Source organism: Prosopis cineraria, unplaced genomic scaffold (genome assembly GCF_029017545.1).
Source record: "Prosopis cineraria cultivar Desert tree isolate PC_DT_omini unplaced genomic scaffold, ASM2901754v1 PC10, whole genome shotgun sequence".
Classification (NCBI taxonomy): domain Eukaryota; kingdom Viridiplantae; phylum Streptophyta; class Magnoliopsida; order Fabales; family Fabaceae; genus Prosopis; species Prosopis cineraria.
The window spans coordinates 467-121005 of record NW_026555341.1 but is presented as its reverse complement, the minus strand read 5'-3'; the positions used below and the strand labels follow the sequence as shown (position 1 = coordinate 121005).

The window sequence follows — 120539 nt, the reverse complement described above, 5'->3', positions numbered from 1 at the left end:
ATTTAGAACGAGGGAAAGACAAGAGAGAGCTATAGAGTTGAATTCGATTAATTGGACTGTTCCACGACCACGAATTGAAACCCGCGACCCTTCACCAGATTCAGCCTCTTCTAAATATGTGAACTAATTAAATTGCTTCGAACAAAGTGTATCGCGCATCAAGAAGTTGTCGAAAATTTTAGGCAAATGATACGTGGATTTTGTGCTTGTTTAGGCATAATAGGAAAGAGCCGATCGTGCAGTATTTTGTTGTTTCCACTTTAATAAAACCAAAAAGGGACCGGAGTTAGCGGACCCCTTGTGGGTAGAAAAACGCAGTTTTCGCGGGACGAGTGAGCGATCATTTATGTAGGCCTGACCACTTTGGTTTGAACGTACCGAATATGTCTTGTTAGATAAGCTTGTGAAGAAGCTAGTTCATGCAGCTGCGGGTCAAAATAGAGCTCACCCAGAAACAGGTGGCAATAAATAATATGCACAGTTGGCAATTCCCTTGGAAATCAAAATATAGGAGCAAAGCCAATGTTGTTGGGGAGCTTGCATTTAATTACTCCCTCCGCCCGTCCTGTATTTTTTAAAACCTTACTGTATTTTGTTACCAAATACTCCACCTGTATTTATATATAAAATATTTTTAATCAAATCATATAAATTAATAAAAATTAGTTATCTAATTAAAACTATAGTAATATTTTAATTTTTATCCCTAATTATTATAATAAATAAAAAATAAATTTTTTTAAAAGTAAATTGATGAAAATATTTATTTTTTTTTCTTTTCAATTTAATAAGAGTATAATAGTTTATTCATTAAAAAAAATACTAACAAGCTCTTCTATTTATGAACAAAAAAAAAGTTTTAAAAGATCTTTTATATATAAAGATGAAGAGAGTATAAGAGATATCATAATATTTTTAAATAATTAAATAATTTTATTTTTGTCATAAAGAAAAGAATATGTTGATTAGTGTAATTTATCTATTACTATTATGATATTAATTATAATGTTGTTAGAGGTAAGATTGAAAAATTATTATAATTTTATAATATTTCAATCAAATAATAAATTTTTATTAATATATGATATTTACTTGAAAATATTTTATATATGGAGATGGAAGGAACGGTTGGCCGTCGTTTACTCATTGAAGATGCATACTTAATTACGCGGTTGTAGTAACTGCCAATGGTTATTAACGGATAGGTTCTGAGCTACAACTACCATCATTCCTGTTCCTGAAACAACTCATCATCTTCCATTGGACCTGAACCAAAGGATTCAGGAAGTAGTCAAACCATTAAGGGCGATCAGTAATGGCGTTGGTGGGTATGTGCTAATAAATAATGGAAAAAAATAGACTTCAATTTCACAAAAAATTCTTGTAAACAATATAAATGTAAGCCCTGTTTAGTATAAAGGAATAGAAAAATAGGATTATCCACTTAATTGATTATTCCCTTGCTTTGATTTATAAGACGTTTTATTAAGTATTTTTATGTTTTAAGATATAAAATTCTTTGGAAAAAACAATGATTTATTAATTAATGACAAAAATACCATTGGACAATTAAGTGTGAAATAAATAGGGTTAGTTTAAAAAGAAGAAGAATGAATTCAAACAGTAGCAAATCCAAATGCTAGCTCATGGGAGGCCAAGACTAACGAATTCATGGAAGTGAGGGGCTAAAATAGAGTGCAATTTTTATAAACTTGTTTTATCCCTTGGTGTAAGGATGTCACGATAATTTTAAATAATTAAATTATTTTGCCTTTATTATCTTAAAAATTGAAAGATTATTAATTGTATGCTTTACTTATAACTATAATATTGATTGTGACATTATTGGGGTAAAATTAGAAAATTACTGTGGTTTATATACATTCAATGAAATTAATTTTTATTGATATATAATGAGATTTGATTAAAAATATTTTATATATAAGAATGAAGGGAGTATATAAAGAAAGTACTAGTCCTCTAATTCTATTTATAAGGTAGAAAGATATGTATTTTAGTCATATTTATAGAACATCTTAACAATTATTGTGTATATTTTTATTCATTGTTTTTATTAAATGTTAGGAAGATTATTAAATACTAGATTATTTCATTTTTAAGTTATGTATATTTAGTAGGGATAAAATTAAAAACTTATTGAATTTTACTCAAAAGTAATGAAATTTAACATTTTCCTAAGTTTCAATAAAAACATTAAAAGTAACCTATAAATAAGATTAGAATGAATATTATGTAATATGGAGCAAACAATTTCTTTTTATTGGATCCTTCCTTGAATTGGAGGTTGATATTAAATGGAGGACATTTTTTATTAAAATAGCAAGCTACTCCTTCCATTTTCATATATAAAGTGTTTTAAATCCATTTTCACATACTAATAAATATTTTTTATTCAGTTCAAATCACATAAAATTATATTATAATGAGTTTTCAATTTTTCCTCTAATAATATCACAATTAATATTATAATAGTGATGAATAAACTTTAAAATTAATATCTTTTTCATTTTTAAAGACAGGGATACAATTATTTAATTATTTAAAATTTAGAAATATTATAACACTTTTTATATTTAAAAATAATTTTTTTAAAAAAATATTTTTATATACAGAAAGTTAATCCAAACAAAATTATCCCATAACTCTCAAGTTTGATTGAACGAATTGATGGAGTGTTGGTTATCAAATTGCTTTCAGAGATAACCATGCATTTAATGTGGGGGCGAGCACATAGCCTCGAGCTTCACAAGGAGATGGTACAAAATAAGTTAAGGAAGAATTTCATGCGAGGATCACGAATGTAATATAATTTCAAATTAGACCTAAAATGTTTTAAATTTCATTATAGAATGTTGAGTCTGAATTAAAATAAAATTAGAAAATAAAATGATCAAAATATCCTTCATTAATATCTTAAAGCATAATAAGTAGTGCAAGAGAATTCACAAATAAAGGAAAAATTATATGTAGGTTTTGTAAAGTAGATTTATTCACAAATAAGTTCATTAAAATTTAGAAATCATAGCTAGATCCTTGAAACTTAAATGTAATTTAAAATAAAGTTGCAAAAATAATAACACCCCTATAATTAATTTTTAACTACTTCATTAGCAATTTACAAATATGATTTTAGCTTCTAACAACTATAACTTTACATATCCAATAATAAAATAATTATGTATTACAAATAAAGTTTGACATTAATTGTTTACAACTAATTTATCAATAATTTACAACTATAGTTTTAATTTTTTATAATTATAACTTCACATATTCAATAGTTAAACTAATCAATTTAATTATTATATATATGAAATTGTAATTGTAAAAACTTAAAATTATAATTATAAAATGTTGATATGTAGTTATAAATTATTTGACTGGTGTAATATTTATATATTTAATATGGGCATTATTATATTTTTACTCTAATTTTAAATATCACTCAAATTTTAAAGGATTTAATTATAATTTTTGAATTTCGTAAGATTTATGTATAAATAACTCAATTCTAAGGAACCTATATGTAATTTTTTTATAAATTAAAACATTTAATAAGTAATGCAGTTGATTAATAAGAGAAGTCTATGTGATAGTTTTAATATATAACTTATTAAATCATTATCATGACTCGTAAAATCAACACATTAATTGTTAAAACTTTATTTTATTTTTTAATTCTCTTATATTACTTGTTATGTTTAATATGTTACAACTAGCATAATTACTACTTCTTAAAAAGTCTTGTTAATTCCTTACCTTTATCTATTCAGTTTCATACATTATTTGCTAATTTTATAACTTTACATGTGAAGTCCATGTAAATAGTTAAATCTATTTCTTGTTAAGTTGTTAATATAACTCATAAAGTTCATTACATTACTTATTAAAGGCTTTAATAAGTAACATAACTTATAACTTTTCTTGTTAAGTAGTTAAATCTTTTACTTGTTAATTCCACTATGTTACTTATTTTGTTGCAACGCATTAGAATATGGATATTTTGGTTATTTTGTTTGACAATTTTATTGCAATCCAAGCCCAACATTTTGTAGTAAAATTTCATAATGTTTTGGGCCTGATTTAAAAATATATCACATCTGTAGTTCTGAAATGAAATTCTCCCATAAATTAAATACGTTGTCCACTTTTCAATTTCGACTAGGTATATAGATACAGAAACAATGCACCAAGCCACCACGGGACTCCAAGTGCTTGAATAAAAACCTTGCGCGCGAGTCATGTGCTTCATTCTTTATGAGTGAAAAGGCCTTTTTCTTTTTTTTCTTTTTTTCTTTTTTTTTTTTTAGCAAAAGAGTGAAAAGGCATGTAGTCCCAGGTCAAATAGCCAAATCATCGTCCATGTCGTTGGTAGCCCGTACTATATGCAATATGTAGTATATGCTACTTGGAGCTTGGAAGCCATACATTGGTGCTATTCCTTATTTTAAATGGGAAGTGTGGTTGGTGTGTAACTCTGGAAAATGTCAATTTGAGAAGATGAGACTAGTTTTGCTCCCTATTATTGCAGTTTTTTCTTTGGTTAATGCTCCCCTTTTTTGTCATAAATAATGCGATTATTTATGTTCTTTTATGTATATAGATATAATATGAAAGTTTCTCAAAATTATAAAAGAATATATAATTATTGGTCCCTTTAATTTTATCAGATTTTGCTTTTAATCCTTATAACCATGTGCTTTCAATCTCCATAGTTTCATTTGAATTAATTGACATTTGTTTTTCAAGTCCCTAACAATGTTGAATTGTAGGAACTATAAGGACTAGAAACATTGAAAATAAATTATAATGACTAAAAGCAAAACTCAATAAAACTTTAGAAACTAATGATTATGTTTTCCCAAATTATAATAATTGACAAAATTAAATTACATACTAAAAATGCATAAACTAATCAAATGGGTCATATATTTTAGGATTGAAGGGAAAAAATGAGCCAAAACATTTTCGTGAAAGGTGCCTAACATTTGAAACTTTTTTGTTTTAGCAACATTGCCCCAAAACTTTTAAAAAGAATGCAATTTTTTCCCACCATTAACTAAACTAATGCTTCATCATTAACTTTGACTAGAATTTTTTTAATTGTTCACTAGAAATTTTACACCTCTCCCTCTCTCAAGTGTTTTTCTTCCTCTTTTGAAAAGTTGGAAATAGGTGCAAGCTGAGCTTGATTATTGAGCTCACCATGTTTGTCTCGTTCCATATGCATAAGCAAATCTCACTCCTTTCTTTTCAATATTTTTAGGTCCAAACAAAGAATCCAGTGGTAAACGAGAAAAGGAATAAAGCTAGGGGTTATTTGTGGATTGTATAGAACTGCAACCTCTTTCTTTTGAATAAATCTATTATAATATATTTAGAATTAGGGTGCTAGTAAGATGTGAGTATATATTTGTGTGTGAATATGTGTAGATTGTATGACTTTGTATGAATTTTTGTTTGCTTGTAGACTTATGACTAGAAAATTTAGTTATGGTGTGTGATTTTGATAGATTTATTTGGTAAATTAAGTTTTCACTACAAGCAAATATTTGTTTTGGTATATGTGTGATTATACAAGCAAATACTAAATGGTTGTATTGCGAATGGTGTTCCATGAGTAAACATACACCTTAGATAAAGAGAGTAGGTAAGTAGGCCCCATGGGGATCTCTGAGCCAAGTGAAAATGTTTAGCATGTGTATTCATATGTGTATATGGTATTTAAAATGATTTTTAACGACTCTTGTGTGATTTGTAAATTTTGGGGACTTATGGTTCATTTTGGAAAATGGTACCTAGGTGGTTAAATTTTGATATAAGGAATTTTTCATCATTTAAATATTTTATCAAGTACTCCTAGTCCTATTTGACATGTCCAAAGTGTTTCTACAGGTTTGTGACTATTAGGATGAGATTTGGACAATTTGGAAAATGATTTTTACCAAAAAGCTACACTTTTGCATTCGGGTGTCTAAATTTCAATTCGACTGTTAGATTTTCTTGAAATTTGTATCACAAGTAAAACATTTTATATTATTCATGTGGGCTTTAGAATCACCTCAATCAAACATCATACAGAAAAATGGTATGCTCTGGAAATTAGTCCGGAGGTGCTATCATGACAGTAAAGTTGTTGAATTTGTAACATACACGAATTTCAATCCATCCATTGGATCTTTTTAAAATTTGGTATGCTAATAGTAATATTTAAAAGTGACATGTGGGCTCTAGAATTGTTTTGATCAGAGGTTAGATGATAACATTGTGCGCTCTAAAAATTGTTCAGAAGTACTATCATGACAGCAAGTTTGTCCAATCTTGTAGAGTGTCCAAATTCTAATCTAACCATTAGATCTTTTTAAAATTCGGTACACTACTAGTAATCATTAAAAATGATGTTTCAAATTTAAAATCACTTCGATCGGAAGTCAAATGGCAGAACGGTGCCTCCCAAAAGTTGGCCCGGGAGGGCTGTTATGGCAGCAATTTAATGCTGTCATGATAGCATCTTTTTATCTCACTTTCATCTATCTTGCTTCCATGCACTATAAGTAAAACTTATAATTTTTTTAAAGGTTTTAAATATTTATTTTGCAATGGTGTATTTGTTTAGTGATTTAAATGGTTTATTTCCTAAGTTGGTTTTAGATCAACTCCTTAACCACACTTAATTTATTTAAATTGTGTGATTTTTAGATAACACTCGAGGTAAGTGTTACAACTTTACTCTAATATGATCCAAAATGTGGCAAGTAGAGGGTGGAGCCACTCTCATTAGAACCATCCCTTTAGTCTAATATGATCCAAAATGTGGCAAGCAGAGGGTGAGCCACTCTCATTAGAACCATCCCTTTAGTCTAATATGATCTAAAATGTGGCAAGTAGAGGGTGGAGCCACTCTCATTAGAACCATCCCTACAACATTACTAGCAACTTTAAAAGTTCTTTCTACAAAAGAAGGAAAAGGAAAAATGTGAAAGTTATTAAGAACTTCTAGGGAAAAAAAAGATCAAAGTAAACCAAAGCCAGCTATTACCATACACAAAATCAATACACAAGACAAGATTATTAATAAGATATTCCAAAATACAAAAAAAAGACACCTAAAACCAAATAGGGGTAAACAGGACACTAATGTCATTGCCAAGAAAACCCCTGTTCATGATAACACTAAGGAAACAACCTCATGGTTCTTGGGTTTGTGTGGCTAGAGAGTAGCCACCAAAAAATAAAAGGAAAAAAAAAGCCAACATTACGATTTTAATCACCTTTAAGGAATCCAACAAAGTAGTTTTAATACTATCTACATCTTAAAACCTAGCACATTGCCTAACTTTTTTAGTGATATGAGCCTTTCAATTAAGGCAAAGCTTGAATTTTTAACTAAGGGTGGTCAAGTTTATAAACCATGCACGGTAATGGAAGGAAAGTTACACATATGCACAAAACAATTAACATAACATAAATATTTTAACATATTAATGTTCAAGTTTATAAATATATATAACTAACATAAATAAGCATCTTTATTTTTAAAGTTTTGCTCATCTATTTTTTATCGCAAAAAAAATCATCAATAAATAACAATTAGATTTTTCGACCTCTACAAAAATTTGATATAGTTCACCTATAGTAGTCAAGTTCTGAAAATTATGATCTTTGAGCACATCAAGTTGATAATGCTATAATTCACTTGAATAATTTAAATCCATTCTTAGAATTTAAAGTTGTGCTTACTTTAAAAGTTTTGTTGCTTGCTTACTGAATTGACCATTTAATTCATTCAATTGATATGACAATAATAAATATATCAACACTATAATGATGATCGATTGTCACATAAAGTTGATCTTATGTTTAGTATCTACTCTCTTATGAAAAAAATTATTCTCTTTTTAAATGTCATTGTATGTTTATTAATTAGGTAAAGTTAAATTTTGTTACTATCAAATATAGATAAATATATTTTAAAGGCAAGAAATATATAATTCCTTCATTTTACAAAGAAAAAAGGGTTAAATAGTAATATAAGCATTAAACTATAGGCTTAAGGGTGATTTGAATCCTGAACTAGTATTTGATATATTTTGAGTCCTTAACAATTATACTTGAGGCAATTTGGCCCCTACCATTACTCTTAAACAAACTTCTATTGAACCTTGAATTCTCTTCTTCTCCCTCTCTGCCCTTTCCTCCCTCTCTCTTCTTTTCCATCTCCTACTTGCTTTGCCCCTTCGCTTGCAATAGGAATAACAACCATAAGACATTGAGTTTGGATTAGAAAATTAAGTATATGTTCAAGGAGTCTAAGAGGATCTTCATATTTTCAAGCAAACTTTCACTAGTAAAATTTAGGGAGTGACATCCTTCTTAGTTCTTCCTTTGGTAGATTCCCATCCTTCCTTTATAACATCCTAAATATTTAATCTAGAATTTATAAAATTAATTGAGGTTAATTAAGTAAATTGGTGAGTTAATTAAGTTTAATTATGTTTTCAAATTATTGATGGACTTATTGGGTTGGAGAGCCATAAAATTGAGATAGGATGGGTATTGGGTTAGTCAAGCTTAAGATTAGGACCCAAGTTATAGAAGTAGATTTTGTGCTATCTAAGATGTGGAGGCCTTAAAAGGCCTTATGTGTCATGATGGATAGGGAAATTCTAGACTTAAAGAATCGTAAGCTAAGACAAAAAATAGAAGAAGGAAAAGAGGAGAACAAAGAGTAGTATCTTGGCTTTGCTAGGGTTCATGATTTTTGACCTCTTAAGGTGCTTTTAAGCTAGATACAAGATAGGTAAGCTTCCAATCTCATCTTCTTTCCCTCTTATGCGAATTTTCTAAAGTTTAAGGGGTTAAAGATTGATTCTTTCATCTCTTAAAGGGTTTAAGCTGAACCCATTGGGTTTATTTAAGTCTATGGTAGTTAATTTAGGTTTTTATACTTATAGTTAGTGATTTTATGATGTTTTAAAGCTGGGTAGCCTGAAATTTGATGATTGAGAGTAATGTATACTATAAAGTAGTCTTGTTTAACATTATGGCAGCTAAATAGAACTAATGAAAGGTTTTTAGGGCTTTGGTTATGCCAAAGGTGAAATTTATAGGTTATGGGTAGCTAATTATAGTTAAAAAGTGTGTATGTCAAAATTAAAATTAATGATTGGTGTTTAATTATGCAGATTATTATTGCTTAAATACCCTTTAAGAAAATGAAAGTTAGAGGAGTATGTAAATTCTATTGGTGACCTTTTTAGTAATAAAAGAGTTGAGAAAACTAGATAATTTTATTCTTTTTAGATTGTTTGTAAGTTTTTGTAGAAATAGAATATTATTTTGGTATATATATCTACATGTATATTAAAGCAAGATCTTTGTGTTAGAAAGCTATATGAAGTGGGAATAGTTTTAAAATGATTTATGTATATTATCTTCATTTCAAATAAATTGTTATTATATGTTGGTCAATAAATTGTAAGTTGTATGGAAAGCCTTGTGATGAATTGAAAAGAAATTATGAATATGCAAAAGGAATTGTATTATACTGTTTGGCATGATGATATTGTGAGAGGATGAGAGTTTATCATAAAGGGTTAGTTTAAATCCATATGGTAATCATTGATACCACGGGAGGCTTCGGTGATCAATTTATATTATATCTGTTTGGAAGTCCTATTCTTACTCATATACTAGTAAGTAGGCATATGACATTCTAAGTATTCAAAACAGGAGAATCTATGGTTTAAAAGTAGGTGCAAATGCCTTTAGTCAAGTTACTTCCACAATTGGTGAACTTGAGCCAGTCTAGTCATATAAACTTGGTCCTATTGTATTATTAGCCTATGGATTTAGTCAGAGGTGCTCTGGAAGGTATAAGGATGGTGTGTGATAATCATGTATGGTTAACTATGATTAAGCATGTCTATATGATTGCAAAGATTATGTGATTTTCTATCTCACTTTGCATGCTCATTATTTTTTGGCTTGTTTGTAGATAGATTATATTATTTGTTTACTGAGATATTGTTCTTACCCTTGTGGTTACAATAAGGATGATATATGATGATCATGCATGGTTAATTGTGATTAAGCATATTTGTATGATTATGAACAATTGTGTCATTTTCTATCCCACTTTACGTGCTCATTAACTGTATGGCTTGCTTTTAGATAGATTAGACTATTTGATCATTGAGACATTATTATCACTCTTGTGGTTACAATTTTATAGGTGAAGACTCCTCTAAAGGCAAAGGAGAAGGTAGATTAAGCAATGAGTAGTTGAGCTACTACCTTTGTAAAGCCTTTTATTTTGTTAATGTGTAATCTTGAACACACACACACACACACACATGCTATCATTACGAACACAAGACAACTATTATTTTGGTTGCATTTACATGAATATGGTTATGATATTTTGTTACATTTTGGCCTAGCATGATGTATGTGTGGAAAGAATTTTGTAAGAGATTGAAATACTAGTACAAGTGCATGATAAATATTATTTAGCATATTTGAGATGCAAAATGGCTAATGGGATAATGTATGATGAATTATTGTTGTCATTCCCCTTATATTGAAATTGAGGGGTTTTGTATGGCCAAAATGTATTTGCCATGTATGAGTGGTTGTGTGATTGTTTTATTAACTATATGTTAGTCCCTATAATGTGGTTCAAGCTTTAAGTGAGCTAATGGAATTTGGTTTATGTTTGGGAGACCTTGGGAAGTGATTTTGTTTGAAAAAGAGGTAGTTTTATATATAGGTGCCCAACTTTTAAATGTGATATTGTTTTGATGTGACAGATGCCATTAATTAGGTAGCTCAATTACTTATGTGTGATTTGAATCACTCTGATCGAACGTCAAATGACAATACGATGCAAGCCTAAAAGTTCATTCCTGGGTGGTATCTTAATACCATAAATTAGTTGTCATGGTAATGGTTGTGTGCCGTGACATAGGGTACATAATTGAGTTGGCTGTGATGTATATAGGTTGGCCATAAAAAATTGTTCTGAATGTGGCAAAATGGCTATTTTCCCCCTGGTTCAACATTTTATCCTTTTATATTCAATTGCCATGCTTCCGTAGTTTTATACTCCATTTTTTTACATGTTTGAGCTCAAATGATTTTAAAAGGGTGTCTTAGAATCCTAAAATTTATATATGTTTTAAAATATAATTATAGCTCAATCCTTTTCTATCATGGTGATTTAAAAAGGAGATTAGTCAAATCTTAATTAACATGACACTACTACAAAATATAAAATTTAAGGGGTACTTTCTACATCGGTTGGAAGGCAAATGGTGTAGAAAGTTAAGGCGGTGGTATTTTGTAATAATGGTAATGCGTATTATAATTTTTACACCGGGTGAAAAGGGAACCATTGTAAAAAAGGCTTTCTATAGCGGGTGACTAAGCACCCGCTATAGAAAACACTTTCTACAACATGTAATGTACACTCGCTGTAGAAAGTAATTTAAATTTTTCCCCCACTTCGTGCCTCCTTCTTCATTTTCTCTTCTTTGTGCTTTCAGAACTCTCCTTCTTCCTCAATCTCGCTTGACTGATACCCCCCACTCCATGCCTCCTCCTTTATTTTCTCTTCCCGATATAGTTACCTTCCCTGGCCTCCGCAGAAACCACCCCCACCCCTCATCCCTCTTCCCCTTTCGAGCCCCTCCCCCTTTACCCCACCCCTGCCCTCGCGCCCATCCGCCTCCCCCTGTCCCGCCTCCTCCCCCTTCCCTTCCCCGCACTTCCTCCCTGATCCCCTCCACCCCCCGTGGCTCCACCCTCCCCCTTTTATTGCCATTTCCTTCGCATTCCCCTCCCCCTACCTCTACTGCCTCTTCCTCCTCCTCCTACAGCTTGCTCCTCCTCTTGTTGCTGTCGCCACTCTTAATTAATTAGGTATGGCTCTTAATTTTTGTAAAGATAATTTTTTATTTGATTGTATTTTTTGTTAATTTTTTTAATTTATTAGGCTGATATGTGTATATATATATATATATATATGATGATAATGATATTGATTATTATTAGGAGTACTGTTAGTGGCTTCATAAAGCCTTAAGTTGTTGTATGTGATCATTAATTTGGTTTAAAATTATCAATTTTCTCTATTAAAATTTTTTAAAAGTCTTGGGAGGTCTAATTTTTAGGGAAGATTCTGCCAAAATTTTTTAAAATTTATTCTTTCCCCTAAATTGTTTAAATTTAATTGCTTATGATATTAATTGTTGTTGAAAGTGCTGTTATTGACTTCATAAAGCCTTAAGTTGTTGCATGTGATGATTAATTTGGTTTAAAATTATCAATTTTCTCTATTAAAATCTTCTAAAAGTCTTGGGAGGTCCAATTTTTAGGGGAGACTCTGTCGAAATTTTTTAAAATTCATTCTTTACCTTTGAATTGCTTAAATTTAGTTTTTAAGAAAGCCTCATCAGGTTGTTTGCATGTGGTCATTTATTTAGGAATTTAGATTTTTAAAATAGTTTGAAGGTAACATTAGCTATATTCTTTAGGAATTGACATATGGATCGTAGTTGGATGAATGCTAGATGAACAAGTGATGAGTATAATAATGGGGTGAAGGAATTTTTAGAATTTGTTAAGAAAAATGCTATTGATAATAGTGCAAGGTTCTATTGTCCTTGTGTTAATTGCTTGAATGAGAGGAGATTAGGTGCTACCGAAATAAGAGACACTTGATTTATGATGGGATTTGCAAGAATTATACGGTATGGATTTGGCATGGTGAACAATTGAAAAATTATAGTAACATATCTTAACATATGGAAATTCATAATCTAGATGATGAAATAGATATGAATGAATATCGGTTAGAAGGCATGATTTATAAGATTGGGGAAGAAGCTTTTGAACAAGCACATGTGTATGATAACTTGTGCACTGATGCGGAGAAGCCTTTATACCTGGGGTGCATTGATTTTAATTTGTTATCTGGGGTGTTAAAACTAGTTACCTTAAAGGCAAGAGTTGGGTGGAGTGACTAAAGTTTTATTTGGTTGCTAGAGTTACTTCAAATAATGTTGCCGAAAGGCAATGTATTACTAAATCATTATTATGATGCCAAGAAGATCTTATGTCTAATGAATATGAAGTATAAAAAAATACATACATGCCCTAATGATTGTGTGTTGTATAGAAAAGAGCTTAAAGGTGAGGGGAAGTGTCCAAAATGTGAGGCACCACGGTACAAAGAGAAAGGGGCTCCTGCAAAGGTCTTATAGAATCTTCCAATTATGTTAAGGTTCAAGCGCTTGTTTTCAAATACTAATGATGCGAAGAACTTGATATGGTATGCAAATGAGAGGATATTTGATGGAAAACTTTGACATCCAGTCGATTCTCCTTAATGGAAGAAAATTGATCAATTGTTTCCTGAATTTGGTAATGAGCCAAGAAACTTGAGGCTTGGACTTTCTACTAATAGAATGAATCCTTATGGTAGTCTTAGTAGTATATTAGTTCATGGCCTATTCTTTTGGTGATTTACAACCTATCACCTTAGCTGTGCATGAAATGGAAGAATATAATGCTATCCATGTTGATTTCAGGACCAAAACAACTTGAAAATGATATTGATATTTACCTAAGATCTCTAATTAAAGATTTGAAAATGTTGTGGGAGGTAGGTATGGAAGTGTTTGATGCAAATCGGAAGGAAAATTTTAAGTTACATGTTATGATCTTTTGTACTATAAATGATTTTCTTGCATATGGAAATTTGTTTGGCTATAGTGTGAAAGGTCATAAAGCTTGTCTAATTTGTGAAGAAAGCACAAACTATCATCAACTTCAACATAGAAGGAAGACAGTCTACCTTGGCCATCGGAGGTTTCTTAGATGAGATCACCCTTATCATAAATTGAAAAAAGCTTTTCATAGTCACCAAGAGCACAATCATGCTCCGGATACTTTGATTGGGGATCAAGTGTTTGAACGGGTGAAAGACATCAATATTGTCTTTGGTAAGACTAAAAAGAATATTGGTGCAAAAAACATATGAAAAAAAAGATATATTTTTTTTTACCTTTCATATTGGCACAATCTTGAAGTGAGGCACTGTATTGATATTATGCATATGGAGAAAAATGTGTGTGATAGTATTATTGAAATGCTTCTGAACATACCAAATAAGACAAAGGACGGTGTGAACATAAGATTGGATTTGAAAGAAATGGGAATACGAGAGGATTTACACCCGAGACCAGAAGGTAAGCAAACTTATTGTCCCCCAGCCTCTCATACATTATGCAAGTATGAGAAAATAAATTTTTGTGAGTATTTATGTGGAATTAAAGTTCCTTTAGGGTATTCTTCAAATATTGGGAAGCTTGTGTCTGTGAAAGAGTTGAAACTGGTAAGCTTAAAGTCTTATGATTGTCATGTCTTGATGCAACAACTATTACCTTTAGCTATTTAAGGTATATTAAAAGAAGATTTAAGACTTACAATAACTAGACTCTGTTTCTTTTTCAATACTTTATGCAGTAAAGTTATTGATCCCTGCAAACTAGAAGAGTTAGAACAAGAAGCTTGTATGATTTTGTGCCAACTTGAGATGCACTTTCTTCCTACATTTTTTGACATTATGGTTCACCTAATAGTGTATCTAGTAAGGGAGGTAAAATTGTGTGGCCCTATTTATTTATGATGGATGTACCCAGTTAAGAGATACATAAAAATACTAAAAGAGTATGTCAAGAATCCATATCGACTCGAAATATCGATAGTTGAAACATATGTTGCTGAAGAAGCCATGAAATTTTGTTCTAATTACTTGTCAAGTACAGAATCAATTGGACTTCCTAAATCGCGTCGTGAGAAGAGGCAATTAGGTCAAGGCACATTTGGAGTATTAGTAAAGAGCATAAGTCATGATGAATTACAAGAAGTACATTTATATATTTTGAACAATATTCATGAAGTTAAAGATTACATTTCTTCTCACGAATAACTTCTAAAGGCAGAAAATTATCGAATAAGAATGAGTGAACAAAGGTTGTTGAAAGAGCATAATAAGACTTTTATAGATTAGTTCAAATAGAAAGTTTTGAATGAAAGTAACATTTTTGATATAGTTAAATGGTTGGCAGGAGGTCCTAACTTTGATGTTATATGTTGGAGTGCGTATGATGTTAATGGGTATTCTTTCTACATAAAGTCTTTAGATGAAAAAAGTAGAGTGCAAAATAGTGGGGTGATGATAGTGGCTGAAGCCGTTTATTTCTCTAGCTCAAAAGATGAGAAATCTAAACTAGTAGCAAGGACTTATTTTGGGGTTATTGAAGAGATTTGGGAGGTTAATTATACAAAATTTAGAGTTCTTGTTTTCAAATGTAAATGGGTTGACATCAATAGTGTTTATGATGATAAGTTAAGATTTATAATAGCTGATCTTAAAAAACTAACTTACGGGGATGAGCCATTTATCATGGCAGACCAAGCTAAACAAGTTTTTTATGTGACAGATCCAGAAAATAAAAATTAGTTAATAGTACTGAAAGGAAAAATGGTGAGTGATGGTGATGATAATCAAGAATCAATCTTTAATATTTCTAAAACCCCTACTTTCTCATTAGGGCTACCAATTTTGAATGTAATAGATGAAATAGATGATAAACATGCCACAAGAAGTGATCATCATGAAGGGATATGGAAGAATATCCCTATATGAACTTAGTTTTTAAATTAAAGTATGTTTTTTAAGTTCAATTAAATTTATATAATGTTTTCTAACTATCTTATATATGTTTATTTTTCTAATTAATTTAATTTATATGAATTAATAGGAATATGGAGTATCAGAGTGAACATGGTGATGACACTCAGAGCTAGCCCACTATTGGCTAGCCACTAGGTGATGACTCGAGTCAGGGCACTCTTAGCGACAGCCAGTTTGTGAGGAGAGGTAGACGTGGCACACGATTGAGAGATTTGACATTAAGTAGGAGTGTTGGGCACAGGTTACCAATCTAATTTGATCAGAGATGGAATCCGATAGGGGAATATAAGGCCAAGTTTATTAGTTTTCTTGGCCTCCTATCTCGTACCAAACCTCCTATTGTATTTGAGGACTGGTCTAACATGCTAGAACGTGTGAAGGATCAGATATGGGAAAGTATTCAGGTACATAATTAATTTATGCATGTAGTTATATATCATTATTAAATTATTGATTATTAACTTGTGTTTTAATTACAACTCACGTACGATGTTGCTTCTAATCAAGATTGCCGACACAGGTTGATTTTTTACTGTGGAATGCGCTAGAGAAATTTTAAGACTGATTTTACTAGGAGATATATCCATATTGAGGTGCCAGAGGGTCAGGCTCATTCTAATCCTCTCGACACATAGCAATTTCTTAATGAAGATACTTGATAAGAATTTGTCAGGATTCAAACTTCTGAAAAAGCTTTGGTCTATTAATTTCTAATTGATTTAAGTCTTGTTTAGTTTTACTTCAACTATAAAATTTAAAATTCATTTTTTAATAAGAAAAATGAGCTAAAGGGTAAGAAATTGCTCGACAGAATCAATGCCCCGATACGCAGTCTCGTGGGGGTTATACTAGGGCTGATAATATATTGATGGTAGAGAAATAGAAGAAGAGAGAAGAAAAAGCTAAGTTTGATCCTTCCATACTCCTTTCCCCACTATCCCCTGTCTCTTGAGAGGAGAAATGGAGATATGGACACCAATACAAAAAAGGAGGCAAAAAAGGCTATACAAGTGAGACGGCGTACGAGATTGCTGAGAGAATTGTGAGTGATATTATTATTTCTTATCCCTTTAAATTTCTATAGAATTATATATAATATTAATTAAGATTGTTATTTTTATATTATAGGATGCTCTTAAGGAGCAACAAGCCCAAGGAAGTTTCATTCCAGAGGGCAGAAATGATATCTTGATGGTTGCAACAAAAAAACCAGAGCATCCGATTTGTGTGAAGGGCATTGGACATGGTGTGGGCATAAGAGACTACGTTGGAGCACCTTTACGCCCTAACTCAAGAGGTATAGTGACTAGAGAAGAACTTGAAATAGTGATATCCATTATGAGACAATAAACTAAAGAAGAGTTTAAAGCTTCATTCGAGGCCCGACTTTTACAAATGAAGGAGGAGATGATGAGAATGATGAGTTCATGACAGGAGATGCCTACTAAACCAGTTTATACATCTCCTGAATTTCACAGCACAAAAGGGAGTAATGTTCTTGAACGTGTGTCAGAGGGTCCTTCTGGTGACAATATTAGTGAACTATGTGAGATGTTTCTAGAAGATCTTGATAGATGCTTGGTTTCTCTTGGTAGCGTTTACAACTTGGGGTCAACCATCCACCATAAGCAAATTCAAGATTATCAAATAAGATTGGTGGTTGAAGATCCAAAAGAGCTAAACTTGTTGGTTCTATTCCCTATTGATGAGGTGAAGACTATAGCAGAAGTTGTTGGCAATTTTATCCTGTGGCTTAAGAGACTTGTGAATATGGTTCAACCTATGGTATGCAATTTTGTTATGTTGCAGCTTTCCTAAAATATTTTCTTACTAACTATTTCTTTCTTTTTTATTATGTATAATAGCTTTTCTTATCGAATCTCTCGAAACTTCCAGAACCCTCATTAACTTCACACCAACGAATGATTTTAATGGCATATGATCCATCATTCAAATTCAAAGATTTAGAAATGGATTTGAAGGTTGTGGGTAAGAAAGACATGATAGTGATAATTAAACGGGAAGATTTGCTTGGACTTTTGTCAAATAGTCAGCTTACCATACCACACATTAGACTATTTATGATGTAAGTTTGTGTTTCTTTAACGAAATTAACTTAATTATCAAGTCTAGTGATCTAATACAATTGTATTGCTATAAATACCTTCATCATTTGTGCATCACATCGAACAAAGGTGATAAGTTTGGATTCCTTTGCCCACATCACATGATAGAGAAAGGAAATACTCTGGAGCTAGGGCCTAATATCTCTAGTAAAGAATATGTGAAGTCAAGAAATATGTTTTTATGGCTCTATATGTGAACTCATAAAAATCAATTTGTAATTAATAGTTTTTTTGATGTAGATTTACTTTAACTAATCATATTTTGCAGGGACCATTGGCAGTTGTTTGTTTTTTCAATGAAAAGCAATATTATTATCTTCTTATGTTCCTTCCATTATAAACTTGGGAAGGAAATGAAGAAGACGATAGACTCATAAGCATATTTGTGCAAAAATATTTAATATAATTTACACTAAATATTTTAATTACTAACTTGGTGATCTTGAACATAGAGTAGTGAAAACATATCAAAATGTGGTCTTGTAAAAGCACGGATATGAGCCCAAGGATCCTACATGGATCGAGCCAAAGGTAATACTATACTTTATGAATATGTTCAATTACTAAAATTTTTTATTGATTTCTTATGATTTATTCTTATACAGAGCCGTAGACATCCAGTGAAGACAAATTTGCGTGGCCTATATGTGATGAAACATATGCTCAACATTATCATATTGGGCATGACTGAATTTACAAAAGAGGTATATATATTTTTAAGAGTTTTATTTTATTATGTTATTTAAGAGTACATAATAAATCTCTTTTACAAATTATATTTTAGATATTTGACAATTTGGATCCATTCCTCAAAGCTAAAATTGAAGATATTCGTATACATTAGGTAACTTATTTTAGGGAGAATTTGTGAGTTTTGTAGAAAGTTTCATACAATTTAAGAAGTTTGTTAGTTGTAAACAACTTTTGAAAACATTTGTTGACACAATGTTTTGGATAGCTCAATATATAATTTTTAGATAATTTATAGATAATTTTGAGTTTTGGATAGTTGTTAATTTAATTTTATATTGAAAATTGTAAATAAATTTTGCCATCTGAATTGGCTGTGGTAATTTTTTTGTACAGAGTAAGGTAAATTTAAAATTATAGACATTTATTTTAAAAATAAAATATATTTTTTACAGCAGTTATTACTATAACCGGTGTAGAAATTAATATTCTACATCAGTTAATGTAAAAATTGGTATAAAATAGCAAACTTTCTACACCGGTTGGACTATCAACCGGTGTAAAAAGTATATTTCTACACCCGTTGACAGTCCAACCGGTGTAGAAAGTACTCCAGTTTTTAATTTTTTAATCACTGATCCATTTTCTACATTGGTTATGGTTAGCTGATGTAGAATATATATTTTTTACAGCAGTCCTATAATCGATCCCCTGTAACAACATCGCCTATTTAACTGCTGTAAAAAGTCATTTTTGTAGTAGTGTGATAAAGTGTTTATTTGTGGTTTGTTCTAGTAATGTCAAGGAAAAAATTACATCCCTTCTCTCTCATTGCCACATGTAATTTGATCCTCTTGCATCCATTTGTGATTGACCAAAATTATACAATCACTGTGTTTTTGAGAATGCTGAAGAATAGGAGGCATCATGGATTTAGAGAAGATTTTCTCACATAAAAGAAGTGAGTTTTTGCATGGGACATCCCCTGAAAGTTTAGGTAAAATTCTAAATTTGATTTCGCTTAGATCCGAGTCTATATGAAACAAGGAATCCATAATGGAGGAGTATGATTTTGAAAGTGTGGTTGGAATTACAAACAAGCTATTGGCCTTTGCGAGAAATATCATGATGCATCTTGAGGTGTGCTTAGATTACCATATTGACGAAGAAGATGATATAGATGGTAAGTGGGATTTGCTATTACTCATCTTTTAATTTATTCAATTTCCTTTTGATGCATATTCTTTATGTCTTTGAGTTGTACACAAGTCATAGACTAAGGAGATTGTGTTGTTTATCAAATTATTGAGTTGACCGGCATATTATGCCCTTATTAGCATTAAGTGTAATATCTTAAAATTTAATCTAAAGGTTAAATTAATAGATGGAGAATTTTAATTATTTAATTAAGATAATTAAAGGTTAATTAGAATAATTGGATGGATATTTGGGTCAATTGGGACCTATATGGGATTTAGAATAAGGTTTAGGAGCTATTGGGTTGTCTTAAGCCTAAATTATTAGGCTTAAGTGAGGCTGCCTGGGCCATTTGCAGTAGTAATAAGATTTTAAATCCTGAATATATAGTTCAAAAATGCAAAAAAGAGAGAGAATTGAGAGTATGGACAAAAGAAGCGAAATTATTGGGCAAGCCTTCTCGACTCTTATCCTACCCCATTTGTGTGTTTTTCTGTAAGTTTATATATTGGGGAGTGAAGGTCCTAATCTGGGAACAAGTTACAGCCACTCTAATGACTTTAATGAAGTCTAATAAGAGTTATTCAAGTTTCTTATCACTAGTTTTGATAGTTGGCAACTTTTAATGCCATTAATGAGGGGTTTAAAATTAATCATAGTGCTAAGTAATTAAGTTTATGCTAATGAAGTTAGCTAACAATATTTATTAAGATTAATGAAAGTGAGTTTTAAGGTTTGTTTTACTTAATCACACTTAATAAGGGATTAAAGCCTAAAATGTGATTAATAATGATTAGTCATTAATACTGATTATTGGTTATTGATTTTATAGTGATTTTTTTTAAGCTTACATTAGTGGGAAGTTCCCTTGAAAATCTAAATTAGGTAGCCAAAGAGTGGGGTAATTGGAAATTTAATTTTCATATATAATTATGTTCGCAAATTGCAATGTTACTTGTATGTTTTAAGGACATGATATATGTGATAAAAGCATGAGTATGAATAATTGCCTTAAAGGATTGATATCTTAAGTTGTGAGACTTTTCCTTATGATGTTGAAGTTGTTATTGGTAGGAGTATGTGTCTTATGATTATATGAGCATGAATAAAGTATGATTTGAATATATATGATGATTAATGTATGCAAGTTCATGATTTATTGAATTAATTAGATATGCATGTGAGTACATTTATGCATATGTACATTGAACTTACATAATCATGGATAGGTGGGAGTTAACCGGAGATATCATAAGAGGGAGGGTATTATTGAAAATCCACCTAGTATAGTTTTCATTGAGTTTGCACACTTTGGTTGGCATAATTATTAAATACTTATGCTTATACTTGTCATTATCTTATGAGTATAGTATGGGTCAAGCATGATGCTTAGTATCGCTAGTTCCTATGACAAACGGTGTAGATCAAGCAATTATGATACCCCATAATTCAACAAGGGTGAAGCCATAGTCTAAAAGTAAGTGTGAAAACCTCTAACTGAATAACCATCCACAATTGGAGAATGGGGCTAGCCCAGTTGCATGGGTTAGAATTATATGATTTAGCGATTCACGGATTCAGTTAGAAGACATAAGGAGAAAAATAATGTGATTGCATTTGATCATGTGAATTACTTCGTAATGACACATTATTGCCAGCATGTGAATTATGCTTTACTTGATGTGAGTGCCATACTTTGATATGTTTAAATTAAATTGCTTGATTACTGAAATTGTATAATCTTACTCTCGTTTGTTAATGTTTTTCTAGCAAATGCTTAGGATAAGGGCAAGGGTGATGTCTTGACTGCTAAAGATGCTTAGTTTTCCAGTAGTGTCTCTAATTTGTTTGTGTGTAATGAATATTATAGTTTTCTAACATTAAGAGTTGTGTGTGTTAAATTATACTTTATTTGAATATGCTTAGAGTTGACTTGGGCAAATTTTGACATTGGCCTTTATGTAATTTCTATAGATGGGGCCTAGCATGCAAATGTATGAGATTAATGATTAATTGTAATAGCATGACTTGTAGTAGTGCATGTTTATGCATGAATGTGGAGTTTGGTTATGGTATGAGAATGTTAATGGCTAATTAGGGGAGATACTTGGTTGATAAAGTTGTAAGTGTGTTAATTTTTAATCTAGCCCCAAGTGTCCAATATCCTTGTTTGGTACCGGATTGAGATGAACTACATGTATGTGAATGCTTGGTTCACTTTAATCAGGGATTTGAGTTCAAAATTAAGTGTTATAGAAGTTAGATTTTTTATGTGTTGTTATTCTATTCTAATATAACTTTTTGGCTGTGGTGAAAGTGCTCATTAGTTGTGGCAAATGACATAGTAAAGGGTTAGTCATGATGGATGAGAGGTGTGGTCATGATGAAAAGGCCTCTCTATATAGTTGGCCATGGTGAACAGAGTCCTTGGCCACAATAAGGGACTTTTGTGCCACAAGCCAAAGCGGATTGCATGTTTAGCGGTGGCGCATTACTCTGTTAAAGTGAAATGACTCTCTTACGCTATGTTTAACTTATTTTCAATGCTCACGTTATTTTCTAAATTTTTGCACTCTTCCTCACTCTAATTTAGATTTTTTTCATGGTTTGCAATTATAGTTTTCAAACTTGTAATTTATTATAGCATACGGTTTACTCTAAAGAACTTTATAAAAGTGTTAATGGCCAAGGTTGATCTTACTTTCCTTTTCTTATCTCTCTCTCTCTCTGTTTTTTTAACTAATTGGCCTTATTAGTTAAGTTTAAGTATGGATAATGATGGAGGTCATTACAATGAGCTTGACCTCCCTTTTTATTTGATTTTTGTGGTCTTTGTTATGTGCTCCAATTCTTCTAGTGATGAATTTCACTATTTTCCCATAATTGATTCTGCATATTTACTTACTCATAGATTTTGACATGTTCGATGCTCAACAAGAGCATGTTATGGCTATTGAAAGACTTGCTCCTACATTACTTGTGATCTGGATTGAGTTGTGTTCTTGCCATATGAAAGTAGGCTTATTAAGGTCGTAAACCCAAGGTTCTAAAGGAGAATATCGATTGTTCGTCAGGACGAAGGAGTAGAGTGAAAGGAGAGAGAAATGAAGAAAGAAGGCAGTGAGAGAATTCATGAGTTGACGAATGTTTGTTTAAAATTAACAATAGGATTAAATTGTCCTAGGTTTACTTGTTCAAAATTCAAAAATATACTATATATGAGTTTGGGGTTTAAATCATTCTTATGCCAATAGTTTAGGGTTCATAATACTATTTAACCTAAGAAAAAAAAATTAAAAAGTTAAGGGGGATGGCTTCCCCTGATCCTCCTTGTCTTTGCCATTACTTCCAACAATTAAAGGAGAAAATAGCTGAGATTTTCTAAATGCCCCAGCAACTTTGACCTTATTTTTTTTGCCATAATCAGCAACCTACAACATAGTAATCCACCTTAGGCAAGCTTATTTGATCTTTTCTAGTCTCAAATTGGTGCTCAAAGCTTAATTCCCATCATACCCTGTAAACGCGGTTCCAAGCAACCAAAGGACCTTCATCTTTATTGGAACAAAATTAATTTGCATACCTTTATACTAGAGTTTATAAATATAAATTTTGGTATAAGAGTTTGTCATCTACTCTCTTTAGTCCTATTTATAAGTTACTTTTATTATTTTTATTGGAACTAAGAAAAACTTTAAACTTCATTAATTGTGTTTAAGAACTCAACAAGTTTCCAACTTTTACCTTATTAAATACACATACTTTAAAAATAAAATACTCTAATGCTATATTTGAATACATATGGATTTAGATTTGAGTCAAATTCATTGTTTGAATAATTAAAAATGTATTAAATCCAATTTTTACCTCAATCTCTTTGTAATTTGAAATCTTTTTTAAACCCCTATTATTTTAAATTCTAACCCAATTTTTAATGTAATTTGATCCAAATCCATGAAGGCTTGATTGGTCTGCTAATGATAATTAGATCGGATTGCCAAAGCTGATAAAACCAAGCTATCATTGTTGATTGCGACCGGATTATTGTTGTCAAATAGGATTACACTGTTGGTGCCAATCGGGACCACATGGCTAACTTTTGTGGGGACAAGAGTGCATGAGGCAATCCAAACCAGACCGTCGATTTCCACTAAGACTAAATAGCTGGCACTGAGCAAACTAGATGGCCAATTTTCACTGGGACTAAATCAACATCGACAACCAAGACTAGACAGTTGACTTCTATCAGTATTAGACTGACGGCAACGGTAGGGATCAAAGGATTAGCTTCCTTAGAGATTGGAGCGATGGTGATGATTTGACTAGATGAATGACTTCCACTAAGACTAGATCAATAGTGACGATTAGTATTGGATGAACAAATTCTACTGAGATTGGACTGAAGGTGATGATTAGGATAGGACGACTAACTTTCATGGGGATTGGACCAACTACAACAATTAAAACTTGATGGTCGTCTTCCATCGAGACTAAATAGCCTATGCTAAATAGGATCAAATGACCTCTTATGACTGGGATTAGATAGCCAATGTGATCGTGACTGGCTCGTTAGTGGTTTGATCTTGGTCAAAGTAGCTAGCCTCATCTCAATCAAATTCATCGACCTAGTTAGGGTGGGAGCCAGTTATTTGATCTTAGTAGCCTTTCGATTGAAGTCAATCGTTTGCTCCTAGTCGTCGCCATTAGTTTGATCTTAATCACCTCTCAATTAAAGTCAACATCGGTGTGGTCTTGGTTCAATCCTTTTGGAGGTCGGTTGTCCTATCTAGTTCGTTGCCATAGGTTTGGTCTAAGTGAAGGTCATCGTCCCATCTCGATCGTCACCATCGCTTCATTCTTGGTGGAAGTCGATCGTCTGGTCTTAATCATTATTTGTGCTACTATTTAAATCAGTGTTGACAATTTGGTCTCGATGGAAGTTGGCCATTAAGACCGTTAACTTTGACTAGGAATGGAATGCAGCCCCTATGACTTTGGCCCCGATGGTGCTGGCCTTAATGGCTTCGACCCCAATGACTTCAACCCTTATGGCTCTAGCCTTTTTGGTGTTGGCCCTAATGGCTTCAACCTTGATAGTGCTAGCCCCAATGACTTTGGCCCTTGTGGCTTCGGCCCCTCTGGTGTGGCCCTAATGGCTTCAGCCCTGATGGTGCTGGCTTTGATGACTTTGACCCTTCTAGTGTTGGCCCCAGTGGTTTCGGCCCTAATGGTGCTAGCCCTGATGACTTCAACACTTGTGGCTCCTGCTCCTCTAGTGCTGGCCTTAATGACTTCGGCCCCAATAGTCCTGGCTCTAATGACTTCAGCCCTTGTGGCTCCGGCCTCGATGGTGCTGGCCCCAATGGCTTCGGCCTCAATGATGCTGGCCCCAATAACTTTAGCCCTTGTGCCTTCGGCCCCTATGGTGCTGGCCCTGATGACTTCGACCCTTGTGGCTCTTGCTCCTCTGGTGCTAGCTCCAATGGCTTTGACCCTAATGATCCTGGCCCCAATGATTTCGGCTCTTGTAGCTCCGGCCCTTCTGCTAGTTGGCAATATCATACATATTATACACATAATATTCAAAATAAAGATGAGGCCTACAAATAGGATAAGTATCCTATACCTCGGACTATTTCCCTTGTTTTTGACCAAATGAGCTAGCTCCTGTAATATTGAAGAGAGAAGCATGAGTACAACTACTCATGACTAAGGTATATCTAACTTTACTAATGCATGTCAATTAATTTAGATGTAAGTAGTAATCCATTATCATACTCATGACAATTTAGCATGTTCAAGACATACATTTGCATTTTACATCATTAATAGCATGGATTCATGAAATGATAACACGATAGCTCATTTTTACATTGATATAAAGCTAACCACATGATTTCATCACTAAGGTCACAATACAAACAATCATATACTCTTTTATCACAATATGCATGATCATACCTCTTTTATATCCTCTTTATACCTCTAACACAAAATCATAAGCTATTTCATAACGGGTTCATTCATATGATGAGACTACCCTAGCCATTTATGCATGAAAAGCTACCCAACTAAGGTTACTTAACTTACTTGTGAATGAGATATGTGTGTTATATTGTGATTATTGTGTTTTGTATAGGTAGTCCTAGGTTCATTAAGTACAGTCTAGGTATTGGTTGTAGTTTTTGGCACGTGTTGGGTTTTGGACACCTTTGTTATGGAAAAGTATGAAATAGATGTGAAAATATGTTCGGGTGTCCAACTCTTTTGTGTGAAATTATTTGGGAGTAAAACTTATGCCATTAGCTAGTTTATGTAAAGAGCTTTTTGTGGACAATTATATCACCTCGATCGGATGCTGGGAGAAAAAATAGGACATATTAGAAGTTTACCCCTATGCTGTCAAAATGACAACACAGTACTATCAAACCTATGCAACGTGCCACATCGTAAAACACAAAGAAGAACAAGTCGCGATGAATCCTCTACTTTTGTTCTTTTGGGTTTTCTTAAATAAATTTCAAAGTTTTCAAAATGTAAGGTATCACATGCTTTCATAATTATTCCAAACTCTAATTTAAACTTATTAAAGTCATATTTGGATTATTATAAAAGGTTTAAACCTGTGATCCCAAATCTTGAAAGTAAATACAACTTGAATTTGAAATATTTTGAAATGGTTAACCATGGTGTAGTAATCTATTAGGCTAATCATGTGATCACCTCAGAGTTTATGGTTAAGGGTCAAATTAGTAAGGACAACATTACATGAATAACTTAAAAGGATCACTCCCTTATTGTGCCATATGTATCGATATAGAGACTATGTATTATGGCTCATTATGCTGTCATGACAGCTCACCAAAATCAACTTCCAGAGTATGTCATTTCTTTGTCCAATATCCAATTAGAGCGATTCTAGTGCCCACATAAAGCTTATTCAGTAATCTAGCCAATGCACTAGTTTCATCTTAAAATGATAACCCATTTAAAAGTTGACTACCTAACTACAAAATGGTCACTTTTTCCAAAATTTACAAGTATCTAAGTGCCTTAAAGAAAATGGGAGCTTTGAATTGCCAAGTGTTCACAAGTGCCTCTTTTGATTAACTTAAGGGGTGGAGGTAACCGTGAACCTAAATTTCCTTATTTGCTTGTTTAAGTGTTTTTAGCATTAATGAGACTATGAAATTATATATTCATGTATGAAAATGCTATTTGTTGTTTTAGAAAATGTGTAAAATGGGTATGAGTATGATTTGAGAATGAGAATCGAGTTTGAGAGACATGTATGTGTTTGTGAAACTAAGTATGAAGATTAGAAAGTATGCTATATTGGCATAAGGAAGTACATTATCATGCATGATTGTACTTGTGAACATTATGGCATGATTATAAAATGGAATATGTAGAAGTTCACCCCATATGGGAGTTAGTTAAAAAAAAAGACCTTATGGCATTGTCAACATTAGGTAGCTTTAAGTGTTACTTAGCCATGTTTATCTTCCTTGTTGAGAGTTTGGTGTCGTTCCAGCTTAGCTATGTTTACTTGTTTTAGGAATAGGTATAGTTCCAGCAATATATGACATCTTACTAGAATTTGATTTTCAGGGAAGTCCATTGTCCAAGTTGGGGAGAGGTGACTATTCACTTTCAAGCATTACCGCAAGCATACGGGTTCCCAAGTTATCTTTCCCACAAGGATTTAGGAAAAAGAGAGTTAAAAATTCACTATCAGGCTTTGGATTAGGTTAAGCAAAATCAAGTATAGTGTTTTGTGAAAAGATGAAGATTGAATTAAAAAGGTATTTTAGAACAAATTTAGTTGATACTATGAATTCAAGAGACTAGAACCTAAGATTATCTCTCCCCTTTGTATTTCATAAGGCTTTAATTATTTCCTCTCAAAATGATTTGTAATAAAAATAAGTGTTAGTCTAAGATTCTAATATATTTGAAAAAGCTTTCTCAAGTCAAAATCAAATATATTTGTCAACATTAAAATTTTGCAATCTCTTGAAAATAATTAGTGAAAACAAGTTTCATGCACTAACCTTAATGTAACTATGAAAGGTTTACAAAATATCTCTATTTTATTAACTTCAAGTCTAACACTATTTTATCCAATGTCTATATCCAATTTAGCTTTCTCAAGCACAACTTACATAAACAAAACAATCTAAATGGTGACCAAGCACTTAGAAGCATAAAGCACGGGATAAAATAAATACATATATATCATTAACTATCAAAAGAGAGGAATATCCAAGTCTTAATTCATATAAAGATTTAAAATAATCCTAGAACAAGAAAATTAGCTATTCATGTTCAGAAAAGAGCAATAAATAATGACTTGTTTGATACCCATATTAGAAACACAAAAACAAAGGGGAAGGGAAGTAAAAAAAACTAAAGGAATTCCACGTGAATCTCTTCAAATCTTCAATCCTTGATCAAATCTCCCTTAAGAACCCTAAACCCTAGCAGAGCAAGCTTTAAAGAAGCTTTAAAATTTGTGTGTATCTATTTGGAGGTGTGGAGATGGGTTTATATAACCCTAATTTACATTATGCAGCTTAAAACATATAGCAATATTTAAGCCATATGCCACAGAGTGCTATCATTGTGTCGCAGTGCATGTGCAAATTGTGAAAGTACGTCGTAGCATAGTGTCCATAAGCTGCAATGCTTGTGCAAGTTCTGGAAGCCCTTATCTATGTCACATATCATTGTGCATTATGCATGCACTGCAACACATGGCATAAAGCCCTCAATCTTCATTTTTGGTTTAATTTTTATTATCTTTATGTTTCCAAATGCATCTTCAAGCATTATCTAACTCTTTATCATTACAATTATCTATTAGAAGTCACTTGAAATAATAGATATAACTATAAGATCTTTTAAAGTTTAAATCAAGGCAAGATTCTTTACAAAAATTTCAAACAAATTATATCATCAAGGTTAACTTCAACTGAAGCCCATTTTCCTATATTTAACCCAAAATATTTACAATTGAACCAATTAGCCAATGAAAGTATAGGGTTATGCGTTGAATTGACATCAATATCATTAGGTTAACTGTGACCTTTAGTCATGTCACTCCTCTAATATTAGAAAGCTTGGGCCAATCAGTCATACCGGTTAGTCCTGTTATGAATTGTAGTTCATGGACTTAGTTAGAAGGAATAAAGAGATAAGGGAGTCATAATGGTCATGCATGACAATTTATGTGATTATATGAACTATAATTGTATTTATCCGCTTTACATGCCTTTAAATGCTTATACTTGCATATGTTAAAAGTTAAGATTCCCTTGTTATTGAGATATTTAATTATCTTGCCCCATGATTGACATCTTACAAGTGATGCTTTAGTTAATGGTAAGGGAAACGAACTGAAGGCTAACAACTAGTCTCTTATAGTTTATAATGCCTTTTGTTTACTTTATGTTCAAGGGATTTAGATTATATTTATATATTGTCAATTAGGGATAACATTTATGCATTGTAATTGTAATTGAATTTGAGGATTGATGAGTTTGTATAACTAGCCCTTTTTTGGTTGGATTAAGCTCATGTGGGCTTATGGTGGGATAAAGGATATATTTTAAGTGTTTGATGAATGTAATTTGGTGGATTTTATGCATGTCTTTTTGGTTTTGTTGAACCAAGCCCATGAGGTTTGTGTTTTGGGCTAGAGATTTTGACATGGATTTGTTCATGATAGATTTATACATGTGAATTGGGATATTGATGCCCAACGATGGTTTATGGAATGTAACATTATGTTAACTCTTAAGGTGGGTATGTTTGATTAGTTAAATTAAGGGGGGTCAAATTATTATTGTTATGCTTAAGTCGTGGAGAATGACAATTTTGTCCCAATAATGTTGTAACCCTATTTTTGGATTATCTCGTTCTTCCATTTGTTTGATTACTCTCATTTGGTGTGCTTGAGATCAAATGGTCTTGGAAATAGATATTAATTAAGATCTCATTTTCAAAAAGTTTTTATTTAACTCGTGCTTGTGCCTTTATAATCATGGTTAAGTATTTCCTGTTAGGATATTGGTTAAGTTGGAACATTAACCCTGATTATTATAGTAGTGTGTGATTTAATTAATAGATTGATTTTGTGGCTATTAAATGTGAACTATGGTAAAAAAAAAAACACTTTGGCGGCACTAGTTCACTTGTCTTTTGATTTTATATTCAAGTGACTTTTTTTTTTTGGAATGGCTTCCTTTGTAGCATCACATCTTATTTTTTAGATTGATGTTGCCTTGTTTCCCTTTATTTACCAAGATTTGCATCTCATTATATGAGATCATGAAAAATTTGAGCAAAGAGACAAAAATTAAGTCATGTCTAAAATTATAAGATTTTCTATAATTAGGTGGTGGATAGTCAAAAAGCCTAGTATCAAAACTATCTTGGAATGTTTGATGGCAAATAAATAAACACATCTATTTGTTTATCTAAAAATAGAATCAAAGGTGATCATTCAATTAGTAAGATTTTTGATTTTCTTGATAGTTTTTTAAAATGGGTGTCTTTTATAGTAATTATACTCGATTAGTGATAAAGCTTTATGAAATCAGAGTAAAATTTTATTTTGGAGAACTTAATATTTTAACAAAGATTAAAACTTTTCAAAATTTTATGTAAAAATATCATTTGGATAACTTATAAATTTTTCTATTTTAAGTACAAATTATGTAAATTATATGAAATAAATAGACATTTAATTGTTAATAAATGAATTTCAAATGTTTCTTATAGATGTTTATTGTGAATTTTTTAAAGGAACACTTTCATCTTTTTAAAAAAATAAATTATTAGCGATATCTTTGAACCTGCATGATTATTTCAGATTTAGCTTTCAGATGCAAATTTGACAATTTGTTGATGATTATGGGCTTCGGTGCAATTGTCCCAAAAGAACCTGAGCAAAATTGTGTAGCACGTGTAGCTATGCAATGATTACCGTATCCCAGGTTGTAGCCTGTAGAGGACCATATTTCCCTGTTTCCCTTTGGCGTTGAAACGCTAGGGTTCCGACTTCCGACAGCTACAGCAACTCCAAACCGAACAAAGCACAAGTCTCTGTTCTAAATATACACAGTTACACAAACTTGTTTGGAGTACCGCTAGTATATAATTCAGGGAAACGTATTCTGTACGACCTTAAAGTTTAGATTTATAATTCCAGAAATCACGGGACATGCCCTAAATTACAGAAAACAAGGGGATTGTTCTATGAATGCGTCCGCTTCAAATTCAGGCACTTCTTGTACAATGTCTTCGTCTACAATGATCATTTCTGCTGATACAGCAGAGCCTTCTCCGCTTGATTCAGTTCCCACCTCGGCCGTCAATGGTTCTGCTACCTCTCCTTTGAACAGTGACCAAAACCCACCTCACTCATCCGCATCTTTGTCCCCGCCTCCAGAACTCGAACTACCTGTATCGTGGCCCCAGGATGGAAAGCTTAGTCTCGATTGGATCTATAATCTTATGGCTTGCTTCGACTGGTCTTCCAAGAACCTCTCCCCTTCTGAATTTCCTTGTGTTTTCCCGGTCCATGTCTTCGACTCTCTCATCCTTGTGGCTTCCAAAATGCTTCACAAAGAACCTAACTGTGTATCTGTAGACCCCTTTCAACCCAATTCTGACTCCCGGGACCGAGCTGCTTCCGCAGTTGTCGTTGTGGGGGACGTTCACGGCCAATTGCATGATCTATTGTTCCTCCTTAGGGATGCTGGTTATCCTTCTCAAAATCGCATATTCGTCTTCAATGGGGATTATGTTGATAGAGGAGCTTGGGGTCTGGAAACTTTCTTACTCTTGTTAGCGTGGAAGGTAAATGTCGGACTTTCCTATTCAAAATTTCTCCTTTTATATTTTGCGATTCTATTGCATTTTTTCTTTTTGAACAATTCTCACTTGATCCGTTGCTGGGGCAGTGGTCGGTGGTCCTAATTTCTTTGCTAGGTGCTTATTCTTCTTTGTTACACAAGAAAGCTAGCGCGCGCGCGCGCACACACACACACACATTTTGTATGCGATGTAGCGTAAGTTCCTTATTGTTCATGAAATTTGATTTTTTGCCGATGCCAATCTTACGTTATACTCTGTCCTACGCGGTTACAGTACATATTCGATGCTATAGTTTAGTTATCGTCGCTAATATGTGAATGTCTAAACTAGTAATAATAAGCTAGTATTTGCTTTATTATCACCAACCAAGCTCTAATTACTGAAAATGGGTATAATCTTCTTGTCATTGTGGTATAAAGTCTTTTAGTTTATGTTAATGCCACTCCATTTTATTTTGCTCAGGTGTTTATGCCGCATAATGTGTATTTACTGCGTGGGAATCACGAATCAAAATACTGTACATCTGTTTATGGCTTTGAGAAGGAAGTTATGGCAAAGTACAGTGATAAAGGTAAGCATGTATATCGGAAATGTTTGGGATGCTTTGAAGGTCTTCCTTTGGCATCTATTATAGCTGGACGTGTATACACAGCTCATGGAGGACTTTTCCGCAGTGTATCTGTGACTCCATCGAAGAGATTAAAAGGAAAGAGGAACCGTAAGAATTATTCCATCCCTGATAATAAAACCTTGTCTCTTGGTTCGTTGGAAGAATTATCTAAAGCTCGGCGATCAGTTCTTGATCCTCCTTGGGAAGGTTCAAACCTGATTCCTGGCGATGTTTTGTGGTCTGATCCTTCGCAAACTCCTGGCCTTTCTCCGAACAAAGAAAGAGGCATTGGCTTATTGTGGGGTCCTGATTGTACTGAGGAATTCTTGAAGAAGTATCAACTAAAGGTACTAATCTGGTTGCCATTGTTCTTGGGATGTTTTTGTTTGTGGTGATTTTCATGACATATTTATAACCAAAAGAATAACGTTTTCATATATTGATAACTATGGGAGTGTATATTATCCTATATCGGTTATTTGCACAAGATTTCTGGTCCTCAACGGACAAATTGTTTCTAAGTTTTGACTTTTTTCCTCTTGTGAGCTTCAGAATCCTTGCTCGCTTAGTTGCACTTCTCCAAGTGAAGCTATTAAGACCATGTAATGATAACTGATGCATATATTTTTAGCATGATATTTCCCTATGTCAAAAGGAAAAGCTTATTTTAAGGGGGTAAAATCAAATACGTACCTTATGAAACTGGACTTTGCTGTGAATTTTTGAAGTACAACAACAACAACAACAAGCCTTACCCCACTAGATGGAGTCGGCCACATGGATTATATGACGTCATTGTACTCTATCATTTATTAAATTTTTAGAAATATTGTTAATTAAAAGTTCTTGCTTAACAACCTCTAAAAGTGTTCTTTTCGGTCTTCCTCTATCCTTCTTGACAAGGTTCAAAGTCATTTATTTCACTTTCCTCACAAGTGCCTCCCGTGGTTTTCTTTGTACATGTCCGAATCACTATAAACAATTTTTTACCATTTTTCGTTCAATAGATACCACGCTCACTTTTTCCTGTATTCGCTCATTTCAAATTTTGTCTTTATGTGTATATTCACACATCTATCTCAACATTTTCATCTCTGCTATTCTAACTTTATACTCTAGGTGTTTCGTCAAAGCCTAACTTATAGCAGTTCAATACAACTTTCCTTTAAACTTATCAGGTACTTTACGCTTGCAGATAACTTCTTTAGCTTTTCTCTAATTAAACCACCCTGCTTGTATTTTATGTACAATATCTCTATCAATTTTCCCATTTTATTGAATAATTGCTCCCAGATATCTAAACTTTTCCATTTGAGGTATGGTCTGATCACCCAATTTCACTTCCAAGTTACTGCTCATTGATCCTATCAAAATTGCAATGTAAATATTCTGTTTTACTCCTACTTAGGCGGAAACTTTTTGACTTCAATATCTTCTTCCATAACTTAAGTTTACAATTTATCTCTTTTCTTGCCTTTGCAATAAGAACTATATCTTTTGCAAGGAGCATGTGTTTAAGAATTTTCTCTTGAATATGTTCAGTTAAAACATCTAAGGCTAGATCAAACAAATGAAGACTTAAAGATGATCCTTGATACAGTCCAATTTTTATAGAAAAATCTTTTATTTTACTACCAAGCATTCTTATACTAGTTGTTGCCCTTTCATATATGGTTTGTATGGCTCGAATATAGACAACCCGAATACTTTTCTTTTCCAATGCCTTACAAAGTACTTTTCTCGATATACGATAATAAGCTTTTTCTAAATCAATGAAAACCATATGTAAATCTTTTCCTTTACAATGATACTTTTTCATTAATCCCCTTAGTAAATAAATCGCTTCTGTAGTTGCTCTCCCTGATATGAAGCTGAATTGATTCTTAGAAATACTAGTTTTCAATCTCAACCTATGCCCAATCACTATTTCCCCATAATATGACTCATAAGTTTATTTCATCTATAGTTGACACAATTCTGAATATCTCCTTTATCTTTATAAACAGGAATTAAGATGCTTTTCCTCCAATCGTTTGGCATTCTCTTGGATTGTAATATCTCATTAAATAACTTAGTTAACCACTGCACTCCTTCTTCACCCAAACATTTTCATATTTCAATAGAGATACAATCAGGTTCATTGGCTCTGTCATTTGCCATTTTCTTAAGAGCTTCTCTCATTTCCCAAGCTCAGATTCTTCAATAAAATGACAAATTTTATTCTCTTTTAGGAGTTATTAAATCTTTCAAGTTAATTGACGAATTCCCATCATCATTGAAAAGTTTAGAAAAGTATGTCTTTCATCTGCTTTTAATATCATTATTTGTGACCAAAACAATTCCCTCTTCATCCTTTATACACCTCACTTGTTTTAAATCTCTTGATTTTCTTTCCTTACTCTTAGCAATCTTATAAATTTTTTGTTCTTCATCATTTGTCTTAAGACCATTATAAAACTCTTCAAATGCTTTAGAATGAGCTTCACTCACGGCCTTCTTAGTTTCTCTTTTAGCCATATGATACTTTTTTCAATTTTCATTATCATTGCACAAATGGATGGTTTTGAAACACTCCTTTTTATACTTGATTTTTTCCTATATGCTATCATTCCATCACTAAGACTCCTTATCTCTCAGACCAAAACCTCTTGATTCTCCCAAAACTTTTTTTACAATCTTCCTTATCTTCACAGCCAAGTGTTCCCACAAGGTATTAGCACTTCCTCGAGCCTCCCAAATTCCTTCAGCCAAGAGATTTCTCTTGAAAATTTCTCTCTTCACCTTTTAATTGCCACCATTTAATCCTTGAAGTTATTACTTGTCGATGCTTTTTGCTTTTACTCATAATACACATATCAAGGACAAGGATCTTGTGTTGTGTCATAACAGCATTCTCAGAAATCACCTTACAATTTTTACAAAGTCTTCTATCCACGTTCCTTACCAAAAAGAAATCAATTTGTGACCTTAAAGCTTCGCTTTTATAAGTGATGAGATGCTCATCCTTCTTCTTGAAATAGATATTGGCAATCTTGAAGTCATATGCCAAAGAGAAATCAATGATATGTTGTCCTTCATTATTTAGTTCCCCAAAACCCAAGCCACCATGCACCCTTGTATAATGACCTGCCTCCCTCTTGACATGTTCATTAAAATCTCCTTCAATAAAGATCTTTTCATTATGTGGTATGCTTTCGATCAACCCCTCCAAGTTTCCTCAAAATAATTCTTTAAGATTGGCTTCTGTCCTAACTTGAGTTGCATAAGCGTTGGAAATATTGATAATCTCCCATCCGATGATCATTTTTAAGGAAATCATTCTGTCTCCAATTTTGTTAACTTCTATCACGTTTTTCTTCCACTCCTTATCGACAATTCGACAATGATACCCACCCTATTGTGTGTGTTTACTTTCCTAGTAAACCAGAGTTTGAAACCTTGGACATCCTTAGCTTGTCCACTAGCACATTTAGTCTCCTGCAGGCACAAGATGTTAATTTTTCTCTTAATCATAACTTCTACCACCTCTATAGATTTACCAGTCAAGGCCCTAACATTCCAAGTACCAAGTCTGATCTTGCTCACATGCACTAACTTCTTTAGCTGTGCTTGTTCAAAATAATGCAGTAGCTCTTGCTTATTTAACACTACATTCGAGCGTCGATGCAGCAGTCCTAACTCAGTTATTACTGTACTCGAGCCATGCAGCGCATTACTTACAGGCAACGACCTAGCATTAGTGTAAAAATGTCTATTGTCTATATCCATGTGAGATTCAACAAAGTTTTACATTGGCTGTTAAGGGCTTAACACAACCCTCCTCTTTTGTTTGGGCTTGGGACTTGCTATAAAACATAGGCGAAGTTGAATTTTTGAAGTGCAATGTGAGAAAATTATTTGATAGCTAGAGTTCTTGGGTGGATTATTGGCTTGTATCCTTGTTGGCTTGTATCCTTGTTCATTTCTGATTGGAACTGGGTTCTTGCATGGGTCATTTCTTTGTACACGAGTTATCCAAATGGACAAGCAGTTGAGTGATTGTCTGTGCTCAGTACATGAAGCACTGACGCTAGTAAAAAATGTGTCCAATTTTATCACGTACTGGCACTTATACTCTAAACATGCTCAAACATAAGTCAAATATATCTGATTGAGATTTTCATGCATTTGTTGGTAATTTCTTACCTATGTGGCCCAGTACTTCCACAGCATATAAATTTTGCTATCTATTCTCAATGTGTGTAATATTCCTATGCCCTTCGTGTATGCGTCATGGTTGTTGAGCTGTATAACTGATTATAACAATTTATTTGAGCATGTGGATATGCATGGAAGGCTGGCAACCTTAATAATTAATCAACTACAAAATGATCAAATAACTTTAGTGCTTCATCATGCATCTACCTCATTTGTCCATGAAGCAGAGCGACGAGACATGTATTTGCCCACTATTTTTATCATAGCTTCATGTAATTCCATTCTATTTTTCCTTTACTCCCTACTTTGTGGATGTGATATTTTCTAATTTATCCTGTTTATGAAATCAAAATGTAGCCTTTTGCTTAAGAATATTACTGATGCATGTCTTATCACATTTGTTCGGCCAGTTTATCATCAGGTCACATGAAGGTCCTGATGCGAGAGAAAAGAGGGATGGTTTTGATGGAATGGATGAAGGTTACACTATCGATCATATTGTGGACTCTGGAAAGATGATCACCCTTTTCAGTGCTCCAGATTACCCACAGTTTCAGGTTTTTTTCACTCCTCTTGGCTTCGTTTGACTTGTTCTATCTGCCTGGTCCTTCTCTGTTGAGGTCTGACTCTTATGTGTCAGGGCCTAACACTTAGTTTGATTTATACTATTCACTCATGCTAACTTTTCTCTTCAATGCGAAATAATTAACATGCTGAGTTTCTCATTTAAATGAGAACTTTATTGCCATTATACTGTGCAGCTAGAATGCTTAGGATAAATTTCGGTCAAAAAAAAAAAAAAGATGCTTAGGATAAATAGCTTCAGTGAGACTCGATGAAAGGAATTCTGTATGATACAACCAAACTACATCTATGAAACTCTGTCTTTAGTGATGTTTCAAAGAAGAAAGAATTGCTGAATAGCTACTCGCCTGCTCCTTGCAATGGCTTGCCGTGTTGGATGCAAAAAAGCTTCCAAAGGGATATAACATAGTAATGATATGCAAATACTTCTTTGGCTCCGTTTGGTACAAAGTAAGAAATGGGAATCGGCCTTTTCAAGAAATGGAATTTTCTAACATCAATGCATGTTTGGCATGGATGAAAAGTTATTGGAGACCATATAAAAGCAAGACTAAAATGGAATGAGCTGTTAACTGACACAAATTCCTTTCCTAGAAACCTGTTGTCCGTTCTCTGTCAAAGAAGTGCGGAGCAATTCCTCTGCTTGAAAGATCAAGTGACAATTGGGTAAGCAAATTTCATAAATTTCATAGAGATCCATAGAAGGAAAATTGCACAACTCTTCATATCTTCTGGTGACGGTTACATGCCAGCAGCTGGTCTTAAGTGACGGCAATGACTGCAAATACAATGGTTTGAGACGATCATGAGGAAGCTAACGGCAAAACCAAAAAGTGGCACCAGGGGAAGATCTGTAGCATGATGACTGGCTATCATAGCAGTGAATGACTGTCATGGGTTGGGAGCTTGTGTGCAGCTCTCTGGTGACAGCATCAACAACTTTCATGTGGGGAATATTTTGTGGCAAAAGTCCTCTGCTTTCAAGTGGCTAGTTAATTAGGCTAGGAGGGGCAAATTTGTCAAGAAAGATGATTCCCAGGAACCAGTACATTTCCTCTCATAAATTAGAGATGTCCTCTCCCGCAAATGAGGGAATTGATGATTTCTGAGGATAGCAGTCTGGCTTGTACCAAACATCAGGAAAGCTCTTTTCCCCCACCCATTCCCTTTCCCTATCTCTCTCTCTCCTATATCTAACAGGACATAAATGCATTGTTAATCTTTTATTTTTGAGAAGAACCAAAAGCTCGAAGGTATTTAGAATTTTTGAATTGTCTGATAGAAAAAATAGTCGATAATCTTCTCTGAAACAGCTCTTTTATTAGCTGGTTACTATTCATTTCAAGAGTAGGAATTGTGTGAACCAGTCATGACATGTGGCCTTGCACTATGTCAATTAAAGCAATATTATTAATTGTGATGTGAACAAACAGTGCAAATTGAGTCAAGCCATTGTTCTTTGACTTCTGTACTTCTGGTCCCTCCTTATTGTGGTTATAGTGTAGTTGAAGCAGGGAAAGATCATGTCTTATGCTTGGTGCACATTACTCAAGCACATGTATGAGGAAGTAATGGAAACTTTAAATGCATTCTGTGTAGTATTCCATATCAAATATTCATATATTCATGATGTCTTCCTTATCTAGGCCGGAGGTTGAATTCTTTATATTCTTTTATTTCTTGTAGTCTTGCCTGCAATTGTAATTTGATGCAAGATGGTTGTTTGCTTTGTTATGCTTCTATCCTGTTACAAATTAGATTTGTTTGCTGCAGAGATTTGATCTCGCTTAAATTTCCTGTTTGTGTGCTTTATGTCAAAAAATAGTTGCCAATTTCCTTTTTGTCTTGCTAAAATGAATGTGAATTTCCTGTTTGTGTATTTTATGTAAAAAATGCTTATTTGTGAATTTCCTGTTTGTGTATTTTATGTAAAAAATGCTTATTAGTTGAACCGCCCAATGTGATTCATCACTCAATCTTTTGGGTTAATGAGCATTTTAGATCCTAACTTATTGGGCGAATAGTAAGAATCTTGAACTTCTGAAATATGTTAAAACTCCTCTCAACTTCTAAATTATGAGAGTCTGAAATCTCACTATTAAGTTGGAGAAAACAATTGTTACTTTTATAGTGGTGAGGCCTAGTCATATGTTGATGTGGCACTAATCTTGACCCTTACAAATAATGGTTGTTTTTTCTAACTTAACTGCGGGGTTTCAGGTGCTTGGAATTTAGAAGTTGAGAGAAGTTTTTTGCGCATTTTAAAAGTTTAGGATTTAAGATGCTATTCTTGCAATAGTTTAAGGTTTAAGATGATCATTAACTCTTCTTTCTTTCTTTTTTTTTTTGGATAAAGGTGCAAAGTTAGTCACGAATTATTTTCTGACGAATACTGGATAGCCTATGTTATTAAGTGATGCAAAATAAATTGTCAACTAAAGAAAATAGAGCATCTAGCTCCAACCGTTAGGTTTGAGCAAATGACGTTAATTTCTCCCTCTCTCTCCAAATCTTCTCTCTCTAACCCTCTCATCGATCTCTTCCTCTTTGCACCTGCATCCACAGCTTCCATCACCAAGTTCCATCCATACTGTGTCATAAATGCTCCCACTACTCTGCGTCCAAGAATTAGCCCAGTTTCTCAAAATCAGTCCTTCTCTTTCGTTGTGTTTTCGAATCCTCTTGGGAACCATGCTTTGTTTTTTGTGTCATCATCTTACTTGATCTTATTTATAGCCCAGATAAATTCCAACCCTGATGCCTCCAAACCCAAAGCTGTCTTCTTTAATAGCTCGTTAGTGAACGTTGTGGTGCTTCCAAAGCATACGTAAATCACTGAGTTTGGTTCCTTGTGGTCCAGCCACTTCAGGCATTCATGGTTTATGTTTGAGGCTAAAGCTTGATTTCGCCTGTTTGCTTTTACTTCTGTGTCGTTAGTTCAGAGCGAGGCTGGGCCTATGTTCCAAGGATTTCTTCCAAGAACGTTCCTGTAGAAATCTGAATAAGCTGGCTCAAGCTTGTAAAAGCTGTTCACCATGACCCTATAGCATTTGGAGTCTGAATCTGCGGAAGTCCTGAACACTTTGGACACCTCTGTTTCATCATCTTCGAGCTTTCTAGAATCTGCAACAATGGGAATCTGTGGGAGTGAGGGCTAGAGAGAAAAGATCTAGAGAGAGAGGGAGAAATTATGTTTGACTCAAAATGAACGGTAGATGCTAGATGCTCTGTTTTTAATTAGTTGATAATCTATTTTGCATCACTTGATAGTATAAGCTATTTGGTATTCTTTAAAAAATAGTTCATAATTAAATTTGTACTTTTAACCCCTTTTTTCCCCATAAAATTCGTTTCTGGGTTAAACTGTTTTGGAGTTCCTTCAATCTAGGCACTGTTTTTCCTGCAGGCAACAGATGACAGGTATAATAACAAAGGCGCTTATGTTGTCCTTGAACCCCCGCATTTTGACAATCCAGTATTTCATTGCTTTGAAGCAGTTATACCAAGGCCCAAGGTAAAAAAAAATAATTGCCCATAAACCGATGAATAGAAGCCTGTTTGGTTTGTGTTAAAAAAAAAAATTTGGATAAATATTTTGGATTTAATTGTTTTCATATTTTTTCTCATTTCTTGTTTTTAAAAACAAAAGAATGGAAACATCTTAAATTTATTTTCATTTTATTTCTTATTTTCAAAACACATTACATTTGATTATTTAAAAATATAGTCTGCTTGATTAATTTTTATCTGCAACCATTAATCATCTGCAACCACATTATCAGCCTATTTTTTAATTTCAAAACTGTTTTTAAGTTAACGTAATTAAACAGATTTTTATTTTGTTTTGCTTTAAAAAGTAATTTTGAGAACTGTATTGCAAAACAGTTTTTATAAACAAAAAATGAGAATATAAACCAAACAAAGTTCAAATTATCCTAAGATCCTAATAAGCTTTAGTGTAATCGTTATTGTGAGGACCTTGAATTGGTTGTAAATGCGGTTTTGATTTGTGTTGTAGCTTTTGTGGGTGAAGTTGTGTTGATTTTTTGTTTGTAATTCCGTATTCTGTGATGCAGGTGAATGCTTATTATGATTATGAAGAGGTGATAAACTCGGATGAAGAATTGGACTTGGCATCCATGGTGACTGCCTGAGAAGTGAGGAGGGATTTATGTTGTGAGGAATATTTTTGAAATACATTTCATGTAAAATGAGTATTATTTTATTTAAAATATTGTTGATATCTTTTTTGTGCACAAAAATTATCACATCCTTCATTGTTTATACGCGGAATGCGTTCTGGGGAAAAAATCTATTTATTATATCCGTGTATTGTGTGGACGAAATATGTTAAAAGAAACACAAGGGTTCGCTATCTGCGGTGTGCTTCAAACTCTTCAGTTTTGATACGAATTTATCAAGACAAGACCGGGGCGCCCTTTTCTGTGTTTTTTGGAAAATTATTGCCTTCGTGTATAATAGTATAGAATCGTGCACGTGTGAAGGAATTATGCTTGTTTACTAGATGCTTTTGCAATTGGAGAAATTCGTATACTTAATTTTGTATACTTAACATAGAATCTTTTATAAATTATTTATTTATATTAAATTTTTATTAATTTTATTAACTTATTAAGTTTCATTTTGCATGATTTGATAGGACACAGGTATATTGAGTACAACTTACCTTTAGCGATTTTGCTTAAAAATCAACTTTTTTAAAAAAAACTGAAAATCAACCTTTAATGGCCAGCCTTTAGATTTTTTCCGTATTTAGGTTTGAATTATGAATTGTCAACAATTACTATTTAAAGGAACTCGCTCCAAAAAAAAAAACAAAAGAAAAATAGTTGTTTTGATAAGAAAAAAAATTAAGGGTAGTTATATTCAATTGATCTAAATCTCGAAGCATGTCACTGGTTCTCATCTTGCCTTCACATGGGCGAGTGATAAAAATAATTTAAAAAAAATGATAAAATGGCCCACTGGTTAAAAAAAAAATCTCCAAAAAATATGGATTAAATTTTTAAAAATTTAAAAGTATAGCCAATTTACATTAATATGCAAAAAGTTAATCATTGATATACAATGATTTATCATTAAAAATTTAAAATTTATAAAAAGTTTATCATTGATATATAATTGTAACAATATAATAGATCAGTCATAATACAAAATATAATAAATATTCGGCTATTTGTTTGGTTTGATGCAAAAATCTTAAAAAAAAAAAACGCCCTTGTGCAATGAATGATTGTTTTAAGGATTTTTTGTTTTTTATGGGATTGTTTTAAGGATGAATGAAGTCCTTATTGTAGAATAAAATTTAAAGCAACTAAATTTTATGTAAAACATATAAATGTTTTTCAATTTTCATTATTTTTTTACGTATCAATTTTTAAGAGAAAATACATTCCTTTACCCATCTTTCAAATGAACAAAAGATATTTTCCTAGCGTTAATAGGATTAATTCCCTCGGGAGAAGACCAATATCAACAAAACTACGCTTGCAGAAAACTCAGAACCCATATTCCAGTTGCGTTGCGTAAATCTATGATCCATGTTAAAAAAACTGAACAATTCAGATTTAAAAAAACATTTCCTTTACCCATCTTCCAAATGAACACGATATTTTCGTGACATTAATATCACTAATTACCTAATAAGCAGGCCACTACCAATAATTAGGAAGAATGTAGGTTAGCTCCCAAAAGGATTAAATTAATGATCATTAAATCTCCATCAAATTTGTTGAAAAGATTGTAAAATTAATTCAGTTAAAACATAAATTTCCATTACAAGAGATACTAAAAAATTTATTTATAATTAAGATTTAAATTTGTAATCATCAGAATCAATATTTTTATATTATTTAAAAAAAATTATCAAAAATTTAACTATCATTAATTCAATGCATTGGACCTAACTGTCTTTCTCCCATGAAAGTATGCTCATGGAAAACGCAGAACCCCTAGTCCAGTTATTATGCAACGTATATACATGATCCAGGTCATCCTGCAACCTCCAACAAAATAACTTGCGAGAGAAGTAATTTTCAGTTTCATAAATGTTTTGGGAGGTATATTATAGATTGATCAAGAAATGGGAAAAAAAAAAAATAGACGACAACTACCAGAACCAAAAAAGAAAAAAAATCAACAGCTAGCTACATAATATTTGAGATATACTACAGTAAAATCCTAACTATAAAATATTTGAGACAGGATCACAATGCAATTCTTGAGAAAACATATACTAAAATATTAAACATTAATTAACATAGAATATACACTCCACTGAGCTCGAAAAGTTGTCTACTAAAAGGCGGGATCCATTTCTCTAAATGGGATCAAGTTGAACAAATCACGTATGCAACAGCAACCACTACTCTGATTGTTCAAATGGGACACGAACAAACAGCTGTCCGTGCAATGTAACCACAGCCGATGTCTGATGAGGATCAATCCTTGAAGGCAAGCTTACAACCTACATTAATCAAGTACTTACACACATGAGTAGCATGCACACTTATACGAAACATAAATGTGGGAGGAACAAGACGGGGACATTTTTCATTTCGGTATGACAATCAAGGATATCCTCGAGGTGTCAGACATGAGATGAGTCCTTTCCCTGTTACTTGGCATACTCTCCCACGTCAATTTGGAGCATTTAGAATTACTCCTGAAGTACTAACAACATAAATTAAATCCAGGTCCGCAAGGCAAGATGGTATTTCTCTTTTGGATAAATATAGGCAACTTAAACAGTACACACTTTCAGCACATACTATCTCCGTCTCTGTATATAAAATATTTTTAATCGAATCACACAAACCAATAAAAGTTAGTTATCTAATTAAAAATATAACATTCCAACTTTGCCCCTAATTATTGTAAATAAAAAATGAATCTTTTTCCAAAATAAATTAATGATAGTACTTATCTTTTTTTCTTTTCAATTTAATAAGGGTATAATGGTCCATTCATTAAAAAATGCTAACAACCCCTTATAGTAAGGGACAAAAAAAGATTTTAAAAAACTTCTTATAGATAGGGACGGAGGGAGTATGTCATGAAATGTCAGTTGACTTCTAATGCATGAATTGCTCACAAAAGGGTATCGCAGAAAAGTGGTAGGTTCAGTGAAATCACAGATATTTTGATTCAAAATGCCAAAAAATGATTGATTGTTTCACTTGAAATTCAGCAGTGCTACTGTGAATATTCTAATTTTGGGGTGGGGCTGCCTGGGCGTTGCAACGTATAATCAAAACTTGTGATGCTATCAAGTTAAAAAGGTCGCAGCATGAGCTGTTGTAGGAAAATGAGAGATGACCAGATACGTCTTTTTTCCTTGCAGATGAAATAGAAGACTACCTTTTTGAAAGGTGTCACCCCCCAAGGATTATCAGGATGCTCAGGTTCACCACTAATGACCAAGCGTCCTGCTGGATCTGACTGAACACGGACCTGGTTTTAAAAAGCACATATAATGAAAACCAATGACAAATTCTATGTTTAAGCTCTAAACAATAGAAGTATTCTCAAATCAGTTTCAGTATTGTAAACTTTTTACTTTATTTTTATTTACTTTTTATTTTTTTGGGGACTTGTTGCTTCTTGTGTCCGCAAGATTGAGTTAAAAATATTTGTAATTCTATCAAACATTCAAATACATGTAAAACCCAACAAGCCTAGATGAAGGAAAATTTCAAAAATTAGATCTTACATGACTGGGTTACTGAAAGAGACGTTTTGATTAACAATATATATATAAAGATTTGGTTGTTGATTACTTAAAGTGTTGTACAATCCATATAGCCAACCTCACAAACACCAATACTAGAAGTCCATTATGTATTCCTTTTCTTCTTTTTATTTTCTATACAATGTCTGTTATGCCTGTATAATGATTACTTAAAGTCAACAGTTAATCATTTTTATCTCTCTTACTTTTGTGAAGAACAGAAAGCCATGTTTTATCATCAAAGATTGCTTTAATTCAATTTTCCATTTCATTCTTTTTCAGAGTGTGCCAGACAAGTCAGAGAAAAGGAAACATATGAAGTACAGATAACAGAAACGAGAATATATCCCGGTTACCTCTTCTCGTAGAAGGCCAGGAACTAATGCGTAGACCTCAAAACAATCTTTCTGTACACAAAAAACATTTTGCTGAGTTAATTACATACACAGATTATCTCCAATTTCAACACAAGACAAATTAACTTACAGTTTTTTGGACATTTATCTTTACCCAATCAGCAGGAGGTCCCACATCAACAACTGCTGTGTCCAATCTAAAATAGCCACAGACATCAACGCAGAAGACAAGTTAGTAAAAGAACCATAATGCCAATTGCCTTAGTATAACATCCAATAGGGACGTGTCACATTTCATGAACGATTAACTAAACAAATAATCCAATAAATGAGAAAGCAAGCACAGCAAACAAAAGAAAAGAGAAACAGAAAATGTCATCTTAACTGTGGCTTTGATGGTTTACTGCGTGCTGCTTTGACTGCATTATCCATGTAAGATGGTTTCTTGCGTTTTAATAAGTCTGACCCAATCAGAGGAAGTGATCCAATAGTTAGAACCATTTAGCACAAATAACACTGTCAAAAACAACAATTAGGATGAAAGGGTCATACTGATGCTTTTAAGCTGCTTTTCACGCTTCTGCATGGGCATGGATGTCCTATCCTAAAGAAAACAAATGCATTATATGGTTACATTGCCATGAAAAATCCAGTAAACAAAATATCTAGGAGAACTTGTATCAGAATCTCAAATATAAACCAGACCTTAATAATTGGGTCACTAACTTCACCATTGCCAAGAAGGCGTTGTGAGTGCCAACCTTGCATGGCCCGTGCTGCAGCATCTCTCCGTGCCCTACCTGATGCTGAAGCCTAATTACACGCAGTCATCAGGCAAAAAGGATTGTAAGATGCAAATGTGGACAGTGACGCTGTTCAATTTTCAATCTTAATGCAACTAAATGAGGGACTTTAGGGAATTGTATGATGGCATAAACAATCTAATCATTTTCAATTAACATTGTGAACTTCTAGCGCTTTTTACACAATAAATGACTTCAAGTCAATGACATCAGATCTACTTTAAACTCACGCCTAAGCCTTGTAAAGATAAAGCATATCTGAACTCTGAAGTGATTCAAACTGATAGTTAAAACAGTAAATTGTATATCTCTCAAAAAAACAAAAGAAAAAGAAAATCATTTACTAACTCCACAGTTACAGCCTGTAGCATGCTAAATAATATAACTTGTGGGATGCCAAGTGACTTTATAACTATTCCCATTTTATTTCTGATACTTTGATAGAATGGAATGCCCAAAAGTTTAATGTGTTCGTTTTAAGATGCAAATGGACTTTCAGCAAAAGTATAAATTTTGTGTCTCAAAAAGGTAGTTTTGAAATCCATGCTTTGCTCAAAAAAAGAAAAAGAGAAAAGAAAAGAAAAGAAATCCATGCAAACGTAAAAAGCTGCACAGAAAAGCTGTATCCAACCATGCTCTTCAAGTCAATGAAGAGGAAAAAATTCACCCACAATTTGGCCCTCATAACATTAATCATGCTAAGAGATCAGACAGTAGTTCACATAATACCTGATTTTCAATATTTATAGGCTCTGAATGAGAAGCAATAGGAACAGTAAGCTCACCACCTTTTGTTTTATGCCTTTCATAATCAAGAAGAGCCTGGGGTAACATATTATAAGCAGCACAAATAAGGCTACAGGTGAATATTAAAAAAATCTAAAGGATATGAGCCTACACCAGACGGTGCAATTCCAAAGGGAAAACAACTGATGCACTCATCAGATATTTTGAAAATGAGTAAACTGTTAGCCGACTAAGTCTATAAGCTTTATTGAACTCCATCCATGTCAAACATGGGCAAATAAATATTTGAAGCCAGCTTAACAGAAGTAATAAATGAGAGAAAGCTAATTACAGTTCATTAATCTAAAATTACCTTTTCATAAAATCCTCGAAATGTCCATGATACAGTTGTACATGTCCTACAAAAGTTGGAGAAAACATAAACATATCACCAGACCATGAAATAACAAAACTTTCAATTTAAATGACTCAAAGTGTCCTCTCCCCCAACATCCAATAAAATGAAAGCAAATAAAAGTGGAAGCCAAGAAACAAGTACTTGGGTGGGGGAAGGAAGGAACCATTATACCAGTTTCGAAACTGATCTAGCTAGGATAATTCAATAGATTCATCAATCATAATTAATTTAGTATTGTTACGAATAATTCACAATTCCTCACTACCAATGGGTAAATAACTAGGGAGGGTATATCAGTCGTGTTGGAGAAAATGGTTAGAGTGGCCTATAAATAGTCCTCTAGGTACACTTGCAAATGCTATTGATGAATAAACTCTTCATTACTTACTTCCCAAAATCAATATTATGTCAGAGCCACTTTGGCTCAATGGCACCATAGATGCAATCACCGGAGAGATTTGGAGATCAAGTATCAACTGGAGCTTCAAGCTACAATAGCTGAGAACAATCAAACTTAACTGGAACAGAATACTCACAATCTTGGAGATTTGCAGTAATTTGCAGCTCAAATTGAAGCATTTATAGTTGATATGGTTGAGAAGATGACAATGCTACCTATGAACAACCATGGAGGTGAAATCAACTAAAAAGTCAAGCTCTAGCGGACCAGTGACAATGCCTCAATTCAGATTGTATGTGGCTCAACTAACAAACCAGACACACTACAATGCTCCAGTTAGTGTATAGGTGTTAACAGTTCTTTGAGGTGGATGAGATGGTGGTGGTGCATGACATTAAGCTCCAATATCCATGTAGAGAAATGGATATCAAGGCAGCACCCAAATTTTATGATGAAAAGTAGAAAGGTCACTAGTGAGAGTAGTACAAGGAGATTGAGGCAAAGGTCATTGATGTGTGACGTGTGAATCCAATTATGGTGATCAAGAACTTGAGACAGAAGGTTTTGGTTATGTTGAAAAGTATGAAGAGCAATTCGAGGAATTAAAGACGAAGGTTGACGTACATAATGAGGTTATGATAAGTTGATACATTGGAGGCTCAAGACATTCAAATGCAATGAGTGTTTCTAAGCTTTCAATACTAGTTATGAAACAACAAGCCTTATCCCAATAGGTTCTCCAATTTAGGTTGTGCATGAGCATACTCTTTCAAACTCAAAGAGCTGCACCTTGTTTATTGAGTGGTAGTGGAAGTGTAGTAAGTGCAGGAGTCAGCAGAGTCTCAAGTTTGATAGGGGCTCTTTCAAAACTGCAAGTTGCAAGGAAAAAGAGTCAGATGGTTTCTAGCTCAATTGACAGCTCTGGCAATAGCTCCAAGCTAGCTAGACATCTTAAAAGGAAATGGAAGAGAGAAGTAACAAAGGGCTTTGTTTCTAGAGCTCTACAAAATTTTCACCTGGTGATAAGTGCAAGGAATCACAACTTTTCTCTTTGTCAGTGCAAGATGATGGAGTTGATGGATGCCATAGAGGGAGAAGAGCAAGAGAAATCGATAGGAATTGTGAATACCATTGAAGGAAAGTATATTGCTTCAACTATGAAGATTAAGAAGCAATAAGTTTTTGTTTTGATAAACATAAGTAACGCACACAGTGCTATTGATGCTAACCCAGCAAAAAGCTGGGGACTTGCAACACAAGAAATCAAGGATGTGAAGGAGACAGTGTGAGATGCATGTGGGCTACAAAGAAATGCAAGGGCTTATAGCATGTCATGTAGAACTTTAGTTTCAAGGCTAGGTTGGGAGAATTACCTTTGGATATAGGCCATAAAGTGATGGCATTTCATTCGAATAGGAATTCTTGTCATTAGAGGTGTGGGTTGTATAGGCGGATTACCCAAGGAGGAAGTGTTGGTTCCTTGAATTCTTCATGCTGCTGAGTAAGGGTTACTCATCCACATGGAAAACCAACAAAAAGTGGGCTTGTCAAATGGCACTCCATTATTGAAGGAACAACAACAATTGGCTTACGTTTTGGAGTCTTACTATGATGTTTGTTAAGACAACTCCACTTCCACCTTCCACAAGATTTGATCACTAAATACATCATATGTAGTCTTGATGCAGAAAAAGGATAGGTCTTGGCACTTTTGCGTGCATTATAGGAGAATCAATGATGCCACTATTTAAGTATAAATTTTCCTTTTCCTTGAACTTGACAAAATCCTTGGCCAGAATATTGTAAAGTTTGACAATTTGCCTATTACTCAAGTTCTAGTTCGTTGGAAGCACTCCAATGTTGAAGATTCTACTTGGGAGGATTTGATTGCTATTTACCAACAATTTCCTACTTTTTCAACTATTGTTGTTGCTTCTAATACCATCCTTTCGGACAAGGACGCTTTCGTCTTTTCCTTCCCCCCAACCCTTTCTATTGGAGGTACATATTGTTATGAATTAATGGCAATTCCTAACCAAAAATCAGTAAGGTTGGAGGAAAGGGGTACAGTTACAATTGTAAAAGCTATTGATAATAAACTCTTCGTTTATAATTCCTTCTGACAGATATTGACACTTCAATTGCTCCCAACGACCTTTCCATGAAGACTGTCATTGCATAATGACATAACAAGCAACATATTCACAACACACATTGCAAACATGACATCCGACAGCATTCAAGAGATGTAAGACACTAGGCATCCAATTTGTCTGCCTAAAACCATTCAGTTCCAATTCCATGCTTCCAAAAATGATACCCCTCAATGTTTAGGCAATTTTAAAAGGTGAAAATGCGGCATTAGTTCAAAGGCCACAAATCTTCATGGTAACCAAAGTTCAATTAAACAGGTTCATGATGAGAAAGTATGTGCTGTCCCTTACTTTGGAGGCTTGAATGATTCTCCAACTTGCCGCCATAACTTACATGAGGTTACCTATCAATAAACACAAGTCAGTCAGACATATGCCTTGGCAACAATGAAAACAACCATTTAAACAAATTTCCAGCAGTGTCCAATTAGCATCCCCTTTTTAAGAAACAAGCCATTTATCCTATGGTAAAAATCACACCAAATGCATTAGAGTTAGAACAATTTCTACAATGCAGATGCAATGATGAAAGCAAAGGAGCTTCCTAAGTTATCAACTAATTGATTCATCAAAACTTGTAACCAAACAAAGCAATATTTCAACATCGATTAAGAGGCATTTGGTATGCTAGTCATAGTTTATCAAATCACAGCACAGATCACAAATTTAGATAGCTTATTTTCAAATTGTGAATAATCAATAATAAATAATATGCAATCAAAGAATTAGTGGAGAATAGATACTTAAAAGACATAAAGAATGATAAAGATGTCTATATTTATAAATCAAACAAAATACCTAAGTAAATTCCATTCAACTAAATCCAACCCATATAAAATTTAAGATGCATTGATGATATTAGATATAATATCTTTGATATTCAGACATCATCATTTGACTGATAATTAAATGTTCTTTTTCACTCTAAGTATTAGATTAAAATTCATTATGTTGATTTTATTTTAAAAATGATTTATCATCCCTAAACTTATGTTACCAAAACTATTCCAAGTTACAAACTTATATATACTAAGAATATAAAAGGAAGATAATCAAACGGGAATTTCTAACATATTATTTAAAAATATAAAACTGATTCCATCATATACTATATACTAATTATAAAAATTTTCAAGTAACTATCATTCAAAAGCAATTTATTATGCAATCTATATGTGTTTGTATCTAGTCAAGAAACAAACATTGTTAGTTTACAACCTAGCTTATAGGCACCGTCTAAGGAACCTCCCCTTTGAGATTAACAGTGACAAACATGCGGCACACATCAACAACACTGACAGAGATGCAAAGTTTTCATCATGAGTCAAAACTCTGTCTTATCATGTACTCCCTCCACTCCATTTTATCAAACATTTTTGGAGGTGATTTGGTGTTCCAAAATATATGATGTTTTGAAGAAAAATGAGGCTTCATTAATGCTGGTTATCTCAATATTACCCCTCATTATTTCACTCTTTCAATATATTTCTTTATCTCTTTCCCTTATTAAATGAAGGGTATTTTTTTGGAAATTTATAGAAAAATTAAGATTAAGATTTCAAATTATATTTATTTGACTTGTAATTTTACCAAAAAAATGTCTTATAAAATGGGATGGAGGGAATTAATATATATCTGCTTGCATCTAGTTAAGAAATCATACATTCCATCGATTTGCAACCTAGCTTGCAGACTGTGTATAAGGGACCACTAATTTGAGATTGGCAGAGAGATGCATACATAGCCACAAGACTAACACAAAAATGTCAGCTTTTTGTTGTGCGAGTCAAAACTCAGTTTTATTTTTCTCATTCCATCATATACCCCTAAATGTTCTTATTTGAAGTTTTGGACAGATGAAAAGATTTAGACTTTTTCAGTAGCCTGTAATGGACCCAATTGTTCAAGCTGAAACATTTTCAAGTTTCCTATATTTCTTTGAACTGCATAACCATGCAACTCATCCTTACAAGGTCAGCATCATTAAATCATATGATTTGCAAAAATATAGACCCCAGTTTATGCATATCGTAGGAAGAATTGGAAATCTCATAGACCATTGGCCAAATTGGAAGAATCTGTGCAATTTGACCCTATATGGATGAATGCTACAATTCTCCTGTGATTCAAAGAATGGTAGGAAAAAAAAATCAAATTTTTGCTGGGTCATGCAAATAGGTCCCACTAGTTAGCAACAAAAACCTCTTTGCTTACTTCATTCTTTTTTTTTTTTAATTGCTCACAAGTATTCTCCTATTGGAAGTAATCTTGTTCGAGGCACAATCGAATACTAAATGTGAACACCTCTCCCAGTGAAGGTTCAAACCTTAATTTGCCACGTCTTCCAACAACTTCATCACCTACTTTGATTTCACGTTTCTGTGAAATAAATATACAAATTGTTTCTGGATTATAACAAGAACCTCCTTTTTTATGAATCCATCTCACATCAATAACCCAACCCCTACCACCTACAGGTATTTTCAACAAGTTTAGTTTGGGTTGATACTTGAATGCCAAGTATAGCTCATAATAATCTATCTTACAAGGCATACAAGGATTCTTTTGCCATTTCCACTGGACCTAACCCCCCCCCAGCTGCTTTCTTCATTCTCTTCAAATGGAAACATTAAAAGCATATGATAGATTTGAGTCTTTTAAGTCTCCCTCTACCAAACACAAACTAAAGGTTCTTTAGATCGAGTTAGTATCAAAGACACTACATACTCACACATAAAAAAAGCAATATTACACAACATGAATGTATATAAAGTTGGATGAACTTCAATCAATTAACTAATTTTAGTGCAATACACCCAAAGGTTTAGTTGTTGATAGAGCATAATGATATCGCGCAATTCATATAGTTGACCCTAGTTGACCCTACTTACCAGAGTCCCTCACTTAAAAATTAGAATGCAAGATTCAGGGATAAGGTGACTCCATAACACATGCACACGCATACAAACATACAAACGTACATACAGATATTCATGCGATTTCCAATTTGTCATGATAGAATTCAACTGGTTAACACCACCGAAAAATATTAAACTACGGGCATCAAATATCTCTACCCAGGTTGAGAAAAAAGCTACATAAAATAATAAGAGTGCATCAATGGAAAAGGAGGAAAAAAACAAAATTTGAACACAGGCACGCAAGTGTACCTTGTCATAGCCACCCAATCTGGTCACCGCTCTCCACAACCTTATTTTCCACCAATTAAGCATTCAGGTGAATTAGATAAAAATTCAGAATTTATATTATTTATGCCATAGTAAAACTAAATTTCAATGAACAGGAAAAACTCACTTTAGACAATTAAGCCCCTCTCCATAGAACTTAGGAGGTTTAAATTCCATGCTCCTCTCCCTAAAGAAATTTTCAAGCTCCTTCATAAAAGCAGACTGCTCTGCTTCGGTACCTGACTCATTCCCATCATAGTCAACATCTAAAAAAGAGTGCTTTGTGTTTGAATTCCCTTTATCTACAAGTGTTGCAGCATGCTCTTCATGGACCTTACTCTCAACTTTTATGCCATTCTCAATCCCAGCTTTTGTATCAACGGGAACAGATTGCAGCGTTGCAAGTTCGTTATGACCCGAGGGTGAGGAATCACCATTGTTGCAAGTTTTACTGGCAGTGACTTCACAAGCTTCAGGCTTGACATCCTTAACTGTTTCAGCAGTATCCGCATTTTTCTCACCAACAGCAGCGTCACGCTCTATGCCCGTATGTGCCTGTGATAATTCTTTGACCTCATTCTTCACATCTGATACGTGTTCTGACTCGGTTTTAACCAAAATATGACCATTGGATTCAACTGGGACGGGGTGAAGAATATTTTGAGCTTCTTGTTGTTGAGTACCCTCCGACATAATCCCTGGTTCCAGATTTTTATCACCAGGAGGTGCCTCTACCTTCACATTTTCAACAAGATTCGTAGCTATTTCTTCTGGAAAAGAAGTAGAAGCAGCATCGAGTTGAACCTGTGCATCAATCAATTGCTTGCTTTGGTCCCCACCCTCTGGCACTTTCTGGCCAGATTCCTCGCTTTCGTTGGCATTACTCATCTCCAATTTTAACCGCGCATGAGAAAGCACAAACCCCTAAACCTGCGTATACGGAAACATGAGAAAAAGAAAAATGCCTTCGATGCCCCTCCACCCAAAACAAGAAAAAGAAAACTAGTTGGAACTAAACCCTAGTATTTTTAGCCAAAACTGCGTGCAGCTCGGAGGTCTTCTTTTTCACATTTCAAATTGTAATTAAAAAGAGAAATAAATAAATGCAAAATTACCTGCAACAAATTCAAGGCTACAGGAACAACCAAACCCTAAATAGCAAAAACAGTAAGTTGAATATGCTAAGCCCTAACTTATCCAGCCTTCGTTCCTTTATGCTACCCCCCTCGTACGTTCAGCAATCTTTACAATTCCAAATGTTCCGGCTGAAACGGCAGCCTTTATGGGATGCACTGTATACTCACGTCACGCTGGCAGACGACTGACGAGAGACGAGGTACTTTGATTTACGAAGGCGATACGACGCCGTAAAGACCTTTTTTTTCGGGTCAGTATGTTTTTCAATGACAGAAAAAAAAAAATTTGGTCAATGTCATTTTATTTTTAAAGACATGAGCTTTTATAGTTCCAATTAAAGGAGGTAATCTAGGTGACTGGGACTCAATTTAAATTAAATTTATTTGGATCAAATTTAAAATATATAAATAAGTAAAAAAATTTATATAGTTAAACTTGATTGTAACACTTCTTTTATAGTTTCAGTTAAACGAGGTATGTAAGAAGTACAGATTATACCACTTTCCAACTTCTCTTTAATAAAGTGTCGATCAATTTCAACATGATTGGTCCTATCATGTTGTACAGGATTATAAGCAATGTTGATAGTGGACTTATTGTGACAATAAAGTCTCATTGGACCATCCCATTTGATTCTCAAATTTGATAAAATTATCTTCATCCACAACAATTCACAAATTCCAAGTGCCATAGCTCTAAACTCAGCTTCAGCACAAGATCTAGATACTGCATCCTACTTCTTGCTCCTCTAAGTAATGAGATTTGAGCCAAGAAACATACAATATCCTAATGTAGACTTTCTAGAATCCACATCACTCCATAATCTACATTCATGTATGCTTCAAGAGTCAATTTTTTTCCTCTCTTAAACATAATACCTTTTCCCAGAATGCCCTTTAAATACTCAAGTATGTGATAAACTACTTGTAGATGAGGTTCTTTAGGATCATGCATAAATTGACTTACCACGCTCACGGTGTAAGCAATGTCTACCTTAGTGTAAGCTAGATAAATCAATTTCCCAACAAGTCTTTGAGAGAATTCATTATTGACAAAAGGCTCTCTAAGAGAGGAGGTTTGTTGGGCTTATGACTTTTCTTCGATTTGTCAAGATGTTTTCCTTCCTCACAAAGTCTGATTATATTCAATTGGAGTGTCTATAGGTTTACACCCTAATTTTCTTGTTTCAGTGAGAAGGTCGAGAATATATTTATGTTATAATATGAAGATGCCATGCTTAGAATGCGCCACTTCAATGCCCAAGAAATATCTGAACCTCCCTAAATCTTTCATTTGAAATTCTTTCATCAGTTAACTTCGTAGAGACTGAATCCTTTCCAAATCACTCGCTGTTACTATGATATCATCAACAGAAACAAGTAAAATTGTTACTCCCCCTAAAGAAGAATGTTTGATGAACAAAGTGTAATCTCCTTAACTCTGTGTTAAACCCCATGCCAACTATGGCCTTTGAAAACTTGCCACACCATGCCCTGAGTGATTGTTTCAAGTTGTACAAAGCCTTTTTTAGCTTGCAAACAATACCAGGAAGAAGATGAGAACCAAACCTAGAAGGAATCTCCACATAAATCTTTTCCTTTAAGTCACCATGTAAAAATGCATTTTTCACATGAAACTGCAATAATTCCCAATCATAGAGAGCTACTAAAGATAATAAAATATGTAAAGTATTCATTTTTTGCAACAGGAGCAAAAGATTCTTCATAGTCAACCCCATATGTTTGAGTATATCCTTTGGCAATGAGCAGAGTCTTGTATTTGTCTAAAGCACCATCAAAATTGTCTTTAAGAATGAAGACCCACTTACACCCAACAAGCTTCTTTCCCTCTATTAATAGAATAAGATCCCATGTATTATTGTTCTCAAGTACATCCATCTCAACCTTCATCACCTTAATTCAATTCTCATCTGCTAATGCCTCAAAGACTATGGTATTGGGTGGGATGAAGATTAGTAAGGAAAGCTTTGTGACTACAAGATAATTTCTTATAAAGAAACGAAAATATTGGGTATAAGGATTTTTTGGTGCAATTGTGGGTCCCCTTTCTCAGAGCAATAGGTAGATCTGAATCAAGCTATTTTGAATTATTTTTAGATACATCTTATCTATTAGAAACATCATGAGAACTTGAAGGAAGTTTAGTGTTTTCTAAGTAGATCTGAATCAAGCTATTTTGAATTATTTTCAGATAAATCCTATTTATTAGAAACATCATGAGAACTTGAAGGAATTTTAGTGTTTTTAGGAAAATCAAGAGTTACCTTACAATTTTCATGTACGGGTTCAAAAGTTCGAGCAAGAGCCATTTCAAATGATTGGACTTGTGTAAGTTGAGATGTTCTCTTTTTCTTTTAAGTGAAAACCTGTAGTGGATAAGTAGATTTAGGAGTTGATGGTGCTTCTAAGGTCTCACTATGTAAGGAACTAAAAAGTTCATTAACAAGAGGATTATGACCTTGGTCCTCACTAAGAGGACTCCCTCTTTCAAAAGGGGTATTGAAATAAGAATTAGATTCAAAAAAAGTGACATCAGGCACAAAAAACTTCCTAGAAGGAGGATGATAACACTTATACCCTTTTTGAGTAGAGGAATACACAACAAACACACGTTTAAGAGCTCTAGGGTCAAGTTTAGTCCTTTGCTGAGAATGCACATGAACAAAGGCCATACATCTAAATATTCTAGATATAAGATCACTTGATGCATTACAATTAAGGGAAAATTGAGTAAGAACATCAATAGGACTTTTTGAACTAAGGACTGAGATTGGAAGTCTATTAATCATGCGTGTAACATTTAAAATAGCTTCTCCCTAATATTGTTTAGGCACATTAGTTTGAAACAATAATACTCTAGTAACATTAAGAAGATGATTATTTTTCCTCTTAACCACCCCATTTTGTTAGGGAGTATTAACACATGATGATTCATGTAGAATTCCATACGTATCAAAAAATATGGACAATGATTGATGAAAAAAAAATCTTTTGCATTGTCAAACCTAAACATTTAGATCCCAACTCCAAATTGAGTTTTAACCATGTTATAAAAAGTGAGAAAAATAGTACTAACATCAGATTTCTGTTTTAGTAAATAAATTCATGTTACACGGGTGCAATCATCAATAAAGGACACAAACCATCAAGACCCGGTAACATTAGGGACAATAGAGGGACCCCAAATATCACTATAAATTAGGCTAAAAGGAATAGAAGTTCTTTTATTACTCATAGGATATGAAGATCGTTTATGTTTTGCAAACTCACAAACATCACAAAGAAAGGACTCAACAGGTACATCTTTAAACCAAGAAGGAAACATAGTTTTTAAAATATTAAATGAAGGGTGACTTAAATGACTATAACAAAGCTAAATCTGATCTTTTCTAAACTCAACTCTTTTTGACTGAGAAGAAGAAGAAGCCATCAAGCTTTGAATCCTACTACATTTACTAAGCTCATCAAAAAAATAAAGTCCATCTCTTTCTTCAATAAGTCCAATCATCTGATTCGTCTCTTGCTCTTAAAAAAGAAAAGAGAGAGAAGAGAATAGGATATAACAATCAGAATTAGTAGCAAGTTTTTTCATAGAGATAAAGTTTGTGCATAGTTTAAGAACATGCAAGACATTTTTTAGGAGAAGACCATTACTCAATTTGAAATTTCCTTAACCAGCCACAGTAGCTATAAACCCATCACCCCACATGATTTTCCTACTACTAGGACATGGACTATAAGATACGAAATTCTTGGAGGAATTTGTCAAATGGTTTGAGGCTCTAAAATCCACAATCCAAGAGTAAAGACAATCTTGTTTTGAGGTAATAAATGCAGATGACAATAAGACAAATGAAGGCTGGAAGAAGATACCTAAGAACCCCAAAGAACATATACTTATACCAGAACTAGAAGTAGTCGCCTCATCAAGTGACTATAGCATAAATTTTAGTTTCTCAATCTCCCCTTTAAGGTCAGTCTAACTAGAATTCTCCCTAGTAGAATCAGTGGCCATATGAGCTTGCCCTTTTTTCATATTTGGAGGCTTACCATGCAACTTCCAATACTTCTCCTTAGTATGCCATAGCTTCTTGCAATAAAAGCATCGAATAGGTTCTTTCTTGGAAGAGTCCCCTTGTTTCTCATTTTCCACAGAATAAGAAGCAACATTCCTTAAAACCAGGGTAGAGCTTTCCACAAATGGAATTTCCATCATCACTCCTCGACAGCCTTCTTCTACTAATATAATGGCAATGATCTCATTGAGAGAGGGAACATCTTCTCAACCAAGAATTTAAACTCTTATAAGATCAAATTCTAAATTAAGCCTAGTATGGTACTAAAAAATTCTTTGCTTCTCAATGAAGCGTTTAAAGGTAGTTGCATCATCAAGATCTTTTAAAGTAATACATTGATAGTGGTTTAATTCTTGCCACAAACTCTTTATAAGGGTAGAGTATTCCGTAACAGATTTACTACTTTATTTGGTGTTGGAAATTTTAGTCCGTATCTCATAAATTTGGGCAGCATCCTTCACCTTCAAGTAAGTCTGGTGCACCATATCCCAAATCTCTTTACCTAAGGATAGAAACAAACACATGTAACTAACTTCAAGGGCCATAGATTGCCACAACCAGGACATTACCAATAAATCAGCTTCATCCTAAGCATCAAACTTAGATTCTTTTGGCTTAAGACCAGGTCCCAAGTAAATGACTAAGCTTTCCTCAACCCTTTAAAAAGGTATGAACATACTGAGACCAAGCTAGGAAGTTGACTCCAGTCAATTGATAAGCAATCAGAACACTTGGCAACTCCCTATAAATCCCAAACAAGGAAGACCCAATATTATCAGATGTGTTTTTTTTGTCAGACATGATTGAAACAAAGAGAGAAGCAAAATGGAGATGACCAAAGGCCAAATAGAGCCTAGACGTGCTCTCACTTATCGAAAATGTAACACTGGGCAGATTTAGTCGGGCAGCGCATGTGACGGTGGACGACGGTTGGACTTTTGGGTTTGGCTAGTCGGCGGCAGGTGGAGGTGATAGTCCGATGCGTGTAGGCTAAATAGTCACCGACAACAGTAGGCTTGACTGTTCAAAACCCTAACGCATAGAGACAGCTGAAAACTTAATGCAAAAAATAACCCAATCTTAAAAGAACTATAAGCCTCAAATAGGTTATGATACTATGACAAATTTGGTAAAAAACTATTCTTTATTATTTCATTACTACCATTTACAGAAGCTAGCATTACTATTTATAAAAGTACATCAACATAAAATAATAAATACTATCTTAACCTCTAACCACCAACTAATCTATCTATTAAAGAAATAAAATATATTTACACTATTTAACTATACATTTTAACATATGTGACAATTTTTTATAGATTTTATATTTACATATTAATATCATTCAATTCTTTATTGATTCTTGTTGAATTGGTTGAAGTTTTTCATTAGAGTTTGTTTTTAATTAGAGTTTGAAGTCTGCAATTTTTTTTAGTACATAAGAGGGTAGGCCAAGAAATTTAAAGTAAAAATACATAGAAGGGTATTGAAATCCCAGGATGTCAAAAGTAACCAAGCTCACCAAAAAATCATAAGCAACCTCAAATAAAGAATACTAAATTCCTTCCTTCACCAATTGCCAACTAACATGCCACTTAGTTCTGCTCTCTATTCTTTTCTCTTCTCTCTTTCTTTTTCGGCACAAAGTTCTCCCTCTTCAGCTTCACATGCTGAAGTCTAGTTTCATGATTTTAGTTTCCAATAATACAAGACTGGACGAGCCGTCGTTACTGCTTCCCCTATTAATATGTTCTATCAAATTTAAACTATCAGATTCTAATACAATATTTTTTAGGCTAAACACTTCTAATGTACCTTTTTCTAATGCCTATTAATCCTGTATTTTTTTTTACCATTTTTTAAAAAATAAAAAGGTGTAATTATAATATTTTTCTTTAAAAAAATCATAGGAAAATATATAAAACTCAATGGCTCTGAGACTTCAATATGTCAAAGTTTCTTATTTTATATAAAAGCTAATAATTTAAAAAAAAAAAACAAAGCTAGGAAGTCAAAACATTACAAAGGATATTAAACAAAAACACATTAGAGACTCCTAACTCTGAAACCAAAGTCTGAGAGACCAAAGTCTGAGAGAAGACCGTTCAGCACACCCCACTCTTTATGAGTAAAATTGTTACAATGACTATATCCTCTTGCGTTCATCTGGGCATAATTGCATCGGCTAAGAACTAATGGAAGATCAAGATATAAACCATCCCCATTAAATATTGGCCTTTGCATTATGCTGACAAACCGATAAAGAAGATCAAGACATAAATCAACCCCATTCAAACTACTAGTATCATTTCGTCATCCAACAAGGGGGGTTGATCGTTGTAGCCATACCAGGGTTTTATTACACTTTTTTCCCCCTTAACCTAGTAAATGATACATGCAGTTCCCCAATAAGAGAAGAAAATAAATATACACCAATAAAAATATGGGACCGGGTAACTTTTATGGCATCAAACGATTCTTAACTCAAGGTTCGGATATCCAGCCCGAGCTTTGTGTCTTTCAAAGAGTTCTTGAAGTGCTTCAACAAACTGATCATGTACTTTAGCAACCTAAAATCAGAAATAATATGAAAAAATAATTCATTAAGTATAGCTTATTTATATGTACCACTGGCTTGAGAAGCACATCAAGATACAGATTCCATAATTTCTTATCATCAATCTAAAGAACATCTCCACATTTTGGTGTATAATGATCTTAACTAGAAAATATTAATCCACGCATGTCAAACCTCTGCTAGAAATAACTCAAGGAGTAATGCTACTGAAAAAATTTCCAGTGAATTGCGACCATTTGAGAAATAATTCCGTGCAAGTTTAGTAGAGTTACTGTAAGACTGGATAACTTCCAAACCTGATAAAAGATTCTCGTGTAACAGCTTCAGAAACTATACCTCCTCTTTTCATTAAAAAAGGAAAAAAAAAAAAAAAACACCTATACCTCCTCCACTGTTGGTTCTGGATTTCTGTCAATCTCAATTGGTCTACCCACCACTACATGCATTGGATGTCTGTATGGTAAAGGAGATCTGAAAGGTAGAGGTGGTTATCAATGTGTGAAAAGAATAAGCAAATACCAAGAGAACAGCAATTCACTTCCATGCTTGCTAGATTAAAACCTTATGCTATAACAAATGGCTACTCCCTTCACATCAAAATTTCAATCCTGTACGAATATCCTCCAATTTCAAAGAAAGCTCGCAGGGAAAAAAAGAATAAGGACATCATCTTGCACAGCTAAATTACTTCTTCCACCCTTATTTCCCAAAACATTTTCGAGTAACCCAAATAAATTCTGAACTGTTAATTTCTTATCCCGTCACAGTATAACACTGCAGTTTCTTCTGTTCTCATACCGTAAGAATTACTGTAAAAATAACGCACAAGTTTTAGCCCGACTATGAGGATGAATTAACATTGGATGGAGGGTGGCTTCTCTCGAGCCAAAAACAATTTTAAAAGCTTATATAAAATATTCCTATTACGTGTGTTCACTAAATGCGGCATTTTACCTCTGGAAATCATGGTTTCACATCAATATATATATATATATATATATAACACATAAAAGATATCACACTGTTCGCAGAGCCATAAAAAATGCAGCTTGCTTCCTCAGATTTCATGCAAGACGTAGGCTCAAGGTCTAGTTTTAGAAAAGGCATATTCCACTGTTCTATCCTTTTAGCTATAACTTCAATCATATAAATATGAAATAGTGTAACTCCTCTCCAAAGTTCAGGCAACGTTTTTTTTTTTTTTTTTGGTGGAATAAAAATCCCTTCAAAATACCCATGGACCGTGGGTAATTAAATTCAAAGTAAGAAAGAGCAGAAAACAAAAAGCTCTTATCAAAACTATTTAACATTGACAGAAACACGCACCCGAAAATTCCCCAAAAATATATTGGGGTGAATTTGATAGCCCTAGCAAATTTCAGAATCAACTTCCCAGTTGGTTTCCACCACTTATAGACATCTGACTATAAAAAGTGCAAACCAAAAGCCAGAGACAGTTAACTTGAATGAGTAAGAAAAATTAAACACATTAATCAGAAAGATTAATCAATAAGCCATGAGATACACTAAGGTATTTTAGAAGGTAAGAGATTTGTCAAGCTAAAATGTAGAGTTAAGTTGTAAAATGTTTAGACATTATTAAAAGAGAAATCAACAGAAAGTAAATACCTGCCCAAAGCAGAAAACTGGAACCAAGGGTTGGCCCATCTCCACTGCTATGCGAACGAATCCTCTTCTAGCCTTAAGGAAGGCAATCTAAAAAGCAAATAGTTCTCATTACACTTCGCTGATGCATACTGAACTTAACAAGCAAAGTTCCTTTCTAAAGACTCATTTTATGGAGAACATCCTTTAAAAGCAAAGCAGTTGGAACATATTCAACTCAATCAGTCAACTTTATTTTCTTAGGTCAAGAAAGTCTTGAACTTCCTTTGTCAAGATTATAGGTCCTGATCGAACTAAAGAACAATAATCAGTCCATTAAGCCCTTCTCCATTCTATACCATGGGAGAAAACTTTACCTTCCTTCAGTCTTTCCCACTCTCAGACGTTTAAAAGCCCAACTAGGGATAACATAGTGCTGCTTATCTAGTGTACCTTAAATCTAAGTGGGGGGGGGGGAGCTACAAGGATCAATCTGGCATTCATGAAGCCATAGTGAGAATGATGCATTGGCTAGTGCCTTGTGTCGGCAAAGGGCAGGTGCATGAAAAAGAATGAAAAGGACACTTTGTGTTGGAGTTGGCTTTCTTGAAGAGCTTTTTTATCTCCTTTTTTCTATCAGGGAAAGCTGCTTTTCTCACTAAATCTTATTTTAAACAAATAAGAATATAAATAATGGCACTAAGAATATTTGGCTTGTTCAAGAGTTATTGCTACAATTGCAGCCAAATTCTTTGTTGCAGCTGCTCCCTCTTGATTTTGTCAAAGGAAAATTTGTCTAAATTCTTGAAGTAGGCCATTTTAAACATATAACTTTATGGCGTCTCTAATGCATGGTGATCCTTTACTTTTCCCACAGAAATCCTAGACTACTGCACATATTTTAAGTTTTAGAACATCTATAGACTTCTAAAATTGATTGTTGCTGAGGTCCTAGAATTTATTTGCCACAATCCAATTTACCTACTTGGATTTCCGAGATCCCACAATTCCACAAACACATAATCATCTACAAATTTTCTCTAATTCGTATCAAACCACACAGTTAATGGTGGTAGCCATAGAACAATGCTCTGCACCAATTTTCCACTGCATCAATATGAAATATGAATGGAGAGCAAAGCCTAATAGATCTTTGAGACATATGCTTGTGCTTGCAAATCAAGGTATAATTTGTAGAGACGTAAAAGGGAGTGTCTTGTTATAATTTTCTCCTCAAACATCATATAACAGAAAATGAAAATCAGTATACCTCAGAGCCATGCTCCATGAGAAACGTTTCTTGTACTCCACCAGGTATTAAAATACAACTATAACCAGCTGCCAACAGGGAAGTAAAATTTTTCTTTGTTGCTGGTGTAAGACCCAACCATGTCCATATGTGTCTCAAAAACGGTGTGTAGAACACCTATTCATCAGATTGAAGAGATGAGTTTGAAAATATAAGTGTCCATAAGCTTCATTACAGACTATCAAGTAGAAGTCTTACAACGCTGCTGGCAAGAACTCTTATTTTTGGAAGAGGCATGAAACCGGTGTGGTGAGCTAGCACAGAAACACCAATTGGCAAAACTGAATGTGGTTCGTAGCCAAAAACTGCATGAAACGGTAGCTGTTACTATCAAGGAGATACTAACAGCAAGTAGCAAATAAAATAGTTGGCAAACAATACCGTTTTAGAGCCAAAGTCAGTCATCTGAAGAGTGGGAAAACAAAATATTCAATTGAAGACTTTGCTAAGGAAAATAAGCAATTTTACTGCTCGTGACTGGGGAGGATGTAAGTAAAAAGTTAATCTTTATACAAAAAATGAAGAAATAGTTGTGTAATCAGCACTCTGCTTCAATCTTATTCAATAAACATTAGAGAATACATATAGTCAAGGGCTAGGGTTACAACCAATCAGATCAAATCAGATTCTAATCCGATTTTATTCCTTAAAATTCTCTAATAATAATAACAACAGAAAAGCAAATAAAATAATTTAAAACCCTAACGGACATTAGGTTAGACCCATAATAGCAATAGGCCCAAGCCCAATATAGATGTCTTCCAAAACCCCCCCTTAAGCTGGCAAATGGATGTCAATCATTCACAGCTTGCCTGTTAAGTTTTCGAACCTAGGCTCAGCTATAGATTTCATGAGTATATCTGCAATCTGCAACCTCATTGGTGCATAATTTATTAGCTTGCTGTCAAGTTTCTCCTTGACGAAATGCCTATCTATGTCAACATGCTTTGTTCTATCATGGCACATAGGATTTTTGACAATTCCTATAATGGCCAAGCTTTTACACAAGAACTTCATGGAACCCTCATAAGTCATATTTAGTTCCTTAAACATCCTTTCAAGCCACAAACCTTCACATACACCATGTACAAGTGCTCGTAGTTCAGCTTTCTGCACTACTTCTTGAAACCACCGTGTGCTTTTCACTTCTCCATGTTACTAAGCTGCCCCACAAGAAAGAACAATAGCCAGAAGTGCATATTCTATCAGTCACAAACCCAGCCTAATCCGCATCTAAGTATACCTCAACGCCTCTAAGTTCTTTTCTTGAAAAATAGGCCCTTTCCAGGTGAGGATTTTAGGTATCTTACAATTCTCAAGGCTGCATTCATATGATCTTGATTAGGTTGGCTTGAAAATTGGCATACCATACTGAGAGGGTAAGCTATGTCTGGTCTAATATGAGATAGGTAGATTAGTTTCCCTACTAGATGTTGATATTGTTCCTTGTAAACTGGGGGACAATCTTCCCGACATCCCAATTTGAGAGGGTTCCATAGGAGCAGCTGCTGGCTTACAACCTAGCATACCTGTTTGTTGCAGAAGATTGATGGAAACCAGCTGATTTAATGAGCTATATGCAGGAATAATAAGACAGCAGAGGCAAAATATAGGGAGATCCTTAGGTTTTGCTATTAATGAGATGAAATACTGAATCAGCATTACAAGGGACCTCACTGATTCAATACCAAACCCTATTCCCCTATCACAAAATAAAATCACAAGAACAAAGAGAAATCACAGCCATATTCAAACACAAGAACACTCTCTACCTTTTGAGAGGCTAGTCTCTCAACACATTCAAAATACAAGAGACATCTTACCCTTCTCTCTAGGAAAAAGGAAAGATTTAAAGACCCAAAAAGTTACAAAAGGATTAACATACTCCTAGCTGCACGCCTGCACCTAATCCCTATTCATACACCACTTTTTCCCCCTATGGTCAGGAACCTTTGGGTGAAGATAATTTTTTAGTCTCTTTTCTACACCATCTCCCTTCCCATAAATTATTCTACAGGCCCTAGGAAATGATATATAAACCTTTTCTAATTCTTCAGCTCTATCAAAGATCAAGTATATATTTTCTTCGCGATATTGAGATGCCATTTTTTGTGTGTGCTACCTCCATACCAAGAAAATACTGAGGTCATTTACCTCAAATTTTGATGCACAAAAGGAATTTTAACTTTTCAATCTCATTAAGATTATCCCCTGTAATGATAATGTCATTGACATAAAATATCAGAATAGTTTCCTTCCCTTCACTGTGTTTGATGAATAGAGTATGCTCAGATTGACACTGAAATTAACCATACTTTTGTACAAACTTTGTGAAGTGTTCAAACCACACTCTTAGAGATTGCTTTCGGCCATATAATAATTTCTAAAGTTTGCAAACCTTGTTCTTATTCATTTCATTTTGAAAGCCAGGGGGAATTGCCATATAAACCTCTTCTTCTAAGGCACCATGTAGGAAGGCAATCTTCACATTCATCTGGTATGAGGGCCAATCAAGGTTAACAAAAGTAACATCTTTATGGTGTTAAACTTTGCCACTGGCGTGAATGTGTCAAGGTAATAAACTCCTTAGGTTTGTGTGAACCCTTTAACTACCAATTGAGCTTCGTACTTGTTCATACTCCCATCCGGGCTGTATTTCTTAGCGAAGATCTACTTACACCCCACAATAGACTTCTCTTTTAGAAAACTTTTTACCAAGTGCCATTTTTTTAGAGCTTTCATTTCCTCTTTTGTAGCCGACTTCCACACTAGGATCCTCATAGCTTCATATGCATTCTTAAGAACGTTTCCTTCTGCAATACTTGCAGTAAATTACATAACACAGGATAATTTCTCATATCAAACAAAATTGCCAATAGGATGCTTAGTAGTGCATGATCTTACCCCTTTCCTTCATGCTATTGGCCATTGAAAGTCATTTGGAGGAGGATTTGAGGCCGAGGTGGTTGATTGACGTAATGTGCCATTTCCAGCTGCATTTAGATCCTCAGTGTGGATTGTTTCCTCATGAGATTCAGCCTGGTCAGGCCTGATCTGCTCCTCTACATGTTCCATTCCACTTGCTGAAGAAAGTTGGGTGTTATTTGGATTAGGTTCAGATGGCTCAGAGAGTGTTTGCGACTCACTCAAGGGTTAAAAGTAGGAAAGTTGAATAATGATGGGCTGTTCTGGTTAATTTGGATAAAATCACCATTCATTCGCAATATTGTCCCTCTCCCCCTGAATGGGTATTTTAGGATAACAAGGAGTCTGTACACGAAAGGAAACATCATTAGAAAAATAGTATTTATGAGTAGGTAGGTGATAGCACTTATAACCTTTTTGAAGTGGGAGCAACCTACAAATACATTTGAGGGCTCAAGCATCAAGTTTAGTGGAGTGAGGATGATGGACATAGGCAAGACAACCAAAGACCTTTAAAGGAAGCAAGTGTAACAGAAGAGAGGAAGGACAGTATTCAAGCAAAATCTAATGCAAAGTGTGATATTTGAGGACTTTGGAGGGAGAGAGCAACTAATGAGGAAGACTGAGACAAGAACAACATCACCTCATAGGTGTTTTGGTGCATTAGTGCCTATTAACAAGGCACGGGTGACATCAGGAATATGTCGATTCTTCCTTCTAGGGACACCATTTTGTTGGGGTGTCAAGCACTTTGGTGGTGGATGCCCTGTGAAGTAAGATAGGAAGAAAAAGAGTAGCTAAAATATTCCTTAGCGTTATCAACACGCAGGGTTTGAATTGTAGTTTGAAATTGTGTCTTAGCCAGAGCATGAAATTCTTGGAAAACAATGAAAACTTCAGATCTTTTGCATAAAAGATACACCCCAGCCAAACGAGAGTGATCATCAATAAATGTGACAAAGTCGCATTCCTTAGTGGTATTGGTAACCCGAGAAGGACCCCATACATCACTACGAATCAAATTGAAAGGGTGAAAAGTAGTACAAGAGCAAGAAGGATAAGACTTACAAGTATGTTTAGCCAAAGAACAAATTTAACAAGTAAAAGAAGACAAATCTTTATTCAAAAATTGTGGATATAAGCATTGGAAATAGTCCATACTAGGATGATCAACATGATTGTGCAACAAAGTTATTTCATCTATAATGGATTCAAAAATAAAGGAGGAAGAAACACAAGGTAAAGATGAGGCAAATAGAGATCTCCTCACTATCAAAGGCCTACTTGGAATGTAGTAGAGAATACCAACTTGTTCACACCAACCAATCCTCCTCCCCAATCTCATATCCCGAAAGGCACAACCATGGAATAGAAAGTTAGCATTAATGGAACAGGCAAAGGTTAAGTTCACCCACTGATAGCAAATTACAAGTAAGCTTCGGCACATAAAGCACATTTGTGAGCACAATATCATCAAAAATAATAATAGTGCCCAGACTAACAACATCCACACAAGAATCATCAGTGATTTTTACAACCCACTTCTCGTGACACGGGTAAAGATCTTTGAAAAGAGTATTGTCACTAGTCATATAATCAGTAGCCCCCAAGTCCACAATCCACTTACTAGAAGTTTTTGTAACATAAGGACAAGCAACAGAGATGTAATATTATCGGGTTCACGGTCTTCAAAAGGGGAAACGACTTCATCTCCTTCCTCTGTGATTTCCATGAGAGAGCGACCCCTGACAGCAGTGCCTAGGCTTAAACACGTCTCCACAGCCAAAACACAGCCCCTTATCTCTCCGTCTCTGCTGTTCGACATCCAGGGCTGAATTTCTGGTTGACGCCGAACTCGCTAGTATGCTTCCCATCGGCATTGAGATAAGCGATTTTTGCGAAGATGACGAGAATGAGAGATCCAAAGTTCTCTAATCACGTGCACTAGGTGCAGTAGGGAACCAGGTTTGGGTCTGGGTCTAGGTCAGGTTGGCTTTGGTTTTGCCGAGACCCACTTTATATTCGATTTCCAATACTAGACTCACCGCTCGGTAGACTGATCTTGGCTTATGGATGCGTACATCCGATCTCAACTCCTCCTTCAATCCGTTCATGAAGACGCTGAGCAAGCAATGCTCCTACCAATTCTTCACTTGCGCTGATCGCTTTGCAAACTCTGTGCGGTAATCCTGTACTGACCCTTCTTGCTTAATGCTACAGAGAAACTTGTAGGGATTTTTTTTCTGAAATTCTCCTGAAACACTGCCATGAGTTCATCCCAGTAATGGATTGTTTTTTCATGGCTGATCCAAGCAAAAAGATCCAACGCATCACCCTCTAATGATAACGATGGCACGTCCACCTTCTCTTCCTCATGTGTGTTATAGTATTTAAAATACTTTTCAGCCTTTAAAATCCAGCCTTGTGGGTCACCTCTATTAAATTTTGGAAATTCAATTTTGGTGCAATGAAATTTGGTGTGTCTGTGATTTTCTTGCTCGTCTTCGCTCTCTTCATCTTCATAAGAGTGTCTGCGGTGTGAATCTCTCAGTTTTTTGATTGCTGAGGTTTCAAGAGCTACCTTTTCTTTTAATAAATCAAGAGTTTTGAGTTTTCGAGCAATTGTAGCTAATTGGTCTGACATGAGTGAATTTGAATTTTCTGAGTCGTTGTTGGACAAGTTGTCAGACGGATTGGTTTCTTGACCGCTACGTGTGGTAACCATGGCTCTGATGCCAAATTGTTAGGTGCTCACGATAGTAAAATGAAATAAGAGAAATAAATCTATTAAGATGGTATAGAACAAGAATCTCGTTCTAAACTTCTCTCAATAGCCACGCTCAAGAGAATCTCCAAAAGGTTTAAAAGACTGTTTTATTGATAATGATATCCTAGCTTCAAGGTCGCTAGTCATATTTATAATGCTAAATACACTCTAAAATATAATCTAGATAACTATCTAAGATAATGAATAAAATCTAGATAACTAGATAACTAAATAAAATCTTCTAAAATCTAAAACATTGAATAATAGATAAAATACTGAATCTCAATAAAACCTAAAGAATTAAATACAATATAAAGAAATAAAGTAAAATAATAAATCAAATGAAATTAATCCTAATTTATCTTTTGCCGCTTCCTTCTTGAATAAGTCTGAATTTTATCTAGAATCTTATCAAGGCAACAACTAACATAAGAACGCCTGCTGGTGAAACAAAAGATTTTCCTATAAAGATTGGATTGCATCAAGTATCATCTTTAAGTCCTTATTTGTTTAATCTAGTATTATATGTTTTGACTAAGCATATTCAAAAGGAAATTCCTAAATGCATGCTTTTTAAGGATGATATGGTTCTTATTGCAGAGATAAGAGAAGAGAAAAATTGTAAACTTGAGTTATGAAAGAAGACATTGAAGTCAAAAAGGTTTCCGTCTGAATAAAAGTAAAACAAAATATTTACATTGTAATTTTGATAAGGGCTCAGTGAGTAGTAACTTGGAAATGAAATTGAGTAATCAGACCATACCTCAAGTGAAAAAATTTAGATATTCGAGATCGATTATTCAACAAAATGGGAACATTCATGGAAATATTACACATAAGATACAAGCGGGGTGATTTAATTGAAGAAAGGCTAAAGGAATTATTTGCGATTGTAAAGTATCTAATAAGTTTAAAAGAAAGTTTTATCAAATTCTTATAAAACTAGCAATTTTATATGGTGGTAAATGTTGGGCTTTGACAAGACAGAAAGAGAATAAAATTGGAGTAGTAGAAATGAGAATGTTGAGATGGATGTGTGAATATACACATAAAAACAAAATTCGAAATGAGCAAATACAGAAAAAAGTAGGTGTGGCACTTATTGAAGAAAAAGTGGTAGAAAATCATTTGAGATGATTTGAACACGTACAAAAAAAAAAAAACCAAGGAAGCACCTGTAAGGAAAGTAGAACAGATGACTTTGAACCTCATCAACAAAAGTAGAGGAAGACCAAAGAGAATACTTTTGGAGGTTGTTAAGCGAGACCTTTTAATTAACAATATTCCTAAAAGTTTAATAAATGATAAAGCATAATGGTATCATATAATCTATGTAGCCGACCTTGCATAGTGGGATAAAGCTTGTTGTTGTTGTTTGCAAAATACCCAGTCCTTGTAAGACCTCTTGACTTAAAACTATACAGCCCTTTTAGAAGCATGAAAACCCAAAACATATTACCCCAACAAAAATCAATATTCAAGATTGTTCTATGCATCATACACCTTGTTGATCCACAAGATGCTTTGCACAACAGCAGGCGAAAAAGATAGAGTGATCCATAAGAGAACCACGGCACTGCACTTTGCCAAGCCAAATATTATAGATCTCAACAATCTAGAATGAGAGTGCTTCTGATGAAAGAATCAAATTTATTTTTGGATAATTTGATGATCTTCACGTGACAAGCCCAAGGATGATAATTTGGACTAAGAGATGGAGAAAATATAGCTAGAACAAAATTCTTGTTCAGGTGAAGATGATATCAATTTGATGTATCTTATGGCAGCTCTTTAGGCTGAGATGTCTCATTAGTACAGTTTTCCCATGAAGGAGCCATTAAAGAGTTGAAAAACTATGGGACTATGGAGGAGAAAGTAGAAAGCAAAGCAAAGAACAAATGCTCAGATACCATATTACAAGAGCTGTAATTTTGTAAATGAGAGACTTGATTTCGTAGATCAGAAACTAAGTTACATATATACAAGAGGAAATGGTCAAAGCTTAAGTTCACTTGCAATAACTAACTCTAATTTAATATATAACAGAAAAACAATGAGAAAAATTCTAACCATTTTCTCTAAAGAATCTAATGTTAGTATCTCCGAGGAATAAAAAGTGGGCCTCAATTGAATAGAGCATACAAGCCGATCTCTCTCTCTCTCTCTCTCTCTCTCTCTCTCTCTCTCACACACACACACACAAACTTAGAGGTAGGGGATCGAATCACATATGTATCTATCATCGCTTTCAAATTTAGTAAACGCTTGCTTTTTTCCTGTTAATGGTATTATGACTTCTGGGAAGAGGATTGCTATCCCTAATCACACATATGAAGTGGGAACTCTCTCCCGACCTATTAAAGAAAACCTCATCCATTTCTTGAAAACACCTGAACAAGGACTTATTTATTCTCCCACTTTTCCAATGACAATTTCTTTTTTTTAACTAAAGCAAACCAACTATAAACAATTTTCCTTGTCAATATGGAGAGATTGTCCGCGGCATGGCAAAAAAGTATAATTCTTTTTGAACAAAATATACACGTGGAAAAGAATTTTCAATTGAATTGAGCAAACAAACCATAAGCACGATCAGGATCGAAGGCATTAATATCCTCTACATGAAGTGTGACCGGAAAATAACTGGCAGCATGCTTGCATATGTACCTGAAATATAGACAGGACAAAAACGAAGTAACCTTAACACGGATCAGAAGAGGAAGTGTATCATAATTGTAATTTTTTTCCTTGACAGAAAAATAAAAAAGGTACCTAGACAACTTTTGGCCAAAGTTGCTTTTCTCATCCAAGGGAAGAACCATAAATATGAAGAGCAAACAAAAAACCCTGAGATGCGAAGAAAGAAATCAACAAATCAAGTGAAAGAAAAAGGCAAAAACAGAAAGGAGCAAGAGAGTTAAACGAACAAGAGTGCTTTGGAGAGAGGCAAGAATAAGAGCGCGAAGAGGACCAACGCAGCGTCGAAATGAATAGCTCCCAACCAAATTGCCAAGGCTACAATCTGCTTAAAAGTGTTGGATGATTTACCGAATTCCTCTCTTCCACTGAAAAGTTTCTCTTCTCCTCCACCGCCATCCAAGTGCCGCCGTTGTTTCTCAAGCCCCGCCACCATGTTTGTCACCTTCTGTTAACTCCCAATCCCAGCTGAGAGACGAGGATTGGTTAATATATGAATGGCAGATGCAGACGCGTGGACGATGTAAATTGGTGTGGTGAAAATTTTATATATTAATAAACATTATTAAATATATTTAATAATATTTTTTATAATAAAAATATAAATTTTTAAAATTATCAATCATTTAATATAATAAAAAAATAAAAATTAATTATAAAAAAATAATATTAAAATTATTGCATTGAATAAAACATTAAACTAGTCAAAGTTTTTATATTTAAAAAAAATTCTTTTAAAAGTATCTTATAATTTAATAACATTTAAATTGTATTAAATATAAATTAATTTTAATATTAATAATTGTAAAGAAAAAATGCAAGAAAATAATTTTTTATTCTATTATAAGAATAAATCAATTAAAAAATATCATATAAGATTTTATTTATATTACTTAGAGCATCTTAATTGGATAAATTAAAAATGACATAGTGTACCTAATTTATTTAAATATTTCTTCCACTCAAAGGATTAAAAAACACTGGATTTCGACTTAATTCAAAGTCTAGTTTCTTTTATAAAAAAAATTGAGTTATGCAATTTGTAGTTCAGTCTTATTTAATGATAATTTGAAAATTAATAGAACTAAACTTGGTTTATAAGATTGTTAGATTGGTCTTATTAATCTATTACTCACTTAACCTTTTTTTTACTTTTTCCTTTATGAGAAGAAATAATCCATTTCAACCTAATAAACTTAATTAAAATAATAAAAATACTTATAATCATAATAAATTCATAATAATTTAGAACAACAAGAAAAATATTTAAGTTATAATTCAAATAATTTAAATTTATAATTTTAATGAAAACAACATTTAACAATACTATATTACAGCAACAATTTAGAAAAAAATTTAATAAATTTTTATACAATTATCTCTTTAACATCAATTATATTTGAAACATTTGTCAAAAATAAATTAATTATAATTATATTAAATAAATTAATAGGACTGAATTGGATCAAGTGATTCAAATGCCCAATCTCTTATTTAGTCCAACTTGAAGAACGGACTAAGTAAAATAGGACTCCCAGGTCAAATTGAGTATTGAATAAAAAAACTTTTACACAATTCTAATTGAGTATGTGATTTAATTACAATTCTAAACGCAACAGTCACTATGAAACGAATAAAACTGTTAAACTAATAGAAAGTTTTATTTGTGACTGGTATAACTGCATTCTCACGTCGGTTTAATGATGGTTAGCACGTTGCCCACACAACATTTGGGGTGGGGCACAAATGTGGATCCTGAGCGTGGCTTCTTTCCGTGTGTCCAGGTGTACAGAAATCAAAGACTTGTCATCTTGCCACGTGCTGCAGAATTCAAAGTCTCATCTCTTCGCTAGAAAAAGTGCTGCAACCAAAAAATAAAATGCTACCGAATTGAAAGAGGAAGTATTGAGAATTTATAAAAGGTTAAAACATAACTAATTTTAAATCTCTAAAAGTGAATCAGATACTTGATAATAATAAAGAAATATTGAGAAATCATGTCATTATGAAAAATGATAATATTAAAAAGAATTAAGTTTTTGACAACATTTTCAATGAATATGAAACATTACAATCAAATGAAAACCTTGATAGAATGTGAATAAAAAGCTTGTTATGTTGAAAAAAAAAAGACGCAATACAAGTAAAGTTATATCACTTGTTCATAATATGAAAGTTGTGAATTATTGTTCAAGCATATGAAGTGTGATATTATACATGAGTATTTATGAGACAAAGAAATATTAAATGTTACATGGAAAATTTGACTTTCAATATAAGAATTTATTATAAAAATTTAAAATATACATTAATATATTATCTTGTGGTGGATAAAATGATTTTTTGACACGTTATTAGTCTAGTAATATAAAAATCTGGTGCACCTCTAATAAATGCTAACTCATTTATATGGCTTCTTGTACATTGGTATTTACTTGAAAACTCCAAGAGAATTTAAGATGAGAGCAACTTATAAAGATTCCCAAAAAATTTTATTTGTCATTATATTTATTCACATGATTATATACACATTGATTTGAATCAAAAGTTGATTGATTTAGCACTATTGAATATTCTAAGGAGTATACATAAGAACTTAATTATTAAAGAAAGATGTTAAAATATTGTGTGATTAGATGTGAATTGAGATCATTTTTCTTTGAAAGGTGGTCATGAAGCACCATATATGAATGCTTTCATTTCACAATTTATGATATTACATTGATTTTCAATGAAATTATGTATTTGATATAATCTGTTTAAGAAATAATAATAGTTGGTTTATTAAACTTATTTAGGAACAAAATTAATTAATTATACATATGTGTTATACACATGTAGTTTGAACCACAAGTTGATTTTTAAGAGATTATTTATTTATGAGCATGCATGTATGTCAAATTGTTTTGTTACTCCCATGAAATATACGATAAGTGGAAAATGTGTTATATTTAGAAGATATGTAAAGAGATGTTTCAAAATATTATATGAAAGCAATGATTTATACATTAGTCTAGTAGTAAGAGAATATCATCTCACAAAAGCAAAGGCATAGACAACAATATTCAAGAATTAATACACAAGTTTATGACACAATGACTCAAGAACAGTTGGTAATATCATCATCAGAGAAAGAGTAAAAGTTATGCTATATTTTTTCCTTAACTAAAAAATGTTGTTGTACTAGATTTTTTTGATAAAATTTTTAATGAGGCAACTTTTATAAATATGAAGATATTGTATACTCTTTTTCGTTTACTAAATTTGTGTCCTAGTGAGTTTTTTTAGCAAGGTTTTAATTAGGCATAATATTTGGACATCCAAAGGGAGAGTGTTATGTATATTAGGATATTATGTAAATACTCCCTCTGTTCAAAAGTGTAAAAAAATTTTAACTAAATCTCACTCTTTAATAAAGTAGTTATTTATTTTTAAATTAACCTTATCTTGTCATATTCACTCCTATTAAACACCTTACAATAAATATAAAAACATTATTGACAGTGGCGCTTTTGAAAAAAAAAAGCAATGATTACACCTTAAAATGTTAAAAATATTTTATATTTTTTAATATCTAACTCCTCAAAAAATGTTTTACCTTTTTTAATAGAAGGAGTATCTATTATCTTATCATGTCTTTTAAATTATCCAATATCTTTCAGTGGCTATAATATCTTTTATTTATTATTATTTTATATATTTTATTTAATTTAATTCATATATTTGTACTTATAAATAAAAGACGCCTTAATTGTACTTGTCACCTTAAAATGAAAAGCTCTCAATTTTTTTATTCTATCATTATAATAGTTTTTTCTTCCTTTTTTTTTTCTCCTTTCAATTTCTCTCATCTCATCACGCTCAAATGAGCGAAAGGATGTCATAAACACGCAAGATAAATGATGCATTCCCATGTTTTTATCAGAAAGTGTACAAGTGACATGATACAACATGAAAATTTCTCGTTTTATTTCTATTCCTATTAATAAAAACATTTCCATTATTGAACCAAATTACCAAATACATATGGATTTCATATCCTCTGATAGCATCTGATGGCCCCCTTTTTTTTTTTTTAAAAAAAAGAAACCTTAGCCACCCCAATCCTTACCAAACCAACTCACCTTTTTTGTGCATGTTTGATCTACCATTTGCTGGCCTAAAACCTAAGTTATGGCTTCAAAAAGCTAGTTGAGTGTACATGTCCACCTTGCCCTCTATCGTATCAGATAGCTTGACGACAGCAGGCGTATGGTATGGACAAAGACTCACATGACTTGCGTTTTTTGATTTCTAACGAAAATATAGTAAGACTCAACTTCACATTATTGATTCTTTAAAAGCCTCTTTGAGATATTATTATTGAACGTACAGCAAAGAACCCTAATGAATTTCCTTATATTATACCCCGTGATATAGATGCAGCTAAGCTTACCAAGATAAATAGCGGGAGAATCGGGAGTTGCAGAATGCATAATATAGACAGAACATGTACAATTTTTTTTTTAAAGTTCCCTGACTTAAATGCGTTATGAGCCAAAAATGAACTTTCTAAGTTATTTTGAACAATGAGATTTCAGAAAAATAATATTATTTAATCCATCTGATTATGCGCCATGCATAAAGGCCCCTACCTGATGGCACATGATTTACAGATTTAGGAACCAAGTTGGGGCTCTCTGTTCAGTTTTCAACAGTGCTCCATCTTAGGGGTTTCTCTGGCAAATAATTGAAGGCAAATAACGTTGACAAATTAACTCGCTAACCACTTAAGAGAAATTAAAACCAGCTTCATGTATTAAAAAAACAAAAAAGGCCAGCTTCAGATATAACTACATCTACAACCTAAGGATACTTTTTCTGAAAATCCTTAATCTTTCCACGGATGTTCGGATTTGCTCAGAAATTGTAGTGTATAGACATCTCTGTGCTGCTTCATCCAAACCATCAGGAGAAGTGCAAGGCCATCCATTGAGATGAAATGGCTCCTTTCGAGTCTGAGAAATAGCCATCTGCTTCATTTTTGGAAGGTCAAATTCAATTGGCTCACCAATAATTATGTCAATTCTCTTATTACATAATGGTAAAGGAGGCCGTCTACTAAACATATATTTCTCTGGCATTACCTAAGAATATAGATAGCATCACCCGTGAATAACCAAAATAAAAATACAGTATATAGTAATCAACTCAGATTAATTTCATTATAAATACGCTACGGCTATAAAGATATGAGCAATCATATTCATAGCAGTTATTCAATTATCATAAAAAACTAACCAAGAGTTGGTAAAGAAATTACTGAACACCACAACATAAATTGTGGACAACATCAGGGTTGTACACCTGTGATGACAGCAGAGGCGGATCTAGAGATTGAAGAGTGGGGGGGCTAAAAGCTTACATTACCATTTTTTACAAAGAAAACCATCCATATTTATGGAGAAGAGTGAAAATCGTGGGGGACAAGTACCCCGCTTGGATCCACCGGTGGATGACAAAAAGCCAATCTCTTGACAGTGAATATTATAACACAAAGATCCTTTGGGTTCACTATTTTCTCAGGCTTCTGGTGTTTATGGAGGGAATCAAATGAGAGAGTTTCCAACCAGAGATTTCTTTCTTTGTCTCTTCACTGGGATAGTGAAGTTTTCTTGGCCTCTCTTCAAGTTTTCACACGATGGCTCTCTAGCAGGGTTTTACTCTAATAGACTTATACACTATTTTCTCAGGCTTCTGGTGTTTATGGGGGGAATCAAATGAGAGAGTTTCCAACCAAAGATTTCTTTCTTTGTCTCTTCACTGGGATAGTGAAGTTTTCTTGGCCTCTCTTCAAGTTTTCACACGATGGCTCTCTAGCAGGGTTTTACTCTAATAGACTTATAGAGGGAGTAGAGAGTTCTAATGAGCCAATATTTTTCCTTCTGATTCAATACTATTTTTCCTAGAAGAGCACACAAAATTAATATATAGTATATTGTTTGTTCACGGGACAAGCCTATCACAAGGGGATAAAAATGGTGAGTTACCTTTTGAAAACCATGATGAACAATTGGCAATACAATTGGAGATAAAGATGCACGGACAATTAGACTAGCCGTTCCCCATTTCAATCGTCTTATAGGAGCATCATCTTGAACCACTTTTCCTTCTGGGAACGTATGCAGCTATCAATGCATTCCGAAATCAGGCATCAGAATTAGTAAGATTGACTTATTACATATTAAAGAGGGAAGGGATGGGGGGGGGGGGGAAGAAAAATGCAATAACTCAGTTCTTAATATTATTCAATGGCAAGGGTCATACAAATGAAGAATTTTAGGGCATATTTATGAAACCCTAGCACTAACCCTACTTAATAAAAGATAATCTAAACAAATATCAATTTAAATACAAGACTATATTTATTCTAACGAAATCCTAAATTAAAATAGGAAATAAAATCAAAATAACAAAATAAGAAATAGGATCAATTATTCTTCTTTCTCTTTCTAGCAAAAGCCTTTATCACCCCATCAGTTGTCTTTTACGTGATTCTTTCAGGCACACCATATATCTAATGAGATTAAATCATGAATTATTTTTTGGCATCATACGTCATCATCAAAGAGAAGCAAATGAAATTGACTCATCAATTATTCAAATTACAACAACAATCCATCATGCAACTGAATAATGCACAGGAAGACATGACTCAGAAATTCTTCTATTCATAATAATAAATAGTAAAAGGAGAAAGCACCAAAAAGATTATCATGAAAGGATTAGGCTCATAAAAAGTGTGTGTGTGTAGAGATGGATGGATGGATATACATGGTATTAAATAAATACCCAATCTCCATGATTCAGCCGCTCAAGAGCCTCATTCATGTGTTCCTGATAAATTCCACCACCCCTTGTAATAGGTATACACTTCCCTGTATAGTCAATTCCACCAACTCTTGTCGGAAACAATACTTTATCCATACACTACCAAAATATAGAAAAACTTTTCAGAAAAAACTTGGTTTGCACGGATTGATAAGCTTTCACCTAAAACCTCAAAATAGAAGGGATAAAATGTTAACATTCTAACATCCCACTTATTTCAAACTTTGAGCCTTCATGAAATAAAGTGGAATTTCAAACACATTCCTTCTGTTTTTAACAACAACAACAACAAGTCCTATCCCTCTGTTTTTAAATATAAGTAAATTTTAATCAACTCATACAGTTCAAAAAACTTGGTTAATACTGAAAATCATGCCTGAAATTACTTCCTGAATTTTGTAGGTTTGCTTATTAAAAAAAATGAAGCATATGACAGTTTCTCCAATAATAAAAACACAGAGGAAGTAGATCATAGACAAGATAATGAAGATTTCATCGGAATCACCACACCATCAAGGGATTATCGTGACTCTCTTCTGCCAAATACTTTCACCAAAAGAATGTTGGCACCATATATACAATCACCTTCAGCCAATGATATTTCCCCCAACTTTGATTCTTTTGATGGATCCAAAATCAAGTTAACTCCATTAGCCTAATTGGTTCACTGAATTGTTTGGGATATAATGGAATGTAATGGTTGAGAATGGAATGTGAAGTAATGAAGATTACATGAATTTGTTTGATATGATATTTAATGATATGTGAAACAAATTTAATATTAATCTTTTATTAAATTATCATAAAAATAAAAGGACACGAATACCCTCCCCACAAAATTCCTTCCCACTTCTCCAGTCCTTACCACCAGCTTCTTCCATCGTTCTAAAAGATTAATCACTTTGCAAGATTCCTTGCCCCTTCTCCAGTCGTTACTATGACTTCTTCCTTTGAGCACACTGAAACCAATTCCTAGACCCAATTTCACTCTCGCACTCACAGCCACCCACCCTTCTTTCCTTCACATCTCTGCCGCCCGTCATCTGAAGGCAGGTAAATGGCACAACAAAAGGAGGGTGGCAATGGAGATGGCAAAGGCATCAATCGTCTGATTTTTTTAAGGGCAATATTGTCTTTTCCTCATCCTACAATCCCCATTCATGTTGTCCAGCTGTGTAATTGGGAAGCTCTATTTTAAGGAAATTAAGATTGCATGGTATATTCCCCTTTACATTACCAAGTCCAGCCAAACATTAGGAATAACCCAAGTGCATGTGTTAAGGTTGAACAGTAAAAATCTAACATCACTGGTCAGAAAACTCATGCGGAATGACTCTAAATGTAAATTCCATACCTCACTCCTTTATCCCATGATGCAACTTAGCTGGAGAATTTGGCATCCCATATATGGATCCTAGTCCTTTACAAATTTAGGAGTTAAGAGACCACCTAATCCAACGATCTCAAACAACTATTACTATTTTTTAGGCGATATACACGGACGCTTGAGTTTCAAACATACCCATGGAGCATATCACTACATATTCAGCTTAGAAACATAATATCTACTCCCAGCTCATCTCAAGATGAATCGCCCTTCGATCACTCATCTCATTTGTTCAACCTAAAAGTTCTGATAAATTCTAAACATAAAGGTTTGATTTATCAGAGGTAGAAGAATTCCACCTTAGTTGAACTTACCGAGCCTGCAAATGTAAGAATAAAACGCATTCCTAAAACAAATATCTTCGGCAGCCAATACCCATCGACCGAGATTAGCATCAAAGGTTGGAAACCCTTTGAATCCCCACATAAGCGGATCATCCAACCTGTATAAGTAGCAAAACAGTAAGAGAAATTAATTAATTAAATGAAAGAATGGCCTCTGCAAACTCAATAAAACATCAGAGATCACGACTAACGTAGACATGTGATTGCTGACAGTGATAAGGGGCACGCCGGGAGGTCTTGATCGGACAAGACGAATGAGGGTGTCAGCATTGTGAACGCAGGAGGAGTTGAATAGAGAAGCCACCAACTTGGCGAAGGTCCCCACCGCAGTGAACACCATTCTTCTAGGGAACCCTCCCAAGTGCTCCGCACTCGCCGCCCACTCCATTGTCCGTCCCATTTCACCTCTACAAACGAAACGGTGCCAGCGGCGCCGCCAGTATTTTATTCAAACGACCCAACAAATCAATTCCAACCCGGGTTGTCCGATGTGGAAGCAGTGAACTTATCGCGTAGATTCGAAGTTAGTTAATTTATTGGTCTGTCCGATCCCAACTTTGCTTATATGTAGCCTCGAGAATAGCAGTGAACTTTTCGCGTAGATCGAACCGGACCGGACCAGAACCGGAACCGAAATGCGATAAATACTTATCGTGTGTTTGAATTAAAAAATTAGTTCACAAGTTAAAATGTAACTGAGATTAATAAATAAAAATTTAAAAAAAATATGTAAATGAAATATGATTTATATTTAAATATTTTTTAAAATAGTTGGATGGATAAATTAAAATTTATTTAAATAATCTAATTCAAAAATTAGTAAAAATATATAATGATAAAAAAGATATGAACTTTGTTGTATATATTTATGTGACTAATTTAATATTTTTAAACAAAAATTATTAAACTTTAAATTTTATTTTTTTTAAAAAAAGGTAGAATAAAAAATCTAAAGTAAATTGGCAAGTAAAAAAATCTTAAATTAAAAAAAAACAAATGAAGAATCATGCATTCACAAGTGAAGAAACAAAATAAAGTAAAAAAACAAGAGAGATTAAATAAAAAGAAAGAAAGAAAGATAATATGAAGAGTGGTAGGGCACGAAATATAAATTGCCTCCCCTTCCTATTATTCTTCTCAATAATATCACGCCATCATTTCCCCTATTAAATCAGCTCCTCACGCCAACATCTTTTAATGTTTGTTGAGAAGTTTAAAAGATCAGTTTAAGTTAAAACGAACTTTTATCCAAAAAAATACATTTCAATAATTTTAAATTCAGACAAGAATTTTGACTTTACAATAGACTTTTAATATCTCAATTAAGATTTGGGACATTCAAACCTTAATATGTTATGTTATTTATAAAATATTGTATGATATTTTTTTAATTGTTTTTACTTTTATAACAGAATGTAAATTTAATTTTTTTCCATTTCCCACCCTATTATCATTAATATCAAAATTAATTTATATTTAACTCAATTTAAATGTTAAATTTTTATTAGACGAACCAAAAATAATGTGGTGCACTTTGTCTATCTAAATATTTCTCCTAAAATATGTGAACTAAATTAGGATTCCATCGGTCGGTCGATTAATAGACTTTGATTTGGTTCCATAAACATTGTGCATCTATTCTTCTATTTATTTTTTTTAACAAATAAATCTATTTAAAATGAGAAAATGATAATTTGATCTCGTGAAATGTGATAATACCTTCTAAGTTTTAAGGGATCTAAATGTCATTATAATTTTTGATAAAAATGACAAAAATACCTCTTCATTCAAAAAAAGTAAAAAAATGTTGATAAAAAGTTGTGAATTCCTAAATCACTTTAGTTAATTGTTAAACTAGACTTGTAAATTTCAGAACCAAAATTGTGAGAAAAAAATTTGTTGCACTTTGCTGATTGAATGAAAATTACAAATGCCTAAACCACTTTAATCATTTATTAAATTGGAGTTGTAAATTGTAATGACTTTTGTCATTAACCAACTCTAAACTCAACTAAAATGATTAATACAAATATGGATCAACCTTGGCTATAATTCTAAGCCCTTGAAAGCATTTAAAAATAATAGGATCCCAAATCATTTTTAAAAAATAGATTATGAGACAATAACACTTAAAATCACTTAAAATTAGAGTAAAGAAGAATGGAAAACATAGAAATTGTTTGAACATTTAAAGCTAGTTCAAACAGGAGTAAAATAGGTAAATACAACAAAATATGCATGTTTGTCATTACTGAACAACATTTCATTACAACATGTGACACAAAGGCCACTCATTGCAACCAACAACTCCATCCTCCATAGTGTACCACAATTAACAAATCCTCAATAGCTAAGTGTTCATCCATTTCAGTAGGTGGTATGGAGATTACTTCACCATAGCTAATGGCCACATCTATCGTGGCGCATACCCTTAATTAGAACAAATCGGGTGGTAGAAAATTTAAGTTTCTAACTGCTCAGACTTTCAATTAAGAAGATCAAAGCATCCACATGCAAATAATTTATTAAACTATCTAATGGCCTTGATTTCATCTCACTCCGGTAACAAATGAAGATCTTGGAACACTAGATGCCAGACAAACTTTCATACTTCAAGCATCATAACAAGTGCCTCTCTTCTAAGCCCTCATCCACATCTCATCCAAACTAGGAATCCAAACACATACAAACATAGTATAGCATTGCATATACATAACTAAAAGTAAAGTCATTCATCATCAACACATTTACACAATGGACCTTCTCTCAAAAACATAGAGGCCCCACACAAAAATGCGCAAGTCAAGAAATAGGACTAGCAATCTAGCATGCAAATGATACATAATCCTTTTAACACATGCAACCTAAAGTTGGCAAATTACATAAATTCAAAATAATTAAACTAATCAACCTTGGTCAAGGTTATTTTAACTATTACCTTTGAAAGTATTAAGAACAATGGGATCTCAAAAATTATTTGGAAATAAGCAATAAAATATACACACTTGAAAATGCCTAAAATCAACGTAGAAAGATTGTGGAAAAATGGGATAAGTGTGGAGCATTTTAAAACAAGTCAAACAAAAATAAAACAAGCATTTTCAAGTATTTTGAGTGCATTTGTCACAACCAAATGCACATCTATCATAGCTTACGGCATAGAGGCCACTTGTTATGGCTAACAACTAATTTTGCCATGACCAACTCATATAAAGCAATCTGCCATGGCCAACAAGATGCTCTGCCATGGCATACACTCGTAAAAACCACAAATAAGATAACACATGATTTTAAAACTTATAATGAAATGTTCACCTTGACACTATCAAAACAAACCACACAACTGCTATTAAGGTAATTAGGGTTAAATAAGTCCTTATATTAGATTACCATAATGTCAAGGGTTTAGAAATCAAGTTTAAAAATTTGAAATCCTAAGAAACCCTTTTCAAAAAGATGTTTAAGTTTAAATGATAGTTTAAAATACTTATAAAGAAGTAACGAAAATATAAAAGTAGAAATCAACGCATAAAAATTCCAAAAACAGGCAAATTGGACATAGTTCAAAAAGCTTCATCCTCCATAATTCATGTGTCATCTTCTGCAACGGATGGCACAGAGGAGGATACTTCCTTGTTATACAATGCACCATGGCGAGCACGCTTTGTGCTGAGCTGCATTACTGCTGCCATGACAGCACTTTTAGATTAATTTTTAGAGTACGTCATTTCACTATTTGATGTTCGAATCAAGCGATTCAAAAGTCCACACGTAATTTTTTGAACCATCTAGATATTGGCACTAATTTCATAACAAAATTCTTTACCATTTAAAAGTTAGACATTCAAATACAAAAATACCATTTTTCCTTTCAAAACTTGACCAGGGGAATCCAAACTCTCAAACTAAATGTTAATAGACTTGAGACCACTTGAACAAACTTAAATAAACCACGATACACCTAATAAAACTATCATATATCAACATGTACATCACAATATAATTTTGACCAACAAAACCCAAATTCCACAAGAATCAAAGGCTTAGGCATAAGTCAACCCAAACATACCATAGCCATCCACATACATTTAATAACCACATTAACAGCACTTGCATCAACATTTCAACTTGTAATAACACTTTCATTACAACTATAATATCCTAGGCCAAAATACTCTCAAATAACATATTATCATGCAAGTGACTTGAAACAATGCATTGTCTTAAGTTGGCATGATTTATAGCTAATTTTTTCCTTCTCTTTGCCTTTATCAAAACCATTACCTGTAAAATATAACCATGGGACGAGACAATGTTTCGGTAATTAAATAATCTAATCTATTCACAAGTTACTTAAAAAGCATATGAGTGAGTAAAGTGGTAGTATAAAAACCATTTAATAGATATATAACACACATGACTATCAAATCTCATTCCTATAATGCATGATCAATACTCATTGCCTTATATCCTCCTTATTTTCATCGATTGAATTTATAGGCTATCAACATAATAGGACCAAGTCAATGTAACTGGACTAACTCAAACTCACCAATCATAAGAATCAGCCTTAGCCAAGGATGCTTTCGCCCATTTTGGACCACAAATTCTCCCTTTCTTAATACATACAGGATGTCTTATGCCCAATTGATCACTAAGATAGTACTAAGACTTTCAAACAAAAGAAAAATGAGCATAAGGGCTTTCATGATGTCAGTGTACCATATGGATTTCACACAATATATCCCTATTACACTAGGGCGAACTCTTATCGACTCATAAAAATCATGTTCATCTAATATCAGTCATACTTATTGAACTCATTAGGGATAAATATACCACAATCTCTAACATTTCAATCGTGTATCCGATTTATATTTATCAACCAACAAGTATAAATAGGTTTTAACTATAGTTTAATATCACTTCACAAATTTTCAAAACATCAAACATTAATACTAGTTTTCATAATAAATTATAAATATATATATATACACACACTTTCATAAAACCCATAACCATTTAAATACATAAGTAAAAGGACTAGATTATTTGGTTACTATAATGTTTGCTTTGATATTACCAGAACAAGGTACACAACATTGTTATAACAATCAGAATTAAGATAATTTCATATATTAGGTTATCATAAGATAAAAGTTTAAGAAAAGTAAATTTAAAAGTTGAGATCGCAAAAAACCCTTTTTTAAAATGATGTTTGAGCTCAAGCTAGTTTAAAATAAGCTTAAGGAAGTAACGGAACCATTGGAACATAAATTAATCCATATAATGATCAAAAGAGGATAATTTGTACAGATCCCAAATTGTACCATCCGCCGAGTCGGATGGCATAGAGAGGGAAGCCTTCTCGTTGTGCATTGCTCTGCAGCGCATTATTGTTGTCATGATGTGACAGCACCTTCGACCAACTTTTGGAGTAAGGGTGTTATAAAATACACTTGATGTAGCTTCCATTGAAATTTGTGCATGGTAGTTGGTATACTTGATTATAGTGTATTTATGTCTATTGCCCCTCACGGATGGCAAATGTAAGCATATCGCCTAGGATTATTGGTTTTGTATCGGGATGGTGTGGGTTGAGCAATTATAACACTTTAAGTGGTTTGTGTGCTTTAGCTTCGAGTTATCAAATTAATAGCTCCATCAAGGTCCACGAAGATTTGAACTTTCCTTAAGCCACACTCCCAACATAGATTAATTTCTTGAAAATAGCAAGAATTTTCACTATATCCAGGGGAACAACAACAGATTATCACTCTAGATAACACCACTACACTTAAAATTACCTTTGGTATTAACAAACCTTTCAACCTTTAGTTTGACATGCCACTCATTCATAGAAAATTTCTCTCGACTAACGTTTCTTTCATATGCTAGCAAGGAAGCTTTTTTAACCAAATCAGAATCACTACAAGCACGAAGAAGCTACACAACATGCTAGGCTTCCCCTCTTTAGCATTAATATAAAAATCCTATCTACATTTAGAGACCTAGATATCCCAATTTATGTACCCAAATAAAATAGCCTAGGCTATTTTCCTTTGCGTAGTTTTTATCTATTTTATTTGTGAAATTCCATTTCACCCACCCAGCATTATGGAGACTTGTAAAGGTGTACCATTGTTCCTTATTGACTATTGTTTTCCAACAATCAAGGGCACTTTGGCAATCTCTAATTAGATGCGTGGGGTCTTCGATCGTCTTATAGCCATATGGGCAAGTATGGTTCACTACAAATCCTGTACGTTGTGAACGCTCTTTCATGTGTGAATAGTCATATAAATTATTTGATTTCCTCCGTAATTGGCCACTGCCACAAAATCTTCCAAATGCTATCCACCGCTCGTCGAGGGCCTGCAAGTGAAAAATTATAAGCAGAGAGGTGGTGGGAAAAAAGACATAATTTTAGGAAATCACTCGTCTGGAGACTATTTTCCGACTTTGATGTCCAAAGTCTTATCGTCGACGGATGTTGATTGATCATAAAAACCAACAGGAAAGTCTTATGATGATCCCTTGCTCTTGGTTACCCCAGAAGCAAACCAAAGGAGCGTAGTACCGGAGACCCCTCCAAGTAACAAGATAAGTTGACTTCCTGTTGTCGGCAAGGATAAAACCCATACAGGACGGGTGCAACCTCGTCGTAGATTTTAACAATAAATAAACCGAAAATTCTAGTTTCTTTTTTGATGCCTAAATTAAAATTTACACTTACAAGTTGATTCATCCTCAATTGTGCATCTGAACATGTCCTTCCCCCAATCTCCCTCTTTCCGTGGGTGGGGTGGTCGTGGTGGCAAATTTCACTTGTTTGCCGCCGCCGCCGCCGCCGGTGTCAAAGTTAATTGAGTACTGATATACATATACATACATACTCATCCTTTAGACGTTTACCGAATTTTGACTTTCTCTGGCTCAGGCAACGGACTCCACCGTAAGTCGGTAACCCCCGCCCCAGCGGAAGCGGGTGGCTTTGGCTAGAGGGCAAGGAACATGACCTACACTTCCATGCCCCTGGCCCTTTCCCCGCGCTTCTCTTCTCTCTATTTCACCAATGCTCGTTCTTCTCCATGGCGTCTGTTTCAGCTTCATCAGCAGGCATCGCCACTGACCCTCGCCAATGTTCAAGCCCTCCTGTCCAAAAAGATTGATACTCCTCTTAAAACTTTTCCATTGCATCCTTTTCGCTTTCTCTCACTCTCTCTCTTGTTAGACAGTGGCGGCAGTGACGACGGCGGTGGCGGCAATAACAATGATCACAATAATGGCGGTGAATGGGGTTATCCTTTTGACCCTGAAGATTCATCTTCAGGGCCTTTTTATGCCCTTTTCTTTTCTTTACTCTTATGCTCGACTTGCCGTTGCTTCTGCCAATTCCTGTTTGCGAAATTCGCAATGGCCAAAACTAAAGTGGCGTCTTCCACAAGAACAGACTCTGAGAACGAAGCTCGGCCCGGTTCCGTCTGGGAAGTGAAGGGAGGCAAGAGGACTAGGCTTATCCCGAATCATATCAATGACGCTTTTGTTTTGGCACAACCAAGCTTGTTAATGGAGTTATCATCACTGGAAACTTTAAAAATTCCAAATTTTTTGTTATTTCAGTTCAGAGACCTCTTCAAGCGTTTGATGCTCCCCGAAGGCTTTCCAAACAGCGTCACAAGTGATTACTTGGAGTACTCCTTATGGAGGGGAGTTCAAGGAGTTGCTAGCCAAATCAGTGGAGTTCTGGCAACGCAATCGTTGCTCTATGCTGTTGGATTAGGAAAAGGAGCAATTCCAACTGCAGCTGCCATTAACTGGGTTTTAAAGGATGGAATTGGGTACCTCAGCAAAATCATGTTGTCGAATTTCGGTCGCCATTTCGACGTCAACCCAAAAGGGTGGAGATTGTTTTCTGATGTTCTTGAAAATGCTGCCTTTGGTTTGGAGATGTTGACTCCTGCATTTCCTCATCTTTTTGTACCAATTGGTGCTGTAGCTGGTGCATCGCGTTCTGCAGCGGCGCTAATCCAGGCGAGTGCTGCATCTAATATGACTATCTTGTGAAGCAAACTCAACTCTTGAATTTATTATTGGCAAAGGAAAAAAAGGGGGGAAAACTATGCTCTTGAATTTTATTGCCAATTTTCTGATTTTTTTAATCTGTTTCCGAATAATAAAAAAAACCACTTCATTTCATGTGCATCTATCTTTGTCTTTAATATATTTCAGACCGTAAAAAATGATGCTTCTAAGTTTTATTAGTTTGGTCTGTATGGACGTTTATGCCGTATATTTGTTCGAAAATCGGGTTAGAAGTGACGTTGAACCCATAATTTGAAGTTTCCTCTTTATTAGTATTATTAATTGACTCCTACTAATAGTGTGTCAAGATAAATTGACAAGATGGTTAGTTTACTCTACAGGCCTTCATCTTTGATTAAGTTGAGCAGTGAATACATGTATGAGAATAGTATGTTTGGCATCACCAGATGAATTTTTTATTTACGTTTCACTTATTTGTCTTGAAACTTCAGAATATGAGCAATTTAAGCAAAGCATGCCAACTGAATTTTCAAAATGATTTTATCTTTGTAGGCTTCTACGAGGAGCTGTTTCTATGCTGGCTTTGCTGCTCAAAGGAACTTTGCAGAGGTGAATAAAGTTCCCATACACTTTTAACATTTTAAGGAGTATGTGATTGATTTCAGTATTCACTCCATTAGTAACTCCGATTTTTTCCCCAATAGAATATTTCTTTCTAGTATTTAGAACTTAAAGTAGTTTGGCTTGTCTGAGAATTTGCAAGACTTGGTATTGCTTATATATTTCCCTCATGAATATATTTAATACTGTAGGTAATTGCGAAAGGTGAAGTCCAAGGAATGGTTAGCAAGTTTTTTGGTATCATGCTGGGTATAATATTGGGTAACTGCATAGGCTCCTCCACACCTCTAGTTCTTGCTTCTTTTAGTGTGGTGACTTGGGTTCACATGTACTGCAATTTGAAGTCATATCAATCCATTCAATTAAGGACCCTAAATCCTTATCGTGCAAGTAACTCTCTCTCTCTCTCTCTCTCTGAACTGTTGAAGTAGTAATAGATGTCATATAATGTTGTTTACTCTCTAAAGTAGGTTTAACTTCATTTTAGAATATGAACTTCTTTCAAGTTTCAATCATGCAGCGCTTAGTCATGTTTTAAACTAACTTTAGGAGGCAGAATGCGGAAAATGTGACGCTAGTTATTTTTTTACAAGAAGTTTAATAGTACAGTGGAGTACGTGATATGGGTAGTAATTAATAATTTAATCTTGGAAACAAGAAGAGTTCAATGTATAGCAATCAAAGAAAACCCTCTAGGACCATGGGCCCAACAAAATGAACAGGTTTTTGTAGACTGAGTTTCACTTAGAAAAATAACTTGACCCAGTGCCGTTATTTGCTCATTGGATTATGTGAGAGTATATTTAAGAGAAGGAAAATGAGAGAACTCTAGAGTTAGATGGTTTACACTAGTATGTTTATGGTCATTTCTTGCCCCAAAAAAAAAAAAAATCATCTGAGAAGGAGTGAATAACTACAGCAAAGGAAAATACAAAAATGAAAAACACAGAAACTTTGTAATTGCTATAAGTCTATGACCTGTTAGTAGCACATGGCCCCTTCTCTTTCTGTGGCAATCTATCTCTATAAGGCTTTTCCTTTGTCGATTTTTCTAATTTTTAGCATCAAAGCATCTAAAACTACATGTAAGGGTAGTTAGATAGTTGAGTAAGTTAGGCCATTAGAGTGTTATGGTCTGCCATCGAGAGAACACTTGGCTATGTAGCTGTTACGATAAATTATGATCTTTGCATCACGAAGTCACCTGACTCAAGAATTACTGCATTTAGTGATGCTGTCTGATTGGGGCTGTGGTATTGATGACAGAAGTTCTACTTCAGGTGGATGTGTATTTTTTGGTGCCAATACTATGGCGTGGTACTCTAAGAAACAGGTAGTGGTTTCTAGGTCTGCTATGAAAGTTGAATGCTGGAGTCTTGCCCATGTCGTAGCAGAAATTGCTTGGGTATGGTCCTTAATGTCAGAACTTGGTCTTTCTCACACACAACGTCCTGTGGTCTACTGTGACAATCAAAGTGAAGTACTATTGATTGCCAATCCTATTTTGCATGCGATGACCAAGCATGTTGTGTTACATATTCACTTTGTTTGGGAAAAAGGTGTAGAGAAACAACACATTGTACCCCACATGTCTTCTGTTAGAGTAGAAGATTGTAGATGATATTATTTCATTTATTGTGTAAATATTATAATCTCAGCATAGTGATAGTATAATCATAGGTTGATAGGATTAATGCATATTTATAAGCCATTGTGATAGAACTGTTATTTTCCTTAGACTTATATGAGGAAGACAAAGAAGGTGAATGACTCAAGTGGAAACACTTTGACTGGTCCAGATGTTTATCCTTCAGATCCTAGCTGTAAGGAACAGTGACTTATGATCTTGTGTTATGATTAGTATCTTTTTGGGCGGTATGGGCTGAGGGGAAGCCATGCTGTAACTATTAGAAGTCTTTTGCTGGTATGGGGGGGAGAGATGTCTTTAGTGAGGGATTTGTGAGGAGAGATTGGCCTCTTGAATGCCGGAAGGAGTGGACCCTCTTTTGTGAGGTGTACAACTTGTAATGCTGTTACTTTTATGATCTTTCAGGGAAGATAGGTTTTTGGCCAGAATCAAAGGAAGTTTTGTAACTCTGATTCGGTTTCTCTCAAACTATTAATATCAAAAACCTCAATATTTTCCCCTCATTTATTGCTGTTTCTGTCTTTTAGTTTCTGTTTGTTGTGATACTGGTTTGGGTCTCATTACATTGTGATTGAGAATCCTTCTTGTATATATAGCTGTTGTCGGAATGAATAAAATCAGGCATTTGAATAATTTCTCTTCTCATGGTATTAAAGCCCTAGGTTCTGTATCATCTCTTAGCTTCATCCTTTTTTCCTTACCATCAGAATCACTGTGAGGGTTTATTTTGAAGTTGCCTTATTGGTGTCACCTCCTACTTGGGGAGTCTCAAAATTGTTTGATTGGCATTTCCCATAAAGCCTTGTCCCTATTTGTGTGGTGCGAGTGTCTCAGATGATGGCTCGTATGATGTCATTTCCTCTTCCTCTAGTGACTTGTGCTGCAGTGGAGGTAAAATAGTTTCTCTTATTTCAGAATGAGAAATACGTACAGAATATATGCAACAAGGGCAGTAAATTGTGTGCCCACTAATCATGAAATAAATGAGAATAATCTAGATCCTAAAATAACTCCCTAATATTGGGTATTTACAGCATGATGAAATCAGATATTCTTATATTAATTACTAGGATTTCCACACTCTCTCTCAAGTTGGATCATAGATATTTATGATCCAACTTGCCCACAAAGTCTTCAAATTTTTCCTTGGGCAGCCCCTTTGTGAGAATATCTGCTTTTTGTTCTCTGCTTGGCCCATAAATGAGACATACAAGTCCCCTGATATGTAAAATAATAAAAAACCATGTGTTATCTAGGTAGTGGTAGCTATTAAAGGGCAGTTAGGTCATTTGTTGTTCTGTTTGACTATTCTACACGTAAACCCCATAAATACTAGGTTTCTCTTAATTGTAATTAGGCTGATATCATAAAAAGTACATCATTCAGAAACCTCCCGATTCTCTCCCGATTTTCTCTCTGTTCCTTCCTTCTTTTTCTGAATTCTCTTCCTTTCCTTCTCAAATTCTATCTTCTCTCTCTCTTCGATTCTACTTCTTCTACCTTTCTTCATGTCATCCCCTTTCAATTTCTCTTTGATGACAATTTAGTAGTTACTAGGCCATGAACCTTTTGTAGTAGATAAGGCTCGAGAAAATATACCTTTGTGTACAGTTGTATCCACGGGTTGCTTTCATTGGGGCTGTTTGGCAGTCAGTAACTCCAAAAATTTTTCAAGGTGATCGTTTTTAGTATGTGACTGAGAAGAAGAGTCTTCAGCCTTGTCATCACTTGTAGTGGCATGATAACCACGACTAGTCGACTACCTCCCTTGTCTTTCTTCAGTTTCCAATTAGGGGGCATACCATGAAGGTCCTAACAACTGTCTTTCATATGGCCTTTTTTCTTGCAGTCACCGCAAACAGGTATGCCTTTGGAGTTCTTTGACTTGGATCATCAAGAGACCAGAGCATATGGCTCAGAAGTAAGGGTTTGAGTGTTTCTCTCGTCTTGCAACATCACTCGCTATTGAGATTCTTTCTCTCCTAACTTCTGCAAAAGGTTCATGCATAGAAGGCAAAGGTACACAACTCAGGATTCGCCCTTGGATAGCATCAAGCTCTTTATTAAGGCCTACTATGAACTCAAACAGCCTTCTTTATCAATTTGAATTCAAAATTGTGTAGCATTATTAGAGCAGCGCCAATCCTCTTCACTGTTGAGATCTAATTCTTGCCAAAGAGCCACTTTTTTTTTTTTTTTAATGTAAGATAGTGGTCATTCAAGCTTTGGGTCCCTTGCTTCATATGCCTTAATTTTGTCTTAATTTCAAAAAGTTGAGACATTCTCACTGTTAGAATAGCCTTCTTTGACGGTGATAGAACCCTATATTCTAATAAGCTTTAAATAAGCAAAAACTAGAAAATACAATACAAATGGAGATTGAAAATACTATTGCTGAATGATGAAATTGGAATATAAGGAAGACAATGATTCAAGCTAACCCCATCTCCCTCATTCACCCATAAACAGCAGCACAAAACATAAACCACTTGCTAACACACAGTAAAACATATGGATAAAATGATGAAGTAAGTTGATCTTCCTCCATCCCAACTTGGCATTTAAGAGACTAGAACTCTCCTTAATACTCTCAACTTCCAAAAGACTCCACACCCTCCTTGTGCATGAAAATATAGATTTAAAGAGCCAAAAAGTAGTCATTGCCCCTACTAACACTATCTAGCTATGCTCCCCTACTTTTCTATAGAGTTGGGCAAACGAACTACGGACTAGCTTGCTAGATAAATGGGCTAGCCTATTTTTCTATATAGTGTTTCTCTCTCTTCGATTGATTTGGTGATGGGTGAATGCATTATGGAGGACCTTCTGTTGTCGGCTCTCTTTGAGCAAGCTTGGAAGATCCATGCAATTGTGACAGAGTCTGGGGCTGACCAGGTTTTCCTTTTAGCTTGTTTGATTATTTGTTTCACTGCTTAGGTGTGCCTGCGCATGATTTTCTTTGGAGGTGCTAATTTTTATGGGTTTTGTAAGGGAACACATGAGGGCTCCTTCACAAGGCTTAGGTAGAGGAGCTATGTTCTCGTTCACAAGGTTCATGAGGGCTCGTTTGATCTCAAAATTCTGAGCAGCAATCAGTTCGATATCATGATTTTGTGTTTTCCTTCATTGTCATTTTCTTCCTTGTTTTTCGATCTCATCATCTTTGGATTTGCTAGGGTACCTACGGTTTGAAATAAATCCAAGAATGGATTTTATATGTTTTTTGTTTGGCATGTTCTTTTGATTGCTTGGTGCCGTGGTTTGAAATAGATCCAAGAATGTATTTTCTATTTCTTCCCTGTTTAATTGCGATTTTAAAAGCCATTGATGTTGACCTCTCAATGGTGCTTCACTGCCTCCTAGAAGTGACAAAGGTTGAGCATGTGAATTAAGATGGTTTTAAATGAAAAATTGAGGTGGATGCCACATGGCATGCCACCCAAGCACAACAAAGTCAATTGATAGTCAAACGTTAAGGTGTATTAGGATAGGGCAAAATTTTAATGGTTTTAATAATGTCTGGGCGACATTGCATCTTTAAATATTTTAGGATACCAATTGCATATCCAGAGAAACTTTGAGGTCATATTTGTGCTTTAACCCTATGATTTATTTTATGTTTAATTACAAATTGGGACTGAAAAATAAATCATATTGCCAATAAGTAGGCATTACTCCTACCAACATTATCTAGCTTTAATCCCTTACTTTTCTATCTCATCTAGTCGTTTCCTATTATATTTTCTTCTAAACCAATAGTCCCATCTTTTCTGCCCTTTTGACATTCTTTTTATGTCTCCTTTTGTGAGATTTGACAGTGTAAGGTAATGGGGTCTTATCAGACCGCTTCCCTTATGATCAACTAGTAAACATATGAACTAAAGCTTTCCGGGCCGTCAAATAAATACATTTGTAACAAGTTAGGCACATACAATCAACTTGGGGGGGAGTGTTGAGGATCAGATTATTCCTTGTTTTAGGGGGCATGTAAAGGAAGTTAGACTGTTGAGTAAGTTAGGCCGATAGAGTGTTATGGTTACTCAAGCTACCTGATTCATACTGTTTATAAACACTTAATTATGATGAATAATACATATAGTTCCTGAATTCCTTTACTGCATACATTTAATTTGAGTTTACCAATCTCTTCAGTCTTAACCAATTAAAAGTTTTCTTGTAACAAGTCAAAAGCATGTTATTTTTTTTTATAACAAAAAACCTCATTGCCTTTTATTTTGTGATTGTTATTGAAATTATCATCTTTGCCATTATTCCCTTTGTTCTTTTTTAAAAGTTACTTTCTAAAAACTTTTTATGTTTTCATTTATAAGTCATTTTGTAAAACCTATGAAGCAATTAATATTTTTCCCCAATAGTTCTCTTGGTATGGATATGTTGAGTAATTATGGTAGAGAGGGAGGGATTTAGAGAAATGAGGAAGATGGGTTAGAATTGATTATATTTAATTAAAGGGTATTTTTGGAAAGATGAGGTGATTTTAAAAACATAAACTAATTTTAACTAATTTTCCTGGTTTGTGTAAATTAGCTAAATGTGACTTACGAACAGAGAGTACTACTCATTTGGAAATTAGAAATTCAATTTGCATGTCATCTGCATTGAATGCTTTTGCAGGTTTAGTTTTCAGTGAATATCTACTAAGTGGCCAAGCACCTCCAGTTAAAGAGGTCAATGACAAGGAGCCGCTTTTTCCAGCTGTATCCATACTAAATGTAACAATTGCCAACAAGGTTGTTTATTCATGTTTTTCTGAATATTTTTCTCTTATTTTCAACCTGAATCTTTTAAATTAAGTTCTTGTGTTTGATGTTTTAGTTCAGAATCTAGCAACATGCTAAAAGCATTGTTTGCTGTTTCTGGTTGCTCCTTCTGACTTCTTCCAGTTTTTGTGATTAAATTGAACTTGGGGTATTATCAGAGCTCCGTGTTTCCCTTGCTACAATAGCTTTCGGGAAATGGTATTTTGGCAATTGTGAAGGGTTTGGTGTTTTCAGTGCTCTGAAACCAAAGCCATTCCTTCACTCTTTTACTAATTAGCATTTGTAAGAGATACTCCCTCTAGACCACAATATAAGGCACCTTTTAGAAGCCTTGCTTGGTTCAAATTATAGGGTATTTTGTAACTTTTATAATTGTTTTTCTAACTATAGCTCTACTTCATTTATTACTCTTTGAAAAAACAATGCATTAGAATTTTAATTATCATTATCAAGACACTTATATAAGGTATTTAGTGAGGGTATAATTGGAAAGATGCAATTTTTTTTTAAAAGAAATTGAGGTTTTCAACTAACATTTTTTAAGAACTGTAAATTAGTTACCAATATCCTATATTTTGGTCCGGAGGGAGTAAAAGACTTGTGGACTGGCAATTGGTCTATCTACGATAATATTACGCACTCCTCTACGTTAGCATGTATTGAATAGGTTGCCAATGCCTATAAAGTTGGCAGGTATCTACGGTGGGTTGGTAGTATTACAGCTTTCATGCTTTGAATTTTGTGTTATGGCTTGTTCTTCAATTTTGTTACAGGTATCGTGATTTGTTCGATTTTATTATAGGTACCATCATTTATTTTATCTTCTGAAGCAAAAGATGCAGCTGCAGAAATTGAAAGCCGACTGCAACTGGGATCTAAGCTAAGTGAAATCGTCAATAGCTGGGAGGATGCGCTTGCTCTCTTTGGCCTCTATAAAAATGAGGGCTACATCTTGTCAGAGCATATGGGAAAATTCTGTGTAAGTTATCAATCATTATCACCTTGTATTTTCTTGTCTGTGTAAGTTATCCAAATATGTATAAATGTAAAAAGAGTAGACTTTGTTTTTAAATATGCACAAATAAAAAAAAAATTGAGGTATAACGTTGTTTCAAGAGAGGTCCGTGCACATTTTGAATATTGAAGGAAGGTATAAAATTTAGGTGGTTTGTGAACTTTCATCATTTTATTGATGTCTTGCAAAAAGTGAGGCACTTCTGAGCTTACACATGGTCTGATATTTCTTTCTACTTTGTTGCATGGATCTTAAATGGCATATTTGCCTGGTACAGGTTGTGCTCAAAGAAAATTGTTCGCCACAGGATATGCTCAAGGCATTGTTCCAGGTCAGTTACCTCTATTGGTTAGAGAAGAATGCAGGAATTGAAGGAAGAGGAACTGTTGATGACTCTAAACCTGGGGGGAGGCTGCAGTTGTCTCTAGATTACGTGGAACGGGAATTCAACCATGTCAGAAACGATGGGGAAACGGTAGGTTGGGTCACCGATGGGCTTATTGCCAGGCCTTTGCCCAATAGAATTCGTCCAGGAAACATGGCATCGTATGTGAGTAGTTGATATGACAAAATGGCTGCTTAGCTTTCCATGCAGCAGAAAGAGTTTGTTTGAGGTGTCTCGGAGATCTTGGGGCTCTTTAGCTCTTTGCAAGTTTAGTAACATGTCCTGTGCCGTAGAACATGCACCTCCATCCATCTAAACGAATACAAGTAGCTGAAGAACTGTATCTGAATAAAAAAAAATACAAATAGTTTGATTTAAAGACTTTAAACTACGTGATGCCAGTCATTTAAGGGCCATTATCTAAGGAGAAAAACCAGATCAAATCAATCATGAAAATACGTATTTTAATCGTGAAAAACCAGATAAAAATATGTAACCAAAAAAAGTTAAAAGGGCAAAAATGCTCATGATCTTTAGCGGGTGCAATCATCCCAAAATTGTTAAAGAAGCCAAATGTCAGTTATATTCATTGGAGTAATCGCCACGGGCTTTCTTTCATGAAAACCAAAGTTTGTGACGTGTATTGTGCAAACCTGAAGAGCTGCTTTCTTCTCTTCATCGCTTTTCTGCTCATTTTCTCAATCGCTGCTCTCACATTAGTGAAGGAGATCAAGGTTGAAGCCAAGCAAGACCAGCTCGAGGCTTTGATTCAGAAGGCGGACAAGAGCAGCATAGGCATGGTGGAGTTCTCCTGGTTCTTTGGCAAGGTCGACTTGGATCTCATCCACGCTCGCAACCCTTACTTGGAGGATCAGCTCTGCCAGATCTTTCGGATGTTTGGCTGCAACAGCAATAGCTACATCATTGTCACCGAGCTTGCACATTCCATGGCCAAATTCAGCAACTTTCAAAAATTCTCTCGAGCCATCACTTCCGCTGCCTTTGACAAATCTTGGGTCTAAAAGTCTCATTACTTCTCTCATAAAATAATTTCTCATCCCTTTGAGCATAAGTTTTATATCAAGCATCCTTTTCATGTTATTTTCATTTTATCAAGGTGTTAGATTTTCTGTTAATGGCTGCAGGAAGTGAAGAAAATGATGGAAGTGAGAGAGAGAGAGAGAGAGAATGGGTGGCGGGAATGAGATAATAAAAGTAGAGAGTAAAGCTGGAAATACGAGCAGACTTGACCCTTAAAGACCTGGGCCCTAAAGCTCGGTTCTTCATTTTGAACCTTATTTTTCAAACCCGGCTCTTATGTGAAGCACTCAGGGCCGGCCCACAAGCCTTTTTTTTTAAAATAAAAAAATTAAAATAAAATTAAACATTATAAATTAATTAAAATATTTTGAAATTAAAAAAAATTAAGATCCTCATAATTTTTTAAAAATTAAACAGCATACATTTAGAAGTTTAGTAATAAAATTTAAATCTTAGTTAAAAAATAGTATATTTTTTACAAATACACAAACATAATAATTATATAAAAATAAAAAAATATCATAAATTTTATGCTATACACTAATATTTATTAAATTATATTAAATTAATTTTAGAATAAATTAAAATTAATAATAATATAATGCGTGTAGGATCAGGTGAGCAGATCATTGGCTTCAAACATGTGTTCCACTAAAGAAATAATAATAATAATAATAATAATAATAATAATAATAATAATAATAATATAACAGGGCTTGAAGGGCCGTTCGGGTTCCGAGCTTTTTTTTTTTACCGGGCTTATCAGGACTAAGTCTTTAAACCCAATTATTTTAAAAAAATTTATTTTTAAAATTTAAACCCTTATTTAAACAGATTTTTTATGCTCAACTCTCCAAGCTCGACCTTATTCTTAGCTTTAGTAGAGAGAGGGTGTTTAAGGGAGAGAATGAGAGGAAAGATGAGACAACTCGTGGAAGAGGGGAGAAAAGTCCATGCTGATTCGGTGACATGTGGCCATGACTGTGGATGCATTTAACAGGCATTTTGCCTCTTCAATGATTTTTGCACAGTTGCACCTGTTAAGTCAATATTATGAGTACTTTTATATTCTTCACTTAATAATATTAGGTGTTCATAGAATTTGGCTTGGTTGGGAGTTTTTGGAGGAGAAGTGAGGGGAGGGAAGGTGAGGGAAAAATGTTGTTTGATTACAAAATTTGGTATTTAGAAGGAAGGCAAATTTTATGATTAAAAAATCCTTATTAATATTATTATATTCTAAATATCATTGCTTCAATTAAATAAAAAATATAACACCAATTCTACGTGCCATTAACTATTTATTACGGGCTGCTATATATATGTTTCCAATTCCAGCCCTAATAATTTTTCTACTAAAAAAATACATTTAAAATTAATGAGATAATTTGTTAAAATTAATCAAATAACCTTTTTTTATTAAAAATATTACCGGAATTTATCATAAACAATTTTCTAGTTGAATATCATAAATAGATGAGATAAAAGATTTTTAGATTCAAAAATAAAAGTAAATTCTGATATAAATATCTTTTTTTAATAAAAGAAAAGGAGTAAAATAACATAAAGGCATATACATTATTTTATAATTAGCTTCCCTCCCTTCTCCTTTTGAATCAAACAAAAATTGTTAAAACCCTTCCCCTCCTCTTTCCTTCCTTCCTTCCAAATCAAATGAGAGTTCATTAAAGTTAAACCCCTCCCTACCCTCCTTTGAACCAAACCTTATGTAGAGGAAGAATTTATGGATATTTTTCCCCTTTAACAAAAATTTTGCCTACCCTTGTTATTTATTTATTTTTTTTGTGCCTACCCTCTTGAGCTCGTGTGTAATGATCATGGTATTAAAACCCGGATTAGACCGACTAGGTCAACTCGAAAACCGGTGACCCAGTCCCTTATCCGGTCTGGGTTTACTCCTAAACCGATGAGGGAATGAACCGGTGTAACCCGGTCAACCCGATATAACCCAATTAACCCGGTAGGTTGACTGGGTCAACCGGGTTATTTTTTTTGGAGGATTTTTTTTTCATTTTTGATTTTTCAGAGTGTTAAGTTCAGAAATAAGATAACAAAAAAAAGTAAAACTAAAGTTAATAAAAATGAGAAATTAGAGGTAGAGCACGCTAAGTCCAATTCAGATTTTTAAACAGCATTTAGTTCGGCTTTCATCTGTGTCTCTCCTTTCTTGCCCTAACCTAATCAGCGTCTCTTCTCTAGCTTAGTCTCCATCTCTTCTCCAGACTCCAGCTCTATCTCTATCTCTGCTATCTCCATCTCTTCTTCAGCTTAATCTCTGACTCTCCGTCTCTTTTCCAACTCAATCTCCGTCTCTTCTCTAGCTCTATCTCTATCTCTTCTTTAGACTTTTGAGATTGAAGAGTTGTAATTATAATGATAGATATTTAAAGTGTTGTATTTTATTACTATTAAACTTTTGAGTGGTTGGACTTGGTTGAATATTTTTATAATTAATGTCTTTTTATTTAAATTATATTATTTTAATCATGACCAGTTTGCCACCGGTTCAACCCCCGATTCAATCCTAATTGAACCACTAACCCGTGACCCAGTGTCATGATTGGTTCAATGACCGGTCCGATTTTACGTACCTTGGTAATGATGGATAGCGATAGTTGGTATTTCTATTTAATAACAAATAAGTGATGAATTGACGGAGGTAGTCAAGTACTCATTTGAAGGGATCCTTTCTGCTTTCCCCTAGTTAATTTTACCCAGTAAATGAAAATTGAACAATTTTTTTTCCTGCAGAAGAAATGACTTGAAATTATAAAATTTTGTCCATATAAAAAATAATTTTAATTACTAGTTAGCAGTTGTTTTTCCTTGGAAACATTTTAACCACTCGATTCAATTTCATATGACAATGATTTCTGTCAACTCAAAGTCAACCATAGCTCTAAGGCTCAAAGGATGTTCAAGGGCGACGTTGGGCGGGCACTGATCCCAGCCAAGTGCCTAGCCCCATAAATACTTGGTACCCAAAAAATTAATAAGAATACTAAAAATTTTAGAGCTAAAAATGAATTCAATTTTCTAAAAATATACTTTCATTTATCTAATATACATTTGTGTATGTAAATTGAAAATATTCTTAGAATGAGAAATAACATTTTTTGGGGATAATATTATTATTATATAATACTGAGTTAATTAATTAACTTAAAATTTTAAATAAAATTATTTACTCTACTTAAACAGCTCCTCATAACATGTGACTTAAGCAAGACCAGTTCTGTTGTTAAGGTGACAGATTTTGTTGGAGCCATCAGGCCGTATCCAACAAAAGTCAGATTACAGTTGCATTTTGAACCAAACCAAAAAGACGCAAGTAATGGATAAGATGGAAGGATTTGCCTAAGAGCGAAAAACATATGGAAGGAAATTATTAATCCTATTTATTATAACCACTTTTTTTCTTGTAGCTTGTAGGAATGGATAAGATGGAGCACTACACACCACCTTAGCAAGGGTATGTTTAAACAATGGCCGTGGATCAAAGTGTTTAGAAACATATATTGGTTATTGTGGGAACACAGATGTAAAGATGTGTTTGAAGGAACTAATCACCTTCCAAGGGATAACCTCAGCGTCTGCATTAGGAGGCTACTAGAAGAACGAGATTTAGGTTCTATCACAGTTCAACAAAACTATGGAGTTACTCAGAACTACAACTAAACCGCTCCTACACATGATAAAATTCGAGTAGATGTGGACGTGTCACTCTCAATCTTGTAGTGCGACTTATGGAGGTTTAGCCAGAAACCATAGAGGTGAATGGTTAGGTGGTTTTACTTATAGTTTGGGTTATCTACCGATCACAATTGCTGAAATTAAAACCATCAAGTGTGGCTTGAAATTATGCGCAGGCATGAACTTGGATAAGGTAGAGATCTTTACAGATTCCATAGATGCTGTGCATTACATCCATAGAGGCGTTAATCAAACCCATCCTTTTTTTAAAGACATTCTTGAGGTTCAAGGGACTTTGTGTTCTCATGAAGGATATAAACTTTTATATGCTCCTCATGAACAGATGACTTGTGCAGACTTTTTGACGAAGATAGCTCAAGATCTTAACAGGGCCTTTGTCTTTCTTGAGGATATTCCTACTGGTTGTGAGGCGCTCATTTTGTCTGACTATAATGGGAGTCTGTCCTACTAATTCCTAACAAACTTGAGTTTTCTTTTGTTTTTACTAGCTCCGGCTAGTCCTGTTTTGATGAGGGAAAAAAAAAAAAAGACGCAAGTGAATTAACTTCTCAACTTCACTGGTGCCAGCAAGTTTCAAATAAAACACAAGTGAATTAACTACTCAAACATAACGGTTTTGTTCACTAAGACAGATCCGTTTGTTACATAGCAAGGTAATCATGAACCGAAAATTGCATTTTAAAATTCAAGCACAATTTTTGGACTTGAAAACATCTAATATTAAAAATTCTTAATTAACATTTGACATACAAATTCACCGACATAGCAGACTGAGAAATCGAGACAACTTTACAAGGCACTGGAAATCCAACTCCTTTAATCTGAAGGCTTTGGTGATACATCTCTCGAAGTGGAATTCCTGTTGAGCAGATCATCTCTATGAATGAACGGCTCAGAGACCCATGAGACATGGGGATCGTGAGGAATGGCCCAGGGAGTTGCCTGTCTTTCTCTAGAAGATGCCCAAGTAACCATATACAGTCCAGCAACTATCAAACATCCCCCCACGACACTATTGTAATTGGAGTGCAAATCAGGATCACCAGAATCCAAACAAGGCAAATTAAAACATTTAACTTTATACAAAATTTCATTTTGATCTTTTAATTTTATAAAATGTATTTCTAGTCTTTTAATTCTATCACCGTTAGTTTCATCACAAAAATTTTTTACATTGAACTTTTAAATATTTTTAAGATATTATCAAATGTTGACTCATTAAATTTATTTTTAAAAAATAACAATTACTGGTATAAAAACTACTCATTTGAAACTAACAATGTTGGGGATAAAAAACTAAAAATATCTTTTACAAAATTAATAGACTAAATTGAAATCTTATATAAAGTTAGAGCACAAAAAGTATGTTTTAGCTACACATTTATATTAAAATGCCATCTCTAGATGATGCAAAAATAAAGGAGGGAACTACGGCAAGTTCAACCAAACAAAGTATAAAATTACGTTGGAACCACTAAAAGTCTTCCCTTAGGAAATTAGGCAACTAGATTTTTGGGTTAGCGGTTCGAGACCAGGTCTATAGCAGCTAACTCAATATTAATCCAAGAAAAATTTTAGATAAAAAATTTAAAATGAAGATAATTTTTACAGAGGCCTGATCTACAAAAGATGAGGCATTCATGGTTTACCATCATCTCATCTATGGACCATATTTATAAATGAGTTTGCGTTCAATGCTAAAAGCAAAAGGGTTTATTTCATTCATAAGACACTACATCTCCTTAACCCCTATTTATACTAATAAGGGAGTCCCTAACAAACTCACCTTCTTAACTATTTCCCTCATCTAACTATTAGTTCCCTAATCACCATGCGACACACTCTCATCCTCAAATTGATTCTTGCCCTCAAGGATCATTACAGCAGCAAATATTAAAATTTGTCCGAACAACAGTTTTTGGACACCATTTTACTTTCGAAATTTCTAGGCTGGCCTTCTTGCAGCAATTTACTAAGCACTTTGAATTGATCTTATCTAAAATAATAGGCCCAAGGATTCTTTAAAAACTCTGCATCCACCGCTGGACCACTTCCACACTCCTCACCAACTAAGAGGCTTTTGGACTATTGTAGTATATTTGAAAGGCCCGGTTACATGAGACATTGCCACATCCAAGTGCTTCTCCCTAAAATATTTTATTGTTGAGTGGTATTATTTTGCAAGTGTAGTCCATAATGACATACGCCCTCTAGTCTTCAACAATTTTTTTTGGCATTTAATATAAGGCACACTGTAGAGGTAATAATTATGTTTTTTCAATATCATTCCTATTTAAATTCAAGAAACAATTAAGAAAAAAATTAATCTTTTAATCTTTCAACTTTTAACTCACTTGTAACTCAGTCCCTCAACTATGACTCGCTGCGACTCAGTCTTTCAACTATAACTCGCTGCAACTCAGTCCCTCAACTTTTGATTTACCTATAACTTGATACTTATTTTTTAATTTTTTTTATCAAATAAGAGGGGTAAAAAAATGCTCATATATTATTTTAAAATACCCTCTTCTTATTCATTAATGTGAGATAGAAGTTAACATGAAAAAAAAAATTAACAAAAGTTAAGGAACTAATTTGTAAGTAATTTAAAAGTTGAGGGACTGAGTCATAAGCGAGTTATAGTTGAGGGACTGAGTCACAACGAGTCATAATTGAGGGACTGAGTTACAAGTGACTTAAAAGTTGGAGGACTAAAAGATTAATTTTTCCAAAAATTAATTATTTGGTCCCTATAGTTTTTCCAATTGTAACTCAGGTCCTGAACTTTGATGCATTATAACTCAATCCTTATGGTTTTAACTTGGTTGTAACTCAATCTCTAAACTTTGCTTCTGATAGAGCTCATGATTTTACTAAGACCTATAAGAGGAAATCAATGAAGGCAATGACCTATAAGAGGAAAAGTAATTGATGGTCTAGTGATGTGTTAGATCCCTAGTGATGTGTTAGTCTTCTAGGGGTAAGGGTTGTGTCAGAGTCACTTTTTGGGTCTTTAAATCTTCCTCCTTGCCTAGAGAGAGGTGTGGAGTATTTTGAATATTGAGAGTGGTAAGGAGAGCTCTGGCCTCTCGAATGTCAGGTTGGGGGTGGAGGAAGTCATCTTTCTTCATCATTTTATCTTCTGCTTAGTGTGTGTATGTAAGTGAGTGACTTATATTTTGTGATTGTTGTTTGGTGGAGTGTATTCTGTGCTGTTTCTGTTTCAGTACGTTGTAATTTTCAGTTCCTTATTTCGCTGTAATCCAACTTTGCTATTCGGTATTAGTAATTTTCAGTCCCATTTGTGGTGTAGTTTCTGGTTTATGCTTGTTTAAAGCTTATTAGAATAGAGGGTTCCATCATTTGGTATCAGAGCAGATCAATCCTTGGGAGCATGGAAGAAATGGCAACAATAGCAACCATAATGTCAAAAATGTGTTCAGGCATGGCAGAAAGAATTGAAGAAATGCAGAAGAATTTGGATAAGTGCACAAGGCTTTTAGACAAAATGGAGATCCGTGCTAAGGCCGAAAAGAAATTAAAAGTTGAAGTAGAAGGGGGAGATAGAGAGCCTGTTGCTGAACAACGGTTAAAGCTGTCACCTTTTTCAGAAGAGAAGCTTGAAGAAGTTTTTTGCGACAACCTAAGAAAAACGATGATGAAACAAGAAGTCCTCGGTGCTTTCAAAACAGTGTCATATAGAGAAGCTCAACAAATAAATGTTGCTGCAGAAGAAGTGAGTCGGGAGATGAAGCTTGCAGCGTTGCCAAGATTCGTAGATGACGACGCAAAGATAGAGGAAGAACTTGAGAGGGAGTGTATCCAGCCCACGACCAAGAATCACTGGTTGCATTGGAACCCTGGAAGGGAACCTGAGCATATTGAAGTTGGACAAAGCACAAGAGTGAAGCTGAAGAGCATTAATCAGCGAGGTAGGGTTTTATCGGTGATTTTGAAAGAGACAGACAGCAAAGATGAGAGGAATTGCTGGGTATTAGATCGGGTAGGGCAAATAAAAAACGGAAGAAGCCCAAAACGTTGGCAAGGAGGGAATATTTTTGGGGCTGAATGGGCCATGTTTAGTGCAAATAACATACAGGCCCAACATATTATTCAAGTCATAATCAAGCCTATCCATTATCACACAAGCACCCGAGTCTGTGACCCGAATTTAGAAGCCACATGCAGCGACCAGTACTTCAAGCACAGCGAGGTGCAGCGTTCTATGAGGGAGTTCTCATTCTCGTCGACCCATCCACAAGAGTTTTCCTGCTGCTTCAATGTTGACACGACAAGAAAAGGTGGGTGTAAGGTTGTCCTTTTTCATGATTGGGTGCCGAGGGCAACCATTTTTGCCCGTCCCTTTTCTCCGTTCAAGGGTTTGGTTTTATCTAGTGAAATTTTCTGGGTTAGCAAACAAATCCAGTTTGTGTTGGCCAAAGCTCACAAGGACACAGGTGATAAGAGCGAATTTTCTATGTATCAAATTTCAGTTACCTCGTTTTCTTATCTAGCGAAATTCCACAATGATTTCCAGCCACGTGAAGTTCATTGTTTGGTAAGGGTAAGAGGGGGTTCGCACTCGATGGAAGTGAGGGGCAAGGTGGTTATATTATTCTCTCTTGTAAACAATGCCAATTCAGCAACAAGGGGTCAGATGGACGCAACTATGGGCACTAGAAGACTGTTTTGGCATAGCAATGGAGACAAAAACTTGCAAACAAGGGTTCTTCAATGGTTGTTCCCGGCCGAAAGGAGGGACAGATGTAGAAGAAAGCTGCAAAGGAAGGGAAAAGGGGCAGGTGGCTGCGCAGGGGCAGAGAAAGAAGTTGAGCAATTTCTTATATTCCAACAAGGGATCATTCGGACCACTGACAAAGTTGTGAATGATGGAAGGTTTGCTGTCAGAACATTGGCGGCTCCAACTAAATGTAAATTGACTATTTTGTTGATAGGATTGAATAGATCAATTGCACATGTGCATGCTGTTTTAGACCATCCTGGTCTCGTATGTCAGGGGATTGGAGCACCATTATTTGAGGATTGCAATGTTGCAAGATGCCTAACCCACGGAGGAACTCTTACAGTGGGCAGAAGGGTCTTTTTGGTAAAACCCACTTCACTCCTCATGTCTAAGGAGTCAAGCAATTTTCTTCAAGGACGCATGTCCCAATCTGTGGCATCATTAGTTGCTGTTAACAAAGTCAAACTTCGGGGTTGTAACCACAAAAGCTTCAGACTTGAAGAGGAAGGAAGTGAAGGAGCTAAAAGTATATATTTTGGCAATACAAGTGTTTCGTCAGGTAAGCTACATTTTACTGCAACAAAGAATTGTTTCACAGCAACTACTAGAGAAAAGGTGGTAAAGTGTTGCAACATTAAAAAAATCACAGTTCTTAACCATACAAGTCCTTGCATGATTCTTCTTGATCCGGGATCAAATAGGATTGAGCATCTACTTGAATTGAGTTGTCATGAACAGACTGCTAGTGGAAAGATCTCAATAAGTGTCGCTGCACAACATCAGCAGCCACATCTATTATTTGCTAGACACTCTTCAAGCAAACAACAGAAGCTGAGCTGTTTTGGGAAGAAGCCATCAATGCTTACTTCTAAATTTCACCTTGAGGACAAGGTGAAACTTCAAGAGGAGGGTAATGATAGAGCTCATGATTTTACTAAGACCTATAAGAGGAAATCAATGAAGGCAATGACCTATAAGAGGAAAAGTAATTGATGGTCTAGTGATGTGTTAGATCCCTAGTGATGTGTTAGTCTTCTAGGGGTAAGGGTTGTGTCAGAGTCACTTTTTGGGTCTTTAAATCTTCCTCCTTGCCTAGAGAGAGGTGTGGAGTATTTTGAATATTGAGAGTGGTAAGGAGAGCTCTGGCCTCTCGAATGTCAGGTTGGGGGTGGAGGAAGTCATCTTTCTTCATCATTTTATCTTCTGCTTAGTGTGTGTATGTAAGTGAGTGACTTATATTTTGTGATTGTTGTTTGGTGGAGTGTATTCTGTGCTGTTTCTGTTTCAGTACGTTGTAATTTTCAGTTCCTTATTTCGCTGTAATCCAACTTTGCTATTCGGTATTAGTAATTTTCAGTCCCATTTGTGGTGTAGTTTCTGGTTTATGCTTGTTTAAAGCTTATTAGAATAGAGGGTTCCATCAGCTTCTTACAATTCAGTCCTTATAATTTCAACCACTTAAATATTGATCCTTATATTTTAAAGAAATAAAATTATAAAGATTAAAAATATTTTGAACTTTTAACATTTATAATATATAAATGAGTAGGGCATATAAATTAAATGCTAAAGGAGTAGGGCATATAACATAATAAAAACCCTAATTAAAATAGAATAGGGCCTTGTGTAGCGTCAACATAAACCTAGACAGTTATTAAGAAATATAAGAACATGTCAAGTAAACATTTCAATTGGACCCACATCTGACATGCTTACGACCTCTACAATTAATTTGTTACATGGCTCTACCCAAGAATCTCTTGAAAATAAATGCATCATATTATACTGGAAGTAATAGGAGCTATACCTTCCTAAATAAATTGGACTCCCAAGGAAAATTTGTGACAAGAGGGCAGAAGCTACTGGCTGAACTGGATAATAAAGGGCAACCATAGCTGGCCCCAAGATCTTATTGGACCATGTCAAAAGCCCATAACAAAGGGCAGAAGTAATTGCTCCCTAAATCAACAAGGAAAATATCGATTAAAACATCCATATTGAAAGTAAGTTAAGAAATGCAACCAAAAGACAGATATAAATACAACTGAATTACTATGTAATCAGAAACGTAATATACTGCCAATCCTTAAATGCTCAAATAAACACATTTCAAATATTTCTCCCCAGTATTTGTCAGTCCTTTCCCAACCTAAATAAACTATTGTAAATACCACTGGTCTTTGACTATCTATGCTAGTCAGCTTTGACATAGATAGTCAGCTTTGACATTCTTACACGAGCAGCAAGATAAAACCAGTAAACCAATGTAAGAAAAACTCCATCCCATTCTCAATTATGATTCCTGACTTCATGGCACCAGGAAAAAATTTCTACCTAATTATTAATATGAATAAAAGTAACATGCTAGCTTGGTAGCTGGTAATAAACTTGGAAGATGTTTTATATGTGAAGGTTTTTGGGAGAAAAGAGAAGAAGAAGGCAGAATGCAATTGTAATTCTTATTTGTTGGATAAAGGCCTAAGGCGTCATAGGCCCATATCAAGATTAGACCTAGTTTTCCTTATTTAAATAAGATCTGCTATCTGTTATATTTGATTTTATCTCTTATCAGCATCTGATTTGATTTGCCAAGATTATAGGAGAGATATTAGTGATTTGTGTAGATTCTCTTCCTCTCATCCCTTCTATATATGTAAACACTTCTTATGAATAAAATATCAGTGCTGTTCTACTCTAATTATAACATGGTATCAGAGCCTTGGTCTGTGATCAATGGCATATAGGGCAGCTCTAACAAACCAGCCGCGAGTCTTCACCACAAGTGACGGCACAATATCGTCGGCCAACGAAGACTCACAAGGTACTGGTTTGAATGTGCACAGCATGAACTCTCCCCTCAGGACGTTGAGTTCAGGGAACGATTTGTTCTCGTAGGCTGTGATTGTTCATCGTCTTAATGGCAACAACTACCTCCAATGGTCGCGACATATTTTGATGTTTGTTCGAGGAAAGAATTACGAGAAATACCTCACAGAGAATCCTCCAGCAATTACAGATGCAAAGTTTGAGTCTTGGTGGGCAGAAAACAATATGGTCATGGCCTGGCTCATGAATTCTATGACTGCCGAGATTGGCGAAAATTACCTATTGGCAACTACAGCCAAAGAAATATGGAAATCTGTGAAGCGCACCTACTCAGTCAAGGAGAACACAGCTGCCATTTTTCAAGTGAAGCGATTGCTTCGAAATCTCTTGCAAGGAGAGCAATCTGTCACTCAATATTACAGTGCTCTCATGAGGCTATGGCAACAAATTGATATTTATGAGGTCCATGAACGGACTTTCCAGAAAGATGGATAGTACTACAGAAAGATTGTTGATCGAGAAAGGTGCTATGAGTTTCTACTTGGACTCAATGACTCCTTTGAGGATGTTCAAGGACGTATAATGGGCATGAGGCCTCTTCCATCACTAGAAGATGCCTTTAACATGCTCAAATGCGAAGAAAGTTGAAAGATTTTGACCCAGGGACATTCTACGCCTTCTTCTACTTCACTTAAAGGTTCTGCACTTGCTGTCAAAGGAAATCAAGGAGATATGAAGGGTAAGAAGTCTGGAAGGTGTGATCACTGCAATAAAAACGGACATACTCGAGAAACTTGCTGGAAGTTCCATGGCAAGCCTCAGAATTTCAAACAGAAAGGCAAGGGACTGTCAGTGACCACAACAGAAGCTGAAATTGGGGGATTAAGCACTGAAGAGCTGCTGGTCTTAAGGAAAGTTCTAGAGAAACATTCTGCATCTGCAAAAATATGTGAGAATAATACTCCTTCTGTGACTATGGCACAAGCAAGTACAGCTTTAACTCAAACTTTTGATAGTATGAAAAAATCCAACAATATTTGGATCGTCGATTCTAGGGCATCTAATCATGTCACAGGTTTTAGGAATCTGTTTTCTAAATTTAGTGAATTTTCTAAGCATGAGACTGTTGAAGTTGCAAATGGACAGCATGCTAAAGTATTCGGATCTGGCACTGTGATAATCTCTGAAAATATTGTGTTGAAGGATTGTGTTATATGTACCTGAGATTAAGTGCAGGTTATTGTCTATAAAATGTGTGGCATCTCAATTAAACTGTCGTGCTATTTTTGACAAAAGTGGCTGTGATTTTCAGGACTTGGCCTTGGGGAGGATGATTGGCAATGCTCAGAAGAGAAATGGGCTCTACTATATCCATGGATCTTCATCAAATAAAAGTTATGTTGTTTTGTCTGTTATGTCTCATGAAGACTTGATGTTATGGCACTCTAGGCTAGGCCACCCTAGTCCACATTATTTGCAATTTTTATTTCCAAATATCAATAGAGTCAGTTTTTGAATTTCATTGTGAGACTTGCCACTTTGCTAAACAAGTTCGAAATTCTTATCCATCCCACAAATATACACCAAGTCACCCTTTTGCTCTCATCCACAGTGATGTTTGGGGTCCATCCAAATTTGAAACAAATTCTAAAACAAGATGGTTTGTAACATTTATTGACGATCATTCTCGCTTGACTTGGGTATTTCTGATGAAAGAAAAATCAAAAGTTTTCAATATCTTCAAAAACTTCTATGCCTTTGTTCAAAATCAGTTTCAGATGCCCATAAAAATTCTTCGAAGTGACAATGGGAGGGAATATGTGAATCAGAATTTTCAAAATTTTTTGAAAGAAAAAGGCATACAACATCAAACATCTTGTGTTTACTCATCCCAACAAAATGGTGTGTCTGAAAAAAAAAAAAACAGACATTTACTTGAAGTAGCTAGAGCTATTATGTTTGAAAGTCATGTTCCAAACAAATTTTGAGGGGATGCTATTCTTACATCTGCTTATCTTATAAATCGCTTACCCTCCAAAACTTTAAATTTTGCCACACTCTTTCAAAAGTTTTCTGAAAGTTTTCCTAACTCTCCACTTACTACCAACATCCCTCAAAAGATTTTTGGGTGCACAGCTTTTGTTTATAATGAGGGAGTAGGAAAATTGGATATTAAAGCCATAAAATGCATTTTCTTAGGTTATTCTTCTAGTCAAAAAGGGTATAAATGTTTTTCTCCTGCCACCAATAAAGTATATGTGACCATGAATGTTCACTTCCTTGAAAAACAACCCTATTACTCCAAATCACCCATTCAGGGGGAGACTACTGAGAATAAATCTGAGAATAAATGGCTGATTTGTAATGATCATTATAAATATTCCAAATCTGGGCAGAAACAGGATGTTCCCCATATATCACTAGATGACACCTTTGAACATACTGACTCCTTTGATTCTTACCTCAATATACTGATGTTTCACCAAGAATCAGTTCAGATCCTCACCAAACAGACTCTACAAATTCTGGAAATTCCAAAAATAGATCAGATTTTCAGGATGTTAACCCTTTTGAACCTCTTAGCCTGTCCCTTGATGACCTCAAAACTAGGGTGGAGGAACTTAATCGTGCTAGTGAACAGGACCATAACAGAGAAAGAGCTGAACCCATTTCTGTTCCGATGCAAAGCCATGACTCCACACCTGAGGTGAGTGTTGAAAACCTGCAATGGCCTATTGCTCTTAGAAAAGGGAAGAGGAGTTGTACCCAACATCCCATTGCAAGGTATGTTTCCTATAAGAAACTTTCTCCCCATATGAAGAAGTGAAAATTCCTAATAGTTTTGAAGAAGCTATAACCGATCATAAATGGAAGCAGGCTATAGATGAAGAACTAAGGGCACTTTACAAGAATCAAACTTGGAAGATCACCAACTTGCCAAAGGGAAAATCTGTTGTTAGCAGTAAGTGGGTTGTCACTGTGAAATATAACCCTGATGGAAGTATAAACAAATATAAAGCTAGATTAGTTGCAAGGGGTTTCACTCAGACCTATGGTATAGACTATCAAGAGACCTTCTCCCCTGTGGCCAAACTCAACTCAGTTAAGGTATTATTATCACTTGCTGCTAATCTAGATTGGCTACTTCACCAATTGGATGTTAAAAATGCATTTTTAAATGGTAATCTGGATGAGGAAGTATACACGGAGATTCCTCTTGGTTTGAGAAATTCTGAAAACTCTCATAAAGTTTGCAGGTTGTACAAATCGCTATATGAATTAAAGCAGTCTCCAAGAGCTTGATTTGATTGATTCTCTCGAGCTATCAAGTCTTGGGGATACAAACAATGCCAAGCAGACAACAAAAAGCATATTTATTAGGGGAGAACCAAATGAAAGAATCATTTTCTTTTAAAATTTTGGCCACCGCCAAATGTCTTAGTGTCAGTTTATATTCTTTAATTGCTCTTAAGCCAACTCAAGCTTTTATTTACATTCCCTTGTTGATCTCCAGTTCGAGATTTTTTTTGCTTTTTTGTTTTGTAAGTTTTATAAATTGGACGTGCAGTCGTGCACACAATTATTGGAACATATGTTGTGCTCATGTATAAAACAATTTAAACAACAAATGGGACCAAAAGTTTCAGCGGCTCACAGCATAAATAACAGCAAATATTTCTGATTCTGTCAATCTCCAATCATTTGACTTATTAGTCGTGAAGAATGCTGTTATCACCATCGGAATAGCTCCAAATAAATAAGAATATGCTGTTACAGATATGTTGGCAGGATACTTTACTAACACAGGAGCCTGAAAGTTATTCATCGAAGCCAGATTAAAAATTACCAAAAATTGCACATATAAGACTGAATTTGACATTTCGCTTGTCATGCCCAATGCAATAGTGAAAAGTGTCAACAAAGTCAATAAGTGGGGTTAGAATTTAAGCTACATGCAACATCCTAATGCACTTAGGTTAGAAGACCTACACTATTATGATCTTAGCCTTTATTTCCATTCAAAGAATTTTGCAATTATTATGATCTTAGTCTTTAAGAAAAGATGCTATTATACCGCAAATTAAGGACAAGTACAGAGAATTTTGCATTTATTTTAATTCACCACGAAAAAGTAAAGAAGACAATTCCTCAGCAGGTTATGGGAAATCCATTGTTAACCAAAATTCCAGATAACCAGTTCCATATATTCTGCACATAGGGAGGGCTGTGTAGAGATACTTGATTTCAAACTACTGATTATATAATCTTATTTGAACCATACATCAAAATAAAACCCTAAACCATTGGACGGAAACTCACCTTTCCAAAGTCAACTGGCAACAGAAAAACAAATGTAGTTTTGAGACTGAATTAAGAAATAAAATAGGAGTTTAAATTAGAAGGAAAAACTAATAAGTGCCCACAGTCACTTGTCCCTATTCCTTAGAGTGGTCCCAGGTGTAATACAGAGACGTTGCAACCTTAGGGGTAATAGACAAGTGATAATAACCAACAAATTTTTCCTTAATTTGATAATAACTTATAATCATAGAATATATTATAAAAAGGAAAAAAAAAAGATATGTACCTGGATGGCTATAAAAGCAGCCATGCAAATGCAGTTTCCTATCAAGCACATAAGTCCAATGTGAAATTGGTCTAACCCAATGCCCAGCAAACCACCAATCGACCATCCAGATGAGTCAAGTTGACCTTTAGCAAATACCTCACTTTCTGCTATGATATCTGTTTCTTTGTAACCAATGAGTGCAGGACCACGACACAAAGCCATAAATATGGCACCTGAAACACAGACACAAGTTCCTCCAACCTTTGCTAGGCCTTCATATCTAAGTAAGCTTACTCTTTCTGTACTGCATGGATAAGTTAATTAAAGTACACATCACTTTATGTTCTGGTGTATCTGGATAAGTTCATTGTTGTACATTTCAGATCTACAATCAAGAGTGTGCCATGTTTATGTATTTATCTTCTACAGAGTAATAGCATAATAGAATTAAGGATTTAAAACCACACTAATCAAGTAGAAATTAGAACTGTGAAACTGACCCCATCATCACACTCAAAAGAAATGTGAAGACTGGAATGGCAGGTTGCGTGGCAGCAGCATAAGTTGGATTAGTATAGCTTAAACCAAGAAGAAACAAAATCTGGTTGCCAAATATCCTGATTGTCAGAAAAAGAAGCAAAAATGACATGCAAATTAATAGCTAAAGAAGTTAGCAAAGATGCGGCCATAACAAGCGCCTTACCCTGTTAAGCCTAGAAAGAAGAACGACAAAAGGAGTCGCACAGTCAAGGGCGGTCGCGTCTGTCTACTCTCAACACAGAATAGTATGGTTAGAACATTTATGACCGAGAAATCAAATATCAATTTATCTTCTAGCACAAACCCTTATTATTTGATGATTTTTAAATCACAGCTCATGAACTCTAAACTGTTATTACAGTGTTACTTCCACGTTTCCACCATTACCACCTTCTAGTGCTTCTGCTTGCCATGTTTGTTCCTCTTAGCCCATTACAAAACTCAAGAACAATTCTTTTTCCTCCGATCAAGGGAAAATTCTTGCAAAATGAGAGATGATTATTATAGCCCACAATTTCCAGAATGTGGAAAGGTCCATTCATCCGATTCAACAGTTCAATGTCTTTCAGAATCCAAACAAAAAAAAAAATTAGACTCTTGAGAAAAAAAAAAAGAAACCCTAATTACGATGCCAATAAGGATTTGATATACTGTTTTTGGCATCATTCAATTGAATCTTGTAAGAAAATTTAAAGGGTATTGGACATAGCGATTACGACCCAGCACAATTCAACATTATAAGAAGAAAAAAGAAAAGAAGGACGTACTTTTCACGAAAAATAGCGATGGGGGCCAGAAAAACAAGAGCAATAAGGTCGCGGAAGAGGCAGAAGACTAACTGATTGATCCCGTCGTTGAGCGCCAACTTGGTGATAACGTGGTAGCCTCCATAGAGTATCTGCGTCAACGCCATAGCCAAATGAGCCTTCCACGTGTCTCCACCCGCTGCCGCCATCAGCGCGCGCACTCTGTGGCTCTTTCACACTCGAAGGCCGTCTACGGGAGGAAGCGGCTGTTCAACGGTGGAGAAAGAGTGCCCGATCTGAGCTGAGGGGTTTGATGGTGGCCATATGGGAGAAGGAGGTGGTCGATGAAGAGGCGTCGCCAGAACTGGTGGTGTTAGCGGCGGAGTGTATTTCGACGATGAAGGAAAGTTGGCATGGCGGCAGGAAATGAAAATTTGTTAACAGATACCCAGATATTTTTAATTGAATTATGCAGAGTAATAAAAATTAATTATTTAATTAATAATACAGTAATATTTTAATTATTATAAATTATACATAAATATTTTTTTAAAAATAAATTAATAAGTATATTTATTTATTTTTAATTTAATAAAAATATAATAGTTTATTTATTAAAAAATATGTTAACAATTTTTTATATTTAAGGATAAAAAATGTTTAAAAAATTTCTTATAAAAATGTAAGGAGTACAATTAATTTTGAATTTGAAAGTTAAAAAAGTGGATGACCATTAATTTTTTTTTGTAAAATGAAACATATTCTGTTAAGAAATAATAAATTTTCTAATCACAATTATTGTTGTAATGGAAAGGAAATATGTTTTTACGACAATAGCAAATATGTTGTTGTATTGATATAAAATAATGTTTAAGAAGCCTCTAAATTCAAACTAAAAGAAAAAAATATATTTAATTATTTTGTGTCTAGGTTATGGAATTAATTTGTCGCTGTAAATGTGAGATAAATTAAATCACATGCACTAAATATTTTTGATATAAGAAAATTAGACTCAAACTAGTGCATTGCACATGTACTAATTAAATCACATTAAGAGATCAATTATAATTAACAAAATGTCAAACATGATAGAGTGGGGGGAATTCATCTGATTAGTTTTTGTTAGCCTATATCATATTAGGATTTACATCTTACTAAATTGAATGAGATGCATTTTTTCCCACCCTAACAAAAATGTTCGATATTTTTTTAATTATAATTTGTCTTTTAATCTAGGTTTGATTAGTAAGACGCACATGGTTTGAGTCTAATGAGGTGAAATAAGTTTTTTCAATTGAAAAGTTGAGAATGAATACTAATTAACATTTCAATCCCCGTTAACTAATTAACATGGATACAATATTTTGAATGAACGATTGCGAATATATAGTTGGAGATAGATCAAATGAAATATGCGGAGAAAGAGAATAGCTTGTTGGAAGCAAAATAATAATTGGATAGATGATACAGATGCTATTCTTATTTTTTCTGTTGACTACTTTCATTCTATTTTTTCTTTACCTGAGTTTCACAGGAACTATATTGCTTCAAGAGTTAGTATTTTACAAACTTTGGAAGATCTTCCCATTCCTTGCTTGACAAAAGAAGAGCATCAATTATTTTTGCAACATACCTTTTCGGATGAGATCACCAATGTTGTCTTGATAATGCTCCTAGGATTGAAGGATTTCATGCTCAATTTTTTTCAAAAAAATTGGCATCTAAAGAAGGATGATTTTCGCATGATGATCATAAGACTTTAACGGACATGCTTCCTATTAAAAGTAATAAACACAACTGTCATCACCTTTTTTCAAAAGATCCCCTCTACTAAAACCTTTTGAGATTATACACTAATCAATCTATGTAATGTCAATTATAAAAACATTTCCAAGGTTCTTTGTAATTGGTTGCTAAAAAATTTTTGCATTAATATATTCTTCCACACCAAAGTACTTTCATTAAGGGAAGGCTCATTTCAGATAACATTTTGGTTACATTTCAAGCTTTACACAAAGTCCACAGCACGAGGAGGGATAATAGAGCTTGGATGGTCTTTGAAGTTGATTTTGCTAAATCATATGATACAATTTCTTGGGAATTCATTGAATCGGTCATGATCAGAATGAGATTTCCACAATCTTGGGTCAATATGATTAGGCAATGTGTCTCTATAGTCACTTATCATATTTCTATTAATGGTCGGATGTCAAAACCATTTTGTCCTTAAAAAAGGCTTGCGGTAAGGTGATCCTCTATTGCCTTGTGTATTTATTATGGGGGCAAATGTTCTCTTAATGATCATTGAAAACTTCACGGTAAAAGAAAGATGGGAGGCTCTCTCTTTGGGAAGAGGTTATGTTTGCAGATAATACAATTTTCTTCTTTAGAGCCAATTAGGAAAATTGTCACACAATTAAAGAAGTGCTTGATTTATATAGAAAAATGTCAAGATTAACTATAAATACATCAAAGTCGGAGCAAGTTTTTAGTCAAAATACTCTTGCAGCTACAAAGCATAACTTAGCTACTAGCCTAGGTGTTAAATATGGCCTACACCTAGGTAAATACTAAAATATTGTGATTGATGCGGGGAAATTAAAAAAAATATATTCGTTAAGAACTTTTGGAGAGGATGTGAAAGAAAGTGCAAGAATGGAACAGTATTTGTAATGTTCGTTTTGATATTATCAAAACATAACACACAACACTACAATGATAACCATGATTGACTAATAACTTATATTAGGTTATCATAATACAAGGGCTTTAAAGTATAAAAGTTTGGAATCCCAAATCTTAAATCCTAACCCTAATGTTAAAACCCTAAACCTTTAACCTAAAACTCCAAACCCAAAACCTCTATTTCAAAACCCTAAACCCTTAAGCCAAAACCCTAAACCTAAAACTTTGAAGTCCAAACCCCAACCTTAACACTCCAGACCCTAAATGCAAAACCCTACTCTCAAAACCCCAAGCCCTAAAACCCTAACTCAAACGTCAATCTCAAAACTCTAAACCCTAAATGTAAACTCCCAAACCCTAATCCCACAAGCCCAAATCCCAATTTCAAAACCCTAAACCTTAATTCCCTAAGCCTAAAACCCAATCTAAAAGTCCAAACCCTAATTTGAAAACCCCAAACACCTAACCCTTAAGCCCAAACCTCAACCCAAAACCAAAAAACATAAAGCCTAAAGCCTAAACTCAAAATCCCAATTTCAATACCTTAAACCCCTAAGTGAAAACCCCAAACCTAAAATCTAAAGCCTAAAACCCAAAACCCTATACCCCTAAGTTGAAACCACAAGCCTTAAACTCTAAACTCAAAACCTCGAAACATAAGGGTTTTAAATTAAGTTTAAAAGTTTGGAATCCTAAACCTTAAATCCTCGAAGCCTAAACCAAAAATGCAAAACCCCAAATCTAAAACCTTAAAACTGAAACCCCTAAGCCTAAACCTCAATCTAGAAACCTTAAGCCCTAAACCCCTAAGCCCAAACCTTAATCTTGAAACCCCAAACCTAAAACCCTAATCTAAAAACCCAAAACCTAAATGCCTAAGCTAAAAATCGAAACTTCAAACCACTAACCCTCAACTCCAAACCCCTAAGCCCAAACACTAATCTGAAAACCCCAAGCCCAAAATCCCTAAGCCTAAAAGCTAATCTTAAAATCCTATACTCAAAACCCCAATCTTAAAACCCAAAACCACCAAGCTCAAACCTCAATCAACAAACTCAAAACCCAAAACCTTAAAATTTGAAGCCTAAACCTTATATGCAAAAACCCCAAAATAAAAACCCCAAATGTAACAGACTTGATTTTATCACAATTTTTTTTAAAGAAAAACCTCCGCCCTTTTTATCCTTTGTAAATGAACATTTTTTTCAAAAATATACCTGTCCAAACAAAGCAACATTGAGATTAACAATCACCACTGGGTTTAGGACAGATGAGTTTATAGATATAATCAACTTTGTTAAACACACATTTTTTTATTCCATTAATATGTGCAATCCAAAATAAATAGGTTTGGCCTAATAGAAAATCGTAGTCCAAATCGACGTGTTTAAAAGTCATCTAGCTCAAACAAAAAGATTAAGTAGTTTTAGTCGAATAACCTATAACAATTATCCAAAATAAAGTTTATAAAGGTCCCTAAGTCATGGCAACTATAATTACAATAAATAAAAAACCACGTGCCAAGTAGAGAGAAGGGAGCCTAGGCTCAATTCTTCGGTGCCTTCCTTGTAACTCCACTTGACTACTCACCTAAAAATGATAAGAAGTAACATGTGAGATCAAAATCTTAACAACAGTTGGTTATTCTAACATATACCAACATGCTTCTTAAAATCAGTTCGCAAACATATCTATAGATATACATATGCATTTCACAATCAATACACAAAACAAGAAATATAGTATTCACAATTATATAACAATTTCTAAATCAATATCAAATTAAAACAACAGTGATACATTTCCCAATCTCACCCTTATAGCTTCCAACTCCCTTATTACCATTAACTAGAGCCTAAGCTGAGGTTATACTTGGCCAAAGGTACATTGTCATCAAAATAGGACTCCCCTCTTTAAAAAGGAGGTATCCATCATCCTAAAATGTCAAAAATATTGGGAACTACAAGAAAAGATCAACCACTATGCACGTAATGGAGGCAAACCATGCGGCATAAATATTCAATGATCAACCCAAACAAACAATAATATTACTAGCCATCCTTATTACCTCTTTTGCATCACATAAAATAAATGTTACATTTTACAATAAGATAACACAAGTATTAACATATATTTATATGTATATAATAATAATAATAATAATAATAATAATAATAATAAAAACTAGGATCTCAATATATGAAAGGATATTCCAATATTACCTCTTTTTCAAGCTATAAGTAACTCAGACGTGTAGGAAACTTCTTAATCACAATAACAGGTTAATCTACGACATCAAATAATATAAATACCATTAGATATATATATATATATATAGAGTAATTTATCAATTAAATATAATAATTCAACTAAACTTCTTAAATTTACAACTACATTCTTCCAATCTAAATTCCTCCAATAAAAATTCAAAATTTACTTAAATTAACTTATCTAAATCCTAAAAACTCAATTTAATTAATATATATATATATATATATATATCCTATACATCATAAATCACAAATTTTATAGTTAAGAACTTAATTCTAAGCTCTCAAATCATTTAATAGAA

At 34.2% G+C, this 120539-nt stretch overlaps 6 protein-coding genes and 1 long non-coding RNA gene across 16 annotated transcripts; 2 read left to right on the top strand and 5 right to left on the bottom strand.

Moving 5' to 3' along the window:
- The first annotated feature begins 30790 nt into the window (after nt 1-30790).
- On the top strand, nt 30791-41498 carry LOC129284430 (serine/threonine-protein phosphatase 7). Of its 5 annotated transcripts, none has more exons than XM_054919917.1 (6): nt 30794-31662; nt 32143-32251; nt 32333-32637; nt 36898-37044; nt 40479-40586; nt 41149-41317. In XM_054919917.1, the coding sequence occupies exons 1-6, from the start codon at nt 31060-31062 to the stop codon at nt 41224-41226; spliced, it is 1350 nt and encodes a 449-aa protein (XP_054775892.1). In that variant the 5' UTR covers nt 30794-31059; the 3' UTR covers nt 41227-41317. The 5 variants fall into 5 exon arrangements, with proteins under 5 accessions (XP_054775891.1, XP_054775890.1, XP_054775892.1 ...); XM_054919914.1 differs by adding an exon at nt 41390-41498 and having other exon boundaries at nt 30796-31662; nt 32143-32637; nt 41149-41263; XM_054919916.1 differs by lacking the exons at nt 40479-40586; nt 41149-41317 and adding exons at nt 37667-37738; nt 37828-40472 and having other exon boundaries at nt 30791-31662; nt 32143-32637.
- A 1721-nt stretch (nt 41499-43219) lies between these two features.
- LOC129284429 (AT-rich interactive domain-containing protein 3-like) lies at nt 43220-54140 on the bottom strand. The gene is made up of 13 exons (XM_054919911.1): nt 53982-54140; nt 52994-53796; nt 52849-52888; nt 49970-50022; nt 47081-47126; nt 46711-46803; nt 45884-45991; nt 45731-45782; nt 45564-45639; nt 45309-45375; nt 45179-45229; nt 44453-44545; nt 43220-43559 (listed from the first exon to the last, which is right to left on the bottom strand). Exons 2-13 carry the CDS (start codon nt 53752-53754, stop codon nt 43458-43460), a joined length of 1542 nt encoding a protein of 513 aa, XP_054775886.1. The 5' UTR covers nt 53755-53796; nt 53982-54140; the 3' UTR covers nt 43220-43457.
- Nucleotides 54141-60193: 6053 nt separating this feature from the next.
- LOC129321827 (diacylglycerol O-acyltransferase 2D) lies at nt 60194-72456 on the bottom strand. Its single transcript, XM_054967752.1, has 9 exons — nt 72214-72456; nt 72059-72133; nt 71868-71953; nt 63793-63899; nt 63556-63711; nt 62310-62396; nt 62007-62104; nt 61064-61151; nt 60194-60672 (listed from the first exon to the last, which is right to left on the bottom strand). The coding sequence occupies exons 1-9, from the start codon at nt 72417-72419 to the stop codon at nt 60571-60573; spliced, it is 1005 nt and encodes a 334-aa protein (XP_054823727.1). The 5' UTR covers nt 72420-72456; the 3' UTR covers nt 60194-60570.
- A 4101-nt stretch (nt 72457-76557) lies between these two features.
- LOC129323028 (N-acylphosphatidylethanolamine synthase) lies at nt 76558-81099 on the bottom strand. Of its 3 annotated transcripts, none has more exons than XM_054969555.1 (5): nt 80776-81099; nt 80555-80682; nt 78815-78900; nt 78013-78150; nt 76558-77109 (listed from the first exon to the last, which is right to left on the bottom strand). In XM_054969555.1, the coding sequence occupies exons 1-5, from the start codon at nt 80982-80984 to the stop codon at nt 76822-76824; spliced, it is 849 nt and encodes a 282-aa protein (XP_054825530.1). In that variant the 5' UTR covers nt 80985-81099; the 3' UTR covers nt 76558-76821. The 3 variants fall into 3 exon arrangements, with proteins under 3 accessions (XP_054825530.1, XP_054825531.1, XP_054825532.1); XM_054969556.1 differs by having other exon boundaries at nt 76558-76995; XM_054969557.1 differs by having other exon boundaries at nt 76898-77099.
- A 5803-nt stretch (nt 81100-86902) lies between these two features.
- On the top strand, nt 86903-97468 carry LOC129284460 (protein root UVB sensitive 1, chloroplastic). 2 transcript variants are annotated; one of them, XM_054919953.1, is made up of 6 exons: nt 86903-88618; nt 89183-89239; nt 89443-89455; nt 95535-95650; nt 96483-96659; nt 96973-97468. In XM_054919953.1, the coding sequence occupies exons 1-6, from the start codon at nt 87599-87601 to the stop codon at nt 97255-97257; spliced, it is 1668 nt and encodes a 555-aa protein (XP_054775928.1). In that variant the 5' UTR covers nt 86903-87598; the 3' UTR covers nt 97258-97468. The 2 variants fall into 2 exon arrangements, with proteins under 2 accessions (XP_054775928.1, XP_054775927.1); XM_054919952.1 differs by having other exon boundaries at nt 86904-88618; nt 89443-89641.
- On the bottom strand, nt 96839-100474 carry LOC129284461 (uncharacterized). Its single transcript, XR_008586868.1, has 2 exons — nt 97734-100474; nt 96839-97424 (listed from the first exon to the last, which is right to left on the bottom strand). It is a non-coding gene; the product is annotated as an uncharacterized LOC129284461 (long non-coding RNA).
- Nucleotides 100475-102392: 1918 nt separating this feature from the next.
- LOC129284375 (WAT1-related protein At4g19185-like) lies at nt 102393-115711 on the bottom strand. 3 transcript variants are annotated; one of them, XM_054919835.1, is made up of 7 exons: nt 115304-115711; nt 114700-114762; nt 114497-114613; nt 114015-114300; nt 113082-113237; nt 108408-108559; nt 102393-102868 (listed from the first exon to the last, which is right to left on the bottom strand). In XM_054919835.1, the coding sequence occupies exons 1-7, from the start codon at nt 115489-115491 to the stop codon at nt 102673-102675; spliced, it is 1158 nt and encodes a 385-aa protein (XP_054775810.1). In that variant the 5' UTR covers nt 115492-115711; the 3' UTR covers nt 102393-102672. The 3 variants fall into 3 exon arrangements, with proteins under 3 accessions (XP_054775810.1, XP_054775811.1, XP_054775812.1); XM_054919836.1 differs by having other exon boundaries at nt 115376-115711; XM_054919837.1 differs by lacking the exon at nt 113082-113237.
- Nucleotides 115712-120539: the final 4828 nt, after the last annotated feature.

What these genes read in the sequence shown, in the direction of transcription:
- LOC129284430 (XM_054919914.1), top strand. Translation starts at nt 31,060, where the DNA reads ATGAATGCGTCCGCTTCAAATTCAGGCACTTCTTGTACAATGTCTTCG. An exon ending in TGAAGAAGTATCAACTAAAG is followed by an intron (nt 32,638 to 36,897) that starts GTACTAATCTGG and finishes TTGTTCGGCCAG; the next exon opens with TTTATCATCAGGTCACATGA. An exon ending in CAGTTATACCAAGGCCCAAG is followed by an intron (nt 40,587 to 41,148) that starts GTAAAAAAAAAT and finishes TCTGTGATGCAG; the next exon opens with GTGAATGCTTATTATGATTA.
- LOC129284429 (XM_054919911.1), bottom strand. Translation starts at nt 53,754, where the DNA reads ATGAGTAATGCCAACGAAAGCGAGGAATCTGGCCAGAAAGTGCCAGAG. An exon ending in GAATCATTCAAGCCTCCAAA is followed by an intron (nt 47,127 to 49,969) that starts GTAAGGGACAGC and finishes CAACTTTTGTAG; the next exon opens with GACATGTACAACTGTATCAT. An exon ending in TTAGTGACCCAATTATTAAG is followed by an intron (nt 45,783 to 45,883) that starts GTCTGGTTTATA and finishes TGTTTTCTTTAG; the next exon opens with GATAGGACATCCATGCCCAT.
- LOC129321827 (XM_054967752.1), bottom strand. Translation starts at nt 72,419, where the DNA reads ATGGTGGCGGGGCTTGAGAAACAACGGCGGCACTTGGATGGCGGTGGA. An exon ending in CCTCTCTCCAAAGCACTCTT is followed by an intron (nt 72,134 to 72,213) that starts GTTCGTTTAACT and finishes TTCGCATCTCAG; the next exon opens with GGTTTTTTGTTTGCTCTTCA. An exon ending in GAGTTCTTGCCAGCAGCGTT is followed by an intron (nt 63,712 to 63,792) that starts GTAAGACTTCTA and finishes TCTGATGAATAG; the next exon opens with GTGTTCTACACACCGTTTTT.
- LOC129323028 (XM_054969555.1), bottom strand. Translation starts at nt 80,984, where the DNA reads ATGGGACGGACAATGGAGTGGGCGGCGAGTGCGGAGCACTTGGGAGGG. An exon ending in TTCTTACATTTGCAGGCTCG is followed by an intron (nt 78,901 to 80,554) that starts GTAAGTTCAACT and finishes TTGACTATACAG; the next exon opens with GGAAGTGTATACCTATTACA. An exon ending in GGCTGAATCATGGAGATTGG is followed by an intron (nt 78,151 to 78,814) that starts GTATTTATTTAA and finishes ATGCATTGATAG; the next exon opens with CTGCATACGTTCCCAGAAGG.
- LOC129284460 (XM_054919952.1), top strand. Translation starts at nt 87,599, where the DNA reads ATGACCTACACTTCCATGCCCCTGGCCCTTTCCCCGCGCTTCTCTTCT. An exon ending in CTGCAGCGGCGCTAATCCAG is followed by an intron (nt 88,619 to 89,182) that starts GCGAGTGCTGCA and finishes TTATCTTTGTAG; the next exon opens with GCTTCTACGAGGAGCTGTTT. An exon ending in AGCATATGGGAAAATTCTGT is followed by an intron (nt 96,660 to 96,972) that starts GTAAGTTATCAA and finishes TGCCTGGTACAG; the next exon opens with GTTGTGCTCAAAGAAAATTG.
- LOC129284375 (XM_054919835.1), bottom strand. Translation starts at nt 115,491, where the DNA reads ATGGCGGCAGCGGGTGGAGACACGTGGAAGGCTCATTTGGCTATGGCG. An exon ending in TTCTTTCTAGGCTTAACAGG is followed by an intron (nt 114,614 to 114,699) that starts GTAAGGCGCTTG and finishes TCTGACAATCAG; the next exon opens with GATATTTGGCAACCAGATTT. An exon ending in CTTTTGAGTGTGATGATGGG is followed by an intron (nt 114,301 to 114,496) that starts GTCAGTTTCACA and finishes TTATCCATGCAG; the next exon opens with TACAGAAAGAGTAAGCTTAC.